Source organism: Netta rufina (genome assembly GCF_964035555.1).
Source record: "Netta rufina genome assembly, chromosome: 2".
NCBI lineage: Eukaryota > Metazoa > Chordata > Aves > Anseriformes > Anatidae > Netta > Netta rufina.
Window position 1 is genome coordinate 134959116 of NC_140124.1, and position 141522 is coordinate 135100637.

A 141522-nucleotide genomic window follows, 5' to 3' on the forward strand; every position below is an offset into this window, starting at 1 on the left:
ATATCCATGTTACGACATGTTGCCATAACATTTCCAAGAAGCAGGAACCTCCTGGGAGTGGCGTAGGTGGCACTCGCTCACCTCCAATCCTCCCTTGATGAAACTGCATTGCTCTGCAATTGCGCATGCCAGACTCTGCCTTAATTTAGCCTCTGTTCTCATCAGATACTGAACTCCTCAGCTGCTCCCTGTTGAGGTCACAAACGGCAGCCAGTTTTTCCTAGCACCCGTTTCATAAACCTCTTGCCCCTCCGTGTAGTTCAGGAGAGTTAAATGGCAGACGCATTGGCTTGCATTTAGCTCCAAATGCCAACTGCAAAACCAGTGATGATGAGGAGGAGGAGGAAAGAAAACCCTACAAGCAAATGTAATACTCACAAGTGGATACTTACACTACCCTTTCTAAGGAAAGGCAGGAACACTGGTTTTCTAGCAGTCTATCAGTTTTCTCCCCATTTACATACGTGCTCTTTACCCTGGCTATAAAGCGTCTAAAGCAAAAATTTATTGCAGGAGACTGGCTGTTGATTTGCAACCAGGCACATCTGGAAAACATGAACAACAACAAAAAAAAAGGCCATTCTTTGAACTAATGAAAATTTAAACTCTGTGCTAAGAAATTGTTTCGGTATAAAATTAGCTGACATTTTGAATGCTTATCATATATGCTTGGTTTTAATTTACAGTCAAATCCCCTTTACAAAACTCACCAGAGGAGTTTCAGTGATGTTCGTGGGACAATTTGAATTCAGTTAAGCCATAGTGGGCCCTTACAGAGATGAGTTACACCCCTCTGAAGTGTTCCAGGGAAGGATTACACGATTCTCAGGGTCCCTGATGTCAATGGGATGCACGCTGTAGTCTCCCACGAGGCTGGCCTAATGCTTTCTGTGAATGAAGCAAGCTAGCCCATGACCAAGCAATTCAAGCAAACTTTCTCTCTGGGAGGGAATCCAGGTTCCTTCTCTGCCTCTTTTTGCTGTGTTTCTTCCTACCTCTGCCAAAAAATGACAAGTTCAAGGACTAAGCCTAAACTTCCTGCCAATTCCTGCCCCGGCCATTGCTGCTGACATGCCGACTCACTGAAAAGGAAGGTGTTATCTGCCTCTGTCAACAAACATCATTCTCCTTGCAGTTCCCAGGGCAGGACCAAACCCTTCGCCTGTAAGGTCAGAGTTACGTAAACCTGGGAAAGGTATTTAACAAATGCCTCCAACACTGATGCATGCGGGAAGCAGCAGTGCAGCCAGCTCAGCTCAACCACAGCGCTTGCTTTCCCAAGAGTCTCCCAGCACAGAAGCCCTATAAATGTTTGGCACTTTCACTGGGAATATGCACCGACATGTAAGATGTTTGCTCATCTGAACTCTCCATAAATTAGTCTCTTCAGAAATTACTCATTAATGATAGATCTCTCATCCACCTACCATCCAGGATGTCTGTTTTACCTGCACTTGCATAATCCATCCAAAGACACCTGGAAAAGACTTACAAGGAAGCAAAGAATGCATTTTTGGTTTGAGATCACTGTATTAAGATCAAATGTCCAGCTTTGCCACTTTTTGCTTGAAGCAAACCCATAGTTTCGGGTTCCCTCCCTGCACCTGCAGCTGTATTTTGGTTCTTCTGTAAGGATTGTAACAAGGTAGTACAGGAACAGCCATCGTAGCACCAGTAATAACACCACTGATAATAAATATCTTGCAGTAATGCAGTGTCTTTCCTCTGGGGCTCACGCTGTGCTTTGAGCAATCAGTGTGCATTTCCTCCACAGCTTCCATGCGAATGGAATAAACTGAGATCTCGCCTCTCTTTTGTGGCATTGCTCCCTTCTGCTCATTCATTCATTCAACACAATAAGGTTTTATCTAGAGCTGACTGAATGAGCTAGGAAAGCTGTTGTAGGTACCAGAAGTGTCGCAGGTACTTAAGCTTGAAGCAGAGTACATCACGGTGACAGAGCTTTGCTGCTATCTGTGCTCAATTTTCGATAAACTTTATGCTTATTTTAAGCTGGGGCAGAAGCAGGAAAGATGGGTGGCACTATTTGAGGAGAAATGCTGCAAAAATAACTCAAAGGAGAATGGTATAAACAGGGAGATGTGGAGACTTTGGATGGAGGGGGAACAAAATAGCTAAATCATGGCTCATACATTTAGATTTGTTACCAGAGCTGACAGAAATGCACCTGTCTGGCAGAGAAATAGTGAGTTTGCAAACAAGGCAGTAATATTCTAGTAACACCGTGAGCTTTGACACGTGGGTGAATCATTTCTGCCAGTCAGGCCTCTTCTTCAGAAGGCCCAGATTTATCACTGCATCAATCTCTCATCTTCATTAATTACTATTGAAATTGTAGGCATTTACTGGGGAACGAGCAGGAAACTAGGTGCTATGAGTCAGTGCCTTAACTAGCCCAAACATGACAGGCAAAGCTTGCTTCCGTCACTGGTGATTCCCCAAGAAAAGCATTTATGTAACTGTAGAGTTATGCATAACTACGAAGTGATGCATGTCCTGCCTGTTTGTTAGATGGATTTGTCCCGTGCATTTTTCATAACACGCCATGTCTCATAAAAGCAGCATCACGGGGTGATGGAGGTGCCAGTAAAAGCAATAACTCCCAGTGAGGGAATTCACACAACTCCAGCTTTGGGGAGCATCAGGACTGGGAAAGATGGCCAGGCACAGCAATGGTGCAGAACTTCCTGGGCTCCATTTTGTGGCCATTGCCCCTTGTCCTGTCCCCACAAACCACTGAAAAGAGGTTGGCCAAATCCCTCTGTCTCCCACACCTCAGGTATTTATACACATTGAGGAGATCCCCTCTCAGTCTTCTCTTTCCCAGGCTGAACAGACCCAGGTCTCTCAGCCTTTCCTCACAGGGAAGATGCTCCAGGCCCCGTATCAGCTTTGTGGCCCTCCGCTGGACTCTTTCTAGGACATCCCTGTCTTTTTTGTACCGGGGAGCCCAGAACTGGACACGGTACTCCAGGTGAGGCCTGACCAAGGCAGAGTAGAGGGGAGGATCACCTCCCTTGACCTGCTGGCCACGCTTCTTTTAATGCATGCCAGGATCCCATTGGCCCTCTTGGCCACCTCATGGTCAACCTGTCGTCCACCAGGACCCCCAGGTCCTTCTCCTCAGAGCTCCTTTCCAGCAGAACAAAGTGCCCTTCCTAGAGGAACGTGCTTCTCCGTAACAATCTGCTTTCACCTGGAACAAGTCGCACCCTCCATGAAAAGCAGCACGTAGTCCAAGCCACTTCTCCTGCTGTCGAGGAAACTGGAGCAGCCAGCGAGCAGCTCAGCAGTGTGTGCAGCCCATCTCGGGCTCTAGACCCTGCTGGGATTGCTCTTTGCCCTTGTTGGAGTCTGTTCCTGCTCACCCCGCTGAAGAGCAGCACCAGCTGCCCGGGGCTGCTCGCGCCCAGGATGCTTCAGTAACGCGAGCTGCAGCTCTCCAGGAGGGATCCAGTGTCTGCTTAGTGCCAGTGCTATTGGTTGTGTTCCTGATTTATAATTCTCAAACGCCAGGCTAAGCTCATTCCCGTTTAAAGCTGGAAATCGATCAAAAGCTGTGCTGGTGCCCCTCCTTCTGCCAGCAGCCAAAATGGGCCAAGAACAGGGGGCGTGGGGTGGGAGTGCCGGGTTCGCATGGGGAAAGGTGCCAGGCCGGCATCTCTAACAGGACACTAATGCACAAATACGTTAAAAATTGTACAGCACGGCTTCTCTGACAAACCCCAGTGTGACAACAGGCAGCATGATATTCCCGGAGCGGCCTCCTGGATCTGCTCGGGCCTTTCTGCTGACGGCAGTGCCGTCAGGAGGTGTCGGTGACTGGCAGCCACGTCAGCCCTGCCCTGCAGAGACAACAGGGTTACAGGGAGGTGACCTGGATTCTAGCGTTTGTTTTGCACCACTGAAGTGTTTGCTAGGCCCTGAGCACCAGCACCTGTGTGATGCCACCAGCTGCAGTGTCATCGTGTCAGTGTCACTGCGCTGCTGTGGGCCAGGCAGCTGGTGAATGGCGCTGCTGCTGCACGGGAAGGCAAAGGGCCAGGCTGCACCTCGCGCCTTGGAAATGCAGCCCCGACAGCCAGGCCCTGGGGAGGAGAAGGGCACCAGGCTCTGCAGGGGATGGTTGAAACAGAAAGGCTGTCGAAGCCATGGGGAGGAAGACAGGACCTGCCAAACAAACAAAAAAATGCACGAAAAAATACAGCTCTGAGCTGAAAGAAGTGATAGTGAAATCAGAGACGTGAGCTGCGAGGAATGTCGTCATCAGCAATAAAAAAATGCAGTTTAGTAAGAGCTGACCTAGGTGGCAAAGCGTGAGTCAAAGGAAGTGCTGAGCCGTGAGTCATCAGCCTCAAAGGCCTTTATCCTTGGAGAAAAGTCAAACAGGCAGCCCAGAGAGAAAAAGGAGTAATGGAAAGGAACAGAGGCAGCGGCGAGGCACCGGGCCTCTTCAGAGCGCAGAAACTGAGTGAAGGACAAGGCTGGTATCAGCCCGCTGCGCTGCCTCGGAGCTATTTCTGGCCAGGCACATCACACACTGCGTGTTGGACAAATCCAAGTGTCAGGCTCCTGCACTGGGTAACATAGTCAAAAGCACAAATGAGAACTCCAGCAAGAGTAGAGAGAGGGAAATGGTACAGAAAGCAAGTCATACCACTAAAAGGGGGCTGAAAGAAATAAATACAATAAATAAATATGCATACTTTTTTTTTTTTTTCTCCTTTTATCATGACTTTATTAGCACTCTGCAGGCACTTGGGCTTGAAATTATCAGCCCAAAAGGACAGATCAATCTGGGGTTGTATATGCACGAACCTTGTAGAGTATCTTCCAAGTGGCGATGGCGACCTGGTCAGCAGCAGCCAGGCTGTCCTTGTCAGTTTGGCAGCTCTGGGCAGAACAATTCTGGCACGCTTATGGTGAGCTCAGAAGAAGAGCAAGACAGCAATTAGCCAGCTGACGTGGCTTGGTCTTATGGAGAAGGATGAGAAGTGAGAAATTAATACAGAAAATTACAGGTCAGATAAAGGCAACTGCGATAACGATCAGTGCATTTTTGGAGGGTGGAAACACAAAGCGGAGTGAGGGATTATTTAAGGTGGTACAAAAAGGGGATGGAGGTGACTAAGAGATTGTTCGAGAGACGTAGAACAGGACGTGGACAGGGCAAGAGGCTGCACAGCACCACACAAGTCTAAACACAGGTTGACTTATGAGGTAGTCCTAGATTACAGGGAAGCATCAGGAGTGACAGGAAGAAGTAAAGAAAATGAGCATGCAGGATCTCATGCTGTTCCAAGGATTGTATTGGAAAACCCATCATCAAGGCATGGCAAGTCAAGAGGCAGGATAGAAAACAAAAGAGAAGAGGGAGGTGCTCTTGGTAATCACATCAGTAGTACCTTCTGCTTTGGTGGGGAGCTGGGAAAAGGGAAAAGGAAAATTACAAAGGCTCCACTGGAAAATAAAACACAGATTTACTACTACAGGAGTCAAGCAAACTGAGAACAGAGCTACAAGCATGTTTCTGTGTGCCCAACTTGGTTTCACTGGTGTGAAGCTAAATCGTCTCCGTTGACTTAATGGACATGAGCTGTGTTTAACAATGAGGCAGCTGACAATAGAAGCTGACTCACTTACATCCTGGGCAAGAGCTGACATGATCAAAAGTACCAGAAACCGTGCTGAGATACAGTAGGAGGAGAATGAAACAGGTGGAAAAGTCCCAAAGGTTCTCCATGATTCAATAAAAACCTTTTCTAGAGGGTGCTCGGTATGCTTTATGCAAACATATATTACATTAAAAAGGAGACAGATTCCCCAAATACTTTTCCTCTAGTTAACAGAAAGACTTTTTGTAACTTCTCACGAACAACACATCGTGGAAGACGCACCTAATGGTTTCATTAGGAATTGCCCACCCTGAGAATTTCTTGCCCAAACCCTACATGCCATACTGGGTACCGAGCACACAGAAACACATCAACAGCACACCCTGCAACCAAAAGAGCTTAAAATAGTTTGTTTCTTTTTGTGCAGTTTAATTTTCTGACTTGTTAGTTCTGGTTTTAAGTAAGGGACTCCGTGTTGTCGTTCCTCCCCTATCAGATGGAAGAACACAGTGAAAAAACCTTGGACCCACAAACATGCACGTAGGTCATGCTTTTGACATCCTAGTAGAACAAATACAGCTTTGGGGAGGAAAGAGTAAGAAATAACCAAATTGAGCAAAAGCTTGGGATGCTCGTAACGCAGAATTATAAATTAGAAGCCAGAAAATTAACCTCACAGAAGGCCAAAATAAGGAGAAAGGGTGAAATATCTGTAGTAGTTACCAGATTACTGAAATTAAATTTTACAACATTTTTTAGGCATGGGGGATTTTTATTTATTTAACATACAAAAAATATATCTTGGTATGTTTACAGAATAAACAAGTACACGTTCTCCATTTCTGAATAATAACAAATACACCCAATATTAATGCTTTATACTAAGGTACATCTGTGTATTGTTTGCCTCATGACATCTCTAAAACAGAGAGAAAAATATTGTTAAACTAGAAAGCATCAATAACGTGGACTTGTAAACAAAAAGAAAAGTTATGTCTGTAGGGCTTAGAAATAATATGTAAATAGAGAACTAATGCCATAATGCAGATACATGATTCATGTTTGTACTGAGAAAGCCTGGAAAAAGAACCCAACATCCCTATATTTATTCATTTTAATGCATTGCAGCACAATGTTTAGGACACAAAGTGAGCTGCCAAATGAAATAACTTGCATAGAAAATTAGTTATAGGAAGTGTTTGGGAAGATTGAAGAGCAGCATTAGTAACATTTTCAACATTACTCTAAACATTATTTCAGCCTATTCATTCCGAGAGAAAGAAACTTGCATGAAAAATTTTTGTTTCTCTCACCTTCAATTTTGTAATTTATCCAGAGAATACCTTGGGAAAAAAATTAAATACAAGAGAGCAGGTTGGATTTTTTTTTTCATTTCCATTTTATCTGTACAGTTAATAACTGTCTGTATGTAAATAACTTTACATGCATTTATGAGTTTAAAGTGCAGGATTCTACAAACCCGTATTTGTAGAAAACTCCCGTTGCACAAGAAATGTAAGAAGGCACAGCATGAAACAGTGAATACAAAGAAGGCTTAAGAAGACCAAAATTTACAGCATAACTGTACAGCCATTTGTTTTACTCCTGTCCATGTATTAATGGTCTGATTACAAATATTTAAAACTATTATTGCTGTTTTGATTGCAAAGATTATTTGTGTTCATTCCAGTGACTTATAATAGAATCAAGTTATGGAAAAAAAAATAAAACAGATCAAACCTAACTACGTTAAAAATGCAATGGATAATTTATGGATCATTAAAAACATAAGCAACTCTTTTAACTATCCAATAAATCAACAATTGCAGAAGTATTTTAAATTTTATTAAAAAACCCAGGAAACTTATAAATCTCATTTTACGCTCCAATAGGATACGCAAATTGGTTTATTTTTTTTTTCCTTTCAGCTGCTAGACGAGGAACCAAATCAGTTTTCCAGCGGCTGATCAGACAGCGGGCTGACTGCAGGAAGACATGCGGCCCCCAAGGGGCGATTGCCACAAACCTCTCTGACAGCTTGCCCAAGTTTGCCTCTAAGAGGTTGAAACAAGCCCAGCTGCTCTGCTTGGGGATGCACTCTGGAGAGGACAGAGCGGGATGATGAGAGCTCCTGGGTCACAGCCTCCCGGCCCCGAAGTGAGCCCTTGGCTGACTGTGCCTGGGCAAACTCTGCACGCACACAGGCGATAATGTGCAGGCACCTCTCGGTTATGTCATTCTGTTTGTTTCTGAACTGTTAGGTAGCAAGTGGCAGGGCGTCTTCAGCAATCTTCCAATATTGAGTTGGTGTTGTCCTGCTCCTGGAGGTGATGACCCTAATCTGATAGTTCAGAGCTCGACTCCCTCACAGGGTGGCAGTATTTAGTCCAGAGCTCACATAGAATCATACAGGTTGGAAAAGACCTTCAAGTTCATCTGGTCCAACCATTCCCTAGCACCAATGGCACCCACTAAGCCATGTCCCTAAGCACCATGTCCAACCTTTCCTTGAACACCCCCAGGGACGGTGACTCCACCACGCAGGGAATGATGACTGCATGGGGGTGGTGGAGCTCTGTGCATCTCCACAAGCATACCATCATCATTAGAGAGAGATCCCCAACCTCTAACATTGATGGTCTGACCCAATTCTTGGCCAGACAGAGGAAAATATAAGATGACCCAGCCAAGCATCAGGTTGTACCCCAGCCCTCCACCTTCTGCCAGACTCTTTCTGCGAAGACTAAGATCTCAGACTAAAAGCAACAACTCTAGCCTAACACCCTATAAACCCTGGAGCTTCTCGACACCCTTTTAGCACAGAGGGCACCGCATACTCCCTATAACAGGAACCCACAGCGACCACCTGGGGGTAAACCTTTTGGGGGGGGTCTCCCTGAGGTGTGCCCCCAGGAGGTGGTTGAGGCGCTGCACCACCCACCCCAAGCGCCCCCAGGACGCGATTTTAGGGCTGCACCACCCTAAAAGCATCAAAGGAACAGGTTGTGCTCCAACACCAGGGCTCTGCTCGCACCCCAGCCCCCTGCCCGCCGCCGCCTCAGCCGCGGGGGGCGCCCCTTCCCTCAGCAGCCGGGGCCGGGCGCCGCCATGTCGCGGTCCGCCGCGGCTGCGCGCCGGCCGCCTCCTTTCCCTTCGCCGCCACGGTTCCGCCTCCCCTTTCCCCACAGCGGAGGCGGAGGGAGGAAAGCCGGGAGCGGGGAGCTTCCCGGGGCCAGGGCGCTTCCCCTCGCCGGGGTATGCGAGAGCGCTGCCGGCCGCGGGGCCGACGAGAGGCGGGCGGGGAGGAGGCGGCGGCGGCGGCGCCCCTGAGGGAGCAGCGCGGCGCCCCGGCGGGCGGCGGCAGGCGGGCGATGGAGGAAGGTGAGGGGCCGGGTGTCAGCGCCATCCCTCGCCCCTGAGGGCTGCCCCGCCGCCCTGTGTGCGTCCCCAGGGGGGTTTTCTGTGGGGTGCCCCTTTTGTGGGGTGGGGAGAGGCGTTTGGCTTAAGTGGGCAGGGTGAGGAGTAAGGGGAGGAAGGGAGCCGTGCTGTGTCCCAGCCTTCTGGAGGGTTTTGGGGCTGGGTGTGGGCTCCTGGGATGCACAGGTTGGGATGTCCCTGTGTGAGCTCTGTGGTGTGAGTTCAGAGCCCTGAGGGCGGTGTGTGGTGGGTGACCTGCTGCTGGCCTGGCACGGCATCAGGGCCATGTCCTTTGGTGGCAGGGCTGGAAAATAAAACCCTTTACTGGTGTCCATGCACCCTCCTGGTGCCCTTCCCTAGCTCGTAGGTCTCTGTGGTGCTTCTCTTGGTCATCTTTGTCTGCAGAGTGAGGGAAATATCCGAACACGCTTCCTTGAGGTGTGAACGGGAGCCGCTGCGCAGCCTCGACCCTTCTTGGGGTCCCTCTCTGAAAGTTTCCCGGTCCTGCGTTATCCATCCTTCAATCCGAGGGCAAAAATCGCAGATAGCAGTCACTCACTGCCAAAAAATGGACCAAAAGACTGTCACACAGGAGCAGTGGCTGCAACAGAAACACGAAACGAAGTGGCACATGATCACTAAACGAGTTAAAAAAACTTAGGGGAATTTGCAGGGAAGTAGGGAGCGATCGTGGATGAAAAATTGCTTGCTGGAGAGAGAGACGCTGGAGGCTGTGCCATCAGTTCAAAATGCTGGATTATTTTTAGTCGTCACCTTGGTTGACTTTCATTTCACCCCATTTAAAAGGATGCGTGGAAGTGCAAACAGCATTTTTCTTGTTTGAGGCAGCTGCAAATTAAGCAGAAATAGCATCCTTGGATCTTCCTTTATTATTGTTTCTTCTGAGGGGGAAATCTGTTGAGCAGTTTTCAAATCGGGGCGAAGATCACTTGCGGACTGAGCTGTCGTGGTTTCAGAATTAGGCTTTTAAATTGTTCTTTGTTTAGGAGTTTTGTATTGCTGACTCGAGACTTCACAAGCATCTTACGCTTCTAGTTTGGCTCACTGATATGCTAAAACAAAGGAAAGAAATGCATTTTCCACTGCTACTTCTTTGGTCATAACTCGGATGACCAGGGCAGGCAGTTGTCTTTCCAAGCACCCTGCACATTCTGGTGATGTAAATATTTTCTCCCGTTTTATCTTGTCTGATACAAATGACTCCCAGTTGCAGTGCACTCGGTGTTTGCATTGCTGATTGGTTTAAGGACACGAAGAGTTACCAGCGAACTTTTCCTTTTGGATTGACCTAATGGTAAATGCCATACTGAGTGCCTTAAGCATTGTTTCGTTGAATATTGTTCTAATTCTTGTTATGGTTAAGAAGCTGGACGTTTTCTATTCATCGTACCATGAAAAATGATACAATTGAGATCTTGGTCTGCTTAGAATGCTTTATAATTGCTTTGAAAATCCCATTAAAACACAAAGGCAGGTTCAGCATTACGGGCAGACACCACTTTAACAGCTTATTTATACTTCTATCCTGTGTCTAACTTCAGTAGATCGATTTAGATGTGAAGTAATATACCACCAGAGTAATTAGCAGCTTTATTGTGGGATGGCAAGACTGACACTTGGAGTTTAAAGTTGAATGGCTGCGTGGAAGCTCTCTTTTAAGTCCAGAAGAAATCACTGGTTGAAGTTTTGTAGCCACTGTAGCTCAAATTAAAAAGCTAAGAGGTCTGGAGTATGAATTACAGATAACCCTTTTCCTCATGCTTCTGAAATTACATTAAGTATTGTGGGATGTCATCTTGAATATAGTAGATATTGCACTCAGAAAATTAGCCTCGTTACTTCTCAGACCATAAAATAAATGGGCCAGGGCTTCACACTGCCATTGTGTACAGAAAACAGAAGCCGAGGTCCTCAGTGGTGATGTGAAACAAGCTATGTGGCCTACCAGAGGGGGCCTTTTAAGTATATGTTACATTAAGAATTCATAAATCAGCTTAATGCCAATGGATTTGGAAGCAGGAAAAGTGTTATGATGAAAGCTTTTATCAAGTTAGTGTAACATGAAGATCAGACGTAAAAATTGGGCTAGCCTAAATTGAGCTGTTATAGTCATGTTCCTGGTGTGCAACTCTACTATGGCCATGTAAAATCAGAATGAGAGCAGAATTGAATTGACTCCAATTTCTGCCAGTGTCAACACCAACCCATCTAAACTTCCTCCTTCCTTCATTTCTATAAAACATTCACAAGGGATTAAAACAGTTAACTTCCAGTTTAAGTCAGGGTAATCCCAGAGTGTGGCCTCAAGAGAAAATTACTGATTTTTCTAAGGAATAACAAGGGATTGACCTCTGTAGCTAGAATATTATTTTAGTTATGCATATAAAATAGTTCAGCTGAGTCTTTTTGTCAAATGTATTTGCTGTGTGGCTGAACCCCTGGCAATAGCTGGCTGTTACCTGCTGCTGTGTGGATTTCTCAGAGTGTGATTTTAGGGATTCTGTTGCAATAACTTGAGAAAAATGTCTTCAGGGGCAGCAGACCTGCGACAGAGGAGGAAACAAAACTGCACAGAATCTGACAAAATGGCTCCAGAGGAGAGAAACAAAGAAAACTCGAAGCTGGGAAGATCGCCAAAATGTAAGCTACAGAATTTTTAGCCAACTTCTGATTTCTTTTTTCATATTCTTTTACGTTTTATGGGAAGATATTTCTAGCACAGTAATTTATAACAGACTTATTTTGCAGTGGGTTTTTGAGTGTTTCAGGAAAAAGCATGCATGCACATTAGGATCCTTTAGTAATGCCATTTTATGTATTGCAGAGTAAAATGCTAGTCCTGGGTCATTTCAGTTGGAGGGGGGAGGTGTTAGGAATCTTACTGTTGGCTATTTGAGTGCAGATAAATATTTTAATTGCACCTGGAGTTATCTTCCAGTCGAGAAGCTGAAAGGCACGTTAATGGTATTGAAACAATAGGCAGAAAGTCACTTTTTTTCTGTTGATGCATTTAAGGGTTTTATGGTGTTTTGGACAAAGTTAAGAACTTTTTCTCATTACTTGCAATTCATTTTTCCTTCTTGAAATCCCTTTGAAACTGAAGCTTGTTAGAACAGAGAGGAATTTGCCGTGGAGTGTGTGGGCATTGAATGCAAAAGGTCTGTGAAGCAGTGGTGAGAAATGAGATGCAAACTGCGGGAAAGGAACAGCAGCACGGTGTTTGAAGGATCTGTGGTGATGGTGGTGGGATAATTCTGATGCCAGGACGCTGACCTGCTGTTCAGCAACAAGTCACGCCGAGGGCATACTGTTTGTGTTTTAAGTCCTCTGGACCACTTCAGCTTTTCCACTCTCCCTTTTTCAGATTTGTTAATTCAACGGTTTGCGAAACTTTTCTTTGGCTGTCTCGCGGCGGTCACCAGCGGCATGATGTACGCTGTGTACCTCTCAACGTACCACGAACGGAAATTCTGGTTTTCCAGCAGGCAGGTAAAGAAAAAGTTAAGTTCCTGAAACAAAAGCCAGATTGTTTCCTTGAAATTCAAGCCGCTCCATGCCAGGTTGGAGCTGCTTGCTTTCAGAATCCCATGCCTTTCTGCTCAGGCCTCTGTCTTTGAAGTAGTTCCTTACAAAAATAAAGTGTTTCTGCTTCGGAGAGCAGTCTTGTCTTGTCATGTTTTTCTGCATTTTTCCGTGCCATCCTTTACAGTTGAAATAACTTTTCTAAAATCTAGGTGAAAAAAGGAAGCGTAACGGGGTTGTGTAAACTAAACATCAGGCATGTATGGTTTTTTTAAGAACTGTATTGTTTAGCGAGGTATGGAAAGTCAAATGAGATTCAGGTCTGAGAATATGAAATGATCCTGTGGATTTTTTGCTAACTTACTGTGTGGATTTGAGTTTCGCCGATTCTGAGATCTGATTCCGAAGTTGTGGGGAGTGTTGTGTACCTGACAGAGGTGCTGGGAAGATTAATGTTTTGCGGAGTACTTTAAAGATGTACGGGGGAGTCATAAGCATGTGCTGTATTGCAAAACCAGTCTGTCCGAAAATATATGGTCTTCCATGGGAAGAGATTGCAGGAGGTGAATATATATTTACTTCTTTTTTTTTCTAGGAACTTGAACGAGAAATTACATTTCAGGGTGACAGCGCCATTTATTACTCATTCTATAAAGAACTGCTAAAGGCTCCTTCCTTTGAAAGAGGTACAAAAACGTTTATTTTATTAACCTTGAGAAGTTCAGTTCTCTTTTTGGAGACAGTTAAAAGTCCTGCAGGCTAAGCAGGCTGATTTTTGTACTCCTGTGTAGGTAAATTGGTCAGATTTATTAAAACTGCACGCTGACCTAACTTTCCAGAGCAGGATTAATGTTATGCTGGTACTGCCACATATGTTATCGGGTTTGCCCATGCTACATCACTGATTTTTAGCCTTTGAAGTGTATTGTTCTTTAATTTGGAATGGCAGACTTGTGTTTTAAGAGGACTTAAAACACAATTAGCTGATGGAAATTACTGTTTCATCCCGTCAGAAGCTAGAACAGTTTCTGTCCAGAGATGATCTGCTCGGTCCTGTCCCTGCCAGCAGTTTCTAAACCTGTCAGCTGTGACGAGTACTTGTTGATGAGGGCTGAGCAAGGGGGACGGAAGCCACGAGGGAGGAGAACGAGCTGGGTGGCAGTGGTTTCTCCTCCCTTTGTGCTCCTTTTTACCCTGCGCTGGCTCTGGAGGTCCCCACCATCCATAACCGGGTCGGGTTCTTGAACCAGTGGGAAATGAAAGCAGTGAAAAGAAGCTTGAACAGTGCTGTGCTGTTTCAGTGAGTTCAGAAGAGCACAGGGGGAAAGGTGAGACTGCTGGGAGGGAGGGAGGAGTGCCCAGCCCTGTCTTGCAGCAGCCAGCTGTTGAATTAGCTCAGTCCTCTTATGAAACCCCATCCTAAGCCAGGGAAGCTTTATGGGGATGGTTTTATTGGTAGCGGTTTCCCAGCTGAAGTGCAGCAGATGCCAGCAGCGTGCAACATGGCTGTGGAACAGTCGATTCCTTATTATCTCCGGGAAGATTACCCGAGCTGGGGATGGATGGGCTGGCTCTGCAAACAGGTAGACTCATGTGTCCACGAGGCATTTTGGAGTTTTCAAAGGCTTTCGTGGCCCTGCTGAGCCCAGCTTGGAGCTCTGTAAGACCTGGTTTGGCCTGCAGAGAACCAGATGCAGACCACACACCAAGACATATTCAGAGCTGGAAACAGTAATCTTTGCTTGCTGCACTGTTGTTGGGTTTATTGTTCTTTCTTTTTTTTTTTTTTTTTTTTTAATATGGATTATTTTTCTCCTTCCCTCCATTGTCCTAAATAATGACAAGTTATTTTTTAAATCATAATATCCCTGAGTGATGTGGCCTACAAGTGTGCCAGCTTCAGCTTCATCTCAGTCCTGTACAAAGGCATGTTGTGTTAGGTGAGTGGTTCTTAGAAGTCTCGGAAAGGCAGGGCTAGGAAGGTTGATGAGGCCATCGAGCCTGATGTCTCTGTGGAGACGAGTTTAATACGTCCTGCTCATCCCTGGTGGATCTTTGTCTCACTTCTTAAGAAGCTCCTGTGAAGGTGATCTGTTGGGAGCTTGTTCTAGGACCGCATCCATGTGTTGTACCTGAAAAGATCACGCATTAGCTGATTAGTTTTGGACCCTTCCACTTAAAAAGTAGTTCAAAAGACATTAATAATTTTGTTGCAATACCAATAGTGTGGAACAGCACCTAGCACAGTCATTTCTCCTTCCTTTTAAAATCAGAAATGTTCAATCAGTTAATAGCTTCAGTGTCCAAATCTGTTTCCCCCTGCCTTTGTGTATACTTTTCATCCCTTTTAAGAAGAGCAATGTTAAGTGTTTCCAAGAATAATCTATTTTCTCTTGCCTGTAGGTGTTTATGAGCTGACACACAACAATAAGACAATATCGCTGAAGACGATAAATGCAGTCCAGCAAATGACTTTGTACCCAGAATTGATTGCCAGCGTGTTGTATCAAGCATCTGGTAGTGAAGTATGTGCGTTTCTCCTGCTTCCCGTGCTTTCAGTGTATGTGTGCGTGACTTGCTACGCTGTGTACAGTAAATCCGTGCAATTTTTCTGGAGTGATTTGAGCTAAGCCTAGCGCCAGGTCCAGGTTCTCCTCAATTCCCCTCAGTCTTTGGAATAGGATGGGGGGCGGGGGAGTTCCATGCACTAAACCTTTCTGCCTGTTGTTTCTTTACTTCTGCAAACCCCTTAGAAATGCTGAGAGGATCTGTGCCATCCATTAAAAGTTAGCTCCTTCAGAGTACTGAGCAGTGCTGCCTGTCTCTGTCCATTCAGTATAGGTAACAGGGCAGTGGGTTTTTGTAGATGAACCTTTTGTCTCTTTCTGCTCCACTTGGGCTTTGTTCTGCTTACGCTGCATACTCGTCTCCTCCCTTATGCTCTCTCATTTAACCTTTTTATTTTGTATATGTTCTCCTCTGTGTTTGGAACCATTTTTTTACCACATCTTTACCTTTCCGAGTTCCTCTCTTACCTGCTTCCTTTCAGTAGCCCAGTGAACCTTACATCTCACTGCAGTATGGATTCTTTAAATCCGACCCGTGCAGAGTTCATGCTGTAGCGAATACCAAAATCATGGCACTAGCAAGCTGAGTCCTGAGTGTGCTGTTAGCAGACACTGCTTCCTTCTCCCTGAACCCAAAAAAAAGCATGCTTGATACTCTCCTAGAATCGGGGCCGCCTCTCACCTGTTTGTAAAGCACCTAGCACGCTGTTAGCAATGTGCATATAGTAAGTAGCAATACTTTCCAGCTTCAGCTCAGTTGCCGCTATGTCTCTTCGTTTTTATTTGTAATTTCAGGAAGTTATTGAGCCAGTGTATTTCTACATTGGTATAGTTTTTGGACTGCAGGGAATTTATGTGACTGCATTGTTTGTAACCAGTTGGGTTATGAGTGGGACTTGGCTGGCAGGAATGCTGACTGTAGCATGGTTCATTATTAACAGGTAAGAAAAACATCTTTATACAATCTAGTTTGCCACTAAGGCGTTTAAAAATACGAGAGTGGGTTAAAAATGCTTTCCCTTAAACTTTGTGTTCTCCTTGTGAGAGCTGTGCTGAATGCAGAGGGTTTCCCGGAGATGCACTGACTCTGACGATGCCTTGGGTAATGGAAATTGTCTTTTGTCGTCCAAACCAGCCACGCTGTCAGTTGGCCTGAGCTTATGGCAGCGTGTGAATGCATGGGTGTTTTCACACGAGTCCATTTTGCAAAACCAGTCGTCAGAAGGAGTTTGGTTTTGTTCTGATGAAGAATAAAAACAAATTTCTGAAGTTGCTGAAAAGAGAAGTATTGTCTGTGGCCAGCTCCGAACATTGTGACCATTGTTCTGTTGCTCAGAAGGAAATGACCAAGTGCATTTTTTCTGTAAAGGGTCTTTGATTATTATTATTTTTTTAATCTGCTTTTTGTGGATTTTTTTTGTGCAGTGTGGAATCTTCTTAGATGATTCTGACCTCAGGATTTTTTTCATTTTGTAACGTTTCACTTGCATGAAAATGCCCCTTCCCTTTGTGAAACACCACAATAATAGGGAACCTCATTTAGGCAATGAGAACTTGTCTTCTGATTCCTCGTTTGTCACCAAATAGCTCTGGGGATTTCTGTGAACTTGAGAGTACTTATTTGCCCTAAAAATGTTGAAATCCTCTTTTTAAAAAAAAAAGAAAAGCAAGAAAGCTATGGAAGAGCAAAGTGTTAGAGACGTGCTTTTAAAGTTGAGCTGTTGGGAAGCGTCTTTGAGGAGTGTGAAGTCATCACGACCAAATCTGTGATTAATAGCTGAAAATGCTGCTCATCAAGCTGAAGTGAGCAGTGGAAAGTAGGAAAAATGGTGAATAAATCTGTATCTTTTTTTTTTCAGCAGCAAGGAAGATTAAACACAGTTAACAAATTGAAAGGTCCAGTAGTTTAAAAAAAAAAAAAAAAAAAAAAAAAGCTCCAAATACTCCTCTGTGAGGCGCTTCAGAGGTAAAAAAATGAAAGGTGATGCTTTCAAGTACCTAAATGACAAAGGAGCTCGAGGCTCCTTTTTAAAAGCACAGGAGGCACCAAGAAGGCTATGTGCCTCTGAAACCGATGGCTTTGATCACGTTTGAAAGCGCGACTTGTGCTTCTAAGTCGCTTTAGCACTTTTTTACAACTTTCTCCTCCAGTTCCAATTGTGCAGGCACCGTTGAGTCATTCCACGAGAAGATCCCGCTGCTGTTCTGTCCCGTGCTTCCCAGCCGTCTTTAATCCCTCGTTTTGCTGGGGAGAATTTTCCCCGTAGGCCAAGTATCTGCTGCTGCACTGCTTTGGATTCGGAGTACATTGTGCTCGATTGCCTAAGCTGCTTTTTAAAACGTAGGAGAACAGAAAAGGCTCTTCTCTCTCAGCTGATGCTCATGGTAACGTGAAAAGCTGCTGTTCCAGCAGTGGTCCCCAGCCTTTGGGCTTGTAAATGCCACCTCATATGGAGTTGTCCTGAATAAGTGAGTCCAGATTGGACCTTCCACGCTGATATTAAATTTGTGACCTGCATCAGCAGCAAAATTGTGTCTGTGTTGCTTGAAACCTAATACCGGAATAGCTTGCTTGCAAGGCCACGCTGGTAACTGGAAGTGACATTTAGGCTTTCCTTGATATTTTTGTTCCATAAATCTTTAATAATTTTGTTTGTCTGTACTTTATTCTAGGACAGATACAACAAGAATTGATTACTCCATACCGTCAAGGGAAAATTGGGCTTTGCCATATTTTGCATGTCAAGTAGCAGCTCTCACAGGCTATTTAAAAAAAAACCTGAATTGTTCTGCAGAGGTAAAACTCAGTTAATTTCTTCATAAAGAGTTGGTGGTGGAACTGTGCGCTCTGGACTAGTTCCCTCTTGGTCACTATTGCCCTCCCAGGGAGGAAACAGTAGATGTTTTGTTTGTCCTTCTCAAAGCCACCACTTGGATTTCTCCTTGGCACGCGTGGTTTTTGCTGGGCGAGTCGTGCCCTGCCCTGTTATGCCCCCATGAGGGTTCAGAGAGAACAGTGTGGGAATGAATCAGCCGTGTGCTGGCTTTTTAAGATAAGCAGATGCCAAATCTTTCTCGATACGGACCCTATTTCATTGCTTTTCCTGTTGCTCAGAGAAGATGGTGGTAACTTCCTCTCCATCTCTCTGTCAAAGGTGTTTCTTTTAATTGGCTTTAAACGTTTTTGAATGTTCCAGTAATGACTTGTTTCCACCTGAGAAGTTATTTAATATGCCTGAATGCAGTATTTGAATTATCTCCTAAAATAGTCAATTTCTCTAATTCCTGCTTTAATGACCTCTCAGTTTTTTAGTGACAGAGATGCGTAGGTATCAAATTAATGCTTTGCTGTTCTTGTTTTTTTGTTTTTTTTTCTAGAAATTTTGTTACCTTTTGGTGAGCGCTTCAACATACACCTTCATGATGATGTGGGAGTACAGTCATTATCTCCTGTTTGTCCAGGCCGTATCTCTTTTTCTGCTAGACAGCTTTGCTCTAGCACAGACAGAAAAGGTACTAAAACTCATCAACCTCCTGGTAGTTGGGGACTCAAATACAGCCCCAAGGCCTGAACACATCCTCGGAGAGATGAAAGCGATGAGATTCAGTCATGCAGCCTTTTTAGCTCAGCTGCCTCTTCTCTTCCTTTCCCTATACACAGTAGGGTGAGGGGGTGACCAAAAAAATGCTCTCGTGGCTCTGTGCAGTTAAGGGGCTCATTTTCACCCCAGGTGGCCCACCTTATATTGATTTAGTCAACAAATAATGCAATCGGCCACCGGGTAACTGTTTTTTCAATATGAGAAAGTATTTGAAATTATTCCGCAAGGTGGTTCTTAGAAATGTTGTAACAATGAGACATCTTTCCTTAGCCTTGTCCTGTGGTTCCTCCTTCATACTTCGAGTTTTCTTAGATGTGATGTCAGTTTCAAACTGCGTGCAGGAATAATGGCTCACCTCTTCTTTCAGTTGCTTTATATGCTCTTTAGCAGAAGAAAATACTACTACTTGGGGCATTTTTACAGATCTCCCAGTCATACACTACTTACTGAAGCTGACCAGGGTCATTTCGATGTGAAATACTTTTCAAAGCCAAATGGTGCCCTGCTAGATTCCTAACCTCGAAGACGGATATTTATCCATTAAATCCCCTAATTAACAGGGAAATGAAGTGAACTACCTACTGCAAAATGCATACCCACTGTAATTTCTTTTGTTTCTCCAACAGGTGCACGAAGTATACAAAATCTACCTGTTCTCTCTCCTCTTGGGGTACCTATTGCAGTTTGAAAATTCAGCCTTACTCGTGTCGCCGCTACTAAGTCTTGTAGCAGCTCTAATGCTCTCTAAATGCCTTCAGGTAACCAGACTCTCCTCCAACCCTGAATGAAGTTTTTATTACTTCAGTGGAACTCCAAGTGATACGACGTTCTTAACATATTTTTGCAGATGAATATGAAGAAAGGTACATTTTTGTCAAGATTGCTGAAAATTATGTACATTTATTTGGTACTCACAATAACACTGACGCTAAACTTCTTATTAAAGGTAAGATTCATCTGTAAAAAGTGATTTTAATTGGTATAATCTAAATGAAAAGCTACAGTTACCTTGGAAAAGTCTATTGAAGTGTGGCTTATTGGTCTGAGAGTTCGTAACTTAATTTATCATGAATAGAAATACTAAAGATTGAGTAATTTTTTTTATCTATATATTTATTTACAAATCTTTAACAACCCAAGCAGCTGTTTTTTGTTGGGGGATTTGGTCTTTTGGGTTGAGATTAAAGCATAGGATGGAAATACTCTTTAAATAGCACACTAGTTATTTCATAAATGTGTTTTTTGTTATAACTTGGATGGTTTCTGCCAATGGGGTTAGATATTAAAGCAGTATTCTCGTGCGTGGAAAAGAGCTGGTAGGCTTAGATGGTTAATTTCAGTGGGATTTTAATCTGGTCTTAGGTCTTGGTTAGTAACTCCCTCTTACTAGCCCTAGCCTTTTATATAATTTGCACTTTTCCTTTATGTTTCAAATTCATCCTGGTTGTATTAATTAAGTGTCATCTTAGAAATTAAGATCCTAGTAAACACTAAAAAAAATCTGAGAGAATGCTCAAATCTGATTGTTTTCTTGTGTCGTTCAGATTAGCTAGCCTTGCTGTATCTCCAGGAAAATAAAGCCTAGCCCTGAAAAAACATAACTTAAATTACGTAGACGGTACATAGAACTTTTGACTGCTCAAACAATTTATGTGAAGATTACAAATGCTCATAACTTTTGCTAGGCTGCAGTCCTATTGTTTAGTGGAGCTAAACACAATGTTCTTTGGCTTGCTTGGTGGTAAGTCCACGTCCATTTTTCATGATCCTTTTCACCCTACTAGGTAGCCTTCTGCCAACCTGTTGACAACTTTTCACTAGCCCTCCCATTGGGGTACATGAATGAAATGGAGGGTATGATATTTGCTAGGAAATCCTAAAGAGAGATTTATTTAAGTGAATATTTACAATATTATATTGGTACCTTAATTGGCACGCTTAATCCAATGTGTGGGTTTTAACTAAGTCCTGAATCACTGATTATTCCCTGCCATTTTGTAATCTGAGTGAAGTGGTTGTGTGAAAGCTGCTTCCTGCATTTAATAAGATTTTTCTCTGCTAAATTAATTTTCAGATGTTTGTTCCTCATAAAGAAAATGAGCATTTGCTGAAATTCCTTGAAGTGAAACTTGGCTTAAACACAACTAAGTAAGTTTTATGTGTTTTTTTTTTTTTACACCTTCTAAAATATCCAAATTGCTGAAACTGCTCTAAGTAGAAAATTCCAGTGGCTTGTGCGAATTTTGTAAAGGAGTTAGAAAAACTTTATATTTGTCACTTGGTTAAAAAAAAAAAAAAATGTTTAAAGGATGTATATACAAAATTTACTTAGGATTTGGAGATTTCTGCAGCACCTCAATATTTCATCCCTTGGAGTGAAAGCATCATATTAGATTTTTGCTTTCTTTGATGTTGAACAGCAAAAACGTTTTGTACCCTGTCTAGTGTTTCTAATAAGACTTGAAATCAAGGATTGCAGGGTAAATGTAGTGGTCCTGGCTGGAAAACAGTCTGTGAAAGGTGTCATGGACTATTGATAGTACCTCAGAACGTGTTTTTTTAGTCTTGTAAGTATAACATCACCACCAAAAAAAGCAAAACCTATTTGTTTTAGAAAAAATTAAGACAAGGGACAATTTAAAAGTCAGAGGAAATCCTTGTGAATCATAAGAGAAACTGTTTGCATACGTAAAAAAGAGTTGAGTGTTGGTCTGCAAGACAACAACATGGCTACAGATATCCTGGAAATCTTCAAACGGAGTATTGGTAAGAACCAGAGATACCTTCTGGACCCAAGCCAGCATTTGCAGTTCTGTGCAGGAGTTCGTTCTCTCTCCTGTGAACTCCATCTGTCTCTTACAAACCTGCTTCACGGCCTTTCAGGAGAAGATTTGGAAAATGACACCACAAAACTGAAACTGTTGGGGAATTTTTGGAAGGCAAGATATTTTTGACTAAGACGCACTGTTATAAAACATACGTGCACGTTTGTAAATGTTCTGCAAGAAAGACAAGACTGCTTCTGGTCAGCATTTTGGTTTATTCAGCTACCAGGTATTATGGATGTGTTTTGTTTTGTTTTGTTTTCCTGGGACTTCCTACATGCTACTTTCCGGGCTGTGCAACCATGCATTGAAGTTGGTGTTTGAGACAAACTGGGTGCAACTACTCCTGGAAAATCATGTGAAAATCATTGGAATTATGGTTTGCAGCACAAGAACTTCAAGATCTGTCTTTTAAAGCTTATTTGGACATGCTCAGTTCTTAATCCTAAAACTGGTTCTGTCTAACTGAAAGGGGGTCAGTTCTCTGGTCTTCACTTGGGAGTGAAAGAAAAGCAGGAGGAAAGTAAAAGAAAACAGAAGACAAGAATGCACTCACTGAATCACATGCCACACCAAGTCCAGTCGAGAATACACACTTACAGTGCTTCTTGGCAGAGTATATAATGTTTCTGCTCATTAATTGAGCAAGAAGAATGATCGAGCGGGTTCAGCTACAGAATTAGAATTTCAGCATTAAGGATTCCATTCTTGGCAGTGCCTCGGGCTTCCGTGGGCTCTCAGATGACCACTTTCCCTCTGGAACGAGGACAAGCTTACCTTCTTGCATCAATATCTCTAAAATCTTAACCCACTGTGACAACAAAGTGCTTTGTGGTCCTCATAACCGAGTTATCCAGGAGGCTGGGTTTTCGTGACCGGGAAGAGTTGTAGTCTGCCCTCTTAAGATCACGGGCTTTTTCTGGAAGATAAGCTTTTGATAGTTGCTGTAAGGAGGACTTGTAAAACAGTTTCAGATTATAACATACCACTTCTCAAAGATGAATTTCAAATAGTTTCCTATGACATGAATAGATGAAAATGTGCTTGGTTGTGTGCTTTTTTTTTTCCTAATCTATGTGGTGTTATTATTGTTTTTTAATGGGATGTTTTTGCCTTACTAGGAATTTTACAATGAATTGGCTCCTTTGTCAAGAATCTCTTCAGGCACCATCCCAAGACTTTTTTTTGCGGCTAACGCAGTCATCACTGTTGCCTTTCTATATTTTAGTATTAATTATCTGCCTTTTTTCTGTAACTCAGGTCGTTTTTAGGAGAATTTGGTAAGTAACTTATTTATATTGGAAATTTAGAAGTGAAAAATAAGAGTTTCGTGGTTTTATAAGTGAATGGTCAATCCTGTAACTGATTGAGGCCTCAAGACAGAGTTAGACCATTGAGCATGTGAGGACGTGGGCAGCAGGAAGGGCTTCCACGGAAAGTCCTGTAGCGAGGAGCTTCTTGAGCATCCCTTCAGTCAGGACAGGGAAACATACCTGGGTTTACTTGTTTGTCTTGTGTTTTTGTTTGTTTGTTTTCCAAAGGTGTGATTCCTGCAGAGATCTGGCTAACGGTCTTACGAGATGTTTGTCTCGTAGCACTGTGAGAAAGAAATACTTTTTCCCCTTTCAGAGTCCCTGGATTGTTGCTAGAGGACTTGTATCTCTGGTTTTTGTTTTTCATTTTTTTCCAAGTTTACATACTGCAAAGAATGACATGGGTGGAGTTGAGAGGATTTCAGATTTCTAACACTTTCCTGGCTTTTGTTTTTGTTTTTGTTTTTGTTTTTGTTTTTGTTTTCCCATCTTGTTTACTGTGATAAGGTTCAGCAGTCTTTGCTGCTCAGAACAGAGCTGAAGTAAAACAGACTCGATTATTTTTAGTTTCACAGTGATTCGCAGTTCCCTTGAGAGGAGGGTAGTGGAGCTGTCTGTGTGCAGGCTCGGAATGGCAAGGCTGTAGATCATAGATCCTAGCATAACTTTTCTTGGAAACTGGCTAGGAGATTACATCTGCCAGGTAGAAGATAAATGGTCTAACTGCTTAGGTGTTAGGGCAGGTTCCTCACTTGTCTGCAGCAAAAATGAGTAGATTTTTTTTAAGGAGTAAGAGTTTCAATAGGTAAAGATTACTTTTTAATTTTGAAGCAGTTACTAATCTCAAATATATTTTTTTGCACTTTGTCATGAGGATTTATTTACAACTCTGTATCAGAAATCACTTAATGGTAGAAGAAAACGTCTTGCATGTGCCTCACTATCTTGTCTGTAGAAAAACATTTGTTGTAAGATTTTGGTTGTCTTTTATTTATAATTATACGTTCGTAATATTTTACAGCACTGTCACTGAAAGCTGTTTTCGTAATCTTACTTTGTGACAACATGGTGTATGTAGTCATACAGATTCCATGATCTTCACCAGGTTAATGAAGTGAAGAAATTTAGAATATGTGTGCAGCATGCTTTGCCTAAACGTTTGCTGAGTGTGCATGCTCTTGAGTTACTGTCTCTTGTTGCTGAAGTACCTTAAAATAGGATTGGTGGTCACAGGCAGAGATCCTGTTGATCTAATTCACAGCCATTGCTCCAGAGACAAGGGACAGCAGGTACTGAGAGATCACTGACAAAGAATACAAACCAAATAAGCAGTGCAACGGTGGTGTATGATATGGCACGGAGTGATCTCAGTGTGCTGCTGACTTAATGGTCATAAAAATATATTTATTGGCACCTTTGCCTGAGATAATGTCTGAATTAAGTGATGTCTCGTTTTCTCCAACTGCAGTGGTGAACCACTGAAAGAGACAGTTAAACTTGAGGATGGTCGAATTGGAGAGAGGCCAGAAATAGTTTATCATGTAATTCACACAATTTTACTTGGTTCTCTAGCGATGTGTTTGGAAGGGTAAGTCTCGTTTTGATGTATCTCTTTCGAAAGCAACAGAGAATTCCTAACTGGCCGTGATGCTCTATTTTAACCCCCTTTGAAATGTGTCTGCAATTCAAAAGTCTTTTCAGAAATATTTTTGGCATACAATGATCCTAGTCAGTAGGGGAGATAGCAAAGAGGATTTTGACTCTAACTTGGGTAGAGGAGTGTGATGAATTGTGCTTGGTCTCTTTAATGTGGTTTCCAAGCTTTAACGCAGCCAAACTCTAAGAAATTAATCAGAGCAAATGTGAATCGCTTCCCATGTAGTATCTAGGTATAGAACTGCTCTGTAATTCTTTAAATATTGTATTCTAGTGAGATCTTGTGTAGTGTTTGGATGAATAATATTTGTTCTTGATCACTAAGATGCTGAAGATTTCTTACCCATCACCTTGTATCTAGGCTAGCCTGACGTATACCTTTGCTTGACATGTTAAAGCAGTAACAAAACAGTTTTCAAAGGTGTCGTGAGTATTAGTCCTTAAAGTTAGAGGACTTAGTGGTTTGAAAACCTTATTGTGCCAGTCTTGGCTCTCATCTAAATGAACTTGAAGGTGGCAAACTTGTGTTTGTATCACACTCATCATCCTAATATCCGAATATTCACAAATGATTAAAGTGAGCAGACTGTTGTATTGCCAAGTAGTTGTCTTGCTTTGTCTATCCTCAAGAGGCAAACAATGCCAGCTAATAGTAAATTGTTTATTAAACATTTTCCTTTCCTTTCTTCAGGAACTCCCTTATAGTACAGTGTCTGTACACCTTTGATGAATAGCTACTTTTTATCCTTGTTTGGCTGGAAAACTGCAACAGCCAAGTGACTTTGCTAGTCTGTATGTTTTTCTTTCATCCTCCCCTGAACTCTGTGAAGGATTTTATCATCTTTGACCTGGGATCTTGCTCCTACATCTTGCAGCAGATAATCAGGTGCCTGCTCTTCTGCTAGAGATTTCCTTGGTTTACCTTCCAGTGCCATCAAGTTTGATCTCAGATTGCGTGTCAAACGCTCTGGATGTGCAAGCAAAAAACTATCTGAATGCTTTTATAAGTAGCCTGAATCTGCACAGTGGCGTGTACGGAGTCCCAACTAAGCTCTCGCACTATTTTTCAGAATGAAATATCTCTGGACTCCGTATGTTTGCATGCTTGCTGCGTTCGGTGTGTGCTCTCCCGAACTTTGGATGACGCTCTTCAAGTGGCTTCGTCTGAAAGCTGTGCACCCGATACTGCTGGTGAGTTCTGTCACCAACGTCTTGGGAATTGCAACTAGCAGGCATATCACTTTTAAAACAGCAATGACTTAAAGCCTAAAGAACTCCCCACTCTAAGAACGTGTCATTCTGTGAGCAGTGGATCTCACATACCTGCTTTTTCCTGTGCCTTTTATTTCTAGTAGCATGTTTTCACGTGTTCTCTGGTACCTGGTGATAAACTTGTGTTCAAACTAGAGCCTTTTTCTCAGGAGGAGCAGAGCTGTGTTCATCTCTCTCTTTCACACATCTGTTTAATTTCTTTTAAAAATCTTTGAGACCTCAAGACCTCTTGTATTTAGTTGAGATCGGCCAAGAAGGTCAAATGCTAGGAAGAGTGCAGGAGAGAAAGTACAGGCCTGCAGGTAAGCATTGACGTAAGTCTTGTTTCACTAGGAAATGAGACTAAAATGTGGTGCTTAGGTTTATTTAATTGCTGGGAGTAAAACAGCTTCATACGAAATGGTAGCTGGAGTTACTTAGTGTAGGATTTGTTCTTGTGTGGCCATTCCAGAGAAGTGCTGCGATTGAAGATAAGCTTGTGCTGTAATGCAAACAATTCCCACACTTCCAATCCTAGCGTTATTCCTACTTTGCTGAGAGTTGCTTTGGGCAGCTTTTGTCAGATTTCTGCTCTTGTTTTATTAATAAAATGAAGACAGTGTGTTACTTTACCTTTAATTTCAAGATGCTGTAGGAATAAATATTTAATACTTAAACAAAGATTCATGTATGGCACTTGTGAAAGTGCCATTTACTGTTGAGTCATAAACATTGACGGTGTCCTTCCAGTCAAGGAGTAAGAATATATGTAAAATATGTTCCCTTATACTTTATACTTACATGCTTCCAGCTATATAGTCTTGCTTTTTTCATAGAGTAGCTGTGTTAACAGCTTATTATCAAGAGGAATGCCTTGTGTGCACTCCTTACCAAATATTTTCTGTACCACATGAGCAATCTTCTCCTTTTGCAAAGTATGTATGATATGAGTTAGAGTGATGGTGTGGTGAAAAATGGTTTTCTGTTTTTCTGTGTCTCACTATTGTTAATCTGAATGAAAGCCTTAGTAAGATCAGAGTGTGAAATACTTTTCATATTTTTTTCATTTCTCAAATTTTCTCATTGTGCTTGTATCTGAGAGGTTTTTACTTCTGTTCCCTAGTTCATGTGCACATCGCATCATTGTTTTGTATTGTTGTTATATGATCAGTAATTAACCATCTTTAGTATTTTGGTGGTAAAGTTAACGTGGGTCAAAAAAGTTCTTCGGTGCTAAATTAGACAAACTCTCGTTTGCAGTTTTTTCCCCAGTAGAAGACTGCAAAAATTCACCTGTAGTCACTAAGGTTTCAGACAGAAATGTAGCATGCCAGGGTATGAACAGAATCATCACATAGTCTAGGAAGGAGAACAGAGAACAGTCCATAATCCATTTCTTCTAACATCTGTTTTCTAGGCTCTCATTCTGAGTATGGCAGTTCCCACAATAATTGGATTCAGCTTGTGGAAAGAGGTAAGAGAAGTACCTTTCTGTATTTTGTTTTGTCTTTAGGCAAAATATGAGTCAGAGCACTGAACAAATATAACGCTAAGGAGAAATAAAAGCTGACATCTGAAAATCTGCTGGCTTCTTTTTGTTTTGTTTTAAAACAAAACTGTTTACATTTTTCAGTATGATGTATTTAAAAACTCGGTTTGTTAACAATCATTTATTGTAATTAAGTACTTGAATTTAAATTCAGACATTATTACATTCATCTGTTACACTTTGGATATATGAACTGACTCAACAAAGAAAACATTGCCAAATAAACACTTGGAATACTGAAAAGTGTGTTGTCTCTATCTTGTTCTTAGTGAGAGCAAGTGAGGTTAGGTGGAATTAAAATTATGGAAGGCCATAGGCAAATAATCTGAGAGCTTTTCAAGCAGACTGTAATGGAGTTAAATCCTTGGTATAGAGCACTGTGTATAGATATTGTATATAGCATGATACAGGGGGAAAAAAGCTACAGATGTTTCCTCGTTTAAAAGAAATAGTCCTTTACTGCAAGTCATGTTGCAAGACAGACTGGCAGACAAGGGAAGAATGTTTGGAAATTTATTTTTTAAAATTCTTCAAGTGCAAAAAATACCAAAAATATCCCATAGAGTGTAACTCACTACTGTAGTGGCATAGCTTCAAAAGAGTTTGAGTAGTTTTATAAGAATTTAAGATATATGCGAATGCTTTGTAGAAAAATAAAATGAAATTCAATCTTGACTAACATTATTTTAACAGATTTTATAAGGTCTGTCTTACAGTACAAATGTTGTTTGCAGTGTAATCTCACTCTTTACACATTTCTGGCAGAGTTACAGATAATTTTTCCTGAAAAAAAAAAACTTGCAGTTGCTCAAAAAAGTTATAAAACTGGTTACAATAGAAAAAACTAGTTTTAGTTGAACGAAGAATTCTTTTCACACATTTTTTAGCAAAAGCAGTGTGCAGGTTTGGACTCTAGAGGGCTACATCCCTTGCAAATCCAGCTTTTGCTTTTAAGCACTGGTGAGCAGTTTGCTCTCCATGCTCATAATTCCCCCCTGAGCTTGGAAAGTTTGATTGATAGGAACAGGACAGTGCAGATGCCTTGAGGCTCCTAATCTGTTACTTTGGCTACAGAGGGATGAGTGTACAGCTCAGCATCTTTCTGCTTGGCTGCCTTCTGATTCAGTCAGGCACAGTCTCTCATCCAACTAGATTTTTTCTGAGGGCTCTGATTGTTCAGTGAAGTTCTCCTTGGGGCAGCAGTGGCAGTTCCTCTTTTGTCTGTCTTTTGTTCCTGGGACAGTACAGGTATATGACCAACAGCTCCTGTGGTGCTATGGCTTTTCAGCCCTGATACTAACATACAGGAGCTGTTCTTAGAACCACAGACCCACAGGATGGTTTGGGTTGGAAGGGACCTTAAAGCCCACCCAGTTCCCCCCCTCTGCCATGGGCAGGGACACCTCCCACCAGCCCAGGTTGCCCAAAGCCCCATCCAGCCTGGCCTTGAGCACCTCCAGGGATGGGGCATCCACAGCTTCTCCGGGCAGCCTGTGCCAGGGCCTCACCACCCTCACAGTGAAGAATTTCCTCCTTATAACTAATCTAACTCTCCTCTCTTTTAGTTTAAAGCCATTCCCCCTTGTCTTATCACTACACCCCCTGACACAGAGTCCCTCCCCATGTTTCCTGTAGCCCCTTTTAGGCACTGGAAGGCCACTGTAAGGTCTGCCCAGTGCCCCTTGGTCATCTTTGTGGCCCTCTGGCCTCGTTCTAACAGCTCCACATCCTTCTTCTGCTGGGAGACCCGGAGCTGAACGCAGGGCTCCAGGTGGGGTCTCACGAGAGCAGAGCAGAGCAGAGGGGGACAATCACCTCCCTCGCCCTGCTGGCCACGCTGCTTTTGGTGCAGCCCAGGGTAGGGTTGGCTTTCTGGGCTGCAAGCACATCCTGCTGGCTCATGTTGAGCTTCTCATCAACCAACACCCCCAGCTCCATCTCTTCAGGGCTGCTCTCAACCCATTCTCTGCCCAGCCTGTATTTGTGCTTGGGATTGCCCTGGCCCAGATGCAGGACCTTGCCCTTGGCCTTGCTGAACCTCATGAGGTTTGCCCCGGCCCACCTTTGAGGCCTGCCCAGGTCCCTCTGGATGGCAGCCCTTCCCTCCAGCGTGTTGACCGCACCACACAGCTTGGTGTCGTGGGCAAACTTGCTGAGGGTGCACTCCATCCCACTGTCTGTGTGCCAACAAAGATGTTAGATCGTTCTGGTCCCAGTACTGACCCCAGAGGAACACCACTCGTTACTGATCTCCACCTGGACACTGAGCCATTGACCACAGCTCTGAGTGTGACCATCCAGCCGGTTCCTTACCCACCGAGTGGTCCATCCATCACATCCCTGTGTTTCCAATTTAGAGACCACGATATCATGGGGGACAGTGTCAAGTGCTTTGCACAAGTCCAGGTAGATGATGTCAGTTGCTCTTCCCCTGCCCACCAATGCTGTAACCCTGTTGCAGACGGCCACCACATTTGTGAGGCACGACCTGCCCTTAGTGAAGCCAAGTTGGCTGTCATCAGTCACCTCCTTATTTCCCATGTGCCTTCACATAGTTTCCAGAAGGATCTGCTCCGTGATCTCGCCAGGCACAGAGGTGAGACTGACTGGGCCCAGGTTTTTCTTTTTTCCATTTTTAAAAATGGGAGTTATGTTTTACCCCTGCCAGCCAGTGGGAACGTCACCGTACTGCCACAGCTTCTCAGATATGGTGGATAGCAGCTTAGCAACTGCATCTGCCAGTTCTCTCAGGACCCATGGATGAATCTCATCAGGTCACATAAGCTTTCAGGATCCTTAGGTGGCATTAAACCTGATCTTCTCCTACACTGGGTGGTTCTTTGTTCTCCCAGTCCCTGCTTTTGCCTTGGGACCTATGTGGCAGGAGCTCTTCCTGCTGAAGACTGAGGCAAAAATTCATTGAGTACCTCAGCCTCTTCATATCTTGGGTGGCCAGGTCTCCTGTTTCCTTTGGGAGAGGGCCCACAGTCTCCCCAGTCTTCCTTTTCCTTTTATCACTGATGTACCTACGTAAGCTTTCCTTGTTGCCCTTGATGTCTCTGGCCAAATTTAATACTAAAAGGACTTTGGCTTTCCTAATTTGACCCTTGGCCACTCAGACTATGTCTCTGTATCCCTCCCAGGCAGCCCTGTTCTGCCTGGTTGCAGCCTCTAATCATCTGCATAAAGTTGTCCCCTTAGTCTGCCATACTTGTAACCTCTGCTTATCTTCTTAAGAGCTGGCAACCACATGATACTCTTCTAAGAAATTTGCTTTCTTCTTTCCTGCTTTTCATCAAGTTGCATCAGTTCAACCTCCCTGCTCAGGCAGGTTTGCCATGAGTGAAGATTTGTCAACTTCTTGCGTTAGTGCCCTTACTTATTTTCATATAAAAACCTGGACTATGATGTTGATGCATTTAAGAACAGTTAAAGTCTTAAGGTTGTTTTGATGAAGGTTGAATTTTTGATGAAGGATGAAGGTTGTTTTGTTGTTGTTGTTGTTTGGTTGATTTTAATTATACGTATGAAGATAATTAGAGCTGAGAACTTAGATTTAATTTCTGTTTATTTTGGAGAAGGTCTGCTGCTGTCGGGCAAGTACAAGTAGTGTGTTTCCCAAAGTATTCAAACAAAAATGCCACTTAGAGAAAACTCGGTTGAAACTCATTTCTATTGTGTTACTGAAGGCCATAACATAACGAGATGGCGCATAGAATTTTTCTTTTATTTTTTAACTGTAAGTAACCAAGTATGTTTCCATCAGTTTTTCCCTAGGATAATGTCAGAGCTTTCAGAAATACAAGAATTTTATGATCCCGATACAGTAGAACTCATGACATGGATAAAGTAAGTATGTGGTTCTACACTTCATTTTGATTCTTTGTGTCAAGGTATTTTTATAACAGCATTTTTGTGAAGCTGCCTCTATTAATCTGAGCTTTCCCTTACCAAGTCATTACATGATGTAGGGGGAGATGGGAGGAGAAATGAGTATTTTAAGTTTGGTATTACTGCCGTGGAATGTAACAGGAATTTATCGTTGGTAAAAAAGAGGAGAAGATCCTGAAACATGCAATCATCTCGTGTTTGATATCATTAATAGATCTGATTTCCAAATAAACATGTACATCCTAGTACTTCTTTCCGTGATGACCTTTCAGTAGATCAGAGTTGTCATAATGATTGTAATGCCATGGGGTGTAGAAACAATGAGATTTGTGTGTGCAGGAGCCAGTAAAATGAAATGTTTAAATGTAAGCGTTGAGAGACTTCTTTTAAGAAACATGGAGCGTAACGTGTGGTTCAAACTCCCCTTTGAGCAGAAGGCTTCAAAGGTTTTTATCTGGCTGGCTAGGCAAATGCTGAGCGTCAGGTTATTTTCAGAGATGTATTTTTCACCAAAAGTTTCGGAACTCAATTCCTGCCTAATTCAATTTAATTTTGAACTATGTCATTAGGAACTGCACTTCTGTGGCAAATTAGGTCCTCTGTGTTCAAATAACTTCCTTACCTTGAACTGGATTTTTTAAGGATATTATTTTCTGTATTTATGGAGTCTTTAATGTCAACCTGTTCATCTTCCGAAAAGACAAGGCTGGTAATTATGATGTTCCAGCCAGTTTCTTCTTTCTGTTAATAGTAGTGTATGTTGTTTGTCACTGCTCTAGCTCTTCAAGGCAGCAAGTGGAATAATGCCAAGCACCTAATGGCTTTTACATTAGTCTGCATATATTACGCTTCAAGTACATAATTAATCACGGTGAATTGCATTGAGATTCACTCAGCTAAGAGCAATTTGACTACCCTTATTTGTAGCAGCTGTCGTATTTATAATGAAAAGGATTTTGTTAAATTTTTTTAGGATATGCTTAGATGTCCATATTGGAATTTTAATTGAATGTCATTATTATAGTACATTTTCTTACAACTTTTGCTCTGATAAAATGAATTTACTTGAATTTTCTCTGCAGGAAAAGTTGCCCAAGGTCTGTAAGAGTGTGTGACAATGGCTGTTTTCTTCCACTAATTCATCAGTATGAATAATCAAAAGATGAAATCAAAATCCAGAAGCATAATTACTGTAGATGTTACATTGTGTTATGACAGTATTTACTCATAAATGATGGAATATATTGTCCTGCAGATCAAACAAACATAATCACAAGTCTGTCACTTACAAGACAACATCACGTTGTTTCTCCCTCTACCTACGCTCCCTCCCAAACTTGTTTTGTCATCAGACAGCATCCATTTGGCAAAGCAACAGTTTGATCCAGGACCACTCTGAATAGTGCAAGGAGGGGAGAATGGCCATCAGCCCTTGCCCCAGCAGGAGGCCTTCCTTGCAAACCATTGCTGCGCGTCATTAATGCCCCCAGGGAATTAATGCCAGTTGCAGTTAGATCCCTAATGACACCTTCGTGCACTCTGATTCTTGCTGTAGCACCTTTAAAGATTCACGCAGTGTTTAAAATTAAAATAAATCATTTTGAGAAATGCCTCCTGCACTCAGACATGTATGTGGATGTTGCTTTTGCAGGAGGCAGGCTCCGGTGGCTGCTGTGTTTGCAGGCAGCCCACAGTTAATGGGAGTGATTAAGCTGTGTACTGGATGGATGGTGTCGAGCTTGCCTATATATAATGATGATGATCTTCTAAAAAGAAATGAAAACGTGAGTATCCAATTCCATAAATATGTATGCATGATCAATGATTTATAGGCCATCACGTAAGACTGAAGTGCTTGACTGAGCTGTGTGGGGGTACTGTAAATGTTAATATTCCAGAGAAGATGACCTTGTAACACTCCTCATGGCATACACGTTTGTGGTGCTCTTTCATGTTCCCTGGGCGACCTGGCAGTGTAAATTATTTGTTTGGTGCAGCTCCCCCTGTACACAAGTGTTATTCCATACGCTGTCTTTTCTCCAAACTGTTTGCAGTCTAAGGTGAGAAAAAAGCATGAAGTCTTGCGAAGAAAGGTAACACCAATACATACTCAATAAGCCCACAAACAAGATTCCTTACTGCGCAGTGTGGCAATGCTGAGTTTTAGGCAGGCTGTCATCTCTGGATTATTTTGAGCAATTTTTGTTCTGCATATTTTGCTAGGGGGAAAGTCACAAAGCAGAACAGACTTGCCCAGTGACTGATCAGGAGAGAAATGAAAATTGCTTCTCTACACGACTCCACCTGAGCTCTCACTCTGTGTTTGAACACTGCAGGATTGCAGTAGGGAAATCTCTAGTAAGATACTTGACTTGGAAAGCATCTCACAGGAGCTGCCTTCCTCTTCACCCAAATGTAATGGAAGGAAAATGAAATAAATTAGAAGGAAAGAGGATGTGGGAGTCCAGCAAATGGGGAAGGTAGTATTAAGTAGGTTATCAGTGCTCCAGTATGGACAGAAACTATGCTATTTCTGAAGACTTATCAGAACATTTGAAATATGTAAGATGGGAACTTGTCACTAGTAGAGACCCCCAAAGTATTTAATTTTCCACTGGCATTAAAATGTGTTCCTAATTTACAGATTTATCAGATATATTCAAAGAGGTCAGCAGAGGATATTTATAAGATACTCACATCTTACAAAGCCAATTTTCTGATTATTGAAGATTCAATTTGCAATGAAGTGGGACCTGTAAGAGGATGTAGAGTTAAAGATCTGCTGGATATTGCTAACGGTCATGTAAGTAACAGCAGGAAAAAAGTGAGTTTGAATGCAGAAGCAATTCATTTAAAAGGAAACATTCTTGTAATGCTGTTCTTATTTCTTTGATTGTAATTGATATGTAGACAAAGATTCATAAATTTTAAAAGTGATCTCTTAAGTTCTGGCTTGTCTGTATATATTTGACTGTAGCACCTGAGGGGTTGTTACAGAAGCAGCACATCCCTGCTTCAGAGGGCATTTCTTACTAGTTTTAAAGTTAAGATTTTAAAATGGATAAACTCATTTTCATTCCTCTAGCTGCTTTCATTTTGGGGACTAGTTATAGGGGTGATATGTTTTAGGGGATTACTCTAAATTTCTACATACTCTACATAATCTAAAATTGGTGTCATTTTGGAGGTTTCCTGGCCAGTTTATGCATGGAGGATATTGTCTCTGTTTTTTCTATTACTTCCATTTATGCCATGGTTATTCCATGTTGTAATAAATATACTCAACTTTGGGGCTTGGGGACTGATAATCACCATGTTATCACTCAGTTTCTTCTCAGATCTGCTTTTGCATGAGTCAGTTCCTGTCCCTGCTCCATACTGAGCAAGTCACCTGGAACAATTAACCACAATTTCAGGATTTCATTCCCTCATACCAATGCATCTCTCTTCCCTGTGCTTCCTGCATACTTCACTGCCTTACACATAATCTTGATCTCATCCAAACAGCTTTACTGTCAGGTTTTTAATACTTCCTCTTTTGTTCTTACATTGCAATCAGTTTCTTCCTCTTCTCATTCCTAACACCGAGTTATTCAGCAGTTCATCCTGCTGGTCATCATGCAGTTGTTGCTTGCAATAATTTTGATCAAAGGTGGGAAAAAAAAGATGAAAAGACAGCATCCAGTGCAACGAGCTTATCTTTGCACAATAAAAACTATACACAATGCTGTTAGTAAACAAAACACATGCTATTGTTGTGTATTGGGATTGTCAGAGTGACAAGGGTTATCCTATTTATAGTGGATTGACTAAGGGGAAAAGAAGCTTGATGATCAGACTTCTGATTAAAATCTGTTATTTTGAATTCTTATCACAGAATCATAGAATCATCGAGGTTGGAAAAGACCTTCACAGTCATCCAGTCCAACCACCAGCCTGACTTACTGAGCCCCATCACTAAACAATGTCCCTTTGTGCCTTATCTACACACCTCTTAAATACCTCCAGGGATAGGGACTCCACACCCTGAGTAGAAAGCTTCCTGTCTGTGGCTCAGTGCATGCTGGGTTGCATGCTAGACATCCTAGCTGTAGAAAAATGTTCAAATGGGTAACAGGAATAATTCATTTCTTTATAATAATGATATGATATTAATCTTATAATGGCTGAGCCCTGGCACAGGCTGCCCAGGGGCTGTGGGGTCTCCTCCTTGGAGCCCTTCAGCAGCCGCCTGGACGTGGTGCTGGGCACCCTGCTCTGGGTGTCCCTGCTTGGGCACGGGTGGCACCGGCTGGCTCCAGAGGGCCCTGCCGGCCTCAGCATCTCTGGGATTCTGTGTTTTCCAAGTTACCAAGCTTAAGAAGAGAATGTGGGTATTGCATTCTAACTTGGGCTACATATTCACATAGTCCAGTACCCCATTTCTGAGCCTGGCTTAAAGCATGTGCTTTAGGATGATTATACATGGCAAGACAGATGTTCTCCAGCAATCTGTCACTGAAGGACTGTCTAGTTCAAGAGAAATACCTGCGTTAGCCACCAATTTACTATTTTTTCTCCATGAATTTGTCTCACCACGTTTTTTTAAGCCCATGTAAATTTGTGCCACTACAAAGTGTAAAGAAGGGATTTCTTTAAGGGTGCCAGGCAGTACACATGGAATGTTTCCACTGTCATTGATCTTAATTACATGGGTATAATTACATGGGTATAGTGCTCTGGTTTTAATGTCCATTGTCCCAGCAAAGGTATTAATTCACAAAGGTTATTTTAGATCATTAAACAAATTATAGGGGAATGTATTTTACAGGTTATTGGAATCATACAGTATGGAAATTAAATATCTATATTATAAATGAAACGTAGAGAACGCAGAAATAAGCAAAATGTACAGAATTGCATTCTGTAATCATTTATCATCAGTATTTTAATTAATTTTCTTCTTTTCTGACAGGTGGTTTGTGAGGAAGGTGACAGTTATGCCTACTCAAAATATGGACGATTTTGTCATGAAATCAAAATGAACTATTCTCCATATGTGAATTATTTTACTCGGGTATACTGGAATAGATCCTACTTTGTGTACAGAATCAACACTGTGATATCCTTCCAGTCATGAAAAAGCACGCAAGCTTCTTTCTGAGGACTGATTATGAATGGGACTCAGTTGGAAAAGTTCCTTTTGATCAAGGAAGTTATTTTTGCAGTTACATGTGGGCACAAACAGTGTATTGACGCCTTTATTTTACCAAACTGGAACTGTTCGAACTACAGACCAACAGATACAGATAACCATCCTTGAAGAAAACAGGAAAAATGGTCAATTTTACAGGCTCTACATGGAAGTATGACAGTCTTCCTTGTTCTTGCATTTGTCTTCCCATTATAAATCATCTTAATCTGCATCTAACTGAGATTTCTGACTGTAGTGTTAGACGGTTGATGTGGGTAGACTTTGGAAAATGCAGAAAAGTGATGTTGAAGACCTCATTTAAGTCATATATCTTTTATTGTCTAGCAAGAAAGCGGTTGGTATCCTGAGTTTTCAAGTAAGTGTTTGGGTTTGTTTGTTTTTTATTTTCTTTTGTTAGTCTGTTGTTGTTTTTTTTTTTTTTTATTCTTCGTTTTTCTCACTGTAAGCATTGCTATATTTATCAGACGCATTCATACATCTTACGTGTAGGTACAGCATTTGTATCACTCGAATAAGGAAGATTTTATTTAAACAACACCTGCGTAGGTTAAGGCACTGATCTCTGTCTTGTTGGAGACGTGTTGCTGGAAGGGCTTGGGCTTAGACCTAGCTGGAGAGGTTGACAAAGGCAGATCTTCAGTTTGGAAAGAACTCATCTTCAGGATTTTTCCACGCTTACGTGTGTCGGTGTGTGTGCAGATGTGTGTGTTAGCAGCCATCAGAACGGGCCAGTACACAGCAGCACGCTGTGCTTGCTGTTGGACAAGTGCAGCAGGACAACCAGGTTTGCTACTGAGACTTCTGCACTTCTCTTTCACTCCCTCTGCGTGTGAGCTGCTCTGTGTGTGTGTGTGTATATCCTCGGCGTGGGGAGGGATGGGAGATACTCGCTTCATTCAGCTTACATCACTTTTATGTCCTATTGCAGTAGTAGTGCCATATCTGTCACTTTAAACGCTGTCCTCACCACCACTGATAAGCAAAGGTACAGTCCTTCGTAGCTATTTTTACATCTGTTATGCAACTACGCTGGGATCTTTGAAAATACCTGCAAGTACTGTGCAGTCTTGCTTCCCTCCAAAATTTGTCTTCCTGGTATGACCCCACGAGTTACCTGCCCGTCCTGTTTGCTTTGTTGCTAGCTGATGTGCTTTCAAGAGAACGAATGATGCTTTAACTCCAGCTCTGGGCCTTATCCTGGTGTTGCCAATGGAAAACCCATCAGAAGGTAGCGGTAACCTTGCTTACATAGATGTAGCGGGGCAGAAAGCCAGGGCTTAAGTTTTGGGAGAGGTTATTCATCCCTCAGGAGCTGCCGGCAGTTAGGTATTCTGGTAACACCTGGCCCAGGGACCAGTCTCTCAAGCACGTGGCAGGGATTCTTTGGGATCCAGAAGTCCTTAAGGAAACTGCTGGCAACGTGGGCTGAACCTGCGACTGAAAATCCTGTAAACCATTCTGCAAACGAAAGCTGCAAAACTCTCCCTACTGCATTTGTTGGTAAAATGCGACTTCAGAGATTTTGACTCTGACATTCTTAGGAATTGCAACATGTTGGTGTGTGTGCCTGGTTTCTCTCTGCTCTATGCAGATACCTTTGTTTCCTTTACACTAAGAGGTAGTGCTGAGTTGTTTTTTTTAAATCTGTTATCACTATTGGAGTGATTTAAAAGAGGAAAGCTTTATTGTTGTAGATGTCAACATGCCCATAATCTGTTTTTTTACTTTCAGTCATATTTTTAGGTCTGTGAGTCGGATGAATCCATTAAAAACATGGATGTGATCATTGAGAGAAACGTTTGTCGGTGTAACTGAGTTACAGGTTAAAAGTAAATATCCGTTCTGGGGATACAGTCACTGTGTAGAGGATAGCACGTGTGTCTCTCTGGCCAAATGCAGTCTGCATTTATTTGCTTTTGGACGAGTGCATTTGTTTTACCGCACTGGACTGTTTCAGACTTCAGTCAGAACATCAAAAGAGAAGCTAGAGTAGCTTTGGCTATAGCAGGCACGCAGGAACCTTCTCTGTATGTGCTATAGCTTTAATATTTGGCAGTAATTTTAGAGTTCCACGTCCAATTTAAGTTCGTTTGAATTCCTGTCAGGAATTACGTGTCTGTGTGTCAGTCGTTTGCTCTCCTGAAGGTGATCGCTCACGAATACCGTTTGGTACCAGCAATAAGGCATTCCAGGTAGCACATTTCAGGGTTACAGTTGCACTTGGGTGGATGAAGCCGCCCAGCTGCCGGCTTCACGCCTTACGATGCCACGCCAAGATGCAACGCTCAACTATCCTGGACTTACTGCAACGCTGGCTGCGTGTGCGACCACCCAGAGCGTAGTCTGAACCCTTAGACGTAGAGCACATCTGTTCAGAAAAACACAAACGGGGCCATCTGTACGTGGAAGGGAAACTCTGTCGTAGCACATGGGCCTTTATACATGTTTGAACGAACATGGCGAAGTTTATTTGAACTGTGGCATAGTTGGTATTAGTTTTGGCATAGTCTTAAAGACATATTCTTGATACTTCAACGGATTCTGCAGTAGAAGAATCACGTAAGATTTTTACCTTGCTTTTTATAGTAGAGAAAATTGTATAGCAGCATCACTGGCACAGCGGCCTTAAGTAACAGAGAGGAGCCTTTTACAGGGGGTGACGTTGCTGTCGTCCCAGTCAGAAGGCATCATTTTTAAACCAAGTGGCTGGAAGATTCATATCTTACAATGAAAACGATAAGCTTGAATTTTTTATCCAGTTATGGATTATCAAAAACATTGTCTGTTCTGATCTCTGCCTTCCGTGGGGAAAAAAAAGAAACAGTACGTTTCAGGATGTCCCTCAGAAGGACAGCAGTGGGGCATGATTACATCCGACTTGTGCACACAACCCTGCCTTGGTTTTCAACCCAGGTCCCAGGTTTAAATCCCTGAGTGGGTCGGTCGGGGGAATGTTTTGCAAGTTCTGACCTGTTTTGCTGTAGATGTTGCGATTCCGTTGAAACATGTGCCTTGCAAGCTTTTATTAAACAAAGAAAAAACTCAGCTGGTGTTTCTTTTTGTGAAGATTCCTTTTTTAAGAAATTCCTCTCCTTCCAACTTCTAGAGCTTCCGTTGTGTCCCGATACCCCTGCCTCCAAAGACGTGGGTGCAGCTAGGATGTGTGCCAGCCGTCCTCCTAACAGCTGTTCACGGGGAAGAATAAGAACTTGCGTAGCAAATTGTGTTGTTATTTGGCTGGCTTATTTCCTCCTTTGCGTTTCCAGTTTCTGGTTTGCTTGGTTTTAGAAAATGCCAAAAATTACCTTGAAAGAATGAAATGAACGTAGCATTTTCAGGCACTTGCCTGTTACCGTTAGACTTGCGGATTAAAGTTTAATCAAGCCACACTTAAACTGACAGGTACAGTTTTGTCTTAATCTTTTGTCTTAAAAACCCCTTTTTCACGTCCTAAATTACCACACTTGAATGCAGTTGGTAGATTTGCAAGGAAGTATTTCAGACTAATTGAGTAAAGGCGTTTCAGAACATAAGGGGTTCTGTTCATATTATCCTAAAAATGCTGATTTCCTTTCTTCCCAAGGAAATGCAAATCTTAAATGCAATTTCCATTAGGAGTAGGGCAAGGGAAAATAAATAACTGAAGAAAGAGGGCCACGATTTAATAGTTACTGAAAATTGATCACGGATATTTGCTCTGGTTGCATTCCTGTTTGCTGAAAGGCAGGAGGTTAGGGACCTACGTTTGTTCTTACCACCTTGTTTCTGATAAATCATCTGCAAACACCCGAGTCGTGTGACCCTTCCTCAGCTTTCCCATGCGGTTCACATGAGTAGGAGCTGCAAGATTCGGACGTAGGGATTGTAAAATGTTGTTGAAACACCTTCTAATGACTGTTGTGAACTAAGCACAAGCTGTCCTTCAACCAAAAGGCTAACAGGAGAAAGCATAAGCTGTTTGTGTGAGTGTGCGGGTGTGCATGCTGTGTTTGCATTCAGAGAGGTCTGTTTTGCTGTTGTGGTTTGGAGATGTCACAAGAAGCTTCTGTTTATTTCTAGCGGTGGTTGAGTCCATAAATCCCCTATATTTTGTTGGACAGATGGACTCTGCTATGGTATTGAAGATAAAAGAAGAGCTGAGTTTATTCCAATACAAGCAATATTTCACGTGAAGTAATACCTCAACGTCCGTATAATCATGCCTTTAGTACTCTTTTTAAAACTTTAGGGGAAAAAAAAAGATTAAAATTTCGAAACATGCAATGCATGTTATTTTAGTACTCACTTCTACTCTATCAGTACAGCTGGAATAAAATATCACCGTTACCTTGTTGCACTCTCCCTATGCCACATGCGGGGCTAGCTCTGCCTAAAGGTATTCCGAGTTGTTTGGTACCTCAGCGAGGTGTCAAAATGTGTAATGAGATTAATGGCAATGTTTCCTACTTCAGTGCAATTACATGTACGCAATTCTGCCTTTCCAGTGATGCTTAAGAGTACCTATTTATTTGGTGGGAGAGAGGTGGGTGTGTAATGCCTTCCAAAGTTTCCAACTCTGTTATTTTCAGTAACGTGGAAGAATTATTGGTGATGCTGTACTTGTTAATGGTGACATTCAGTAGCAGCGTGGATGGCATCTGGGCATATCTCTGTGCAGCTATTTAATAACAAATCGAAGGAATCCAATTCCTTTCTTCCTGTTTGTTGTCTTGGACATATTTTTATCAAAATGATGTATAAATAGTAAATATTTTTCTCTTGTGACAAACTTTTTCTGTGCAAAAAAAAAAAAAAATGTAATAAAAGCCAAGTCCAGAAAGAGTGGATTGGTTTGGGACAAACCGTTTTATGCTTTCTTTTGACAACTCTGATACCCTTTCACGGGTGGGAGGGAGTTCATAACTAATTAAATTCCTTTCTCTCTTGTAATAAAACAATTTTTGTATTCCATTGTGTTATTTGCATACGCGACGTTCAGTCGACTTGAGACTTTATACCTCAGATATCTAGCCCAAAATATCTATGCCCAAAATATGAATAACTTTGACAAAAGTGAATAAACACTTTTACAACCCTTGAGGATTAGCAGCTTGTTCAGACTGAATCCACGTCATGCTGACTTTGACTACGTGTTGAGACACGCCGGTATGAAGATGAGTGGCAGAACACCAGGTGCCTCATATGGAGTTATCGAAGTCCAACTTTCTTCCTAAAGATCCTCCCAGGTATGTCAGCTGGAAATAAATCGCTATGCGACATCAATGCTTACTGGTTTATTTTTTTTAATCGACTAGTGTATTGTGTCTTGAATTTTTATGGATCACGATTACATGTATTGGAGCCTCCTATCATTTTATAAGATATTAGCAGGAGTGAATGCACACTATTTTGTAGTAGTTTCCTATGTAATAACATGAAAACCTTGAGATTATTTTAGTTAAAATTTCTAACGTTGATAAAAATATCCAATGAAGTGCTTTTTTTTTTTTAAAAAAAAAAAAAAAGGATCACATGTTACCCAAAAATACGTATTTACATCTTTAATTCTTAATGTTTCTGAGTTTGAACAACAATTCTTCAGACTCTTTCCTGGCTGGTGTAAAAAGAATTTTAAAAACTTATTTTTAAAAAGATGAAATACACTGACACTGACATATTTGTGGTTAGCCATGAATGCTTCAAGCACCCTAGGCTCTATGAAATGGGAATGGGGCTTTCTGCCACCGTGAAATACATGCTGGTGTTTCTGCACTCTTCTACCTGCTTATCCAAAATAGATCGTGGTTACCAGCTGTGAGATGCAAAATATTCTATTATATATAAAATACTATTTACGGGTACATATAAATACATGTATATTTTTATATAAAGTGTTTGTGTATTTTACATACGCACACGTGTATATATAACAGAATATATATTCTGATCCTAATCAGTGAGAGGAGTTAGGTAAAATTACTGTTGGTTTTGTTTCATTTTGTTTCCTCTCCTTACTTGCTAGTTCTGTAATCTGTCTTTAGGACCTAGTTTCCCAGATTTTCCAGTTTTTGCTGTGGCCCAGTCACACACTTCTATTCCTATACACTTCCAGATTGCTTTGGTAACAAAGGTGGTAGACATTTTTGTAATAGTAATGAGCTGAGATGCATCTCATGAATTAAAATGCGTATAAAATATAAAAATGTAAAGCAATATAGAGTATTGTTGAATGGCTCACTAGGTTATGTCACACCCGCAGTACATACATTCACCTACAGCATTCTGAACAGCTTCACAATGCCTTGGCCTTTCTTTGGGTCTCAAAGTTTTGACTGTGTGTTGACCATCAAGCTGATGATACCTCATTGACTGGTTGAGGAAGGACCCAAAACATGTCAAGACTGCCTTTTTGCTACACCATTGCAATAAATACCAACCTTTTCTGTAAAATGAGGGTTCTCCCATTCTCCCTCTGAAGAAGGTTGACAAAGGATGGGCAAGGATGAAGCTGTTCATCCCATCCAACCCTGGCCATTGAAACTGTGGATACAGGAAAGAGCTCATGTTGTTTCTTTGGCTGACCTAACATCAAATGTGGATAATAACACACGGTTATACTGAGTGTTTCTGCAGGAATGATTGACCTGTTCGTACAGTTTTAGAAAAGTGCATCAAAACCAAGTCTTGCTTTCATTTCATCACGAAAACTTACCTCAGAAGCATGCAGGCACTAGCAGTGTAATTTCAATCTATTTCCACGTTACTAACACCTGGATAAATGTATGCTAGAGAAGAAGTCTTTGTTTTTAAAAAAAAAATTAAATTTGGAGGGCTCATTTTGTAGTGATCTGATCTGTTCCCTGACGTGATAATCCTGTGTTGGGTGCAGTCAGAGCAGGGCCACTGAGCTTGCTGCTGATTCGGCCTCACAACAGCAGGCCTTAGATTTACCGCTTGTGATGCACGGTCCCCAGTTCACCCCATCAGGTTTGCTTGAGAAGAATCCTAAAAATGTGTTTTGCTGAAGGTGATGGTGTCCTGAAGATTCCTAAAGAGCTTGTTTAATGTATTTCTATTTACTTATTTTTTCCGTTGTTTCCTATCAGAGCCAAGAGCCATCCGCTGTTCCTGCTGGCACTGCCTCCTTGTTTAACGCCAGGTCAGTCTCTGGTTTTGGGTTCAGTTTCACAGCAAAACTCGAGTTCCTTTGGAAAATGGGGTGATGTGGAAAGAGCCATCCGATTGCCTCGGCAGTGTCCTGCCCAGGAAAGGTAATAAATATAATACGTTTCTGCCAACAGGTGCCTAAGTTTACATCATGAAAATCATGTTAGCAACATATTAAGAGGGCATGGGTTCATGCATGTGAGGGATTATTTATCTCAGTAGTATGAATAAAATCCGGCCCACGTCTTGATATTCTGTAGATGAAACTGTATGTTTATAAATGTTCATGAGAATATAAAAGACCAGAAAGCGTAGCGTGTCTTGCAATGTTAATAACATTTACTGCTTGGTTTTCAGTGGGTTTCTTTGCTTGTTAAGAGGTTGCATGAGGCCAGTAGGATGCAATGCGTTAAAGATGATGACCTGCCCATCTGTATCTCAGTTCTGACCTGAACTTTCCCTAAACTGTGTGCCCACAAAATCACAAAATCATTAAGGTTGGAAAACACCTCCAAGATCATCCTGGGGTCCACTTATGGTTAGACCATAAACACTGGACCAGAAATTCCAGTGTTCTGGCTGGCTTAGGGTAGGTGTCATGGTTTAATGATCTTTCCGGTGCCTTTAGGAGATAGGGAATTTTTCACGTTTCATTTTTAGGTAGGCCACAAAGAGGAAAGGTGAGGTGTAAAAGCAAGTTAACGCTGCTTGGATCCTGCTAGTGCTTTCCTGTCACTGGTCACACCCTGCTGAGCAACTTTGGGGTTTTATTTCGGATGGGACGTGGCTCATCCCACCACCTTCCTTGGGGTAACAATGGGGGCCAGGAGCTTGTAGGAACGGGCTGTCACTGGGGTGATGGCAACCAGCCCCCTGCTAGACCACCGAAGCCGGGCTCAGCATGAGGCACATTTCCAGCAGCAAAACCTCAACCCAACACCATGAGGGGGCACCATGAGGAGGGACCCTGCTGGGACCGCCACTGGGAGCCCTGTGGACACCACACATGGTGGCTCTGCCCCCTGAACACCATTGGCAGTGGCGGCGGGGGCGGGCCGGGGCTGCACATGGAGGGAGCCCGCTGGCGAGCCGAGCCGAGCCGAGCCGAGCCGTGCCATGCTGCGGGCTGCCCTGCTGCTCCCCCTGCCTCTGCTGGCCCTCTGCGGGGCCACCCGGGGGCTGGGGGGGCCCGGGATGTCGCCCCCCGGCCCTCGGAGGTACGCGGCCCGCCTGCCCCCGGGGGCGAGGGTGGGCGACACCGTCTTCACCCTGCCGCCGGGCGCCTGGTTCGAGATGGCGGCCCCCGGGCAGGCCCCGCTGCGGGTGGACAGAGCCTCGGGGCGCCTCTACCTCAGCGGGGAGCTGCCCGCCGGCGGCGGAGCCGAGGCTCTCGTCAAGGTGCACACGGGAGGGGGACGAGGTAAGGGAACGGGGCGCCGGGACCCTCGGCTGGGCACTGACAGGGGATGGGGTTGGGGGCTGACAGGGATTTGGGGTGCTCGGGGCTGTGAGCTCCTTCCCACTGCGGGTCCCAGCGCGGTGTGGGGTGCGCTCCTCGGACAGGGCAGCGCTGGGGAGCGGCACGGGGAAATGCTGGGCGATATTTCCAGCCCCAAACCTTAAAAAACCCTCTGGCAGTGAAGGCAGAGCTCCTCAGTCAAGCCACAGGCGTGCTGCTTGACCGCCTCGCTTATCCCTCGCGAAAGGAACTGACCTTGTGGGCAGTGCTGTGTAAATCACCCACGCTGTACGATGTGTTTTTACTCCTCTCTGTGCACCGATGGAGTATTGACAAGGGATGAGCCTCAGGGAGAAGGGAGTTCGATGGTCAAGTGGGACAAGGTCATTCAGGCGCTCCTCTGAGCCACTTGTAAAATCCTAACTATCTCCTAAATGTGCACAGCAGTGAACGTGGCATCTCTTCCTACTTGCTTATGAAGACAGCTAAAGATTCAGAGGCTTTGAGCATCCTGTTCTCATCTGAAGCAATCTGGTGAACTGTCCAAAGCCAAGCAGAATTAACTTGTGCCAGCTCCTCGTTTCTCCTCATGCCACTTACCAAACACAATTAGCAGTGGGTGACACAGCAATCAATACTATGGGACATGCGCCCAACTTTTTATCCTCTCCTTAAATGAGAAACGAAGCCACCAGACCCTCACTAATTGCCGTGGTTTACATAAAAGTGTTGTGAGTGGAAATAGGTATTTCACGGGTGCTGCTTCTCCAGTGACATTTGTGTGTTGGCTTTTTGTTTCCAAGGAAAAGGCAGTAACGCAGGGCAGCGTCTCACTGTAGTCCTAGAAGATGAGGTATTAGCACTGAATTACTGAAATAAATGTGAGTATGGGGTACTGAAGCCTCGTGAATCCTGATTTAGCAGTAGCAGTGGTGGGCATGGGATTGCCCTTGTGGCTGAGAGGGCTCTGTGGACCCACTCCTCTGCAGGGGTGTTGTAAGCAGAGCCCAAAAAGCAGCGAGCCGTGCGACTCACCGACAGCAAGCTACGTTTTTAAAAAGGCATCTGTCAAATCCTAAAGCTCCTGAAAATGCACCTATCCCACAGCGTGCTTTCAAACATCAAGCGGTTTTGAGTTCCTTGCGCTTTCTGCCAGAAAAAACACCTCCACCAGCATGCCCACCTGGAAAGGAAAACCATTTAATCTGCTTAATCCGCTTCTGTACAAACTAATGAGTAACCTTGTACGTTGCCAGCTCTGATTTCCAGTGAAGACACAGCTTAGTTTTTTCATGCAAAAACAGCCCATTTCTTCCTGGCACCCCCTGACATTTTTAGAGCAAACCAAACCTGAGACCAGAAGCAGAAACCTGACCTGGCAGTCAGGCTCAGAGGTCACGCTGCTGTTTTCTCTTCCCACTATCGGGCTGATTAAAGCCATATGTGGATGCCACCGCTATGCCTTCAAGTTCAGGTGCCAGCAGAGGAAAAGCTGGATTTGCTTGAACCGTAAAACCATTTTAGTGGCCAGGGATCATTAGACAAAACAGCAAGCTCCAGGATGAAGGTTATTGTGTTACCCTGTCTGTCTGTATCTCTGGAAGAATCTCACTGTAAAAATATGTAGTGACCCAGGGGCAATAAATAAGTGGTAAGAATGTGTGGTAACGTGTAGACATCAGAAACAAGCGAACAACTTCAAAAGTGACGAGGTAAATGTGAAGTTTGTTACATGTATTCCTAGCAAGGTAGATAAGGATTTCTCATCACTTAAACAGATGCCTGGTTGTAACAAGATAAAGAGAGGAGCAGAGACCTCCAGAGGAGAATATGCAGCCCTTTATCCTTAACACAAGCCTGGCAACTCTCTTTATACGGCCTATGATTTCATATTTCCAAAATGTCAGGTTATTAAAGCAACAGGAAGGCACTTAAAAATTTGTTTCAGACCCAGATCAATGCTGCACCTTGCCAGAAACATCCCAGCGTGCCCTCACTGCTGCCTCACACCCCACGAGCACAGCGAGTGGCTGATGTTGGTGCTGCAGGACGGGATGCCCCAAATCCAGGCAAGTGTGCAAACAGCCTTTGCTTTTGGAAATACGATCCTGAAGCGGAGCTGATCTTCATCCCATCTGTGCATCTCTGCTCCCCTTTGAAGGCTGTCCTCACTCACGTGCTGGTGGCTTCCACACAGGTGTTTCAGTGCAGGCACAGCAATTGTTGTTCACTAACAGAACTTTCACCCTCTACAGTCTCTCATCAGTGTTTGGTGTGGAGCTGACCCGTCATTTTCGTGACGCACTGGAACTGCACCAGTCTGCTCATTGAGACCATGCAAAAGCTGATTTCTCTTTTCCTTTCCCTCAGAGCGAACCATTATTTGGGATCCCTGCTGGCTTTCCTAAGGCTTGTAGGAACAAATCAGCTGCTGGATTCAAAGGCCATTGGGGCAGGAGGGAGGGGGCACAGCTGGCAGCATGACTGTGTAAATACCACTTTTGTAGGCCCAAAGGCATTTGTAAAACCAGCAGTGAATGCTAGTTAGAGATTAATTACTCCTGTAAGACATTTGCTGTAAGTTTAAATACTCTTTAAGTAGATAATTCCTGTGTATATTGAAATATTGGGGGAAATTTCTGAAAGGCACAAAAATACACATGGAAGAGTCTTCACAAACCATGTCCATACGTGTTGTTTTTTTTTCAGATCCAGTGCTTTTCTTCTCGGATGCTGTGTAGCTGGTGAGGACTGGGCTGCAGCTGTTTTGGTGCTAGGGGCTGTTTGGGAGCTGCTTTATGAGAATCTGACGCCCATGCTTGTTCCGTCCTTAGGTAGTACTGGAGTACCTGGGACTGATCCTAACTGCACAGCAAAGACCAGAGTGCTCAAAAGCAGCTGAAATGTTAATAAATAAATAAATAAATAAATAAATAAGCAAAAAAAAAATAACTCTGTTGTTAGACAAGACTAATGACTAGAAACTGGGGCACAAGAGAGGCTTGCAGCCATGCAACATCTAGTTAGGAAAAAGTCTGAGCAATCTGCTTTGTGATTTCCTAGGTGGTTTATGAGGAAGATGTATCACCCTCTGAGTGAGAGGAGTGAGCAGTGCTTGAAAGACGAAAAAAAAGAACACACACAACAAGAAGGATCTTGAAAATAAGTGACAATTCCCCCGGTCTCCGTGATGATGGGTAGTGTTAAAGACAAACAGATTTTGTGCAAGCTGCCTGCCCGCCAAGCATTGTACCTTGCTGCCTCAGTAACTGCTGTGTCTGCAGGGAGGTCTGCAGCCTGAAGGCAGCTTGCACGTAAAGAAACGAGCCCCCCACTCTTCTTTTTTTTCCTTTTTTGCTTCTACCAAAACACACTGATCTTTCCATAGTTTTCAGTCTATTTGCTTACATTTTTAAAAATTCCTCTTGTAAAATGTGATTCATAAGGAAAATTGCAAATTTATAGGACAAGCATTTGGAGGATTTCTAGAACCATTTTTTTTGGTATATTTGAGATGGAAGTTTATTAATTTATTCAGTCCACAAGGTGTTTCCTGGCAATTACTTTCTTTTAATGTGAGGAAAAAACAGGTAATTGGTGCCACGGAACCGAGTGCTTCGGAAACATCCTCATGTGCTGTGCTGTTTGGTTTACACTGAAATGATTGCTTTTGCCAGAGGGGATGTAAACAAAATAACCACCACTATTTCTCGGGTGTGATCTTTAGGCACGTTTTTTGCTTCTCAGCTTCCCAGAGGTTTCCATTATAAACCCACTTCAGGCAGTGCAGTTCCAAGTCCTCGCCTTGGGTCTGCGAACGAGCTGCCCAGCAGCGCGTGCATCTCTTGCAGACGACGACTGGTACCTCTGCCATGTCACCCTGCTGGCCCCAGAGGAGGAGCTCCTGTCCTGGGCCATGTACCCCTACCCCTACCTGGCACGTGTTGATCCAGATGCCCACAAAGGCACTCTCGTCTACCAGCTCGCTGCACGACACAGTAACAGCGAGAACACCAGCGCTGGCCTGACGTACACACTGCTTGCAGGTAGGTCCGGTCTGAAAAAAAACAGCGAGCATCTGCCAAGCTGCAGATTTTTCTTATCAGTCTCCCATTTTATCCTTTCAGTGGGTAGCTTAAGGCTCTGGTTTTTGTACAGTCCTGTCTCTTTTACTCTTTTACACCAGCCAACAGCACGGTGTGAGGAAGAGATAAGGAGAGGGAAGAAGAAATAAGATCTAGGTAGATGATTTGAGGATAGCTTACCTTAAAACATTGAAGATGCAAACGCTCTTGCTGCAGGGCACGTTTCACACCAGCTTTACTTATGTTTGTAGGTGGTGAGGAGCGGTTTCAAGTTGATGCAGACTCCGGGGTTATCAGGACGACGGGCCTGCCCCTGGTGTGGAACAAGGAGTACGTGGTCACCGTGCAGGCCTCGGATGAGTACGGCAACAAGAGCCCCTACGCCTCCATCTCCGTCCTGGCGGGCTCCCGGCCTCCGCAGTTCACTAACGTGTCCTACAGCGTGTTTGTCCCCGAAAATACACCGGCGGGAGAGAAGTAAGTCCTGCTGTGTCAGGTGAGCTCCTTTACCATCGTCTGGGGGGGAAATAAGTGATCCTTTTTCTGGTGTTTGAGAGTCTGTTCGGCTGCTGGAGAGCAGCAGGGGGTTTTAAGGTGCCCAGCAGCAGGTGCAGCCACACTGTAGGGGATTTAAGGAATAAGAAACCTCTAAATAAGCTGGTCAAGTAGGAAAAACTGCTGCAGATGTGCCACTTGCTCCTTAAAAGAGACCAAATGGGGAGGAGGGAAATTTGGCTCCCTCCCTGGAGCTTTCACTGAGATGGCCTTCAACTGTCTCATGCTGGCCAGGGGCTGGTGTGAGAGATGGAGCTTCAGAGCACAAGTCATAGTAGAAAGGCAAGCACTTATTTCACTGCCTGCAGGGGGGACAGCAGCATCTGGAAAGGCCCCGTGCTTACTGTTTTTCCTGTCCATCTGAACCATCTCCTTTTCTTAATCTGAAACTTCAAAGGAAGTCAGAAGTGTAGCAGTTATCTATGTAACTGAAGCAGAACAGTAACTGCCGTAAAGCGCTGGGAAGGGTACTTAGGGGAAGAAAAGGGAATTTCAGGTCAGAAGGGGATTGAAAAGCACTTTTATCCCAGCCCTGCTGTGTCAGGGATCAGTTTGACAAGAGGCAAGGGGACTTCTTGTAGCACAGGGACTTCCAGCCTAAATCCACCTTTTATCATCCACTCTTCTAGGTACCCCCTGACATCTTTCCCTGTAGAGTTGAAGCGAAGGATTATTCTCTCCCTCTTTACAGAATAGCAGTGGTCGAGGCTGTTTCCTTCCAGAGCCAGCCCCTTTCGTACTCGCTGCTGACGAACCCCAGCGGGCTGTTCAGCGTCAGGCAGGGGAGCGGGGAGCTCCACCTCAGCCAGCCCGTGGACTACGAGGGCGAGCACCACCTCTACCACCTCCTCCTGAAAGCCACGGAGGCTGAGAGCGAGCTGAGCAGCGTGACCGAGGTATGGGAATCGCTTCACGTCCTGTCCAGCTCCAGTACCTCATGAGCTGAGCGAGTTACATGCATGGGCAGTCCAGAAAATTTGTGAAGAGAGATGGTGCTCGGGAGGGAGGATATCTTGTGGTCACGGCAGAAGTCTGGGCTCTGATCTGGGGTCATTTAGGCTCAATGAAATACTTGTTTGGCTTTGGCTTTGCCTCTCATCAGCTTGGAAGTGGAGGAGATGACATCTCTCTGTGTTGTAGTGTGGGAAAATGTTTAACGTCCCATCCTTATACCTCCAGTGAATGCCCAGACTGTATCCAGGGTGAGGGGCATGTTTTCCTGAGCGTCGAAACCAATATTCCTTCTCAGGGTCTCCTTTTGTCTCAGGTCATGGTCCATATCACGGATGAAAACGACTGTTCTCCTGAATTCCAGCGCTCCATTTACACCAGGGACAACATTCCTGAAACCATTCCTGTCGGCACGTCTCTTCTGCAAGGTGAGCACCTCTTCCTTCAGGCCCATTATTTGGTGTTACAGGTTCACATTTCTACCATGAGAAATTGCTCTTCTACAGCGAGCAGTGACTTTGTAAAATGTGCACTTCCCGGGGTCTCTAGATGGCTTTTAGGTGTCCTGGAAGTAGATTTTTAAGTGTCTTAAGGTGAGGATGGAGTTGAATGGTCCAGGAACAGCTTCTGCAACTGGTGTGAGGCAGGGTCGTGAGGCAGAGCAGCACCAGAGAGAGCTGGTGATGCAGGGAGATGCCCGGAGCCCTGAGCTGATGCATCTGCACAAGGGGGCCAGAGATGCTGCTTTGGGAGCAACCTGGCCTTGAGCACCTCCAGGGATGGGCCATCCACAGCTTCTCTGGGCAACCCGTGCCAGCGCCTCACCACACTCAGAGTAAAGAATTTCCTCCTTGTATCTAATCTAAACCTAGCCACTTTCAGAATATTATCCCCTTGAAAAAAATGGAGCTGTTGGAAATAATTTTAAACCCCAAGTTCCAACCAAAACTTCACAGTCACTTTTAAAATCCTGTGGTTACACAGATGAGGACTCAACTTGGATGGCGCTGCACCTCTTGTCTCACTTCATGAAGTCCAATAAAAAGAGGAGTAAAAGTCCATTTTCCAACCTGTCTTTCTGCTTTTCATCTTTGAAGATGTCTCCAGGTCTGACGTAGCCCATCATGATGTGACAGGTGGCACAGATGTGCTCTGCCTAAAACCAGGAAAACGCACATGTGCTCACTGTCAGTATTCAAAGCGAAGCACGGGCAGGTGCCAGGTAACAGGAGTGCAGGCTGAGACCTCGGGGTGGGGATGAACTCTCTAAAATGGGTGAGCACCAAGGCAAGTCTCAGTGAAAACATTCACATCTAGGACTTGTCTGTTGAAGACAAAGCTGTAAGTTGCCTGAATTTGAAGCTGAACTTGTGCAGGACACAGTGGTGATAAGAAGCATGTGGCAACATGCTGATAGCAGGGCTGCAGGGACTGCTTTCCCTGCAAACTTATCCAGAGAGCTCACCACTTGCTGCAGCTCAGTTTTTGGTTTAATGGCTCCTGGGAAGAAGTAAGTTGCCAGTTGATCAGAACGATTAACTGCTGGAAGTTCCCAAGCATGTGATTTTCTTTGAAGAGATGAATGCCGTTCTCTCCATGAGACTTGTAAAGCTGATTAAAATTCACCCAACTGTGGGAAAAAAAATGTGTGCCCCACGCCCAAATCAATGAGCGCGTCCAGCTTGGTTGTCTTGCCATGCCGGGTGAATTATGGGGTATGTTATGGTAAATACTGGGTAAAACTATGAACTGTGCCACTTGTTAAACCTGTGGATGATGTAAACGCAGGGTTTGGTCATCGAACGTTTTTGTTTCAGCGCACTGGACAGCTGTGTAACGTGCCGGCATCACATTCCCTATTTGTCAGAAAAAAAAAAAAAAAAAAGGAAAAAAAAAAGGAAAAAAAAAAGGTATAATTGAGCATGTAAAATGTGTTTTTGTAAATGGATTTGGAGGTGTTTCACAGGAAGTTAGAACCACAATAATGATCCTGCTCAAATGAGGAGGTGGTTTAATACCGGGATGAGGCGAAGCCTCACTGGCTGGCTGGAAAAACTGCAGGGTAATTAAAGAGGTGAGCTCCTGCTCTTCAAATCACTTCTGATACAACATGTAAGCTCTCGCTCTTTGCTCTGCTGCTTTGCTGCTCTGGAGCAGATGGGACTCCGTGGGTACTGAGCAAACACTTGTCGGGGAGGAATGTTTAAGCCCTCTTTATACCTCGCAGCGCCAGGTAATTAAAAAGTACATTAGCTGTAACGTAGCCGGGAGCTAATTAAATTGGAACGGCATCCCCAGAGAGAGCGAGGACACAATTTGTGCCTGATAATGCTCAAACAATGTGCATATTGATTGCGTGTTAATTACCAGTGCTGACTGCTGTTTGCAGGAAGCAGGTTGCAGAGCTGGGATTGCCGCGCTCTGAGGGCATTGCAGCGAGCAGCCAGGCTGGGGCAGAGCTGTCTTGCTTGGTTTGTCCCGGGTTCCTGACGAGTTCCCAGCCTCCTACTGCAAATGAGGCTTTTATGATGGCTTTTTATGGACTTTCTGTTCCAAAAAAACCCTATCTGAAGTTTATTAGGTAGGAAATAGCATAACCAAAGCCCTGCTGCAGCGTGTTAAGTGTGTTCCCTAACAGTTCTTGCCACAGACTGCGACTCTGGCTCCAACTCGGAGGTCGCCTACTTCGTCCAGAGCACTGATTTTTCCATCACGCGCCACGGGGTCATCAATTCTAACCAGAGGCTGAACTTTGAGCGAGCAAACCATATGTATGAGTTCGTGGTGATAGCCGTCGATAAAGGACACCCCCCTCGGACAGGAACCGCGACCGTGCGCGTTCGAATGGCCAACGTGAATGACGAGGCTCCTGTGTTCTCCCAGCCCGTGTAAGCCACCCTGAATGCCCACTTTGCTTTTTACAGATGCTTTGTGTAACCTTGATAACATCTGGCTAAATGTTTTGTCTTTTTTTTTTGTACATCTGTAAGTACCCCCTGGTTTCACTGGTAATGTATCTGAAGAAAGGCTTTAGAAGCTGGCACTAAACACCCTCCAATTTCTCCCTTCCGTGCACCAGTTACAGAACTTTCATCTCAGAAGATGCTGGTCCCGGTGCCTTGGTGGCCACTGTCCGGGCCAAGGACCCTGATGGAGATGGGGTGCTTTACCTAATTGCTGGAGGTAATGAGGAGGGCAATTTTGAACTGGATAGCCAGAAAGGTAAGAAAGGTTATACAACACAATTATAAATCAATGCAAGTACCTGCTTTATCTTCAGGTTACTCTCAGACAGATTCAGAGCAAGTTTTAAAATCCCATTGTTAATTTTCCTGCAACTTTTTTTCCAAGTGTCCTTTTTTCTACCCCTTTTTCAGCACTGGTCTACAGCAATTGCCTCATATACAAATTTGGAAGATAAAATTGTAGGTATTAATTCTAAGCAACCTCTTCTATTTTAATTTCCGTACACCAAATTCAAGTTCAGCATGGGAGAAAATGGATCCTAAAAAGAGAATGGCTTTTACATAAACTAAATACAATATGGGGCCGCCAAGTAACTACAATCTAGTTTCAACTGTCTCATAATAAATGGCATCTTACCTCAGCAGTAGTTCTTAAGCCATTTAAATCTTTGCATTTATTCATGAAGCATGGTTCAATAAAAGAGAGGTAACTGACTGGCTTTTCTTTGCAGGTACAATTATTGAATGCATAAAGCAAATACATTTTAAAAACACCGAGGGAAAAAAAAATCTTTTCGCTCCCTTTTCTAGCTGTAACACTGGTTCTTAAACATGAGGACAGCCCCACCTGGCAATGCAGAATGTGTTCAGGGAAGACAAGATACCACAGAAAAACTCCACCTGGCCTCTATCTCCCTCCTTTTGTGTCCATTCTTGTCCTCCAAAGTTCTCTCCCCTGGCAGCTGCACAAAGGGTGCAACGTTTTCTTTCCTACAAAGAAAGGCTGAGAGAGCTGAGGTTGTTCAGCCTGGAGCAAAGAAGGTGCTGGGGAGACCTTATAGAGGCCTTCCAGTACTGGAAGGGGGCTTATAAAAAAGATGGAGAGAGACTTTTTACAAGATCCTGTAGTGGTAGGACAAGGGGGAATGGTTTTAAACTAAAAGAGGGTAGGTTTAGGTTAGATGTAAGGGGGAAATGGTTTACTATGTGGGTGGTGAGGCCCTGGCACAGGCTGCCCAGAGAAACTGTGGATGCCCCATCCCTGGAGGTGCTCAAGGCCAGGCTGGATGGGGCTTTGGGCAACCTGGGCTGGTGGGAGGTGTCTCTGCCCATGGCAGGGGGTTGGAATTAGGTGATCTTTAAGGTCCCTTCCAACCCAAACCATTCTGTGATTCTATGATATCCTCTAGTTTGTATTGACTGCTTCACCTGTATGTCAAAAATCAAAAGGAATCACCATATTCACATATTCTGCAAGTGGAGATGCGTCATATCAGCTAGAATTACTTATTTGATATTCATGGTTGACTTGAATATCACCAAAATTTGGTGCCTTTGTCCTAGGACTGCGTGATCTGATGTGGTGACTGATGTGATTTGGTGAAGACTGAATCCTGCGCTTTGCAACCAAAATACAAACTGACCCAAAAACACAGTGGCAGAGAAATGTGATGCTGTCTTGACATTTTTTTGTTTGTTTGTGTGGTAAAATAAAATTGCACTTTGCTTCCAAATTCAGGTATCATTAAAGTCCGCCGAAGCCCGCTGCCCAGCCTGAGGGGGCCGCAGTACATTCTGAACATCACTGCCATAGACGACAACGTCTCGGGGGGGCCCACCCCTCTCAGCAGTTTTGCTGAGGTTATTGTAGGAGTTAATGATGTAAATAACAACAAGCCTGTCTTCAGAGAGGTAAGATGTCTTTCTGCAGATACTCTTTTCCCATCGTAGCTGGGCTTATAAATTCTTCTTGGCTCCTGGTGATAGCTGCTGGGCTGAAGGGACTGTGTAAAGCTGAATGAGTCTGTAATCGAACACATTTCTTCACGCTTAAAGAGCAAAGTCTTCATTCTCTTTTTTCCATCCTTTTTCTCCCTTAGAGCTTGATTTCTTTGTGACTATGTGTAATAGAAGTGATTTTCTTCTGAGTTTTCCTATGTGCTGCCATGGTGCAGCTAATTTGTGCGGCTTGGTGTAATACATAGGGCTGGATTTTGGGTTTATTTTTAGTGCACTTACTACAGTGACAGCACCTGGGTTCTGGAGAACCAGCCTCCGGGGACGTACGTGCTGCAGGTGGAAGCCTACGATGCAGACCTCGGCGTTAACGGGGAGGTGAAGTACGGGCTCATGCACCGCGACGGAGCTTCCCTGGGCTTCAGCATTGATCCAGACACAGGTCAGTGGCTTCCAGGTTACTGAGGTAAAAGGAAAACGCTGTGGTATTCTAGTGAGAGTGCTGCTGTATGGCTTTTATAAGCCATAAGAGCTTATAAAAAATACTGGGAAAAAAATAAAGTGGGTAACCATCTGTATAGATTCAGTTGTTAGTGACTTAGATGGCAAATTGAGTAGGGTAACAAACCCCTGGTCGATGTGAAGGTAAAAAGCTATTCTGAGACAGTGACAGTCTTGATGTACTTCAGATGAAGGAGCTATAAAAGTTGCTGATGTTCCTGTAGTCAAAACAGTCAAGTGGGATATTTGCATGTTGGTGTCCAGGACCCCCCAGTAAACTGGAGGAGCCAACAATAGGGAAGCAGAGTCTTTGTCTCAAGCATAGTGCAGGTGGATGTCTGGAAGGGGCCCCAAAAAGGCCACTTTAAAGTCTCACAACCAGAAGAAAAGAGCTGAGACAGGGAGAGACTTGGTCATCAGAGAGGAAAAGCTGAAGACGGGGTGAAACATGTTCAATTTATTAACCGAGCTACCTGATTCTACCCTGTTTTAGTCTGTTCAACAAGGCTTTGACTACATCACTTAAGATTCCTGTGGTGTGACTCTTCCCCAGAGCAATAATATCTTTCAAATTCTCAATTACTTGGATCAGCAGTGCAATAGCCCTAAGGGACATCTCTCGAGAAGGCTGCTGACCACTGGTGCTGTCTGGCAAGTGAAGAAAGGAGAGACAGGACTTGCAGTTGCTCTGGTCCGAGCCCTGCCTTGCAGGGTTGGACAAGGATTGAGCTTTATGGTTGTGCTGCGTGCAGGTGTAGCTCCCTCCTGTGCGGCAGCAGCGCCGGACCCTTTCTGCAGGCTCAGTCCTGAGGTGTCTGTGTCCCCAGGGGTGATCACCACCACGCAGAGCTTTGACCGCGAGAAGCAGAGCGAGCACACGCTGTCTGTGACCGCCACCGACCGAGCGCAGGAGCCGCTGGTCGGCGTCTGTCAGATCCCCATCTTCATCGCTGACGTCAATGACAACGAGCCCAAGTTTGAGAACAGCCGCTATCAGTGTGAGTGATGGTTTTCCTGCTACCACAACGTGAACCTGTTTAGTTGTTCCTAACAATGACAGTCAGCTTTTGGGTGACCGATCTTTGCTGCCAGCTAAGCCAGTTACTGCATATCTCATTGTCAGTGGAAGAATGCAGAATTAATAAATCTCATAAGTGTTTTATTTATTGCAATACTCTCTAAAACACCGACAGTTTTCAGTCCTATGAACCAGGCAGATCTGATCCCTTTCCTCTGTGGCTTTTTCCTGCCCCGTTTTTCTGCACTCTGAATTTTTATTCAGCATTCCCCGAATCGAAACGTGACAAAAGCTGAGAAGTCAACGACCCTGATGAGAAGAGCAGTCATCATCGGTGTCTCTTTGATACAGTGCCCCACTTCAAATAGGTTGGAGTTGTGTTTATCTCTTGTCAAACAGCCTGAAATCCTTGGCTTATAGCCTACAGTTGGCTGTGAGCCCTGATCCCTCCTGTGCTCCTGAGCTAGCTTTTCCCATTTGCCCTGGTGCCATTCCCTTTTTCATCCCCATACGATGTGCTTTTCAATAATTTACCTTCAGCTGCTGCTTCCCCAGTAGAGTCCTGCACTTCAGTACATTTTATGTCACCCACAAATGACAAGGATGCTTCCTAGCTGATGAACTGTGACAGGCTTTTCTTGCATAATTGCCTCACCAAGAATGGCAAAAAATGGCTGATTATGTGCATGACAGCAAGTCCATTTTGGAGGTTTTGACTGTTCAGTGGAAATGTCACATAGGGCAAAGCAGTGACCAATGTCGTATTAAAATGAAGAGGGCTCATAAAAGCATTTTAGGACACAGCAGAGGAGCCCCTGAGACAAAAGTAATGTTTGTGCAAAGATGAACCTTTCTACTGTACCTTCAAGTATGTTCTTCAAGTGAAACTGCCCGTGATTGTTTTCAAAAGTAGTGAAGCTGAAGGGTTGCATTTGGTAGTTATGATGACTTTGGCATTTCCAAGGAATAGGTGGATTTTGGGGGAATTTTTTCATGAGCACAGGTGTGGTGGACCCAACACAACAGGAAACCTGCAAAGGTCCTATAGCGTAGGCAGCCCTTTGGGACAGGGAAAACGCAGAGGTCACTTTAGTGTGTAGCACTTTGCCAGCATGTATACGTAAGTAATCAATGTTTGTACATCACAGAATTAAAAATAGCTTCCCCTCTAACGAGATCAAACGCCATTAGTCACAGGTTCCTGTTCTTCTCGGGAACTGCTGGTTCTTGATTCCTGTGCACTAGGATGTTGGTCAAATCCCGCATTTAAGCCATGTATTTCATCATCTGCATGGAAAGCAGGCATTAAACAACTGCTTATCTCTGTGCAGTGTGTGGCATAGTAATTGCTAGCTATGCCAGCAGCAAGTAGAAGTACATGAAATAAGAGAGAATGACCCTTCCAAGTAATTGTGAATGTGTGGTGTTTTTTTTTCACAATGTGATTTAACAGGATTTGACTATAAAAGTATAAATTTAAACACAACGAAAGGATATTTTACAGTGTTTCTTAGCAATAAATTCCATTTTCATTAATCTATTTTAATGCCAGTAAATCTTTTCTGAGAGTAGCTTTGGCTGTTCTGACATACCAGGGACATGAATCCTAGGCCAATTAACTGTCATGGGAATAAGAGAAGCTAATTAAAGCTCAACTTTGTGTTCATGGAGTTGTGGTGGTTTGCAGTTTTACTGCCCCATTGTCACAGATTGTAGATGTTAAGGGAGAAAAAAACAGAAGACATGAGCAGACCACTTTATAAACAGTGTGAAATGCTGATTTTCCCACCTCAAAAATGCTGAAGTAGACCTGCTCACTATTTCTCATGATTTTGTTGGCGTCCTTGCTAGGAATCAGGAAGACAAAATGAATTACTCCTCTGGGCACTGGGTACTTCAACTGTGCAGCTTTTTGCTGGCAGATTTTTAGATGACAGCTTTAAAAGTGAAGGGTTGGTCTGCCTAGGACCACTGGCACAAAGACACAGCCTCTGTTGCAGGTGGATTGCTGGAAACACAGAGTGAGACCTCAGGACCCAGGGCTTTATGCTCTGTGATCGCCTCCTGCCTCCCCGTGGGGATGCAGTCGCTCGCATTGAGCATTGATCCTGCTCACACAGAACCCCTCGTGATGCCAGACGTGGTCGCAGAGGGACAGCAGCACCCAGCAGCTGTCAGGGTGACAGTCCCCAGCTCTGCCCTGATAGAGCCTAGCAGGGACTTGGGGCTGACGTGGTCGTGGATGGCCTGCACCAAAAGATAAATAAATGCCAGCAATTCTTCTGTGAGGGGGATTATGAGGTTTAACATGCTACCCTGATTGAGAAAGCAGTGATAAAACCTGGCTTTGCTGCGAAACGAGCTGCTCTGAAACACCAGCTTCATCGAGGAAGTGGCCCAGGGAAGCCCACGTCCTCAGTCTCTTCCAGATTACCACTAAAACCTGGGATGGGAGTTATCTAAAGGGCAGCGCTGTGCTGTACATTTGGCATTGACCTGTAAAGATCCCTCTCACGTTTACTGATTGTTATGTGCAGGAGTGTTCCTGTTACACAGCTCAGTCAATGACAACCAGTCCTGCTGACAATACCTCTGTCTTCTCAAAGATTTCCTCAGCGAAGACACTCCCGTGGGGACGAGTTTCCTCCGCATTGCAGCTCATGACAGTGACCAAGGCGTGAACGCGGCCATCACTTATTCAATGTTAGAGCGTCAAGTGGAGTACTTCCACATCAACCCCAGCACGGGCTGGGTGTATGTGAACCGCCCGATCTCCCAGGTAATGTCACTGCCTGCTGGAACCGAGCAGCCCCGACCCCTCACACCCATCACACAGGGTTCATTGCTGTCTCTTGATTTGTACAAAATGCTTTGCAAATATCCTCCATCTGCTTTGTTTCGTAGGCCACTCACATTAGTTGCTATGTTGTAGCAACAGATGGAGGCAACAGAAGCAGCACGGTGGAGCTGACCGTAACCATCACCAGTGCCCTCAGCCACCCGCCCCGGTGGGAGCGGAGCAGATACTGGGTAACCATCCCTGAAAACACCACCCGTGACACCAGGGTAGTGGTACGTTAAAAGTATGACTAATTCCCTCCCTCTTATATTCGTTTCATCTTCTTCCTCTGTTGTGCTCTCTCTGTGTCTGCATTGGAATCACAGACCCACAGGATGGATTGGGTTGGGTTGGAAGGGACCTTAAAGCCCACCCAGTCCCACCCCCTGCCATGGGCAGGGACACCTCCCACCAGCCCAGGCTGCCCAAAGCCCCATCCAGCCTGGCCTTGAGCACCTCCAGGGATGGGGCATCCACAGCTTCTCTGGGCAGCCTGTGCCAGGGCCTCACCACCCTCTGAGTGAAGAATTTATTCCTAACATCTAATCTAACTCTCCCCTCTTTCAGTTTAAAGCCATTCCCCCTTGTCCTATCCCTACACCCCCTGACACAGAGTCCCTCCCCAGCTTTCCTGTAGCCCCCTTTAGGCACTGGAAGGCCGTTGTAAGGTCTGCCTGGGGCCTTCTCTTCTCCAGGCCACATGTTACAGGCAGGTAAATTTGCTGTCAGTTAAAGACCTACAGCAAGCCTAAATGTTGTACAAGGAAACTCAGCTCTTCAGAATGGATGTAAACTGTCTCTTGTCTGTTATCGTAGCCATGCATGCACAGTTCTCCCCATCAAACTGAACACTGCACACTTGCAACCCTGCGCTTCATCACTGTATGTGGTGGCTCTTTTCTTCTTCAGACCATCAAAGCCACATCCCCTCTTGGTGATCCCAGGGTTACGTATAACCTGGAGGAGGGTCAGGTTCCAGAGGCAAACATGCCAGTTCGTTTCTACCTGAAGCCAAACAGAGCCGATGGATCTGCTTCTCTTCTGGTCGCTGAACCACTTGACTTCGAGACAACCAAGTTCTTCACCCTGAGGGTCCGGGCACAAAACGTAGCGATGATGCCTCTTGCTTCCTTCACCACTATTTGTATTAATGTGACAGGTAAGGCCTGCTGTTGTTAGAACAGCTCATTCAGAGCAGTTCTGTTGTTGTTTTTACTGTAACACCATGAATTAAGGTAACGTCCATGAAACTACAAAACACCTTAAACTCTTTGTGCATTTCTATGCTGCAAAAGGAGGTTGTATGGTCATTAAAAAGTCTGTTTGAGACTGTTTCTAAGTATAACTAGGAAATGTGGTAGTGAAAAAATGTGCTGTGTGAATGTTTACACAATGCTAGTACCTGCTTTTATAAGCACAAATAGAAAGATTTCATTTTAATAAGAGAAATCTAATAAATGTCCCCAAGCTATAGAAAAGAGATGTGTATCACTGGAAATATTCTGCACTATAAAAGGAGAAACAGTACAGAGAGCTTGTTTTTGTGGTTGATATGTTTTGTTTTGTTTTGTTTCGTTTTTGTTACATTCAGAATTTTCTAGTTAACATTGAGGTAAAAACTGTAGAAATGGAAATGAAAATGTTCTTACAACAGAATTTTCTAAGATTTGACCTAACCCGCCTTACAGTGAAATCTCTTCGTGAGGCTCTACTCCTGTAGAACCACATAAAACAAAGTCCAAATTTAATCTCTGCCTTTTGAAGCTTTAGTGGAATTTCTTTGATACTTGTAGTCATTTAGGATTAGAATAAGAATAAATGAAGTCTTCAGCAAAAACATTTGTCACCACCATGGAAATGAAAGACCTAAGTGGTAATTTGAATAGGAGTCTAATGCTTTTGTTTCACTTTATCACAGTGTTGGCTTGTCTTCCACAGTCCACTAATGCAAAAACCCTTCTGTGAGGCAGGGGTGCTTAAAGACAAGCTGTAGATTGTGGAGCCTGTCCCAGAATATTTTTCAGACAGTGCAGTCATTGGTAGCAGAATTTATTAGAAACTTTGTTTTACTCACAAGCAAAAAGCTTCTTAAAATGTGGCTGTTAGGGAAAAGTGCAAAAAGGTTTAGGGGAATATGTAACATTGCTGGGTGTAATCCTCTTACAAAGAGTAACACCAGTTGGATTCATCATGGGTTGAGCAGGGGGATGACCAAATCAACACAGCCATAGCTACCCTTCCCATCTCTCGTGCTCACTCTTCCTACACAACAGTTGTAGGGAGAAAATGCAGCAAAAGCTGGCCCAACAAATTGCTGAACATATATTCCCCAGTTTAGCTCTCTCCAAGGGTCAGACAAGGAAGAAAAGCAAGGCGACCACTGATAAAAAACATAACATGGCTTTGCATTGCCACAATCCAATCTGATCCAATCTGATCTGGCTGCAGATGACCACTTTCAGAGCAGCCTTTTTTTTTCTCCAGGCTGCTTGCCACTCTTTCACGGAATCCAGTGGCTGTGCTGTTACAGTTTGTTAGCTCACCTAGCCCCGTTCTCTCCAGAAGGTCAGTTTTCTGTCAGAGCCACAAAACAAGCACTGTCAGCACACAGTGCTGCTGGTGGGAGGGAGCATCCCACTGCTTAGAGCAGGATGACAAGAGTGAGAAGGTCAGCATTGCTCCTGTGAGTGCCCAGTGCTTAGGTGAGGGGAGGCTAATGTGCAGCTGCCTCCTAAATAAACGTTAGATCCTACAGCCTAACACAGCTCTGGCTGTCCTGCCCTGCAAAGACCAACAACGACTGTCTGACACACATTCTTTGTCAACACCAGACTCTGCAATTTGAATTTTCTTTGTATGTCAATCATATAAAATAAATAATAAAATAATAAAATGCTGAAATTAACTACTCTGAGCGGTTCTGCTGCAGGTTTCAGTAGATAACCAGCTCTTTACAGACTGGGAACAAAAGGCCTCCTGGTCCTGGCATTCATGGATTTATTATAGTAATACTGCTGGTCAAATTGTTAGCTAGTGTCTTATCTGAGATTAGGCCACTGTCTCTCAGAAATCACTCAATGTCTACAAAATGCCTTCTAACAGCTCCCATGAAAATGGGAAGAACAAAAGTAGGGTTGCTTCTTACTATGAACAATGTGAGTCCTTTCTCTAAGCAAAATTATGGCCCTGGTAAAAAAAAAAAATACATTTTCTCACCGTGGTCCCAATCGTCTTCTTTTGCAGATGTCAATGATAACGTGCCATTCTTCATGTCCTCCAGCTATGAGGTGTCCGTGCCAGAAGGAGCCGATGTTGGCACATCTGTGCTCCAGGTTTTAGCTACAGACTTGGATTCTGGTCTACATGGAGAGGTTTGACCTCACATCCAATTCTTTTCCTCCCAGTAGGCAAGTTTTAGTATAGCAATCGGTGAGAGTGCACAGTCAGCAGGTGACAGGGAAATGACCCACAAACGCTTGCAACAACTGTCAAGCATTTGTCTAGCATAAGAAGGGATGCAGGTGGAGAAGATGCTTCTTCAGGATTTTGGGATCCAGTGTCATAGCAAGACGTCCTGATCCAGCAACTGTGGCAAAGCACTGCTGTGTGATTCTCAGGGTTGAAGGAAACATGCATTTTCAGTGCATTTTCCTGAGCCTTTTCCAAAAATCCTGTAAAGTCTCCTGGGAGAGAATTCTGGCTCGTACAGATCTGCTGGTTTGTAACTCATTTTGCAGCTCCTGTGGAGTAACCTATGTGGTGGAACCATGCCTGGGTGGAAATGTTTCGTTTTTTCTTCAGAAAAAAACGAAAAAAGCCAAACCTTTGCTAAAGGGGAAAAAAATGGACAGCTTTCATCAGTGAAGATTTTGATTTGTTCATATTTGAGGTTTTTTTTTGTGGTGGTGGGGTGATGAGGCAGGACACCCTGTTGAACAGGACCCAAACTGTTCTATCTATTAGCCCTGCTTCTTTGGTATCAGAATCTGTGGGTTGCTAGAAGCTGGGGAGGCACCAGGAAAGGTGTCATTCCTCACTTTCTCTGTATTTCTGCTATTTTTGAGCTGTCTCCTACTGACCACAGTTGGAGATGAGATACTGGTTTGATGGGCTTTGCTATGACTGGTACGGCTGTTCTTCTGTTAGAGAATTCTGTTTGTTTGTTTTTATTTTGAAATGGGCAAAAAACTTCAAAAGTTCTGTCCAGACCAATTTCCTTCCCAAGAGTGTTGCCACCTTGTGGAGAGGCCCAGGAGGCTGCTGGGGAAGGGAGAGGTTGCAGCACTCGGCCATACAAATGAAAGAGGAAAACACAACCTCCTTTAACTATTTACCTTTTAGGTTCACTACTTTATATTGAAAGATGCTAGTGAGGACTACAGGTTCTTCACCATTGAGCGCAAGACAGGAATTATTTCCACACATGCATCTTTTGACAGAGAGAAAAAAGCCTCCTACTTGATAGAAGTTCAGTCTCAGGACTCTTCAGAATCTGCTAGGCCTGGTGTCCATGGGCAGCCCAATACAGGTAAAACTAGTAACAAATTATATATTGGGTAAAAGATATCAGAGACTGGATTCCTTAACTTTTCTAGACTTGGGGATGTGTCAGCTGTCTGGGATACGATCAGGTGTTCCACCCCTGCCATTTTTAGTCTACATGTTCATCTTGTATCTCCTTAGACACAGCCTACATAAGGATTTTTGTCAGTGATGTGAATGACAACGCCCCGGCATTTCCTCAGTCGGTGTATGAGACCAGCGTAGATGAGGACAGGGACGTTGGAAGTCCTGTTGTGACGGCGACAGCAAATGATCAAGATGAAGGTGAGCTGACCTGCCCTCCGTGTCTTTCTCTGTAAGTCCTCTTAGCATCCCTGTGTGTTGTACGTAGGGTTACTTCCCTCCTGGGCAAACAAATTTCTGCGTTCAGGCGACAACTGAGCACTTCAGGCATTTGTAGAAGTGAATAGAGAAGTAAACCTGAAGCACCAAATGGTTTTCTTTTTAATTCCTAAACATTTTGCAGCGAACTACTACTATTGTACAGGCAGAATGTTCTTCTCAGATGGATTCTGTCTTAAAGCAGAGCAATCCTGTTATATTTTAGCACCATCCAGTGGTAAAAAAATTTTAAAAAGTTAAAGAATGTTGGCATTTGAGGAAGGAGGTTTAGGAAACGCAAAGCAAAAATAGCTTTTAATATTTTAATAGTGTGTTACTTTTTTATTGTTGGCAAGTGAATGCACAATACATAAATTAGAGGCACATGATTCCCTCATTACCAATAAACAGGAACTTGTCTGTGACCACAAATTATATTTGTGGATAAAATTGCAGACCCTGTGCCCAATCTACCATAAACAAACCCATCAGATTACATATATGGCTCGTTCTGTTTGCATCTGTGTCTACGTTTTATCTCCTACACACGTTGTAACAGCCTGGTTCTTGGTGAATAAGGTTGCTCTTGGATACATGTCCACCATGTAGAAGTGAATTGAGCGTTCAGGGAGCATGCAGGCTGTGGTCATTTGCTTTCTCTTGTAGGTGCAAATGCCAAACTCAGGTACCAGATCACGTCAGGAAACACGGAAGGAGTTTTTGATGTGGAACCTGAGGCTGGAACTGTCTCCATCGTTCAGCCTCTGGATTATGAACAAGAACAGCGTTACGAGCTCCAGCTTGTAGCATCTGATGGGAAGTGGGAAAACCACACTCTTATCATCATCAGTGTTGTGAATAAGAACGACGAAGCGCCAGTCTTCACTCAGAATGAGTATTATGGCAGTGTCCTGGAGGAACTCACAGATCTGCCTGCATTTGTTCTAAAGGTAAAGTGCTTTTCATGCAGCAGAGCAAAACCTGATATTTTTTTTAAATTTTTTCCCCAGGATTGAGCCATTCACACACACAAAATGGCTCATTCCCAGCCATGCACACAAATCTAAGGAGACAGTATCATCAGAACGGGTAAGCCCTGGTATTAGGATTTAGCTAGTAACTGTCTATAAAGAAGAGAATAAAGAGAATCTGGCTGAATTTGTGTGATAGACTTGCTCCCTTGACCAACAGAAATGTTGAACAGTAAGTTAGCTTTCCTTTACAAAGCAAGGGAACGTGTACTTGAGGGAGTGAGCGTGGTTAGCATCCGTACTTCATGTGTTTAAGTTCACAGACTCTTTGGCTACACTTATACTACCAAATAAAAATAATCAGGGGATGCTCTTTGGCTGTGGAGCTGGGAGTCCTCTGTCCCGTGATGATAATCAGCTTGGGTATATGGCCACCCTGTTCCCACAGCCTTCTGCTCACTCTGAGAGAAAGTCCCTCTTCGTCTTTGTATTACAGCTCTGAAGAGTTTCATGAGACACATGTGCTCAGCAGAGCTATTATTATTATTATTCCCACTTGCTTCTTTCTGGAGTTATTTCCTCTTCCCAGAATATAACGGGAAGAAGAATACATTAGCCTGTCTAAACACGATCTTTTTGTTTCTCTAGGCTGTGCATTGATGTTTATTAAAAGAGTGCTTGACCTGAGTGACTGAAACCAAGAGATGTTTGTTGTTAAATTTCATGCTATTTTTGTAGCCTGCACAATACCAACCGACATCAATAAAAGAACGGCGTTTTCCTGGTTTCCGTTGCATAAACACTTCCCTGCTGTGCTTTCTTCTAGGTTTCTGCAACAGACCCCGACCAAGCGGCTGATCAAAATGCCATCAGCTATTCCCTGCACGGACAGGGGGCCGGGAGCGAATTCAGCATCAACGAGAACACGGGCGAGATCAGCACAAACAGGAGGTTAGACCGCGAGAAGCGATCAACGTGGCGCTTCCTCGTTCTCGCAACAGATGAGAGCGGAGAGGGGCTGACTGGCTTCGCAGATGTTGTCATAGAAGTGAGGGACGTGAACGACAACGCGCCCCTTTTCCTCTGTGTCTCGGCTGGTTGTTTCATGGGTCACGTCCCTGAGGATTCCCCAGCAGACACGGCTGTTATGGAGATGACCGCGGTGGACTTTGATGACCCAAAAGCTGGCACGAACGCTGTGCTAACCTACAGAATCGTTCAGAACGTCCAAAATGAAATTAACCTCAACTTGTTCTCAATTAACTCCGCTAGCGGCACCATCTACACCGTGCTTGGCTCCCTGGACCGGGAGAAGGAGGACAGGTACCTGCTGGTGGTGGAGGCCAAGGATGGAGGGGGGCTGACTGGGACAGGCACTGCCACGATTTTGGTGACCGATGTGAACGACCACGCTCCGGTCTTCCTGCAAAGAATCTACACGGCATTCATCTCCGAGAACGCGAGCATTAACACCGAGGTTGCAGTGGTGTCTGCTACGGACAGGGATGAGGGGGAAAACGCCATGGTGACGTTCAGCATCCTCGACGGCGACACCGACCGCAAGTTCTCCGTGGAGACAGACAAAGTCAACAACTGCGGGTTCATCCGGCTGCGAAAGCGGATCGACTTCGAGAAGCCTCACGAGAGGGTGTTCAATTTGACTCTGAAAGCAGAGGACGTGGATTTCTTCAGCATCGCTCACTGCGTGATCTACGTGGAGGATGCCAATGACCATGCCCCGGTCTTCTTCCCCCAATTCTATGACGTGGCTGCTCTGGGGGAAGATGTGCCTGTAGGCACCAAAGTTGTTCAGGTTTCTGCTGTTGATTTGGATTCTGGCCTGAACGGAAGGTTTTCTTTCCACCTGCTGAACAAGTCGGACCCTGGTGGCCAGTTCTCTGTGGCTAGTGATGGCTGGGTGGTCGTCGCAGGACTGCTGGATTATGAGGCAGTGACACGGTACCAGCTCACCGTTATCGCCACAGATATGGGGCAGCCCCCTCTGGCAGGCAGTGCCACCGTTGTAGTGACTCTGCAGGACGTAAATGACAACGGGCCGGAGTTTGAGGCTCATTATAACCCCGTGGTGTGGGAAAACACAGCTGCTCCTCAGGTAGTCCAAGTGAACGAGACGTCTGCTTTGCTGTATGCTAAGGACCGAGACACTGCTGCTAACGGAGCGCCCTTCTCCTTCCAGTTACTCAGCAATTCTGACGGTCTAGGCAACTTCCACTTGCAGGATTTCCATAATGGAAGTGCCCAGCTCACTGCGCTGCGTACCTTCGACAGGGAAGTGCACAAGGTCTTCTACCTGCCCGTCCTGATCACAGACAGCGGGGTGCCACCCATGAGCTCCACCAACACCTTAACTGTGAATATCGGCGACCAGAACGACCACCCGCATTCAGCTGGTTACATGGAGTGCCTCATCTACAGCTACGACGGTAAGGCGCTCTCTGGTGCTTGCTTCCAGGTGTAACAGCGAGGCCAAAGGAGCAGCTGTGAGGTTCACAAGAGGACTCTGGCCTCTTCCGCGTAAGATCTCAGTGGAAGAGCTACTGAAGTTTGCTCAAGCCCACACAAAGAACAGTAGGCGTGCAAGGGAAGGGACTCTGAGCCACTTGGTTTGTGGGAGAAGCTGAGCCAGCCTTGAATTAAGAGGTTAGCTGGCTGACCTCTGTCACGTTTGAGTAATGATCCCTTGTTTTCAGATGCAGTTTTCCAGCAAAGTTAACATTCCAGGGGAAAAGAAAAGAACAGAACTCAGAATGTTGCTGGGCTGAATCTGAATTACTCAGAGAACCTTGTTCCCTGCACAGACTGAACTGAACAGTCAGTTAGATATCAATGAATACTCTTAACTTGAACTCGTGTAAATTGCCTGAGACGTTCCTATCAGCCTTCAGCTGACAAACGCTGTTATTTATATCTATTATTATTTATCTATTTATATCTGTTATTATATCTATTTGTATCAAAATGTTCTGTCTGTTTTGTGCTCACTCTCAAGTTCAGACCTTGCTGCTTTTTGCTAAGGAAACTCTTGCAAATACTGAGAACCTCTGCTTCTAACCTAAGTACCAGATCTTTTTATTACGTTTGAATTCTCTTTTAGTTGCTTTTTTAAAGGTTAAAGTCACCTGTCCTGCTAATTTTTGGGAGGGAATAGCCAGTGTTTTTAAGGTAACAGAATCAGAAGGCTAGCAGTGTGTTCTGTGTTGCATTCATACGATATAGGAGTCAAACACCAGGGCATCACGCATACAGCAAAGTATCAGATGAATGTTGTCCCAGCTGCAGGACACGTACAGTTTTCTCTCCTTGTTGCATGCAGCCCTCAGATTTCAGGGTTTGTGGTGTTTCCTTTCAGAAGGTGAAATCCCACAGCTTTTGCTCCTTGTGTGTCCTTGATTCTTTACTCAGTAGATTTGAGAACTGAAATATGAGAATGAATATTCTCATATTGAGATATGAGAATGAATATGAGAATGAATTGAGATATTGAGAATGAATTGAGATACTGGTGGATCTTTCCTTCAGAAATAGCTTTTGGTTAAAAACAAACAATCAAAAATACTTATTTGTGAGTTTTTCTTAGAGGATTTAAAAACAGCAGAATATATGCAGCTTTTCTTCTTATCCCAGAGTCTCACCACCTACTCCAAATAAGCCTGGTTACTGTGTTTTGGACATCCTCTCTATCTTGCTGTAATTTCCTCCAAATTGCTATTGTTTTTTGCCCTTTGTCATCCAGTCAATATTTTGGTTGTTCTGCCAAACCCCAACCCCTGTCTAAACCACTCTGTAAGCTGCTTGGGCATGGCAGCTAAAATAATGGGTGGGATTATTGTGGCATTGTTCCTGAATCTCTCTTTTATCTTTCTTCAGAGGTGGCCAGCTTTTTCCTTCCTGACTGCTTTTCCGTGCAGCCTCTGCTTGAGTTTAATCTATGCAGCCATACAGCAAACAAACACCCCTTATTACCCACAGAGGACAGCACGTGGTGTTTACAAACTGGTGCCCATCTTCTGGAAAGAATCATCACAACTATTTCTGTGGAGGTTTTAGGTCTAAGGCAAACCAGGAAAACTGGAGTGGCTGATCTGTTTGTGTAATGGTATCGTTCTGACTATGCCACTTACATGCTGTGTTGTTTTAGGTATCCTACCCATGACCATCCTGGGACAAGTCCGTGCCCCTGATAATGATGACTGGGATCGCAAAATCTACCAATTTGAAGGAAAAACATCAAGGTATTTAGAGAGCAAAATGGAAGTTGGGTGAAATGTATGGAAAACTTGCCTGGATCCTGAAACACAGAATGTATTTAAACTGTCTCTCTTTGAAAACAAGTGTGCAAAAGCATGTTATTGGTTAGATGCATGTGCGTAGCTCTCCAAAAACCTTTCTGAGTGTGAAATGAGAGTAAGTAATGCCAAATGCCAAACTGATCCATTTCCCATTGCCTGATGGAGTGCCCTATCCACTAGGACACCATTCACAATTCCCCATTTATAGTCATATCCATAAAAAATATCAATGACCCACTACGGAAAAAATACCCCCTGACTTCCATCCTCTTTCCTCCAAGCTCCTGGAATTTGGTATTTCAGTGTCACCACTGTTCTTAAACGTTATGTGTGTTGGATGTGTTCCCACCACAGTGTCTGGATTATGAGCAGGGCCGAGATGTCCACGTGCTGTTGAGATGTGTGTTGTGCCTGCTGTGAGTCACTCTCGATGACTATATCTGAACTAGGAGTTCACACAGTTTCCGAAGTTCTGCCTGTAGTAGCCTGAGTCTCCCTACATGGTTTTTATGGCATAGAAGCAGGAAGAAACTTTCTCAATATACTGATGGAGGTCATTAGGAGCCAACAGACAATGTAAAAATGTTCTGTTCTGCACTGTCCCTGCATGAGGGACCACATCTGCTGTCTTTGGTAGCTTTCCCAAAACAAAGTGGATCAGAGGAACTATCAGTGATAGTAATTACTTCTCAGCTCTTTAACTTCTCATAGCTTGTTCCTTGGCTTAACTCTTATTACAGGTACTTTATCCTTAATGATAACTCAGGTTTGCTGACTATTAAGGAAGGAACCCCACCAGGAACATACAACCTAAGAGTTAGAGTCATTGATGGAGTCTGGCCAGACGTTGTCTCAACCGTAAAGGTTACGGTGAAGGAGATCAGAGACGATGCCCTCCGTAATGCTGGTTCTATACGAATAAAAGGTAAGGAAGGTGATGAAGTATGTAAGAATTGTAATACTGAAATCTACCTCTTCAATGTTACTACTGTGTTATTTAGAACTCTAATGCCCTTAAACTTAGGAGCTAATGGCTTGATAGATAAAGGTTTGAAAATGCATCTTCATTTGCATGGTTCTCTGACATGTCCTTACTGCGTGTAAGGAATATCTCTGGAGAAAAGTCAGCAAGAAATGCTTGTCTGATGCAGGAGAAAAGGTACAAGATTTCTACATCGACTTTTCAACAAAACAGCAATTTATGTTTCAGAAAAAAATCCTCATTTGAACAACTGGCTCCCTGAAATTCGCCAGCTTGTTTCAATCATTGTGAAAAAATAAAATCTTGACCATGTTTCTGATTTAAAAGAATGAAAAAAAAAATAGAAATGAATGAGAATTAAAAAGCCTCATTACACAAATCCTAAGCAGAAGCCAGCACGGAAAATTTCAGAGCCTAAAAATGAAAACACTCATAAATTTGCAGTTGAGTGCATTTTCTGCAGCCTTAATATTTGTTCTGTCTCTCTTTTATTGCTACAACAGTTGCAAGATAAGTGTTTGTCAGGTTTTTAAATTCTGTTTACAGATATCACCCCAGAGGAGTTCATATCCCAATCCCCTGAAAAAGAGAGTAAATACAACCAGATGAAGAAGCTGCTTTCAGAAATCATGTCTGCCCCACTTGAAAACGTTCACATTTTCAGTGTGTTAAATAGCCCAAGTCAAACCCGAGGCGTTGATGTTTGGTTTGCAGTTTATGGTCCACCCTATTATAAAGCAGAAAAACTTAATGGCAATGTAGCAGCCTCCAGAGCATGGGTAAGTATTCATGCTACATATGAAACCACAGCGTCTTCCCGTTGTGTCTACTCAGATAACATCCACTGCCTAGTGAATGTGCATATTTAGAATGACTGAGGGAATAATGTGTGACAAAAATGGATAATTTTAATCAGTAATGCCAAATAGTCCTTTAACATTTATATTTAAAGTTTCAAATATGAATGCTTTAGAAGCCAGCCTATAAATACACATTGAGTCACCCAAACACCTTGAGCAAACTTTTAGGAATGTAAACATGTTTTTCCTATGGAAGAGAGTGTAAAATCCTGTATAAAGAGTGTGTAAATTACCTTTGTACATGCGGTCTTAATATTTCAGTTTATATTCTCCTACACAGAAATGTTCTGTAGCTGAAGCTCAGAAACCTGTGTTCACTCAACACTTCCAGTTTCCTGGGTTAAGAGGGCATAGCAGTAAAATAACTATTACCCAGTGGAGAAACAGGTTGGAAATGTGCATTTAAAATCTAATAAAGTAGCTATGTTTATAATCAGTGCTGCAGTAATAACTCACTGTTGCCAGAAAAGGTATTTCTTCATTGCCAAGGCCAGTTCACCCTTCTCAATTTTAAGGCATAAATCCAAATTAAAAGTACAACTCAGATTCTATGTAAATAATCCATCAGAACTATGAGCGAATAAAACTTATCCACTCTACTTATGATGAATATGACAATATTTTTGTCTTCTAAGTGCTCACTCACACTGTAAATGACTTTATATAACAAGGCTTTTGCCTTAACAGCTACCAGGCTGAACTGCCTTTGACTGGACAGAGTGAGGTAGATGTTGGAAGGAAATGGCACAGCAACCAGTTTTGAGAATAAATAAGACTTGGGCTTTTCACGTCTGTCATCTGTGAGCTTCCCCCTTTGTGGAAAAGTCAGATGAATGCAACTAATTGTTCTCCACAGCTGGAAAACATCTTGGCTATAAATATCACCCAGAGTGGCATTGATGAATGTGTGACTGCAAACTGCACTCACAGCAGCGGATGCAGCAGCAGGCATGAGCAGAGTCATGTGCCAACGATCACCACAGCTGGAAGTGTTTCGCTGGTGTCTGTGACAGTCCTGAGCAGTGCCCTGTGTGGCTGTGCGGCTCGGGAGAGTCCCCATCTCTCCTGCTCCTCGTACCAGACGAACCCTTGCCTCAATGGTGGCACGTGTGTGGATACTGATTTGGGCTACAGGTTGGTGGGGCTTTGCCCGGGGTGCAGGCAGAGTGCTTCTGCTCGGTGTGTGGGGAGGAGGACAGGAGGCTTGGGGAGGTGTCATTGCATGGCTTCTCGCTGTGACAGATCTGATTGTTGGACTTCACACAGGTCCTGCAAATAAACCTCTTATTTTCAGGTAGGTGCTTTGGTTTGTCATAGCCTCCAGGGAAACCTTGGGGATTTTTCAGGCAGTCATGGTTCCTTTAAGGTCACCCTGCAAAATGTCTTTTGTTTCGTGCAGCCTACCTCAATGTTATTAAACATTTTAATCATGTCACATAACGTCACTTAATAACATCTTCCAAATGTTCCTTGCCTTGATTTTTTTCTTCAAAAATTACGTCTCATAGAGAAAATAGCATGAAGATGAAAAAAACAGTGGGACTGTGCTAGCTCAGAATGAGCCTAGTACCCTTCCAGAAGGGAAACCTTAAGCATGTTTGCTTAAAAATGGTCATCCCAGCATAGGAAGGCTGAAACAACTAACCAGCCTTTTCTGAGGAGCTCTTCTCTTCTTTTCTAGAAGCCCTGGTCATAGTTAAGACCTGAGCCTGACAGTGCTGCTCAGGTGTAATCAGGTAGAGAAATTTTGCTGCCCAGAAACACTGTTATCCTTGGTAGCACTCTGCCACGTATTATCTGCTCAGTTCTGAGGCTCCTTTACTTCTGCTCCATTTTCAGTGGTTTTCTGAGGGGTCTTTTAGGAAGGCTCCACCATTTACTCATAGAATTATCTTGCTTAATATTAGGCAATTAATCTTACCTTAGATAATTTAGATCTAAAGATAAGTTGTGTCTGTACAAACAAGTGAACGGAGGACGTTTTATAATGGAAGTTTTGCTAGTGCTTATTTAACTCTCACCATGGCCAAGGCATCAGAGGCTCCTGTGATCAGAGTGGAGGGTCCTGCTGTGGGGTATGCCTTTAGCCAGTTCTGCTCGCATGGCGGATATTTTTTTTCTTAATTTTTTCTTTTTAATAGATGCAAATGCTCTCCTAATTTCCACGGGCCAGACTGCCAGCAGACAAAGCACAGCTTCAGAGGCCGCGGTTACGCCTGGTTCCCTCCTCTCAAGCCTTGCTTTGAGAGCCGCATCTTCTTGGAGTTTATCACTGAGGTCCCCGATGGCCTTCTGTTGTACCAGGGACCAGTAGCATGGGGGCAGCCTGGAGAGCTGAAAGATTTCATGGCACTGGGTAAGTGACTTCATGGGTACTTGTTCTGTGTGGTTGCGTGAATGTGAATTACTTGTAGTTAAAAGTATTGGTGGCTTTTTTTTTTTTTTAATTTAAAAAATAAAAAGGTTCAGAAAGTTAGTTTTGGTGAATAAGGAGAATGCAGACTGATTTGCCACCATGCCCAGTGTGTGTCCTGTCACCGTGTTAGAAGCTGGATGTTTTAAAACTGAGTTCCCTCCACTGGCTAAAGAGCTCCTCAGACTAAAATTTGAGGGTGACACAGCCGGTTGCATACAGGAACGTGGTGGGTGTTTATCCTGTAACTGTCTTTTCTCTGCAGAGCTCTCTGGTGGTGTCCCGGTGCTGACTGTGAGCCATGGCTCTGGCGAGCTTTTCCTGCAGCTGTCCCCAGAAGTGAATGTCGCAGATCGCCGCTGGCACAACATAAAAATTATAAATGATGGAAAGGCAAGTGTAAATATGGGCAATCCTGGCAAAGCACTGATTCCTGTATCTAGAACCCCTTCAGAACCCCTTTTTGTGTCTGTAGAGCTTTTTCAACAATCATCCCATCACTGCAAGGGCAGGGACTGAAGTTTGTCGGCTCAGATATCCCCTTAGTCTTGAGGCAGTCAATCAGAACAAGGCCTTAGAAGTCTGACCCAGCTTTGACATGGACCCTGCTGTTTTTTGTTTAATGATCTATCATCTATTAGTTATTATTACTAATGATCTGTTAATGATCTATTACTTGGATTTATGATAATCCAGGGGATGAGATGCACCCTGGGCTGATGAAGTGAAATATCCTTAATTTCTTGGAGTGAAATTTCACCACCAGGTGACTCACAAAGAAGACAGAAATGCTTTTGTGTAAGGGGAACTTCTTGCTGATGTAACACTGGTGAAGCCATCTGCTTGGTTACCCCCTTATCTCCTCCATAATAGAAAGCAGTGAGTATGTCAGGATCTGGAACAGGGGACCTGGCAGATATCTGCTCTGCTAGCTTGTCTCTTTGGGTTCTGATTTGGCAGCAAACTCCAAGAAAATCCTGCCTTCTCTCTGCCCTGTCAGAGACTTTGCCCAGTCATGGTAGAATCAGACTTTTCGTTTGTACAGCTCCTTAGTTATATGCCAACTCTCCAGATTAGTGTATAGAACTGTTTTAGTATTTTAATGAAGTTTCCTACAATGTAACCGCTAGTTAACATCCCCCTTCTGCTAAGTGAAAGAAAATGTGTAGTTAAAATGTACGCGTGTCTCCAGATGCAATTGTTTTAAATAATACCTTTCTCCAGAAAGTGAAGCTGGTTCTTGACCACTGCGTAAACAGCTCAGTTAGAGATAGCAACAGTGTTGGTAAGAAGATGTCCCCAGTGGATCTGTCTGCCTGTGAAGCTTCTGAAGAGACTGTGGAAACTTGGAGGTAAAAAACAAACAGACAAGCAAAACAAACAAACAACAAGCAAACTGGAAACATAATAGCTCAAAAGATCTAAGGAAAAGGATGAGGGAGAAGGAAAAGAAAATTCAGCCAAACTGTAGTAATTCTTTCCACTAATTCTTTCTTTCTTTGTCTTCCCCTCAACATGGGCAGGCTCTTCAGTGGCCATCAGCCCCTGCAGCTGGGGGGCGTTAAGAAGACTTCGCCTTACCACACCTCACAAAAGCGCTTCAAAGGGTTTGTTGGCTGCATTCGCAACGTCGTTGTTGACAGTAAGGTAGGGCTGCTAAAACCGACCTGGGATCTACCAGTGTCAGCTGTGGACACCTGGTGTGATGCTTCCCTTTGTCCTTGCCTAGGTGTATGATTTAGAGCACCCTGCAGAGTCCTTGAACAGCGCTCCCGGGTGCGTCCTTACGGATGAAATGTGTCAGAGCGCTGGGGTGGCCTCCTGTGGTGTCCACGGCAAGTGTGTTGGTGGCTGGGACTTCTTCCGCTGTGACTGCTCCCCAGGATACGCTGGACCAGCCTGTGACAAAGGTACTGCAAGTTCTAGGGAGAAATTCATGCAAGGGTCTGTGGGAACAGCATCAAACACGCAGCTCTGTTTGCCACCACTTTGAGCTGCCTTCTGGGAGTGATTTAGATCTGCAGCAATGTAAATATCCTAACGCGTGTTGAATACAGGTAATGTCACGGATGGGGGTCTTGATGAGACCTGTGGCAAGTGGTTAGATGGGTGGGTTTGCCTTTTTCATCACAACACCTTATTTCTCAGTGGAGAAAGATGAAACATTTTGCATTGGGCATTCTTCCTCTGACCATACTGATCAAAAATAATAGTTTAATGAACACGGTGCTGTTCGTCAGCTTGCAGTGGTCTTAAGAGTGGTTAGGTGCCAGCTTGGTATGTTCTATCTGTAAAACCTGGGGACACAACCCTCAAGTCCTCAGGTCCAATTTTCCATCCATAAAAGGGGGATAATTACATTTCCCTCTGCCACTGGAATGAATTGAAGGTTGTGCAATGCCCTTAGACCACAGCGGTGGGTTCATGTGGGGACATAACACGAGGCCAGCTCCAGCAAATGTGGTATCCTGTGCAAAATCAGCATGAAATGTGCATCAGAGAACAAAAGCATACAAGGAGCTGTAATGAAAACCTCAGAGGCATTGTAAGAAATTACTAAGTTTTAGCACAATTCAAAAATCTAAGAAATAAGTCCTTTAATGTGTGAAGTGCTCCTAGTTGCCCGCAGCCATGTGCAGGGCACACATGCTTGAGGTTGGCTCTGGCCTGCACATACCTTCAGCAGCCTTTGCTCAGAAGCAGAAAGCAGACAGGAGTTACAGGTGTTTACTGGGACTTTACCTGCCCTGAGTCTGCTTGATCCCTCTAGGTAGGAATGATGGGGTTGGTTGTAACAAACTATCAGGACCAGCGCCCCATAGCACCTGGGGCTTTGCGTAGCGTGCGAGGAGAATTTGCTCCCTCAACCCCTTAATTTGAGTGAGCTACGGGAGAGGATGAGCAGCAGCCATCAGTTGGAAAGGAGCACGTGTTAGGTAGCATTGCATCAATGCGTTGTGATTAATAGACACAATTTGTGGTGTATTGCACATATCCTTTCAGCTTCGTGCTCTTACTTTTCCTTCTTGCATACAGAACAATAACACCCTGCAAGCAGCCAGCCCCTTTCTTTCTTTCTCCGTCTCCCACACAAGACTTAAAAGGTGACATTAAATTACCCAGTGGAAGCTTGTCTGCTGCGGTGAGGATTGGCATCACGACTGGCACATTCTAGGCCTGGAGCCTTCATTGTTTCAAGTGTTTATAATGACCACGTAAGCGGTCAATATAGCTCAGTTATTTGTATTAATGTTCTGCAGACAGATGATGCTGGTTTTTAAACATCTGCCTATATTTAAGTCTTATTCTGGTTTGCATTATCTTGGGATGCTGCTTCATAAGCCCAGCTGCTTCTTTGGGACAACTGTATTGATTCCTACCCCACACCACTGTGTGAGAAACCAAGTGCTCAGAAACTAATTACTTAAAATCCACAAGTCACATCCTGCTGTATTAGGAAAACTCCGATTGGTTCCGGTTTCTTCTAATATTTTGGGCTGCAGATGCTGGCGTTGAGCTGATGCTTTACAAATGGCAGAGCTGCACACACAGCAAGGAGCCGACAGCGAGGGTCAGGAATCACTGTAGTGTCCCGAGAAAATCCATCCCTGCTCATCAGCTAGAGCCTGCTGCTGCAGAGATATTGAGCAAAAGAGAACAGTGGGGTAGGAAGAGTGATACAAAGCAATAAATTAAAAGAGAAAAATAACTTTAGGAAGGAAAAGAGAGAGGAGAAACAGTGAGAGAGAAAGAGAATGCAGAAGTTAAGTCTCTATCGTATGATGGTTCATGTCCTGGGAACCAGACTAAGTGCCCCACCACCCATTTTTTGGCACTTTTTGGATTTTTATTTAAGTGGTTCTGACCTCAGCTTAGATGTTGGTGAGTCAGCATTCTTCTTGTATAGCCATAAACTTGGATTACATCCTTTCTTGTTTGGAAGAAATTTCTTTTTTCAAGCAGGCTGTGTCCAGAATGAGGAGACCTAGGACTGCTGTCAGGTAATGAGGCTGAAGTGGGAACCTGCTTCATAAAAGCACCAGGCTCTGGGTTTAGTGGTAACTGATTTCCACAAAAATGGAAGCAAATTCATCAAAGTCTCTGCTGGAAGACTCTCAAGTGGATTCCCCGGGATGATGGGAAGAGCAGCTCGTTCTGAGATTACCTCCTTGTTTTTGTGTGTGCGTTGTGCTTAGTTCTTCCAGAGTGGGCTTTTGGAAGGGACAGCTGGATCCACTACGAGCCGAGGAGCACTCGCAGCGCTCGCAGCACTCGGGTGCGGCTGATGGTGCGCACCCGCATCTCCCGCAGCACCCTGCTCAGCTTGGCCTCCGCAGACGGGAGCGGGTACATGCGGCTGGAGGTGGGTGCCCCCAAAGCTCTTCTGCTCCAGTCCTCTTCATTTGTCGTGGAGTATCCCAACGGGAGACGTAGATGCAGTTTCTGGTTAAGGACACCTATTTGTAATGTAATGAAGAGCAAGAATTCACCACATGAGGGCAACTGCTCTTATTTGTGTTGTGAAAAATAAAGCACAGCTTTATTTTCCTTTTTTTGTCCTGCTTGCCTTTTCCCTTTGCTTTTATCTGTCTCTGGCAATAAAGCTTCTCTCCACATATTTGTTTTTGTTAAAATAAATTTAAAAAAAAGCTGTCTGGATTATATTAGCCAGGCAGAGGCTAATTATTACAATTGTAAGGGCAGAGTCAGCTGGGAAGACAGGGATGGGTATCACCAGGGAGAAGACTGATAAAAAGGTTCATCTGAGTTAGGAGAGAGAGTGGCCTGTAAAGAAAGAAGCTGATCATTCCTGGACCTGAAGTATTTTTTTGGCAATTTTTATCTGTGAATAAAGACTTTTTCACACCCTTAAAAGCAAGAGTGATATTTCAATTTTAAAAGCTCAGGCCCATGTTGGTGGTTTTTGCTTTTTTTTTTTTGGTTTGATTTGGTTTGGGACAGGACAGTGCAATAACACAAGTGCATTTCTGTTAGTAAAGGTCTTTATTGTCTTTTAGGTGGATGAGGGTTTCTTTTGCGTTAACATCAGCTTGGGGGACAAGAATCACTCTCTGAGAATGACGACGTTACGCATTAATAATGGCCAGTGGGTTCTGCTGACCATGGAGCGCTACAACAACGAATTTACTCTGCGTGTTAACAGCGGTGGAGGTGATCAAGAAGTGACCTCTGTCTTGGGCACGAACAGATGGTTTGAAATGGATTGGACAAGCGTTGTGCTGGGAAACCGCTTTCCCAGTCATTCAGAGAGTGATTTCCAAGGTAAGTGATGTGATGAACTCTGAAAAGAAGGCAATTGCAACCTAAAGGTGCCATCTTTGAGTATGTTGGAGAGTCTAAAACACAAGTAAGAACTCCCACACAGGCTGCTGTGCCCATGAAACCCCACTTCATCTGCTAGGGAAGTCAGAGCTAGTGTTCATCTCTCCATTTACCATTGTAGCTGGTCCTAGTGAAGATGTGAAATCTCCTGTAGCACTTCGTATTTTCATTTCCCATGTCAAATGTTGGAAGCAGGGAAATTGTGCTGTGATCTTCAATCCCTTTTCCCCTTGGATGGGTTTAAGAAACAGACACAACATGTCCTGGAAAGACAAGAAAGACTTGGGAGACAATCCGTGGTGCTGTCTCCATTTCCTAGGGTGGGGATGCTAGGACTTTGAGACTGTGACTGAATAGAAGACAGCTTTTTCCAGTGTGTTGCTTCTCATTCAGCTCCACTCCTAAGATTTTAAGTCTAGATTGATTTAGGGGAGCTGTTCTGGTCCATAGCACAGCTCTGTTAAATTGTTACGTTGGTACAATCAAGCTGTTCTGGAGAAGTATTGTCAATCTGCAGAGGGGGTAGAGCACATGGGCACATGTCCTATAGCTCTTCTAAAATAAAACAGATACGTCATCTACAGATCATTACAAATATATTTTTTTCTGTATTTCAGCATGCTTTAAGGTCTCCTGCGTATGTGTTGGGGGCAAGGAAGGTAGGGAAGTTGCTAACTCAACGTATTCCTATGTGCACTCCCCTTCCTTATGCAGGTTGTTTGCGTGACGTCCAGCTGAATGGTCAGCCACTTCTTGTGGAAGGCAAGAGCACAGAGTTTGGCTTAATTCGGAGGCGGCAGGGTGTCACGATGGGATGCCATTCCAGTGCCTGCAGCAGCCAGCCCTGTTACAGCCCTTTCCTCTGCGTAGACCTGTGGAGAAAATACGAATGCCGGTACATTAAGCTTTCATTTTTTTTCACCCAGGGGTGGTTGGGAAGCTCTTTTTTTTCCACTCTAGGTTGGACAAATTGCTTTTAACAGTGAAATTCCCTGCTGCTTCTGACCAGAGGGGGCATCCCAAACACATTTCCTGCTCTCCATCTCATCTCCTGCTGTGGGCCAAACTTGCCTTTTCCTGCAAGTCTGACCTGGGACCAACCTACTTATTCTACCACTTTTTTTCCCATGGTGAGAAAAACACAGGCCAGCATGGAAATGAAATGCGCTTTGATAAAAGCTGGACTGCAAAAGCTTTGTTTTCTGCTAGTCTGTGTGAAAATATGCATTGTATTAGTACAACGTATATATATTTTGTATAGAGAGAATATATGATATATATGTCTTGTAAAGAAGCTGAAGTTAGTCATACTTTGTATGAAGCAATGGGACTTTCAAAACCAGACTGGCACAAAACTGAGTTCTAAAATTGGCTGCCAAGGGTCAGAACCAAAGCCCACCAGCCTGGTATCCCATGCAGTTAGTTCCTTGGGAAAGAGTCAACTCGTAAAGAAAATATTCAGAAATTACATTAAAATATGCAAATCAAAATACAAGCATTATATTTCATGCTCAGAAAACAAAACAAACAACAACAAAACACCATGCAGGAGTAGGAGAAGGTACTACTTGAATGCCTTCAATTCAGCCAAAATTTGTGCTTCTGAGGCCTAGCAATGTGTTGCTGAAGGAGGCTGTGAGATGGTCCAAAGTGTGCCTTGGGACACTCCTTTCTTCAGTGCTGTTGTTAAAAAAACAACATGAAGGCTCTTCTATCTATTCATGAGTGTTTTTTCTTCAGAGTGCAGAGAGCAGAGCTGTGTTGCTCACAGTATTCCTTCGTGGCCTCTCCAATTACATATCAGAAGAAATTACTTTCTCTACAGATCCAAGTCCTGAAAGACAAGCTGGGTCCTTCTGAGCAGATCAATGACTGTCTCTTTCCCAAAGGTCCAAATGAACATCACAAAGCTTATTCTAAGCACTCACTAGCCCTTTTCCCATTAATCTCAGCTATCCATTTCCTGCTACGGGCTTTGAAGACCTCTGTAGAAAAAGGGTTCAGAAGCTGATAAATCCCTTTTTTAAGGCAGGAACGAAGCTCTTGTGCTTATCTTCTGGATATATGTTCACATTTTCGTGAGTCCACTAGCTCACTGTTAGATTTTGCATCTGTTTGATGCTCTCAATGTCAACATGTGGTTTGCCTGAGCATTCTGTGATCGCTGCCTTTAACAAAGTAGTAACAAACTTTGCACAATGCAGCATGCAGCTCCAAGTGCATCGCCTGCCTGAAAGATCCCTTGTGCTTTTCTTGGCCAGGTGTCCAGCTGGGAAAGTGGAGGTGGTTGACAGCCTTACTGGGCTCAGACACTGTACCTCATCACCTTGCGGACGCTGGACCTGCAGGAATGGGGGTACCTGCGTGGCTCAGTCCCAGGACAAGACCATCTGCCAGTGCCCCGAAGGCTACAAGGGAAGATGGTGTGAAATCAGCCAGGTGAAGGCTGGAAGACCTGTTGGGCTCAGCTCCGGCTCTATTCTGGCAATCAGCATGTGTCTCCTTGTCTTCCTAGGTAGGAAAACAAGTACTCGTTGTTGTTGTTTTACTATTTTTTTTTTTAATTTTTATTTTTTAATCTTGTACCTTGCTCTTTGTTGGAATCAAGTCTGCTTTACCCTCACGTTGTGATTAGTGTTTCTCCTTTTCTGGAGATCACTAATTGGGAGTTCATTTGAGGATGCTAAGAGACAGGAATCGACATATATTTACAGTTTACTTGCTTGAAGTCACTTCAAGCAAATTTAGGATTTCTCTCTTCCAGAATCACTTGCTTTCAGTCTTTCTTAAATAAGGATTTTCCAGCTATGTGTGCAGCCCTATCCATCTGAAATTCCCACCTGCCCCAAACCCTTACTAGGGCCTACAGCTGCTATGTGTTACTCACATATTAGGGAGGCAGAGATCCTTCTCTAGAGGATTTACACTCCCAAAAGCCAGCCTGCTTAAGAGTGCGGGGCAGAAAGAAATGTTCACAATGTGTGCACTTTTAGGCACACCTTGGCCAAAATTTTAGTTTGCTGTAGAACTGCTTCTCATATCAATAAGAAAAACTGCATCTTAGAATAGTAAAGACTCCAGTGATTATATTACACTTGTAACCTTCATTAAAACAGTGTTTTACTTACTTTGGGTATCTTATTTACTCAGGATTGGTGAAAGGCCAGAGACTGGCCAAAATGCCTTCTATTTAAATGGATTCCTTTAGGTAAGTAAAATACCCTTTTAATGAAGTTTATGATGTAATATACATAGATGACTCTTGACCTTCCTGAATATAAGCTGTTTATGTATTAACAATTACACTTTTCTTACGGGTAGTTGTTTGTCAAATTAAGAGATGGTTTAATACCTCAGGAGTCACATAACTGCTTGTTTGTCATGCGTCATGTTTTGTCATACTTCATACAACAAATATGTCTATTTTTTTTCTTCCAGCTCTCTTGGTCTCTTACACAGTGTGGAGTCAGTGGGGAAGTTCAGGGTTTCGGAAAGGAGGAATTTACCACATTCCTGAAGAGCGTGAAAGCTGGGAGGATGTTAGAGAAAATGTCTTAAATTATAATGAAGAAGGAGGTGGAGAACGTGACCAGGTATGATGCAGTCTCAATTCACCTTTTGCACATCTATTTTCTACTCCTCTTCCTTTTCCAGGCCTTATATATTTTTTTCTTTATTGTCGTTAGCTAATTGGCCTTTTTTAGTTTTTTATTTTTTTTACCTGAAGTGCTTTCTGAGTTGGAGGTTTCTATCTCAACACAAGCTATACTTTTCATGCTGGTTATTTGTGGCCACTTTTGAGAGGGCTGCTCTGAACACAGCGTTCTTGATTTAGCTCGAGGCTGCCATATCTCAAAGAGTGTATCTGAACTTTCCTCTTTTTTTCAGTTTGTAGAAAACTCACAGAATACAGGCTTGTGTTGCACTGGTTTTAAAACATTTTTGGGAACCTGTTTCCTCTCGTGTTGTTTCTTTCTGACATTTGCATTTTTGTTTTCCAGACTGCTTACGATATAAATGAACTGAAGAAACCTCTCCGTAACCTTCCCCACCTGTCCTTGAGGTCAGCTTCTCCATACTCCAGGACGCCCACTGGCCGAAAAAGAGACTCAGTACCAAAATGTGCACATCAAAAACAAGCAACATCAGCTGTTGACAGTGTTCCAGACTTCAAGGACTATGTTTCTCAAATCATCTGTGATGCAGACAATGACCTACAGAGTTTCCCAGCTGACACTGTTCATTTTTACTGCCTCGAAGGAGAATGCTCTCTTGCAGGGAGCCTTAGTTCCTTAGACTCCATTAGTGATGACGAAGATCTAAATTATGATTGCCTCCACGAGTGGGGGTCAAAGTTTGACAAACTTAAAGAACTCTGTGAGCTCTCAAATGAACTTTTTTAACAGCAGTTAAGTAACTCAAAGTGTTGCCATGACATGTGGACACTACTTTTAAAAAATGCCCCTTTTATACATAAGGTACATCAAGTAACTTGATGCAAGTTTTCAATTACAGGAGTATGAAATACTGTTCCCAGAAGTGATAATCTGAACAGTCCTTTTTATAAGCACTGTGTAAATTATTTAATGGCAGAAGTGTAAACTTTTAAATCATGAATTTTCTTGAAAACATCGAAATGTAGGATTTTTATAGAATACATGTAGTATAATAATATTCCTTTTAGTTTGTGTAGACCACAGTGGGCTGCTAGAATTGTCCTGGGTGCAAGAATTTGAATTATTTTCTCCCTGGTATTAACATAACTTGTATCGGGCAGGTAGCAACAGGTAAGGCATTTTTATTTTAAATTACATTCATTTTAGACGGTGAAATAATAAATGTTAAATATAAAACATTTTAATTTTCTCTGTTTTTTTGTCAGCTTTTTTCTTATCCTTCTAAACTGTAATCTCTCTTGATATGACACACAACTCTCATTCGCTATTACACGCAGCCCAGCCTGTAAATGTGAGAATTTTGTCTCTGAATAAAGTCTGTTTTTATGTTTTCTAACTAAATCTAAAGAGGGGAAAGCAGTGCAAAGATCCTAATTTTGAATGCCTCTTTACTTGTTTAAAGAATTTTACACTCTTAGAAATGGTTGTAAGACTTCAAAAAAATTCTTCTCGGCAAACTTTTATTTCCAACTTTGCTTTCCACATAGAACCCTGCTTCAAGGTCTGCAGCTGGAAAAGAGGACTAATAAAAGGTGTGACAAGAAGCTGTTGTAAAAAAACAATGTTTTTTTTACAAGTAATACTTGAGACAGGCTAACTGTGATCCCAGAGGATTACTTTGTAATCCATATTCTGAAACCAAACATTTTATATACGAATGAATTAAACATTGACTTAGGAAAGTTGAAGCAGTAGTTGATTTTTCCCTCAAATAACTGAAAACATGAAGTAGCACACATGACAGAAGATAAACTGCACTGTAGTTAGGGCATTTAATGGACTTCTGTTGTCATGATAGATGAGAAAGAAGAAATCTCTTCTGTCCCCTGGGGTCACTTACTGCAAAATGCAATGTTTATGGCTGGCAGGTTGCTGTCTAGTTAGAAAGTTTAATATAGTGGATGTCTCATTTTAGGTTTAAAAAAGAAAAAAGGAAGAAGCAGCAGCAGCATACTGTAAGTGACATTTAGAAAGTGAAGAGCTTGGAACAGGACAGCTAATGGTGTTCTCAAAGGTGTGATTCTGTGTGCAGGTGTGTGTGAATGATACAGCAGACCTCTTTTATGTGTTTCTCCCTGCAGAGTCACCGTATACTGAGAGTGCTTTCTGGACTGAGACTGTAAAAGTGCCATACAGAGCAATAGTCTGATGCAGCATTTGCTGTTCCACCTGCTGCAGAAGTTGTGTCTGTTGAGCAGATGAGTAGCAGCAGTCCTGTAGGAAAGGAAAAACAGCTCAGTCACTTGAGGCAATGAATGGGACAGAAGAGATATTCATTCTATATCTTCACTGAAAACCTGCGTTCTTTTTTCTTGGTAACATATTTGAGAAATTCAGCCATATGACTGAAACAGTCAAAATCCTCTGCTATTCATGATACTGCTTCTCATCCTTCCCCAGACATTGACACCCTAGGAACAGGGATGTCTGAAAAACATGGGAAACAGCTGCCTGCTCGTTGTAGCTTAGAGCTGACATAAATAGCCACAGACTATGTAAATGTGAACATTTTACTAGCATATTTTTTTAAATAATTATTTTATATTTTTTAACAATAAAAGCTACTCCTGAAAAGAAGCAGCTGCTTCTGTCACTGGACTTTAATCTGCCCTTGTTCATGGACCAAGGCCTTAGTTTCTTTGCGTTATGGAAAGAAAGTGTTAAGGTGTGCTTGGGCAGGAGGAAGATTCACCTTTTTTTTTTGTTTGTTTTTACTCCTCATTTAAGACAGTAAATAAAAATAATTTATTTAGGTAAGTAATTTTCACTTTGGATGTTTGGGGTAGGGCTAATTGTTTTGCCATAAATCCTGATTCTCTTTGGCAGCATGTTTCTTCTCAACTGATAACATCTAATAAGAATATGTAGAGCACTACAAAGTATTGGAGCTAAAATCTGTTTGGCAAGAAACCCAAAATACCTTTAATTACCCTGACATGTTACTCTATGTTTTACCTTCCAATATGAACTAATAAAATTTCTTTTACTGAAGCCAAGCGGAAGAAATGGTGAAGATTTTGCTTTACCTCTTGAGGTTCAACTTTAACCTCATAGCAAGGCATTCTTCCAGGAGAAGGAGGTGTGCCAGTTTCTGAATCACAAATGCTTTGATCATCCTGCAGTTATTAACACTATTCATTTTGTCAGATGTCCCTGATACAAAAGGATACTTTTTTTGTCATAATTCTCAGAAGTTCTTAGGAAGGGTTACAGGAGTGAATCTCAGCTACAGACAGCACCATCTGACCTCGAGTCATGTTTCTTTGTAGCAGCTGAATGCTCTTTGACCTCCTAAAAGGAGATGAGTATTAGCCCATGGTCATGGGACCATGTGTCTTACCCTCTCAGAAGTGAATTTTGCTGACTTAAACTGAACTGCAATTAGTAAAGCTCAAGTCCATTTTAAGTAGTTTTGGGGTTTCCTTAGGTAAATTGACCAAATTAATCTGACCTTTTTCTACTCTTAATTTTCTTCAACACAAAGACGCAAAAGCGTGGACTTTCGTACATAAAACACCATTCCCACTTCAGAAGACTGTCTTTTCTAAACTTGTCCGTCATATATGATGGGAAAGGAACAAAGAACTCCATGGTTTTCTCTTGACAATCGTTAAATGCATGCAGTACACCCTTCTTCTCAGTGTTAGAAGGGCTTAGCAATGCTGTTCAAGGGCAGAACCTCCCTGCTGAGTTTTGTTTCCTCACTAGTGGAAGCGTGGGACAGTGTGGGCTGAGGCAGGCCAGTAGGACTCAGCACATCCCGAGATGTGCGAGGTGGGACCATATTGTGAGCAAGTTATCCCACCTCAGCATCCAAGACTTTTTTCTTCATTGGTGGACCTTGCTTAGGTGGACCTGAGAGGCTCGTAGGGGAAGGGAGGAGGGAGAGGAGGGCTGAGGGGGGGCTTCCTGAGCCCATGGGGTGTGGGTTCCAGTAGTGAGTGTGTGTGGTGAGGGATGCTCCTTCAGGTGGACCCTAACCCCAGCGCCACAGCACCACAGAGGGCACAGAGTGGAGCCAGCACCAAGGCGGAGGCAATGAAGGCAGCAGGGGTGATGGGGTGCTACCAGCCCACACTCCCACCGATTTCAGACACCGGTCGAGCTGTGCTTTCTCCCCCGACATTCCCACTTCGGGACCTCCTTGCTCATCCTCAGGCAGTCAGCCCCAAGCCCTGGGGAACCACCAATACCTCCCTCAGCCGCCTGAGGCGACAGCGGCGCCATCTTCCCCCCCCACACAGCGGAGGGCAGGGCCTCTTCCCGCGCCCCGCCCCGCGCTGCCCGCGGCCGGCGGCCATCTTGCGGCGGCTTGCGGGGCCCGGCTGCGGGGCAGCGCCGCCGCCATGAGCGCTGAGGCGGCCGATCGGGAGGCGGCCACGTCCAGCCGGCCATGCACCCCGCCACAGACCTCCTGGTTCGAGTTCCTGCTGGAGGAGCAGCTGCTGGAGCAGCACCTCAGGAAGCCCTCGCCCGGTGCGTGGCTGGAGGTGGGAGGGGTGGGGGGGGAGGCACAGAGACGGGGGCTGTTTCACCGTCCCCTCCTCGCCGTGTTTTCGTTTTGCGTTTATAAGTTACGGAAATGTTCCAGGGAAGGTTTTTTTTTGTTGTTGTTGTTTTCGTTTTTAATGGGAAGTGCTGCTGGGTAAAATGAGTGCGGTGTGCAGCCGGGTTTCCCCAGTTACGGCTTGCGAGCATAAAGAGCTGCTGCCCTCCTGAGGGCTCCGTGCTGGACTGGATGGAGTTGCTTTGCTTTGGGCTGGAACGAGTAAAAAGCTGTAACCCAAAGTGTATTGTAAATAACTTTTAAAACCAATATTTTATAGTAGCTGATCTTTTGAAGATCGGAGAGAAAAATCATTTTTTTCAGACCCTAGATTCTCCAAACAGCTGGAGGAGATGGGAAGCACACCACTGACAGTGTTGTAGATTTACTTAAAGTAGATTTAAGCACAGTCAGGCCATATCTTCTGTGCTCAGACCTTATTCTGCTATTTTCCAATGAAAATTATTGATGAACAATTCATCTTCAGTTCTTCACAACAGCCCAAAGGAACTGGGGAGACTGCCTTATTGTAAGGGAGAGATTTTGCAGCTTTCACATCTTTTAAAATCATACTTTTTTTTTTTTTTTTTTTTTTTTGTTCTAAATGTACACAGAAATAACAGAAGATGCTCATAAATACATTTAAGGTACAGAGAAGAAGTGTAAGCAGGCATGTATTCTTACAACAGCTAACTCTGATTTAAATAGACAGCAGTTATTTTCTGTAGATATGAGTACTAAAACTTTATTATTACAAAATAAGGAAAATAAATGAAAGTGTAAGAATGCAGTTTTTGTAGTCAAATAAACTTGAAGTTTAAATAAAGAGAAGTTAATCTGATTTGATTCAGCATAAACAAAATACCCCTTGGGATTAGAACCCATCAGGTGACAATGTTGTCCGTATAAATGATAAAGAGATAAGGTATTCCTGATCATGGCTGCAATAAGAAATTAATTTCTGGGCTTACATGGAATTTGAAGAGAAGTTGTTGTGTTTTCTGCAGATCCACCACCTGTACAGCTGATCGTCCAGTTCTTGGAACAAGCTTCCAAGCCATCGGTGAACGAACAGAACCAAGTCCAGCCACCACCTGATAACAAAAGAAACCGCATTTTAAAACTTCTTGCTCTTAAAGTTGCTGCCCATCTGAAGTGGGATTTGGATGTATTAGAGAAAAGGTGTGGTTTGTACTCTTCATACGGAAATTGCTAAACTTAGAATCATAGAATCATTTACCTTCAGTGCTACCAAGTCCAACCATCAACATGATCTACTTGTGGCTTAATTTCTTTATTTTGACAAATGGATATTTCCTGTGCTTGCTATTAGGGCAGTATCTTTCTGAGATTAAGAGGCGTCTTGGGTCTGCCAGCTGAAATCAAATTCTGTTACATCCACAAGTTAGACATAAACAGACCAATGCTGTTAATAATTTAAAGATAAAATGCTTAGGTGCAAACATTCTGTTCTAAGATGTCCAAATGCCTACTGTGTAAAGATGAGTTTTAAGTTACACTTTCTAGAGTGACAAAAACACCTTAAGTTTCCCCATTCTGAAATGCATTAAGTTGGAGCTCTTGCTCCAGCTTTATAGTTGCAAAACGCTCCATATATTTGTGAGCTAGATCACTGAACTGGCTGTGGTTGAAATGGGCAATAGACAAACTGCTCCTCCTCCTGCCAATAATTTGAGCTACTGAATGGTCTTGCAAGGCCTGGAACTATTTGCTTTGGCATTGCTGAGCATTAGGGAATTACACTTAGTGGGGCAAGGCTTGTTCTCTGCTTCTTCAATGTATGTTAGAATTGCAGACGCCTTGAAAGAAGAAAGTTCTTTGTTAGATAAAAGTTAAGTTGACTCGGTTTATTGAATTTTTTGGGGTGTGTTTTTTAAATCATATTTTATTGTCTTATTTCTTTGGAGTTAATCTGAAAATTAAGTGTTCCATGTCATGTGTTAGAGAAATTCACTAACTTCAGAAGTATTTTGAAAACTCTTCCTTCAAAGTAGTGGTGGGGCTTGTCTCTCCAACTTTTATTTCTACTTCTTAATATACGAATATCGTAATTTTTTTGTTTGTTTGTTTTTTAATAGTGTGCTATCGTGAGTAGTAAAATGACTTGGAAAGAGATGTCCATGCTTTTTACCTATGAAGTTCTTTATCTTTTTTTCCAATAATATCTGTTATGTTATGTTTATCTGCCTTAGTGGAGTGTTTGTGAGGCTGTGAGCTCACAAAGCCTCAGACTGTTCTCAGTGAAGAACTATGCTTTTTGTTTTCTAACTGACAATACCGAAAGGTTTAGTCACGATAGTTTAAAAAAGAATAGCAGCTTTTTCTAAAACTTCTGCTGTTATAGTTAATTGAATAATATTCTGCTCTTGCCAATGCAAACAAGATTCCTGGACCTGCCATTAGTAGAAACCAGTGTGTGGGTGTGAGTTTAAAAATCATGGCGCGGTCACAGACCTGGAGTCCAATGGAACACAAGACCTACAATTTACTAAACAAGGTTTCTGGCTTTAGTTGCTACAAATGTAGTTTCATCTGGTTATTTTCAATGCTGGTTGCAAAAAATGCAACTTTGTGAAAAAGTTCAAGGTACTTTGGCAGAGTAGCAGATCACTGCTAATTTCAACCAATGTCCAAATTAGCAATTTTGTTTCATTTGTGTTAAATTACACCTCAAAGCCTGGAGTGATGCAATCCAGCCTGCATGCCTTCCCATTTTACCAGGGAAGGTTCTGTCCCACCTAATGTATGGTGTTATGTACCACAGCTTACAGTGGAACTACAATGCTCTGTTCCAGTTCTTGCTCTTAACTTCATAGTTCGGTGGCAGATGATGGCTCAAAAACGGAGCTAAGACAGGATAGCACAGATAAATGTCTCCTTTACATGAGTGAAGTTCCACTTGAAATGCAAATATGGAAATGAAAATTGCTTACCTTCTGGATGTATGATCTGGGGCTGATTTGAGGAGAATTTCTCACTGTTTGGGACCTATTGCTATAAATGAATGAATGATTTTTGGGATGTGTCTGAGCAGACTTAACGCAGTGTGCACGGAAGTAGATCAGCTCTGTCAGGATAACCTTCCACGAGCTTTACTGTCATTACCAATACTGGTTGTTGCTTTACATTCTGATCTAGAACATCATCTGATACAGAGCGTTTCATTATGCCAAGTAGGCATGCTAACCATACTTCCATGATTTATTAACTAATAATATAGTACTGAGTAGTAGTGTATATTATTTAAACATTCCAGAAGTAGAATTACTGTATGAAGTACCTGATTCTCTTCTTTCTGACAGTTTATCTGTTCCTGTGTTGAACATGCTCCTGAATGAGCTGCTGTGTATCAGCAAGGTTCCCCCAGGGACTAAGCACGTGGATGTAGACCTGTCCAGCATACCCCCAACCACTGCAATGGCCATACTGCTCTACAACAGATGGTAAACTACTTCTATAGTGATTTTAAGATTATTGTCTTAGAAGTAAACATTGTTTTCTTCTTTCTACGTACCTGTATGTGGAATGAGAAAGAATCTTAAAGTACTAATAGAGTTGTGGCCTGTAAATGGTTTGTAGTGAGGAGCTTAAGCCTGAAAAGTGATTTTAAAGCTGGGTTTGTTCCCTGACAAAATGGTCAAGGTAGTGGTTTGAAGTGTCATCTCATAAAGATAAAAATAAAAATCTTATTACCATTTAGCTTTTTGTCAGCTTAAGAACATTTCTTAAATAGTAGAGGGTGTATAGTAATGGTTTAAAGTATCTGAAATGATAAACTGATATTTTTAAGAGGTGTGTCATCTTATTACACTTCTGAAGCTAATGCCATTCTTTGCTTAATTTTCTCCCCCCCTGTAGGGCAATAAGGACCATTGTTAAAAGCAGTTTTCCTGTAAAGCAAGTGAAACCTGGTCCACCTCAACTGAACGTGTAAGTTAGCAGTATGATTCATTTGAACTTCATGTGTGTTTTATAATCAGAAATAGAATCTGTAATTGAAATAAATCATCTACGGTTGCTTAAAATGGTTAGCTGTAAGATTGAAAACTTGCATTAATTTCAAGTATATTCTTATTTTCCTGTCATGCATGCTCAATATACCTGTATGTCTGTGGTTCTACTTTTTTATTATGTTGTTATCTGTGACTTTGTAGAGGCATGAAAAATAGCAGAAGAAAGGGAGATGGCAGTTTCTCTGGGCAGAAAGCTTATTCTCTAGTTTAAACAATATATTTTTTTGCGTCTTGTTTGAACTTACATGGGCTTGCTTAGTACAGTTTTTTTACAACAATTCACAACGTTATAGATAAGTGGTAATTTGCAAGTGTTTTATGTTAATTTTGTACTCTAGTATTAGATGAATAATATTCTGGCTTGTATGAGAGAGTCTGATAAGTTTGTTGATTAGAAACCCTGCTCATATTTCTGCTAGAGATCTTGAACTGTTCTATCTGTATCTGGGTCTGATCCTGAATCAGAAGATTCTATATGGGGAAATAGTTTTAAAATACTTCTACTTTTTACATAATCATGCAAACCCTGCTCCTGCCCCTCATGTATGCTTGTGAAGGTTTTAGCAGTGAAGCTTCAACAGCTTGAGGCTGTTGAAGCTGATTGCTTCATGATGATTTTGCTAATATTAACGATCTGATATAAAAAGACAACAACGAACAAATACACAAGGAAATGAAGACTGAAACTTTCATTTTATTAAATCATATTCTTAAACTTCGTTATATCTTTAAATTACATAATTCTGTATTTCAGAGAGATAACCAAGAATGTTTGGTGGTCCAGCGCAATGATGTTAAAAACAGTTAAGCAAAACGTTTTTGGAATTAGTTGTGCTTTAGAGCATGAAGTAAAATAATGGGATGGCTTGCTTTATAATTAAGGTGTTGACCACATCTCTCTTTTTTCAGGATGAACCAGATGCAGCAAGAAAAGGAACTAACTGAAAATATTTTGAAAGTGGTAAGACTTCATCCACCTCTAGTTTTTGCTTGAATCTACATATAACATGTATATGTAAATATACATATGTACATATGTAAATATGAATGGCCAGGAGATCAACAATTGCATCACAATTTTGTTGGATTTGGTACATTTATGTTACATTAGCCACTTCTAGCATTTTCAACAGTTTTGCTGTGTTTTGGACAGTGTTGTAGTGGATTTAGTATGGCATTTGTTTTGCGAGATTGAAGTATTCTTTCATCAGTCCATCCCTGGAGCCATATGAATGAAGCAAGCCTCTACAAAATCAGTGTGTGGTTAGTGCTTGCTGTGCTTGCTCAAGCTGTGCTTGAGGTGTAAAATCATATGGCGGCAAAATAAAATGCTTAACTTTTTTTTTTTTTTAAGAGGATTTAGTAGGTGCATTTTCTGTATGTTGCTTTCAGCAGAATGCTAGGTGTACTTAAAGTGTTTTCCTTTGAGACAAGCAAGAAAAGAGGAAAAATAAAACCTTTATTTCAAAAGTGGCCTAGCTCCTTTCCCTACTCTTGTACTTAGAATAAGTTGAAGGCTTTGCCTTTATACTTCATTTCTATTTTTTATTTTTTTTCAAATAAGTGAATGTAAATGATGTTTAACTGTTTCATCAATTCATCCTAAATTCTGGAAAAATCTTGCTATTCGAAGAGAAGCTGCTTTTAATTCACCTATGAAATAATAGCTGCGAATTTACAATTCAACTGTTGGATAACTTAATGCTCCAGAAGTGGATAAACAGCCATAGGTGAAACTGGGAGAAAAATGTTTTGTTTCTGTTGGAAGTAAGGGTCTGATTCTGTTTCTCTAAGTACCTGAAATTTTGTTATTGTACAAGAAATACAGAAGCAGGCAACTGTATTAGAGCAGACAAGTGTATTAAGGAAATTTTCTTTCCTATCACTTTACTATGCTGTTAAATTTCTAGTATTAATTTAAACCCAAAGCTAAGCTTTAAAACCATGAATTTAATTTTTTTAATGCATAGTTGAAGGAGCAGGCTGCAGATTCCATCCTGGTGCTAGAAGGAGCACTTAAATTGAATAAAGATCTCTATGTCCACACGATCAGAACCCTGGATTTATTAGCCATGGAGCCTGGTATGGTGAATGGAGAAACAGAGAGTTCCACAGCTGGACTGAAAATCAGTGCGGAGGAGATACAGTGCCAGGTACTTTATGTTCTAGACTGAAGCTTTCGATTTGTTTCTTTAGACAAAATGTTGCGTGATGTTTTGAAATAAACCGCGGTATTTTTCTACTGATATTTTTGTGTTCTTTCTTCACTGCAGTAAGATGTTATTGAGGTCATTTTTATGTTATTAAAACTTCTTTCAACATTATAAATTTGTTGCTCACAAACAGCTTTTTCCTAGTCTGGAGTAAACCACTGTATGACAAGGACTGCTTATTGCACTCTTCTTACTATTCTGTGGAAATCATTCTGTAATTTTCTTAATGCCTGTGCAGAATTACTTACACTGAGATCACAGTTACAAAGGAAACAAAATATGGCGGAAAAGATACACAGCGTGTGTCAATATAATAAATAAAACTGGAAATAGTTTAAATATCTGTAAAAACTGAGCTGAAATACTTAATGTTGACTTGAAATGTTATATAAATTTCCAAGGTAACATGTTGTGTATCAATGCTGTTTACAGGTTTGCTATGACTTGGGTGCAATCTACTTTCAACAAGGAGCTACGAATGCAGCACTTCATGAAAACGCAAAAGAGAAGTTTTTCAAAACAAGGGAGTTGATTGCAAGGGTAATGAGTGTTTTATTACCGTGTATGTTCAGCTCTTCTAAAGAAAAAAGAAGTAAATCACACTACTTCCTTCTTCAGCAGTGTGAAGGTTATGTTACACACATTTTTTTAAAAGAAACTTCATGGCATTTTGGCAGCAACTTCCATTGCTTTGTTTTACTTTGGGTCTTGTTCAAAACTCTATTGATCAGGTGTGATGTGTTACTGTTTTATTCTGTTGTGCATTGAATATTTGGTTATACAACTAGTACTGATGCAAGAGTAACATCTCCGGTGCTAATATTAACTTGACTAAGCAGTTAAATCCATGCCCACTGTGCTATTCTGGTAGTGCTGTTGTGTTTCTGAGGAAGGTAATCATACAGCATTTCCTATTCATGTTTATGAAAATTTCTTTTGGAAATGAGATCTGTGTTCTGACCGTTTACAAAAGATGACATTTTTATGTATATTATATTTATATTTCTGAAACTGCAAAACCCAAATTTTCATTTAAAAAGACAAAACGTGGTGTAAGCTGCAAAAAGAACAAAAACATAAGTGTGTACACACACGTTCTTCTACTGTTTCATTGTTATTGGGAGAAACTGTAAGTCTCCATCTGTGCTTCAGAATTAAGTTTATGTTTCATAATACTTGATCACTCAGATTGAATCGACTATTCCTTTTCAGATTGGTTCATCATCACTTCATTGCACCATAGATGAAGAACGGTTGGCTGGGTACTGTCAAGCTTGTGGAGTTCTTACCTCGTCTGATGATGATGCATCTCAACAGGCAACTCCTTACAGTCAAATCGATAACTGTTTGAAAACTGGCAACTATCAGGTATTGCGCTTAATTAAAGCCTGCTTCTAGAGGAGTTCTTTGTTTTTGTTGTTATGCGTTGATGATTCCATCTAATCTGTTATCTGTAACTATTGAATTATCCATTGGTGATTCATTCCAATGTGTTTGTGTTGCAGGACTTGGTGAAGATATTCCTTGAAGATAATCTAGCCCTCAGTTTACCTGTTCAGTTCAGGCAATCGGTGCAAAGAGAACTGTTCCAAAATGCTCTACAAGGGTGAGATGTTAAATAATGGTCTGCTCAAGGTGGTTGAGAAGATGAGTTACGATTTTCAAGTATATGAAGTCTTTTAAAAAAAAATTACATATTTTTAAATTTATAACTAGGTTAATGCCTCTGTAGAGGACTTCTAAAACTTGAAGTCAAAGCCAATCAGGCTGCTGTACTAAGCAGTAATGTTGTAGGGGATGTGTACTTCATTTGGGAACTTTGGCAGCGTAGTTACCTGTGATTAGGATTTGTGCACTGCTGAACCAGCCCAGTTTGCGTATCCTGAGATAAGTGAATATGCCTGAAGTCATCTTGGCTGTCAGCTGTGTGTGGGGAATGCTTACCAAGAGGAAATGTGCCTGTGTGTTGGTCACACTGCTGTAGTTGGAGTCCCAATGGGGCTCAGGCTGAAGCAAAAATGAAGCTTGTGTGTGAAACAGAGCTGTGAGCCAGGAGGAAATTTTCTTTCAAAAAAAAGTGAGGTCTTGAGGTCTAGGATCTAGGTAGATCCTAGGTAAATTTTTTTAAAGGGCAGTCATGGACAGGGGCACATGCTCCGGACTTGTCTTGGGGTCTGACACGTGGAGCTTTGCCTTGATACCAACTGCATTTGTCAGAGAAGTTCTGTGAGCTTGGGTTTTGTGTTCATGCAGGAACGACGCTCTGGAAGAAGTTTGTTTCAAAATCTGCGTGTGCAACACTGTCCGTGATATATTGCAGGGTGAAATAATTGATGTTCAGTTTTGTCTGCTGTTCCTGAAACCCAACAAAGAGAAAATAGACTTCCTTCTGGAGGTAAGAAAATTACTGCCTGAAACTAGAAGGGGAGACAGTATTTAAGGAGGTATCTCTTTCCCCATGTAACTGTGTAACTGTTGCAAGTAATGCTTATGTTTCTGAGACAGAAAAATACTTTGTGCGGTAACTTCTCAAACTTTATTCAACTTCTTTTTAGATAGCACAAATACGCTGTATGTAATCAGTCTTGTATCTATGTTGCTAGTTCATCTGTTGGGGAGGAACTCCTGTTGAGTTAGTGCTTCAGCTGGGATTTGAAATTGCTGGGTTTCCTAACCCCATTAAAATATATAGTGATATTACTGAACATCTCTTTTTGAGGAACAAAGAAACATTCTCCAAGACAGAGAGAGAGATACTAGAAAAAAATATTTGTGAAAGAGGACCGCTCTTGCCAGCTTTGTTGTTAAAAACTAGCAAGTCATGAAACTCCTGATGTTCTGTATACATGTACGTGAGACTTTTGCTCTCAGTGGAGCTTTTTGGAAGTTGTTGCTCAGACTGGACTTACTCCTTCTGTTGCTGTGCCATTAGTTTCATATCTTCTGCTTCATTTGAGTCTTGCCTTTTGCATGTCAGTTGCAGCAGCTCTCTTCAAGTATGTAGCTAATATTGTCCGATAATACTCTGAAATACAGAGCCAGCAAAAGCTGTTCCATCAACTGCTCATATTGAGCATATTTCTCAAAAAAAACAACACCACCATGTAAGCTGGCAATTAAAGATAACTAAACAGTTGAATTTAAACTGTTGTATTTCTTTAAAGTTAATCCTAGTGGATTTTATGGTTTTGTGCTCAGAAATTTCAGTTCATTTTTAAACTTGTGCAAAAGGCCTTTATATACGTAACGATCTTTTTGACTGATTCATGCTGTGGCGTTCAGTCAGCACGCCTAAATATCAGGAATTGGATTGAAAAAAAAAGTAGATTGTGTCAAGGAAGATCAGTTGTCTGAAAAAGCTTCTTGTGTACAGAGAAAGCAATTTTTATCTGTCTGATAGCTGCGGTGTTTATCGGATAACTGTCTTGCCTCCCTTGAGATGGAGGGTTACTAATAGGTAATTGTGAATCAGCACACTGTATCTAGCTAAATATTTTAAGATTTCTAAGCCCTGGCTTAGTTGTTATTGCTAACTTTTCCCCAGGCTTGTTCAAGATCAATAAACTTGGAAAATGCTTCTGAATCTTTGAAGAGAAAAATGGCATCATTTCTCAAGTATGTACTGGCTTTGATACCCTGAATTTGCATGTTGTAAGCAATGTAATGCAGCATAATAAATGCTTTTGAGAACCTATAACTGGAAAAATGATAAACTTCCTCCTTCTGATTGTTATTTTTTTTTCTTTACTTAGAAACTTGTGTTTGGATTTGGAAGATCTTCAGCTTGTCTTCATGATTTCATCTCACGATCTGTTCATAAAACTTCTGAAAGATGATGAACGGAAACTGCTCATTGATGAAATGCGGAAGAGGTCTCCTAGGATCAACCTGTGCACGAAGCCTGTGACTTCTTTTTATGATATCCCAGGTAATATTCAGTGTTTCCATTAATTTATATCTGTGCAGTTACACAGTAACCTCAGGCATGGAAATAGGTGTAGATCTCTTTTCAGATCTGTTCTCTAGTTTAGAGTGAATGGGTTTTAGAGCAAATGCTTGCAACTTTTAGCCAATGAATGTCCTGCTTGTTCAAGAACATTGTTCTTTTGCTTGTATCTCAAGTAAGTATATGCTAAAATAGGTGTGTGCTAGTAGACCAAGCCAAAGAGAGGTGTGGCAGTTGGTTTGAACTGAATCTGACTAACAGCTTTTTGCAGGAAGGGTGTATTGCTGCCTTTGGTCTTACACCAGCACTAATGTTTGTGTGACTGGTGAGCAGTAAAATGTCATCTCCTAAGGAATTATAAGGCTCTACATTATCAAGGAATACCCTGTAGACCTCATTTGTTTTTTTTTGTTGTTGTTGCTCCTAGCTTCGGCAAGTGTCAATATTGGCCAGCTTGAACATCAGCTCATATTGTCAGTAGACCCTTGGAGGATTCGCCAGATCTTAATTGAATTGCATGGTATGACTTCAGAACGCCAATTCTGGACAGTCTCAAACAAGGTAATTTGTTTCAATATGACAGACTAATTTGAGGACTGGTTAGGCATCATATCACAATGAACAGTAAATATTTTGCTGTGGAATGTAAATGGATTTTTTTCAATTTTTTCTCTGCACAATCTTTGAGTAATAATAACGATATATATCTAAACTCATTTTGAATGAGGTGTAACCTTCACGCTAAACTGCCTGTATCACAACTTTGCCTTGTGAAAAAGTAAATTTCTGTCATTTTTGCTTTCAGTGCTCTGACCAGTTAGCAATATTATTTTAGTTTAAATTCTGTCATGGAATGTAGCTGTTTAGCTGGGAGCAAGAGAGGGAGTACTTTTTTTCTTAGGTAAGAATTTCTTGTCTTTTTGTGTTTTTCTTTTTTTTCCCAAATTACTGCATGTTCACATATGAACAAACAAACCTATGTGCATATGAACAAAGTGGGGTAGGCAACAATTTGTAATGTAATTCTGTCTGTCTGAGCTATACATTACTGCTGATTAGATGTAAACATTTCTGCAAACGGCACTTAGAAATTGATCATTTTTTGACATCTGAGTTTTATTTTCAGTGCTTAAGCAAAGATGTGAATTCTAAAACCCTGTGCAAATGTCTTGCATGTTTCTCTCTCAGTGGGAAGTACCAAATGTTTACGGCAATGTTATTTTAGGAATCAAAGATAACCTGACTAGGGACTTGGTCTACATCCTTATGGCGAAGGGATTACACTGCAGCGCAATCAAGGTGAGCAAGCTGTCTGAAGTTACTGGTGAGTTAGTTTGAACAAAAAATATGGAAAGCCCTTTTTGAGAAAAAGAACTGAAGAAACGGGAGGTGAAAGAGATCTAGTAACAAGCTCTGGGTGTAATATAATTAAATATTCCTGTCTCACAAAGTTCCAGAGCAAGGATAGTGGCATTGCGGTGAGTTGGGTTGGGGGATAATTTAGTTCATACAAAGTCTTGTTTAGGATATACTAAATCATGTTGCACCTAAACCCAACATTGATTTGACACATTGATGTTCTTTTGACTGTTCTACTTAAAGAATTTGTTGTAATGCTCTTTTACTTGCCTTGTAATTGACTATAGTATAGTCTGTTAAAACTACAAGGTAGAACTGAACTGTCTACGTAATATGCCTGTAGTTAACTTTTTTGGTATGTTTAAGCAAAAACTTCTTGTTCTGTTTGAAAGATTTGGACCTGTGGGAGCTATTAAGCTAAACAGCAAGTCCAAAGGGCTCAAAAATGTAAATGGTTATTGTGAGTTTCTTAAGGAATGCTGACAATAACGGATGCAAAGGCTTCTTCAGCCAGGATTTTAGCTCTTAGACTTCTTTTTCCTCATGAATCCACTCAGAACTATTAACGTGTATCCTCTTCGTTGCAGGATTTTGTCCATGCAAAGCAACTCTTTGCTGCTTGCTTGGAGCTTGTGACAGAGTTTTCTCCAAAACTCCGTCAAGTCATGCTGAACGAAATGCTGCTTTTGGACATCTACACTCACGAAGCTGGACCTGGTGCCAATGGAGAACGTCCTCCTTCTGATCTGATAAGCAGAGTCCGAGGATATTTGGAAATGAGAGTACCTGGTGAGTACGTTGCTGTCTTTCCTGAGACACAAAGCACAAAGAGAAGGAGAAAGCAGTAGCTTTGTACTTAGATAAAACATTTCAGTATATATTTATATAACTTATAGTATGTAGTGTATTTTCCAATGTAGTATGTTGGAAAAACAGTGAAGTTTGACGTGTTATTTCATGAGTCTTTAGAAGTTCATTTAGCTTTAGAAGTTGGAAATGGGAACAATGACATCATGATGCCTACGTGTTGCTGAACATTGACAGTTTCTGTTTAGTGCCACTTAAAGAGTTCAAAGGGGATAAATGTGTCTGCACTTTATCTGAAAAGTTTAATTAGTTATTGAAGTAGCCCATGTGGTTTCACACTGAGGGAGTTGAGTAGTGCTGTTGCTGTTGGAGGGCTGGGCTTTTAGGGCTGGGCATCATTTTTTCTGTGACAGGTCATACAAAACAAAAATGGTTAATCAAAGGAAATTGATTTTGCTTGATTTTATATAATGCTGTTTTCCTCAAAAATAAAAAAGACCCCGTTTCCTTCCAGATATTCCTCTTCGACAAGTTATAGCTGAAGAATGTGTTGCCTTCTTGTTAAACTGGCGTGAAAATGAGTATTTGACCATGCAAGTTCCGTTACCTCTGGTTCAAACCAATCCTTACGTAAAGGTAACAGCTGTTCTGTCTCAAATCCTTGTAGGACTGTAACTGACTTTTTCTTCTTGAGGCCTCTTGTACTTTTAGAAGCACGTACATTTCTGCCACAAGTTTGTCATGTTTTTATTGCTACAATGAGTAAAGTCTGGTAAAGAAGACAGAGCAAGGCTAAACAACAAATGTGCTTGACAGCTGGCAGAAGATTTGTGGGCTGTGCTGCAGAACAGATGAACCGAACTGCATCGTAGCCGTTGTCATCTGCCAGCTGAGGTTGGGTCTCTGAGCATCAGGCACGTGTGGTAACAACCCCCGAGCTGGTTGCTGAAACCCTATAGTAGCACCTCGGGGAAGGACTCTCCTCTCAGCTGGGATTCAGCCTAGGTTTATGTGGCAGAGCGGAGAAGTGTAAAGATATCAGGCTTTGTTTCTGTCATCTTTCTGTTCTGAAGACACCAAATGCACTGTAAGGGTTCCATTTCTGAACCCGATACCAGTGTTTAATTTCTGGGGACGCTCAAGCACTGCTCTTGTTGAAACCTGGCTTTCAAACTGGTTTTATAGTAGTGTTTTTACATCAGTCAGGCAATAAAGCTGAAGCTGAATGCTGATTGTATTACAGGACACATTTTTGGCCTGCTCTGGTTGCCTGTTGTGCTTCCTGTAAATTCCCTTTTGACCCTTAGATTTCTCTGTGTAGCAGAGGGTGCCAGCACAACTTCATTTTTGCTTTAGTTCAGATTAATTGTTATATGACAGTTATGGGTATTTGAGGGATCAAGTGTTTGTAAAACTATATTATATACAACCTTAAAAAAAAAAATCTGTATATTTGAGTAAGCTCCTGAAAACAAGCTTTACATTCTACTTGTCATAATGAAATACACCATAAGGGAAGTAGGAAAGGGATAATGTTTTGTTTAATTCTCATCTTCCAGATTACAGGTCAGGGTCCTCTGCTGCAAAGTTTAGTTCTGTTGCTATGTAGTTTGGGAGCTTAAAATTGTTTGCTTAGCCATCTTAAATACCGATAATTCCTTTGCTCCAGTCAATATTCAGAGAAGTTCTGTCTGCTTACTGTATTTCTTCTTTTGTGTTGCACAGCTGGGACAGTTGCTGGCTGCTACATGCAAAGAACTTCCAGGTCCCAAAGAAAGCAGACGGACAGCTAAAGACCTCTGGGAAGTGGTTGTACAAATCTGCAGTGTATCCAACCAGCACAAACGGGGGAACGATGGCAGAGTGAGTTTGATAAAACACAGGGAGTCTACGCTAGGCATTATGTACAGGTATCTTTTCTTAAGTTACTTTTAAGATTGTTTGTTTGATTTGTATGCTTAACCCCAAGTCCCAGTCAAGAGCTGACTGTATTCCACCTCGTAGTGGTGGCAGCAGCTGAAGAACTCTGATTTTTCCTTTTAGTTACCTGATCTCTGCTTGCCTTAGTGTTAACTGATGATGGATTTAGGACTCTGATTTGTCCAAACAGTAGATGTTTTCAGCCTCTCCTTAAGTCCAAGACTGACTATAAACTGCCTGTTATGATAAAATCTGAAATGTGTGGTTATACAGAACAGCTTTATGTACTAAAAACTTGAACAAATGTTCCTCTGTCAAAAGTATGGGCTTCTCCTTTGCCTTTCTTGAGTAAATCGGGTCCACGTGCATCTAAAGGCCAGCTGCTTTTGCTTACATTGATGTGGGATGGGTAGAAGAGGGTTCCTGCTTGTTTTATATCTTAATGGTATAACCTAGCAAGAAAAAGAAAGCCCTACAGGTGCACTTCAGGATCCTAAACCTCTTCTGACCCCTGTAATTCAGACAGTGAAGGGCAGTGCCCCTGTTTTTATTGTGGGGAAAGAATCAGCAAAACCTTTCCAAACAGGCTGTGCTTGTCTGGCTTGCTTATGGTGACAATTTCTGATGTGGCATGACAAAAAATAATAAATCAATATGCATTACAAATGATCACTGTGTACCCTATTCTATAAGCTTGTAGGTCGTTGTTGCAGTCCTAACTTGGAGACTTCCAGTACAGTTCAATGTCTGACTCAATACAAAATGATTTTCATGCCTTTTGTAGCTTGATAAACAAGACACAATCTGTTATTTTAACCTTTTCTTAATTATGAAAGTCAAACTTTTCAGTGACTGTATTAAAAGTGAATGACCTGACTGAACGTTTCCACTTATACACTCTGCATTTGTAAGCTTAGAGCTGACGGGTTGTTTTGGCAGATGAAGAATTTGCTCTGCTGACAATTATTTCCAGTGAATTAAGTTTGTATATGCTGTCAGTGGCGGTCGATTACTTACGCAGATTTTTGTGTCCCTGATTTAGGAGTGAATTGCTGTCCTTCATCAAAAAGCTTCGGGTAAGTTAGAGCTGACTTGGGAATGTGTGTACAGTCAGAACTTCCTTCTGGTGTAACACCTCTCTGGAATTTAACAGGAAAAGTCCAGAAAGCATAATAGCTATACAGATGTTTTCATGTGGCTGAAAAACTAAATTTATTTCACCTGTCACAGCTGTGTTGAATAGCTTAATGTTGAACAACTTGATCCTGAATTCTGACAGTAGAGATCAGTTAACATGAAGAGTTTATTCCAGTTATTGTGCAGGTTTATGTACTTGGACTTCTTGGGAAATCATTTAATTTGGAGGGAGGAAGAAGCTGCTACTTGCCTCAAAATTAAAATTAATTACAGAAGTAAAAGGAAGGGAAACTGTTCAGTGTGTGTGTGTGTAAATGCACAGAAAGATGTAGTATACCTAGCATAAGTTTAAGGTTAGTCTGTGGGAGGGGAGAGGTGTACAAAGTCAAAATAAAATTTATATTCAAGGAGTTATTCAGGAAGGTCTAAAATAATTGAAAACTACTTAAATCTTCTGTCTTCCCGTGCTGCAGGATTCTTAATGAAGTACTGTCCTATTTCAGTAGGAAATAATGATGTCAGAACTTCTGACATAGCTTTAAAGCTTAGGGAAGAAAGTGGATTTCTGTTAATTTCATGGGAATGTCCATCACTTTTTTCCTTTTCCTTCCAGGAACCATTGGTTTTAACTACGATATTGTCCCTGTTTGTCAAGCTTCATAATGTTCGGGTTAGTACATATAAAAATCACATTGGGATTTCTTGAAGCATTTCCCTCTGTAATTTCTTTTACTCTCTCTTTTCTCTTAGGAAGATATCGTGAATGATATTACAGCAGAGTACATTTCCATCTGGCCTTCCTCTATTCCCAAGTAAGACGATACTAACTCAAAATACAGTTTTCAAAATATATTTAGATTAATTGGTTTGGTTCCAGTTACTGTGGACTAGTTACTGTGTGCTAGTGTCATTTCTGCCATCACTGACCCCTGTTTGCAGATGAGTTGGTCTGGGTGCGTGGAGGTTTCTGCTCTTGATTTGATGGTACTGATAGAGAAGCAGATGCAAGAAACAGGATTTTTTTTTTTGGGTGCTTCACTGAGCTGTATGGCTGTGAGCCATGTAATATTTTAACATAAAATACTTTTTTTTTTTTAGAGATGTTTGATTAATTGCCAAAATACTAAGTGGCATATGGTGTGTATGACTTTGTCCTGGCCAGATTGAGCTGTGCTTTCCAGTTTAGAGAAGTTCAGAGAGTTCATAGGCTCTGTGGGGCTAGAACCTCATTGTTTCAGCCTCTGTGTGTGTGTCATACCTGGGGGCATTTTGCTGTATATATGATTATATGTATATATATTTTGGTGTGTATAGATTTTGGTGTATATTAGAAAGCCAAGCAGAAGATGGTTTTTAGTCTGTTACCAGAACTTAGTTATAGGGTGAAGAAAAAACACACATGTTTTTAAAAATGGAGATTCCATGTGACCCTTAGGAAAGGCTGCCCAAGCAACGTGTCAAGCTATTAGCAGCCTTCCTTTCTGAGCTAGTTCCATAAATTCTAGAGCTTGCTGTCTGTGGCTGCTTATGCAGATGCTGTGATAATTGAGGGTGGTTTCAGGTGCACGATCTTTACTGATGTTATTTTTGCTTGACATTTAATGCAAAAAGCGGTTTGGACTTAAACTAGATGTGAACTCAGATTACTGCTTTAAAAAAAAAGAAACAATTACTTAGGATTTTTTCTACTTTTTTTTCCCTTTAGCCTTCAATCAGTGGATTTTGAAGCGGTGGCTGTAACAGTAAAAGAGCTGGTCAACTATGCGTTGACTATCAACCCAAACAACCACTTCTGGTTAATTATCCAGGCAGATATTTATTTTGGTAAGTGAAACCAACATCTGGGTTTTGGCATGTCTATAGGGGCGCTTCTTCTTTTGAAATTTGCCTACCTTCATAACCTTCGCTGTATCTCCTTATATGAAAAGAAGCTTAAGTGATAAAACTTTAAAATCTTTGGGGGCGGTTGTGTAGGTGAATTCACCGAGGAGGTATCTAAGTTGCCAGACTGAGCTTTCAGTGGGGACTTGATTTTAGGGTAAGGGAAACTTTACTGTAAGAGCTGTGATTAATTTCGCTTCTTTTAGTGGGTACAGTCAGTTCTTGAGCGATACAGTCATGCAAACCTGTAACGTTAGAGTCTCTTAGTAAGTGAATGAAGGTTTTGTGGCTAGTGCTTGCATTTAAGGTGGAGATCAGCTTTACTCTGCTCAAGTAGAGGTGTTTTGTGTTTTATATAGGGAAATATCTAGGGTTTGTAAATGAGGAAGCGTGAACTCCTGATCCAGTGTTGGTTGTGATGGGAAGCTCTTTCCTATTTCTCTGTCCTCACCTCCCACTTCCCACAGGGAAGGCATATGAGCTGAGAGAGAGATGCTGAGGAATGGGCTTTCAGAAGCCAGCCACACAAGCACAGTACTACCGTGCTAGAGGAGGATGTTGTCATTGCCATCTTCAAAAGAACGCGGGCATTTCTTGGGCCGAAATTTTCTGTAGGCTCTGTTCTAGGGGAATTTAGCACTGAAGCCAGATTGTTCTTCTCTGGCAACAAAGCAGATAGCAGAGGCAAAGCTGGTGCTCTGGGCTGTTGCAGGAGGCAAGGTGCGTGTTTCTAAACCTCTTTTTGAGCTGGAAACGTGGCTGTGCTGTGCGGTAAGCTGCAGTGCAGAAATTCTAGCCTGTTGATTTAAAAGGAGAAGGACTTGTCTAGAAGACAAATTCTTGCTGAAGATGAGGTGAGGTTTGGGCTCCCCTCTTAAATATGGGGGAGCGATTTGAGGTTATGAAGTGATAGCATTTAGTGCTTGTATGAAGTGGGACAGCATCCCAGAAGCTTCCAAAGGGAATTTAGCTGAGATGCTAATGTCCAAATAATTCTGTAAACATCTGATCTGAGTCTTAGAACTAACTGCTGTGTTTACTTTAAAGTCCTTGTCTTGGCTTTTTTTTTTCCACTACAGCAACAAATCAATACTCGGCAGCCCTCCACTATTACCTGCAGGCAGGAGCTATCTGCTCAGACTTCTTTAACAAGATGGTACCACCCGATGTGTTCACAGACCAGGTGAGATGGGGTGTTGAAATGGGATTTAGATGTACAGAAATAACCTTTGGGGTTTGGTCAGCACCCTAATCCTCTGAAGATACAGAATTGCTAACTACAAAACCTTAGAAGTCACAGGAAAGTGTGCGTGCAATGCATTGTAACAATGACAGGCCCATGCTTTTCAGGACTGTCTAAGCTCAGGGAAGTGGCTGTTTTCATGCCCTATCCCACTGCTTCTCCTTGTGTTTCTGTTCGTGTTTAAGTGAGCATTTCACACTGCTGTTTCTTCCCCTGTTAATTCTGACCAGTCACAGCCCCATCCAAGCCTTGCGTCAGGCTGCTCCTGCAGGCAGCAGGATAAAAGGTGAAGCTTTTATTGAAAGTCAAAGCTGCAGCCCTGCTCCTTTGCCAGAAACGCTGTGCTTTGCTCTGTAGCACACATCATACTTGGGAGAACTCTCCTGCATCGTGAAAGCTCAGGTGGTCAGTGGAGTGTGCACAAAACCCAAGGACAGGGAAAGGGGTTAGAAGAATGTAGATGGTTATTTAGCCGATCCCTTTTAGTTAATAAATAGATAAATACAAATTTGTTGCTGTTTGTGTTCCTATATTCTATGCTAGCATTCTGAAACTCTTTTTTTTAACCATTCTGTAGGTGATAAAAAGAATGATAAAGTGTTGTTCTTTACTCAACTGTCACACCCAGGTAAGAGCTGAAATGTGATATTAAATAAAATGTGTCTATATTCAAAAGCTGGGGGGAGAACTTATTATGAGTAAAACTGCCTCTGACTTCCCTTGCCAATGCAATCTGTATTAAAACCTTTTGTCACTATTGCATCTAATGCATAAAGGGACTCAAATTAACAGGCAACTAAGTAAGTGCTTGGAAGTGTTGCAGAAGTAGAAATAGTCTGAGGGGATTCTGTCCTATTTTTATCTTAGGTTATATATTTTTAATTTTTGCAGAGGTGGCCTTGTTCTACAAGATAACCACATGTGGCAAGTGTTGTTCAGCGGGGCTGTTTGTTCTCCAGGAAGTAACAAAGTTATAATAGCTCCTGTAGCAGGGCCTAGTAAATACATCCAGAACCCTGGAAGCCAGGTGCATCCCTTCAAATTTGACTAAGCAACTTTGTTTTTTGCTCCTTTAGGTATTCCTGTCAGTATTTCAGAAGGAGCTATGTAGGCCCTTGAAGTTGAGGTGCTTAGGAGATGCTTGGGGTGGGAAGGAGCCCTTGGTTAGGTCTCAGAGCTGGGTGGGGTTACCGATGTGGCAGACTTCCATTTGTGGGGCACTAAGGCTGTGAAGTCACCTCTGAGCCTTTCCTTACAGGTAGCTATTTTATGCCAGTTCCTCAGAGAAGTGGACTATAAAACTGCGTTCAAGGCACTGCAGGAACAAAACAGGTAATTATTACTGTACAGCTTCCATTATGGACACTTACCTGTAACATCCATATGTAAATGTCACTAATTTGTGTTTTCTTTCAGTCACGATGCCATGGATTCCTATTATGAATACATTTGGGATGTCACGATTTTGGAGTACTTGACGTGTATCCTTTCGTTAGAATGCTGCTAGCTTGTAGGGGGTGTGTGCTCACGGCTGGAGAGAATGACTTCTGCACAAGTATCTCCTTAATTTACCTTCAGATCTCCACCACAAAAGAGGAGAGACCGACAAGAGGCAGATAGCGGTGAGTTACCAGAGGGTGCTGCGGGGACTTCCTGAGTGTTTCTTTCCTTCCCTGCAGCAGTCTTTGAAAATAATAATTGCCACTTCCAGTTTTAATTTCATCGCATAATTCTTAGTCTGGCTGCTGATGTGAACTTGTATTCAGATGGTTCAGCTTTACTGGACTGACTGCTGCTCACAATGCCTCTCTCCTCTTTTATTTAAGATCAAAGCCATTGGGCAGACAGAGCTGAATGCCAGTAACCCCGAGGAGGTCCTACAACTCGCTGCACAGAGAAGAAAGAAGAAGTTCCTTCAAGCAATGGCAAAGCTTTACTTCTAGGCTAATGCTGGAAGACCACTCCGAGATTTGTGAAAATGAAGAGAAAAATTCTTCCACAACTTTATTTTTAAAATTCATTTAAACTTTTATACAACATTTACAGTCTGGTATCTTTCATTTAGAAATAGATGAAATCTTATAATAAAACCCCGTATCTTTACAAACTGTACAGAAGGCCTGAACCAACAACTTCAGCTGTTTCCACTGGGGAGTGGTTGGAGAAGCTCTGAATTCAAGTTTGGGAACTTAGTGGAAAAGAGCTTCACGAACTGCTCAGCGCTGAGTTGTCCCTGAAGGGGGCACGGGTAGGAGCACCTTGAAAGAGGGGGAGGACTGGCAGCTGCATTTCCCAGCCCTGTCCCTTCATTAACAGAAGTTAATTAAGCACCTCCCAGGCGGAGGTAGTAAACATTCCAAGGAAAACACAGTAGTTAGTTAATGCTGCCCATGAACACTGATAAAACATTGCTCTACACCTGCTACTTAAAATACTGCTCCTAGGAACTGAGTGGTTGTAGAACACCAGCACTTCACTTTTCTCCTACCCTCCAGTTCTCCTTATTTTACTTTTTAACTGTTGCACGTTTGTGGGTGGGTCTTGTAAAATAGAACTCTTTCCTTCAAGGACTGCACTTCTTCCAGTTAGGTTACTTCAGCAGCACGCTTCTGTTTGTGCTCTTCCCTGAGGTCAGGGGTGTGCTGGATCTTAAGCTTATGGCAGCCCTAAAAGGTGATTTATCCCCTTGCTATGGAACTAAACCTTGCTGCAGGGCTGGCTCTAGCTTAGCCCAACAGCAGAGTGGTTTCAGAACAGTAAAACTAATTCCTCACTGACCTCTGTAATACTGCACCTGAGCTCGGAGCTGACTGACTGACAGGCAGGAGAAGAGAGGTCAAGAAGAGGTAAATATGTACAAGCTGGCACCGGTTCGGTATGGCTATCCCAAGTTAAAGCACAGTGACAAGTAAACAAGCTGAGCAGACCAACCTTGCCACTCAGCCCTTTCAAAACATGTTCTTGAAATTCATAAATTAGGAATGTTCAGAGTTGAATTGAGTCCTATGTGAGAAGAGACTAACGTAGTCCAGCCTCCTGTGATGACACAGGCAGGGCTGCTTGGTCTAAAACTTCTTTTATCAAGGCTGCAGGAAAATGCTGGTCCCCATTTCCATCTGATGCTCTGTTGGACGTGTCTTACTGCCAAAGTCTTGAGTATCATTAAAGAGCACTGAAGTGAGTCAACCTTACTGTGGGCTTGTCTTGAAGCACCTGGACTGGGTTCTGAAACTGATCACGAAGGTTGTTGCCCATCTTTCATTTCTTCTCCGTGCTTTTGGGAGGCGTGATTATTCCTGCTGTTGATACAGGTGATAACTGGCCTGGGGCAGCAGACACTACTCCACTATTAACTTCTTCCTGTGGAGGGGGGACAGACAACAGTTAATACCAGGGCAAATTCTACTTTTTAATCTTATTAGTTGGCAGCAGCTTTTCCTCATAGTGCGGGTACAATTTTAACAATACAGTTAGGTCACAGAATACAGAATGAAAGAGATACTAAACAACACAGTAAAGATTACTGTGTTAAACATTTTCATAAGTAATTCTCAGGTATTTAAGTCTTTGCTTATGGCTCGTGCATGTTATGCTAAAGGATGTGCATTAATTTATTTCTGTAACCACGTTGGTTCAGGCAAGGCAGCCCAGGTGCTAGCAGGTGGCTGTCTGGACAGTCTTAAATGCCTCAGGACAAGGGGTGTGCAATGCACACTGTAAACAGCCAAGCCACCCACCAGCATGTCCAAGTAGTTTGTGTGCGTCTGGATGTTATGCCTGTCTTCTGCTGCAACCTTCTTAAAATTCTTCAGCTTCACAGGGACTTTTCTGGCCACGTTGACAAAAGGAACCATCCACTCCACGCATTCTGAAATGCTGTCCCAGTCTAAGCCTGTAGGATAAAGCACAGTAATAACATTTAAAAAACATGGAGTTGCAGAGTCTTCCCTGGCTAAAAATCCTATAGTATTATAAGTTTAAAAAATACTGCACATAAAGAAAATCAGGAACATCTCCTAACGTGGCCATTAGGGTTTCTGTGATCAGGAACAATTTAAGTTACAGCTTACCCTACTGGGACTTTTTCACTTGAGTGAGATTTTTGGTTCACCCTACAAGAAAGCCTGCATCATAGCATTGTCCTTTATGCAATGCACAAGTGCTGAACTTAAGCAGGTTTTTTTGGGACTTCGTAAAGGACACACTTGTGGGAACTAGCCACAAAGGTTCCATGCCATTGGCAGCCAGGAAGGACTGTCTAAAACTACATCTAAGGAGACAAAGTCACCATGTACGGTTAATGACTCCCAAAACAGTTAATTCATAGAGGAGCAGTATCAACCCAGAAGCAAGAATCTCCTTAGTTTCTCCTTAGTTTCCTTAGATACGGCTGTGCTTTCTGAAAGTGCTTCTTTCTCTCTCAAGTCTTGGTAACATCTGAAACAGGAGGAAGCAGAATTTGGGGAGATGGGAGAGAGGGACCCACAGGACAGAGGAATGAACCATTATTAGTGCCTGTGTGGCTTTTGCTCTTTTGCAGCCAGATTGTCCAGCACCCTCTCAGCAGCATCAGGTGTGTACCAGCCTTCAGAAGCCACAGCCTAACGAGATAAAAACTTGCAGCAGCTTCTTACCTGAAGCTTTCTTAACGACGTCAATTGAGGTATAGTGGCAGAGTGCAGCAGCAGCTAGTGTTCTGTACTGGAAGTCCAAGGAGTTCACATCCAGAATACACAGGTCCAAGAGCTGAGGAAACAGAGTTGAGGATTTAAGAGTTACGCCTTTCAACAAGAGGATAACTTCACTATAATTGTGCCCCAGAAATTGCTCTGCATATACTAGCCCTGATGGAGTCCTCCTGGTCTGTAGTCCTGCTCTTTTCGGTATCAATTGTGTGCATCTGGTTTATCTGCAGCACCAATTTCAGCTGAAGGAGGTCTGAGAGTGGTGCAGTGCAACCCAAGTTGCACTTCTACCACTAACACGCAAGGCAATTTGCTTGCACAGATTGAAGCACAGCTTTAAACTCAGCAGAGCTCCGGGAAGGTATTTGCTTAAGCTGAAAGGTTACAGAGTAGCTCAGGGAATTAGATCTACTCTGTAGTAAGCCCCTGAGCCTGCACATGTATCCATAAATGTTGAACCAGGGTAGTTTCAGGATAGAACACAAACCCTCCTCATGCTACCTTCTAGCCCAAGCACACAGAAACACTGTTACAAGGGACACAGGGAAAACAGTTAACTGGCCACAGAGGCTCCTGCTGTGCACCCTCCAGAGCTGCTTCCACTGCCTGCTGTCCCCAGAGCACTGCATTTTGCAGTAATATTTCTAGTGGACAGAAAAGTCTTAGTTTGATGAGAAGCATCCATGTGTCTCTGGTCTCCCTGCTCTCAGATATCTACTACTAACTAACTACTCACCTGTGCTATCTGAATGAATTTTTCCTGAGAATACTGAGGTAGCAACACTTTCGGAACGTCCTTCAGAGCATCCACCTGAAGGTAGAGGTTCAGCCAGGAGACGATTGTCACAGGACAGAGTTCCCATTTTAAAGCCTGCAAAAGATTAAACAAACATTTAAGCTCCTAAAAGCACGCAAGAATTGCTTTGTGCTCTGATCTTCTTCCCCACACCACCCCCTTCTGAATTAGCTCCATTTATTGCACAGATCCTAAAAATTTCAAGCCCAAGTACTCATTTTAGATTGTCTGCCTACCACTTTTTGAAGAAAGTGACATAAAAATACAAGTTTCAGCTGAAGTGAGATTTCACAAACACAAAGCTATTATTACCTTTAACATAATAAGTTCCATTCTTACAATGTCGTCTTCACTGCAAGCACCATCAGTGACATAAGCAAATTCCTGTATTTTAGGAGCGTAGATTTCCTTTGAAAGGAAGAAGAAAGAAAAAGTCAGGATTAGAGAGCCTTATGAGTCTAGGAAAGCTTGAGAAAATTCTGGCACATGCTTCTTACACCATATTGAATATTAACATTAACTAGCGAAGCGTTATATGAAGTGACTTGAAACTTGCGTGATAGGAGATATCAAACAAGTAGGTTGTATGTTATCTGTTGCTTAACATGGCAAACTTAGTGGAACCTTTTTAGCTTCTGGGGAAATAAATGCTGAGCAATTGAAACCACCTTTCATTAAAACTGCTTTCTTCTCAGCCCTACCATTTGATATAAAAAAGTAAATACCACCCTGTTCTCAGAGCACACTGACACAGCTTAGGCATAACATCAGCTAGTGCTGATGTAATCACACAGATTTAAAAAAGAAAGCTAGAAAATGACAACAGAAAATCCCACAGCCACCACAGCTGGCAAAATGGTGCAGAGACACTTAACAAATAATTTCACCAACCTAACCTAATCAGGCTGGTCTGGGCCACGTGTAGTTTTAGTAAACAAGAACCTGCCAACAGACCTGCTTGCAGTGCACCACCTTGCTTTAGGAGCAACAGCTAGGTTGGGGGGTTTCCAAGTATAAAAATATCCCAAATTTGCCTCTCTGTGTAAGCCTACCATGTGCTGTAGCCTATTTAGGAGACAGACAAAAACATGGTCTTGGCTCAGAGCTGTAGCGTGCAATGCAAGGCATCGCCATTGTTGCGCTGATTACATTACCCTCGAAATAAAAAACCCCACTAAATGGGTTTAAAGGGATATCAACCTGCTGTATGGGCTCGAGACACAGCCTTGGTTTTGTTCAAGTCCCACACCCATTCCTGAGATTGTTTGCCAACTGCTCTGTATTTTGCGAAAGACAAAACAAAGCAGAACTGCTCCGAGCACGTTTGCATACCTTTTAACTTTATGTGGTCTCCCTCCCTGCTGCAGAGGAAAGGGAGGACAAAGACTGAGCTCTAAGAGATTGATACGCGCACAGCTGAAGGAAAAGAAAAAGAATTTCCCCTTCTGACCTGCAGTGCTGTGTGTGTGCCACCAAGTTCAAAAGATTCAGGCAGAAGAAATAAATATGTTACCACCGCCTTCAATTATTTCAAATGTAATATCCCCCTCCTTATGTCTTACCTCGAGCTTGGAGGCGATGAATAATGAGGTAATTCCTATGAGCTGGAGCATGCTCTTGTTAATGTTCTTCTGTGTCAACATGAACCTGTCAAAGAAGTCTTGAGCTAGGTAGAAGGTTTCCCTGTGGAGCGCATACACCTCACAGACCTGCAACAAAGAAAAAAATAAATTTTCTGTTATAAAACCCAATGTATGCATGCTAAAGCGTTCCAGATTTGGCAATAAAATACAGTATACATGATTTTATCTTTTGCACACACAAATTATCACACAGCCAGGTGTTCTAGGTGGCAGTGGTTAGTATGGGGCTTGGTATCTTCCCCACTCTCATTAACTCTCATGGATTATCTACGATGCACTTCCAAAGTATACTTTTTCCAACATAAATAGCATCCAGCACCCTTAAAACTAAGGGACAATCAGCCAGAAGTTTTCCACTGAAAGAAAAGAGACTTGCTTGGGGCTGAGGGGGAAGGGAAAAATAAAAATCACACACTAACTCACTCAATGAAGGATACTCTGGGTTCACACCTCGTTGCTGGCCTCCTCTTTTCTCTTATCTCTAACTGAATTTTGATGGGTTTACCCTAACTCCATCTGATCTGCAACTGTATCCTTTCTACAACTATAAGTAATTTATAGATATCTAACTAGTTTCTAATCTACTTACAGAAAACAGGGAAAAACATCCAGGCAGTGCATCCCAAGTAGCTATGACTTTCCCACCTCACTCAATTATTCTGCTTGGACACAAAGTCCAGGAATAAAAATCTCACTATTTCTAGTTATTTCCCAAGAAAAGGTTGAAAGCCTGTTTGTGGTTTTACATCCCTTCCTGACCTTTGAAAATGCAACTAGTTGGCAGTAATACCACAGCTTTTTTTTTTAAGGGCTGATGTAATTTTCACAACCTGATGAGCTACTATGAAATGATTAACTACTGCTCCAAGCAAGAGTCACAACTAAAAAGGTCCATACCAGGCTCTTCCATGAATAAATGGTATAAGTTCTATAAAAGTGTACTTTTGTATTTATGCCAAGCATAAATTAACATTACTTGGTCGTGTTAAGTATTATCTCTAACATGAAGTCACAGAAGACAAGGTAAGGAGCTACTGGAGAACTGGAAGCTGCTGGGATTTTACTCTGCTGAGGCGTACAGAACCACTGAGCTGGACAACAGTAATTAGATCAATGTGACCAGTTTCTAAACCAAAATGTTTATTTCCTAGCAGCTCAAGATTTTAAGATAATTTAAAAGTTACGTATCACCTTTGAATTGGATGTAAATTGCACATTAAAGGAAGCAGTGAAGCACAGAAGTGCAACCATCTTTGTGTTCACACCATATTTAAAAGACACACACCTCTTTCCCCCCAAACTCCCTGCTATCAGCACCGTTCAATCAAGACAGCAAGCGTGCCACCCCAACATCTGCTTCCCCGGCAGCCCTTGGTGTCACAGAACCGATAAACCTGCACCGATCCCTTCTGCTGGAGAGCGAGAGCTACGTGAGGCAAAGGTTGCTCTTGGCAGCAGCCATCGAATATTCTGTAAGACAGAGTGTTCCTGGAATCGGTTCCAGAACACAGCTCTCTGCAGCACTCACACCACTTCGCATGGGGTCGGCTGCCAAGAGTGAGAACCTCCACTTTGACAGCTGGGACGGGCTGAAGCACAGCAACCAGCCTGGGACAGGGATGATCTATCTGCAATCCTTTTCAAAGAATCTGTCTGCAGCAAGGGCCTTCAGGTGGCAGTCACTAACATACTTTCTCCTGCTCCCTCTGAAGGACATAATTAAACATTTACTATTAAATCAGAAAAGAATAGTGTCAGGGCAGACATCTAAAGGCTCTTGATGTACACAGGGCCAGGGCAATAACCCCAGTCCTCACTGCAGATGCAGCTGTCTCAGAGCTCAGGTACACCTGAAGATGTAAAACTGAAGCTCCACAAATAACCTGATTACAGCTACTGCAATAGAAGCATCCCAAACCCAGATTTCCCCTGTTCCCAGGCAGTTATGCAGGATGGTGAGAATAAACATTTCCAGCTGTTGCTTGCTGCCCTGTTGGGGACGTTGGGTGCCTCCAACCAGGAGATACCAAACTTAGCTCATCAAGAGGATCAGAAGTAGTAATTGTAACCTCTTTGTTGCAAGCTGGTTTGGACATTTCCAGTACATTTTGTTCTTGAATCTTTTACACAGAAGCTCTGCTTACATCTGCCTGCTTCACAGGCATACCACAGCACCAGGTAAGAAAAGGAACACACCTCTAGGAGCCAGTCTAGCAGTATCGATCGCATGTGCGGTTGCAAACTGGAGTGGAGTGAGGTGAAGTGTTTGCAGTGAGCATATCTGTTCTCCTTCTTCAGGATGTTGAGCCAGACATCTTTGGAATTTCCCCAGCTACGGAGTAAAGTTACAGAACACTGTAAGTATACACGCACCTTCACAAAAAGAGTGTTAAAAACACGATTTACAGATATTCATGAACAGAAAGAAAAATTCTGCAGCCTAAAAGATCCTTACAGGAATTAGCAAACTGCAGGCACGCACTGAACACTTACCACCACCACAGCAGCTTGCCAAGATCATCAGCAAGCCCAGTTTTACAGAGCAGCCAATAAAACCGAACACGTGCATCCCAAAAGTTGCACATACAACCACGCGGAGTTCCTTGCTCTGCTTAGTGAGGTGGCCATTAACACACACAGCTCAGCCATTTTAAAGCCTGGCTTTCCAGAGAGCAAGGCAGAAAACTAAACCAAACAAACAACCACCCTACCACCTAAGAAACAGGAGGCACAAAGTTGTCCACCTCAGTTTTGGAAAGATATGAGAGCTGGTGTTTAGAAAAAGGAAGGGACAGATGAGGCTTAGAAACAGGCCACTGAAATAAAAATTAAGTTTTCGTTTATTGCTAACATAATTTACCAGTAGCCAAGCTTACCTGGGAAGGAGAAAGATGCCTATATAATAAATACAATTTGGTTTTAATTTGGAATTGTTATAATGAATCAATGTGGTTTTTTCCCTTCAGTATTCCTCACCCTTCAGCCACTCAGGTGGACAGGTTGCAATTAACATAGTGTCAATCTCCTGGTGAAGTTCTTGGAGTTCCATAGTTACCTTTCCCCAAGCAAGAGCATAGAGAAATTGAACAGACCTCATCACTGGCACTGCCTACAAACTTTAACTCAGATCAGTTTCACTCTGTTGCCACCATAAATAAAAAAAATAAATGAGAGAGATACTTGCTTAATGCACAGCTCTCTCTTAGTGGCCAGGCATCAAGAAATCTCCTATTACAATCTTCCTGCTGCAATTAGGAAAGTATGAATAAGACAGCAGGGAGTAAACAACCTTCTCCTTTGGGTAATCGGAAAGGCTGGATCACAGCTTTACCAGGTGCCTACTGACAGGAGGGGAACATCAAGGATGAAACTCCTTGTGTGGAATTCTGTGCCTGAACACGTCTTCAGGATCCAGCAACTTTCTGAAGGCATACATGAGATTCCTCCCTTCACTTTTTTTTTTTTTTTTTAAATAAAGAAGTGCTCTGCATTAAGCTCTCCAACATTTACAGAAATGTTATTTGCCAGATATAGGGAAGAGCATATTGCTCTTTAAAACATCGTTCAGCAACGTACAGCAGGCTTGGGAGTCATACTGAGAAGAGCAGTCAAGTTCAAAGCTTGGTGAAAAAGGCCACTGATAGACCTACTGAAATCGTCTCTAGTCAGCTAGTCTGTCCTCTGCAGAAGGCAAACTGTTCCTGTCAGTATACTTGAATACTAACATAAAAGTTTTGCAAGAAATATTCTACTCTGAGTGATTATCCTTTCCCCTTCAGCAACACCTTCACTTAAACGTTTTAAGTTCTTACAGAAAATTTTGCTTAGTATTTTGGTCACTTTTTGGTCACTCAGTTTCAACAACACAAAGAAGGTCAGTTTTAACCACTGTGCGCCTCTTAAGAGCTTATAAGTTATAAAAGGATAAATCCAAAAGGCAAAAGTGATCTGTGCAGTGCATTTATAATATAAGCAATAGGACAGATCCTGTCTTTTTCTGGACATTGAATTGTTTGTGGGATGAGGAGATAAGTAGAAGAATGGGCTGTGTACTGTCCACTGTTATACAAACACAACACAACATCAGATGCTACGACAGTAGTTCAGCACGTGTGATGAGACATCAGCATCCACTGTATCTGGTCAACTTACTTGAGTTCTGGCAGAGGCGATGGATTTATGAAGAGGTTTCTGAACCTGTATTTTTTGAATCTTGAGAAGTCAGTGGTTACCGGTTCTTTGTGAGGCGTTTCGATAATTATGCACGGTGAGATGCCTCCTGTTATCGTGGGCGGCCAACAGCTCTGCAACATAAACAAGGTGTGTTTTAAACATCAGTTTTACTAGGATAGAAAGAGAGGTAGATTATAGTAACAATGTTTGTAACATGCATTAGTTTTTTTGGGCCTCAGAATCAATTTGAAAGAGAGACAGACTAAATGCCAAAGTCTTTTGCAGCCGAGAGACAGAAAACGTGAACAAATTTGACAGATCTGAGGAACTCAGCTTGAGGAGATCTGTCACTGGTTCATGAACCCACATGCAATATATCTATTGCTTGAGCTCTACAGCTACAACACCTAACAAAAAGGTACTTACTGCTACTAGAAAACAAGACAGTCGACTGCTGGTCCTATCTACTTATCTATTCAGAGGGGGGAAAAAAAAAAAAAAAAAAAAGGAGAGGGTGGAGGTTCTACTGTTTCTCAGTGGAAATTCAGCAACTGGTTATCTTCCAATTTAGTACTCCAGGGAGGAGCCACCCATCTCAGCTCCAGAGCTAGATACCCACCGAGCAAGCAGCAGCTGTGAACTATCTCTCAGCTTGCCAATGCCAAACATGCAATGACTCCAAAGGAGAGCAACCCGAAGTTATTTCATGCAGGAAGCCTCAGAGAAAGAACTCTAGATTGCTTTAGCTAAGCGTGTAACTTGTTTCACTGTTATTTGGTTGTACGTAACCAATACAAGTAGGGAGGCATCAGGTGCGTGAGGCATATGTAGTGCTGTAATGGCTGACAGCCTTCAAAATGGTGACAAGTGAGCTTTAATTGTGTTCTGTGCATTTAGGGGGATCCCATGCACAAAGAATGGCAACACCTGTCCCTGAACACAGGAGCATTTCCTACACAGCCACCTTGCTACGTAAGATACGTATCATTTCTTTACTGTATCTAAAGCTATGTAGCCAGACTCAAGTAAGTTTCCTAGGAGTTAACTTAGTTCACAAACTCTCTGTAAAAAGTGAAAAATGCATAAAGAGATGCTAAGTTGCAGAGCTGACGTACTTTCTACACCTGAAGGTATGAACTTGCCTTGTTCAATACCTCCTAGCATGGAATGCATGACTTCACACCCACCAATATTAACCAGACTCCCTCACCTAGTTTGACCTAGCATTCAGGACTGAGTTACCTTAATTTCATATTGATGTTTTTTAGCAATTTTCCCATCTTCTTTCTTCTTAACCTCCTGCTGAAAAGAGAGGAATACATCAGTCGATTGACCATGATGACCAGCACACCCACCTCTACAGCTAAAGAAATCGTTGCTGCTCCTGCCCCATTTTCTAATTTTACAGAGAATTAATTCTCATTTTCCCCATCCAAGTGACTGGGGAAACCTGCAATATTATTAATATTATTATTATTATTTTTTTTTTTTTTTTAAGTCATCCAGGCTGGTCACCTCTGCTGTTCTCCTTTTTCTGGTCTGGAGGTGTTCTGGTGCCTGCAGCTCCTGCGGAGGCTCCTCCTGGCACGACAGGGGCTGCTGCTGCTTGGCTTGCAGTCGGCTGCTGCAAAGAGACGGGCGCTGTTAGGAGAGGGGCGGCGAGGTGGGCGAGGACCAGCCGGGTGCACGGCCAGGCAGGGAGCTTACCTGCGCCTTGACATCTTCCTCGGGTGCTGGGATCTCTACCTGGACCGGAGGAAGCACAGAAGGTGAGTGATGTGTTCTCAAAGGGAGCCTCACAGTGTCACCCATTGAACCGTGTCCCCAAGCACCACGTCCAACCTCTCCTCGAGCACCCCCAGGGACGGGGACTCCACCACCTCCCTGGGCACCCCGTCCCAGTGCCTGGCTGCTGTTTCTGAGCAGAAATCTCTCCTCACTTCCACCCTGAGCCCCCCAGGGCTGTGAATGGTGCAGAGGGGCAGTGGGGGGCACACCGAGGGGCTCCCCCCCCCCCCCCCGGGGCCGCCCGCGCTGCGCCGCGCCGGTTCCGCGCCAATTTGCAGCGAGCGGGGAGGCAGAGCCGGGCCTGCGCCGTGCCGAGCCGGGCTGTGCCGGGCCAAACTGGGCTGAACAGGGCTGGGGGGGGGCCCGCTTGGTCCCGTGGGCCGAGCTGGTCCCGGTCCCGGCTGGTCCCGGGGTGGAGAAAGGGGAGAAAGGGGAGCTGGGGGTGGGGGGCGCCGCTGCCGTGCTGCCCGCGCTCGCTTCTCCCTCCAAAAAGCGCCCAGCCCCCGCCGCCCCCCCTCTTCTTCATCCTCCCCTTCCTCCTCCTCCTCCTCCTTTTGGGGTGAGGGGTGCCTGGGGGGGGGGCAGGGCAGCGCTGAGACCCCCCCCCAAATGGGGACCCCTCAGTGAAGGGGCTGGGGGCGGATGGGACCCGCACCCCCTCACTGCAGGGGCAGGGACCGAGCCCCCCCCGGCTGGGTCCGGGTCCTGAGGGGGGGTCCCCAAAGCATGGGGGGGGTGCAGGCGGGCGGGCAGCCGGGGTCAGCCCGCCAAGAGGCTTCCCCGCCCCCACCGCGCCCGGCTCCCTCCAAAATCCTCCCCAAAACCTCCCCAAGGCGGGCGGGGGGGGGGCTGACCCCGCTCACAGCAGCACCCCCAGGGGGGGTTGGATGGGGTGAGGGGGGTGGTTGAATGAGGGGGGGGGCTGAAGGGGGTTTGGATGGAGCCTTCCCCACACCTCCTCCTTCCCTCCCTCCCTCCCAGCCGCTCTCCCTCCAAAACGCTGCCCGGGCGGGAGGGCTGCCCGCCTCGCCGCTATCCCCCTCGCGGTGCCCTCGGCTCCTCAGGGGGCTGTGCCGGCACCCCCATCACCCCCATAACCCCCATCACCCCCATCCCCATCATCATCATCACCCCCATCCCCATCCCCATCCCATCACCAGCATCCCATCACCACCACCACCACCAGCAGCAGCACCACCAGCAGTATCAGCAGCACTATCCCCACCAGCATCCCCCCCAGCCCCCTCCTCACACCGGTTGCCCCCAAAATCCCCCAAATCCCCCCCAAAAACCCCGCTCCCCGCGCACCTCCGCCGCCTCCGCCCGTGCCGCGCCGCTCAGCTGGCGCCGGCGCCAAGCCGCTATATAGCGCGGCCCCGGCCCGCGCTGCGCATGTGCGAGGGCGGCAGGCAGCGCCCCCGCCCCGCCCGCCCCGCATCGCCGCCCGCCGCCCGCACCGGGACCCCCGCTCCCCGTTACCCCCCCCCGCTCCCCGCGATCCCCCCCCGCACCCCACTTGCCGCCGCCTCCTCCTCGTTCACCCGCGCCCTCCTCGCTCTGCACCCCCCTCACCCACCCACTCGCCCCTCGCCGTGCCCTCTCCGGTAGCCCCCATCCCGTCCCGTCCCGTCCCGTCCCGTCCCGTTCGGTGCTCGGTGCCCGGTGCCCGGTGCCGGGGTCGCTCCGAGCCGTGCCCGCCGCCCGCCGCCCCCCGCCCCGGGGCGGAGCCGCCGCCCGCTGCCGCCAATGGGGGCCCGGCTGCGGGCGGCAGCGTGCAGCGGGCGGCGGAATGTAAACATGGCCCCGCCGCCCCGCCCTCAGCGAGGCTGCCGGCGGCTCCCCCGCTGGGCGAACAGCCCCGAAATCGGCAGATCTGAGGGAAAAAAAGGGGGCTTCTCCTCAGCATTCCACCCCAAATGTGGGTTTGGACCGTCAAAGTGCAGTCCCTTGTGGGAACAGCGAATGATACAATCATTAGGGCTGGAAGAGACATCCGAGATCACCTGCTCCAAGCATCACCCTACCACCAATGTCACCCGCTAAACCGTGCCCCTAAGCACCGCTCCCCTACCACCGGTATCACCCATGTCCCCAGGCACCACCCCAGTACCACCAGTATCACCCCCGTGCCTCATCCCCCTACCACTGGTATTGCCCACGTCCTCAAGCACCACGTCCAACCTCTCCTTGAACACCCCCACGGACGGTGACACCACCACCTCTGTGGACAACCCATTCCAACACCCGACTATGTGCCCCAGGAGCATCTGTTGCCCCCACACCTCCCCACACACAGCCCGCATCCGTCTGGAGTCACCCCAAAACACCTGGGTACCTGCGGGCCCAGCAGGAACATCCCCCAGCCAAGTTAAACCTCACTTCTAGGAGCTGCTAATCCCACACAGACCACTGGCAAGCAAGGGCCTCATGCTAGTTAAACCAAAGAAAACCCTCTTTTTCGTTTTATTTCGTTTTTCTTAAAAGCACGCCGTGGAGACATGCCATCCACACAAGGCTGCACGCGGCCATTTTAGGCACGGGAAGCCACTGGTGCTTTCCCTCTTTTGCAGGGCAAAACACACGTGAAGACACGCCACAGCTGCCTTCAAGTAAATCCACCTCGTCATCGTTTTCTTCACTTCTGCTTTTTATTTTCCCAAGTGTAATGCTACCAAAGAGTAAACATATCTGTATCTTACAATATCTATTGTAGTAATTAACCACGATAACCAGGTTTGGGTGCTTACCTCCTCATGGCTTTGCCATTTTATGGAGCAAGAGGAAAGGCAGCGCATCCCACCAAGACATTATGACAGCATCACAAACAGTGTCTTAACAGATCGTGGGTTTTAGACAGCCAGGGTGATCTCTTACCTGTGGTGCTTCCAGCTCCTGGCAGCGTGGGGACGATGATTCCTGCAAACTTCAAGCAGAGCAGCGTGCACGACCATGGCATGAGGTGGCCATTGAGCTGCCCAGCCTCCTCAGCTCTGCAGAACGGCTATTCCCATATTTATCATGAAGGAAATCTTCTGTTTGTGGCTCAAAAAGGATGAAAAGCAAAATCACTGTCATCCCTTCAGGCCTAGTGATGCTTAGAAACAATCTTTGTGAACTGTCTGTATTCCACCAGCTTGTTTCAGGAAACATAACCTCTGCTGTAGTGCACGGTGCCCAAGGCAGACACAGCCTGCAGCAAGGAGCTCTGCTAGGTGGTCTCTGCTGTGCTTCACAAGCAGGACACGTCCTGCTGTCTGGATGCATCTCCCACTCCATTGACTTCAGATAGTCTCCTGCACTTGGGCAAATTCTGATGTAAATCTCACCTCGGGCCTGTAAGTGGCTTGCTGCAGTTCAAGCCCTGCCACATCCAACTTCTTGAAGAGATCTGGAAACTGCTAAACAGGCAGGCAGGAGAGGAGAGACGAAGTACTTTTCCCTAAAAAAAAGCACCATGCCTCAGGGATGTCAAATTAAGCCAAAATGAGAACAGCAAGGCAGCTTTGGCATATCAGCAACAAATGCACACATCGTGAAAGGAGAATGGTGCAGAATAAATAGTATTTAAAAATTGAATGGATTAGGCCTAACATGAACGGGTCACGGCACAAAGGCAGCAATGACTGCTGCTTGTTTCTCCATGCCTTTTGCTGTGAGCAGCTGCAGGTTGTGTGCTGCTGTATTTGTGATTTTGGCTCAGTCCTGTAAGCATTCTGAGGCCCTGCCAGCAACTTCTCCCCTAAATTTTGTGCAGTACAAAAAACAAAACAAAACAAAAAACCCACCCACAGATTTAGTCTGTAGTAAGATCCTGCTGCAGACAATGAAATTATGATTTTAATGCAAGCTAATGTGCTGACCTTTTGATGTGGCAATAAAACTAAAGTGACTTAGCCCACACTGAGACATTTCCAAATGAGTTAACAAACAGTACATCCTCTTTCACTATGTGGATGCCTCCTTAAAGTGGATGAGTTTAAACGAGAGAATGGTTTTTAAGCTTCTTGAAGCACACTGCACTTACTAAGGGGTATTTGTGCTGGGATCTTGTAAGCCCCTTTAGATTAGCTTGTGGTTTTCAAGTTTTTCAAACAACCACTTCTAGACATGTTCCAGTGAAGATGTGAACCCCTTTGGAAAAGTGGGAATTGCAGGGCCTTCCTCACAAGTTTACACAGCTGAGGATGCTTTTCTTGGCTGCCTGTTCATGGATCCGATGGAAGGAGCTAACAGCCTACAGGGGATCTATAAAGCCCAGATCCTGCTTAGCAAGCATGCTCAATACTGCTCTTCTCCCAGGGCTTTTGAATCCATCTGGTTGGTCCTAAAGAAGGCAGCTATATTTCATCATAAATATCCACACATGGCTACACTGTGATCAAAATTACATGGGATATTGGCCTCTGCATTCCTATCTTGTTGCAGTAAAAGTTTTAGCATGGTCAATTTGCTTGTGCTGCTAGACTTTGTCTCTGAGTCACATCCATGTTGTCAAAGCCATCCAATAACTCAGTTAAAGGAAAGGGAACCAGGACTTTCACGTGGAAAAACTAGGTTGCTTTTAAGAGGAGATTTGAGTTTGTTTAGTGCAGAATGGCTTCAGCTACCTCGACTAAGCAAAGCACCATGAAAAGCTCATACCCCTTCTAAAGAGGAATCCTTTAGTAGGAAGTAATACCCTTCCCAAATTGTTTTTATTCTGTAGAATAGCATGTGATAACTCAAAACCATAAGATTTCAAAATCCTTGCTTTTTCTTAGAACCTATAAAGTTCTACTAGCTTCATGCTTGCTCCATTTCTGACTTTTTTTTCCAGAAAGCCACAATCCACTCTAATATGCATTAAGAAATATTTTAAGACCTTACAAAATTGACTGATTGGTTTCTGTATTATTATTATTATTTCTTAATGCTTTCAATGGGAGAGAGTCCATATTATAGTTATTAAAATTAGTTAGATAAAAGCAAAATATAACAGAGTAAAGTTCTTAATTGTAAGCATAGGAATATGCCTTTCTAAGGCCGACACCAGCAACAGTGCAGACAGTGACTAATTACTGATAGGCAGCCTGTATGACAATCAGATAAGTTATGGCAACCGGCAGTAAGTTATTTTTATAACAGCAGAAAGATCAAGAGTAAGCTAGCTGTTTGCAGAATCGGATCTACAACAACATAACACAATACAATGCTTGATTTCCTTTTTGCCTTGGTTTTCTTTTTCAATACATGCTTTTAAAAGTGGGTGGGGTGAGGAAGGCCAGCTATAGTTACCAACCTTTTAAACCCACGTTCAGCAGTACACACCATCACATTCCCAGCAGTCATAAACCACGCTAATGGAGTATGTTCTTCTGACTCTTGTTAGTAGCCTCTTTCTTCTTGAGATGATGTGACTTTCTCACTAGTTATCTTTTCTTTAATGCCCGTTTATATAGGAGGCACTCCACCCATGCTCTGTTAAAGATCCTTATTCTTTCCTGTATCCAGACATTTAAACTCCCACTTTCAACACATAAAAAGGGAAACACCTTTGAAACAACCCTCCTCATACTTGATGGTTGATTTCCTAAACAAAGCCCACACTCAAACTCCAGTAAGGACAGCATCTCTGCAGCAGGAAGCAGCACCTGTAACTAACAGCCAAATGCTAAATCTATCTTTACCTACCACTGCATTTGATCTCCTGTCTGCATCCCAGAGAAATAACAAGACCTCATGTTTTCCAGCACTGCTTCACCACTGGGCTGTAAACACAAAGCCTTTTGGAGCAGGAGCTAAGTGTAGGTATGGAAAAAGAAGGAATCTCTGGTCACAAGAAAGCAAGTAAAGCAGTAACACAGTGCCTTCTTTGTCAAAATAGATTTATCCTCACTGTGCTCTTCTACAGCATGAGGCATTTTAGGATATACCACTTCCCCTGCTGCCAGGAGCAGCAGGCTGCAGAGGTAGACCCTCTCCTCCCTGGCTCAGCCTCTGACTGTGGGTGGATGCAGTTCCTCATGCAGGTGACTCACATCACCTGGTCAAAAGCTGGGCCCTGAGCTCAGTTTTTTTCCCTCCCAAGCCTGCAAGGTGAAGAGTGTTTACAGCTGATGCTCCAGCTTACAAGCACTGTAACAAAAACCTTTTCGATGCTTGGGGACTAAGACTTTACTTATGACTCACCATAGCCCTGACCTTAGCTATGATTAGGGCACATCATGGACCTCTCCAGAGGCAAGAATGATGTGCAGGCAATAATAACTGCACCAAACAACCCACTCTGAGGAGATATTTGGTAAAGATAAATCTAAAAATTTAAAGATAAATTCAGCTGCTTGCTGGTTTCTCACCAGCCACAGAAGCCCAATTCCTCTCTTTCCTCCTCATTTAGTACAGACTACGTCCACCTCCTATTTCTCAGTTTCACACCACAGATAGGTGAGTTAGAGGCAAACTTTACCACAGAGTATAGCCAATGGATACCTCTGCCCACATCAGTCCTCCCTTTCCTATTCACAATCACAGGTTCTTTCTTTTCTTGCAAAAATTGTTAGTAGTAGGCCATTAACCATATGCCCCCCGAACCTGAGGCCTCCATACCCCTTCCCACCTCACTCTACCTCTAACAATTCTCTACAGAGCCCCACTTCAGGGACTGTGGGATTATTTTAGCACTCAGAATGATTTTAGGGCATTATAATGCTTTCGTTATATTGCCTGACTGGGTCATTTTGTTGCTTCAACATAACAAAGTGAAAGTTGCACTTGAGGAGAAAATACAGACCTCAGACACAGCCCGTGTCTGCTGAGATCTGGAGTCTGCTCCTGGCCTGGTTTTGTTACTCTTACTTGTTTTTTGTTTGTTTGTTTGTTTTTTGCTATTATTCATTTTCCTCTGGTCATCCATGAAATTAACATAGTTAGCTCTTTATTAAGGCACTTTGGGGTTCAAATACCTACCTGCCTATAAAACTTTGAAACCAACACATATACAGGGTGGGTGGAGAATGGGTTGAGAGCAGCCCTGAGGAGGACCTGGGGGTGTTGGTTGATGAGAAACTCAACATGAGGCAGCAATGTGCACTCACAGCCCAGAAAGCCAACCCTACCCTGGGCTGTACCAAAAGCAGCGTGGCCAGCAGGGCGAGGGAGGTGATTGTCCCCCTCTGCTCTGCTCTCGTGAGACCCCACCTGGAGCCCTGCGTTCAGGCCTGGGGCCCCCATCAGAAGGAGGACATGGACCTATTAGAACAAGTCCAGAGGAGGCCATGAAGGTGATCAAAGAGCTGGGACACCTCTCCTATGAAGACAGGCTGAGGGAGCTGGGGTTGCTTGGCCTGGAGAAGAGAAGGCTCAGAGGAGGCCTTACCATGGCCTAGTACCTAAGGTGGTCCTACAGGAAAGCTGGGGACTCTCTCAGGGGGTGGAGTAATGGAACAATGGGGAATGGCTTTAAACTAAAAGAAAGTAGATTTAGGTCAGATATTTGGAAGAAATTCTTCACTCAGAGGGTGGTGAGGCCCTGGCACAGGCTGCCCAGAGAAGCTGTGGATGCCCCATCCCTGGAGGTGCTCAAGGCCAGGCTGGATGAGGCTTTGGGCAACCTGGGCTGGTGGGAGGTGTCCTTGCCCATGGCAGGGGGCTGGGACTGGGTGGGCTTTAAGGTCCCTTCCAATCCAAACCTGTCATTCTATGTCAAGAGACTTTAACTTCTGCAGTATTAGTCATACGGCAGTAGCTCCCAGGTAGCATTTTCATGAAATAAAAGGCTGGCTGAGGAACAAAACTTTATGCACCCCCTGTTAAGTCTCGCTTCATTCCTTTTGAGACCTATTGTGACTATGCCATGGGAAGAACCATGGCAGAGCAGCACCAGTTTGCTCTTCTGATGAGTCATTTCTGTATGCGTTAAGAAGCCTGAACCCTACTTGCAAGTAGGGCTGAACTGTGGAGGTGGCAACCTTTTGTGGTTACAAACATGCCCCAAAAGAAGTCAACTGAGGCAAAGAAAGCAGATACTGAGCAACTCGACGAGAAAACAAAGTGCTTCCATCAGTGCTACTTTTCAGAGAGCAGTAATTAGTATCATAGCTTCGTCAGAGATGTACAAGGATTTGTATGGACAGGAAGTTGGGTTGTAAGGTGAGAACTTCAGTCAATAGGGTTCTGTTGATATGACTCTTTACATGAACATTTTTGTTTTGGCACAGAGAAATTAAACACAAACACTTCTTGTGGTACTTTGGAAAACATCCAACCTATATTAAAAAAAAGGAGTATTAGGCCTGAACTAAGCCCCAAGAGGACCACTGTGAGTATAACTACATTGTGTAATCTGCATGGAAACAATTGCACAAAATAATAGATCGAACTCTCTTCTGTAGAAACTACGTCTCAGCACACGCTCACTGCTTTGATAAACGTACAGGTCACAAAATCTACATCTGAAAATGAAAGTTTTTACTCAGTGTTTGCTCTGGGACGACGGATGCTTTGTTGCGCAAATTCCATTTCAACACCACCAGTGCAATAGATCATTTTGTCCCCCGCTTTGTTCAAATTTAACAATTCAGCAACTACAGGCGACAGAACTGGCCTTTTGACGTTAACAATATGCTTGATAAACACACGTGGGGAAAAATGTAACTACCTGGAACCTGCTCTCCATCCTACCATGGGCAGTGAGGGGGTAAAAGCATAAGAAAACCCTGAGACCAAGAGATTTTCTTCAGAAAAGATGAACTTGTGAAACACACATATCTGCAGATAATGCAAGTTGATGAAGTGAGAGTAGATACAGTGTTTTTTTGTTTGTTTGTTTGCTTTTCATACTAGCACCACTTTCATTTACACATGAAGTGAGGCTCGGCAGAACGTATCTCATCATTTCTAGTGCTGCAAGAAGCTAAGCTGCTCTGTGGATTTTTCAGATGTATATTTTCTGTTTGGAGGAGCCAGGGATTGAAAAAAAACACTTAAGAACAATCAAAACTTCTATTGAAAAAGCCTGAATCCACACAAAGTTAGCAGCCAGCTAGCTGGAATCGTTCACCTATGAGGCCAGGGTTGGTGGACACAGACAAGGCCGAGGTGCTCCCCACCTTCTCTGCCTCACCCTTGACCAGCAAGGTCTCCCAGGACTCCAAGCTTATTGAAAGGGTTCAAGAAGGAGAAGATGAACCAGCAGCAAATGAGGATAAAATCAGGGACTACTTGCAGGAACTGAACACCTACAAGTCCATGGGGCTAGGCAGACCCCCATCCAACATGCTGAGAGAGCTGGCTGATGTCCTTGCAAGGCCACTCTCCATGGGTTTTGAAAAAGTGTGGAGATCAAGGATCTCTGACTGCAGGAAAAAGCTAAAAGAACAATCCAGAGAAGGCTCGTGAACCTGTTTCTTACATTTAAGTGGCATTTCATTTTATTTCAGATCATACCCATTGCCTTCTGTCCTTTCCCTGAGCACTACTGAAGAGTCTGGCTTTTTTTTTTTTTTTTTTTAATCAGCCCTCTTCAGATAGTTACACACATTGACAAGACCCCCTCCGAGCCTTTTCTTCTCCCATCCAAACAAACCCAGATCTCTGCATTATTTCAGGGGCTGCAGCCCCATTATCATTTTGCTGTCCCCTTGCTGGATACGCTCCACTATGTCCATGGCTCTCTTGCAGTAGAGAGCCCGGCACTGGGCACAACACTCGTACATCTCACCAGTGCTGAGCAGAGGAGAAAGATCATCTCCCTCAACCTGCTATCACCATTTCTCCTAAAGCAGCCCAGAAAGCTTTTAATTTTTGAGGCCACGACGTACACTAGTGGCTTAAGGTCAACTTGGTGCCCACCAGGATCACCAAGCACTTCTCTGCAGTGGTGCTTTCCAGCCAATTGGCCCCCAGCCTAAACTGCTGCCAGTGGTTATTTTTCCCCAGGTACAGGTCTGCATTTCCCTGTGGTGAATTTCATGAGGTTTCTGCTTGTCATGGTCCTGAGTGTCAGCGCAGGAGCACCAACAACTTTCCTGTTGTCTGCAAGCATGTTGGTTCACTCTGCTCCAGCAGCCAGATCATTAATGTAGATATTTAGCAGTATCGGACCCAAATCAACCCCTCAGGTACACCATCAGCAACCTGCCTCAAGATGGACTTGGTGCCAGTGATCACAACCCTTTAAGCTGAACAGTCCAGCTGTTTTATGACATACCAGCTCAATCTACTTACATAGTCCATAATTCACAGGTTTAGGTGGATGCTACAGGAGACATTAAATGCCTTACTAAATGTATTTATGCACCTAATTACACTTAATGTATTTAAGCACCAAGACAGGTTGCCAAGAGACTGTGCAGGGTGGAAAACCTCCCAGAAGGGAGGCAGGACCAGCTCAAGCCCTGAGCAGCGGCTTTGTTATCTTGATGCAAGAGGCCCATCACTAGATGAAGCCAGCTTGGTCATCAGCACCCATCAGAGATAAGCAGACAATATTTGGATGATATCAATAACCACTGGAAGGTATCAAGATGTATACCTGGATACTATTAGGATGTTTGTAGGATGGAATGAACAGCCAAGCTGCCCCTCTGGTCACTTACTAGGGGACTGGAGATTATTCTTAAGATGAAGATAACACAGTCCTTGTAGAAAGTGCAATGCTTCCCCATGTACTCCTTATGACAGTCACCTTGTGAAGACCTGTCCCATCTACAGTATGCTTCCCTTCCATGGCTTTAGCTCCTCTCCCTGTATTTTATTAAGTGATGTTTTTAGTCCCCATCCTCTTCACATACCCCCCTTGTAGCCAAAACATCCCTCAGACCACGCATTGTCACTTGATTGAGCAATGCAAGCCAAATCCCCCAGAAATCTTCATACCACAGCAAGAATTCTGTTGCACTCACCATATTCATACCTACCACGCTCCAAGGGGTGGTGCTCACACATCTCAAGTTTAAGACAAAATAAGACTGACGATTTTTGATAGGCCATTTTTTTTATTGAGTTTGGATCACGTCTCCCACGGTGCGCGTCACGCACTACGCAAACAAAATACAGAGGATCGCTTTAGTAAATGCACACTGGTTATTAAGCAATGCTACTTTTTTTTTTTTGGCAAAGTGCTGTATTTTGTCGGTTTTCAGCTTGTGTTAAGCTATTAAAGGTAAGAGCCAGACATTCTTCCGTATCAAAAGGTCTGCTACAAATAGAGAAGTGGCTCTAGAAAGAAGCTGCCATAGATGCATAGACTGATGTACAGTATCGACCCTAAGTGAAATGTCCCTTTTGAATCTTCAAGTTTGCTGTGTAAAGTTACACCGAGAAGGCACAGTTTAAAATGCAAAATCTGTCCATTGACCAATACATATGAAAATACCATTTCTGAAGGATTCATGAATATCAATCAGTATGAGACAGTGCAAGGCCTCCACTTTTACAAGAAAAAACACACATTTTAATACAGTTCAAAAACCATATAAAAAGCCACACAGCTCACTATTAAAACAGAAAACCGTAACAATTCTAATTGCCCAATAGCTCCAGGCATAAAATGGGGCTAGACCAACATAAATATTCAAAACAAATTAACAAAAAGCAATTGATGCAGTACTATCTCACACAATAATATGGTTTCCAATATTACAAATCGAAAAGCACAGCTTTGTGCAACAAAACAGTTTATATCCTGAAAGATATAGGCGTTCATCACCAGAAAGTTATCTAGTAATGTAGTATAAAAAAGATCAGTTTCTCCCAACTCTAGGAGCAGTCTGAAGTTGCATTTACTTGCCTGCTAAGAACAAACCAAGGCTCTCATTTTAATGCCTGGGAGCCTTTGTACTCTCAACTCCATCTCCCCACTGAGATTCAAAGGATTACTTACTCCTTCCAACACAGGGAGGTGGAGACACCATCTTCCTTCATTTAACTTTAGGAAAATTAAAGCTGAAGGAAAGTAGTTACTTACGCATCAAGAGAAACAATGCAGGAAAGCACAGAATTTTCCTGAGCTAGAAAGCTGTCGGGGAGAAGGAAGTTTAAGTTGGACAAAGAGTTGGAGTGATAAAAGGTAGATAATCTGAGACAAGTAGAAGTATTTATGCCAGTGTACAGATGTGAGACTGGTGAAACTACAGCTACTTGCAGGTAAACCAGAATATTTGGACCACAGAAGAATTCCTGTATGGACACAGGTACAGGCTGCTGTGAATAGTAACAAAACCCCTACCTGAGGCTCACGATGTGACCAATTTTGTTCTTTCACAGTCCATGTGAACTCCGTGTGTCTAAAAATCTAGCATATCCAGGAAAGCACCACTTGCTCTTACACATTTAACTATTTGTCAACATCCCTTTGCAACAATCGGAACTAAACTCAGGGAAGCAGCAAAACTGCAGTGAAACAGATTATAAAATGAAACAGATCCTAGGTGCTGTTCTCCATACCCTAGGTATGTTCCACAGCAATTCCAGTTGCACTCCATGCAACACCAACACTACATCAGGGCTAACTCGGGTTGTTGGGCTTCTGCAGAACTATGGCATTTGGCTGGACTGAAAATAAAGAAAATAAAGCAACGCAGGCCTGGAATAATTCACATTTTTGACCTCGCCCAATTTCCAGAGACCCCCCACATGACTCCTTATACTAGCTTTTGTATAAGGACTACTGGAAGACATGACTGCAACGTTAACACTTTAATGCCCTAGGCACTAAACACAGGGAAAAACAGTTGAGCACTGACAGAAAGGAGATAAATTTACGTATTTCCCCCTTTTCTGCTTCTTCACCTCCAAAGCCATTTAACCTACTTCCTAGATAAATCTATCAGGGTTCAGTGTGCCACATACACTCTGCTAACAGGTAAAGTTTAAGTGCCTGCCTCCTTCCATAATTCTCAAGTATTTGCTGGTTTTGAATGGCTTTTCTTCCCTGTTGGTCTACAGAATTCATGTCCAGTCCTCCTCTGCCCAGCTGAAGGGAAGAGAAAGCACTGCTGATGTGTCTCAATTCGTACAGTTATCTTTGTGATTAGTTAAGGCTTTCAGCACTCTTTTCTCCCTTCCACACCGCCCTTCATTTCCACTCACAATTAAAAACTCAGACTTCATTGGAGAGGGGGACTAGAGAAAGTTAGTTAGGAAAACTTCTTAAAAAAAAAAAAAAAAACTTTCAGATATTTTTGAGCAACTCTCAACCCGTAAACAAGAAAAAATCTAACAGCAAATAGCAGCTCAGAAATAGCTGAGCATCAGCCTGACTTCTTTAAAAAGCAGTCATCTACTGACAGGATTAGAACAAGAACAGTTGTTCCACCATCTTTTTCTGTAACTAGACAGATTAAAGGGAATGGGTTAGGGTTTGGAAAAATATGTCTGTCTTAGAAGACAAGAAGAGTTAGAGAAAGGGGAGAAGAGAACTCAAACTGTACCAGGTAAAACAGTTCAGCTCTCTGGGTTACGCACCTGCACTTAACCCATAGGTCCACTTTTCCTTTCACTCCACTGTGAGGTACTACATCTGCAAAACCAGTGCCACGTCACACTGCAGGAACATCGAGGGGACATTTAGCCCATTTCTGACACCCACATCACGTACCCAACGCAACGCCAACTCCTCTCAAACACAGACAGGTACCAGGCAATTTGGATGAGATGTCCTTCTTGTAACGGTTCGGCATAGTTATGTAAAAATCCACGGGCAGCTACGGTACTTCCTTGTTAGAAGGTGATCACAGATGCTGAATACAGACAGATACACAAGCTGTCAAGTATTTGTCATTAAAGCATATGGCTAACCTCAGATTCTCTAACTCCGCTTTGATTAATGCAAAGATGCAACTGATTTTCCACCTCAGTTAAGTCTCCTCCACTTAGGTGGCCCTCAGAGGCCACCTAAGACCCCATCGGCGTACAAAACAGCCCAGCCTGTCGTGCTGCTGGGCTTCCAGGACACTGACATTAAACACCGTGTAGGACTTGCAGCGAGATGTCTGGAGAGGTGTCGTTTGGAACGCACGCAGCTCTAGCTATGATTGTGTCTGAGGGAACGATAATCAGCTTCGGATTGACCACACTTACCTACGCGCGAGAACAGGAGCGACCTAAGAACCAATTAGAGCACAGATTAAAAACCCCCGAGAGCCGTCAGTAATTGAACTGACGCTGGCAAGGCTGGTGAACAAAGAGTCCGTTGTGCTTGAGCTGCCGAGAGTGGCAATCCCTGGTGAGGTTTTGGCGGCGGAGGCCATTCCTGCTGAGATAGTGTCTTTCGCCGTGCTCCTTCATCCAGTGAGTAGGATGAAAGCTCTTGGATTTTTCCAGAAAGGCTGAACGAGTAGCGAGAGCCGCGACGTAGCAGTGAACACGCTGTCCCGTTTCATTTTGGGCCTCCAGTCTGAGAACACAAGGAAATTCAGATGGTCACCGAGTTAGCATTGAAAAGAGGCAAACTGTACAGGGCGTGAGAACTTCAGCATCGGGCAGGTCAAGCAGGGGCACCCTCATTCTACTGGAAAAGGGTTTGGGCCGAGCTTAGGCCAAGTCAATTCAGGAAAAAAAAAAAATCACATTGGTAAGTAGGGTGTAGTGCTGCCAACTCACTTTTTCTGCAGAGGGAACACAATAGCCTCGAGCTATTATGCTATTGTGCCTTTCCTTCCCTGCCCCACCTCCCCAACCCCGAGATGCAGCAGGGATCAGAGCCACAAGGCTGCATGCGTCACTGATCCAGCTTTAGAAGACTTAGATTTATCCACGGGGCTAAGTTTGGTTTAAAAAAAATCACCTTGAACATCATTTGTTCGGTCTGAAAACAAAAGCACACGGATGGAAGCGTACAGCTGGGTCACTGGCCGCACGAGTAAACCCAACCAATGTTCATGCACGAGAATGGGAGAGAGACCAGTGGTGGCACACGCTGGGAGCAGCTCAGAAGGGTCGTGCTCCAGCCAGCCCTCTTGATTTCACGAGCAGGGAGGCAGCAGTTTTGGCAAGCCCTCACTCCATCATGCACTAGTGAGGAACAGAACAGCAGCCTATGCAAGCGGGGACTGACTGACTGAGAGAGGACTGCCCTACTTCCCAGAACAACCACTGGATTTCCTAAAAACTTCCCAATGTGCAGTTTTAGAAGTGAAAAAGCAAACCCCAAGTCTGAGTGCAACCAGTGGCACCAGCACTACTCGCCTTCCCCCTTCCTGCCCAGCAAGGTGTCTGCAGGGCCGGGAGCTTGCTCAGGCACAAGCAAAGTACCTGTTGGGAAGTCTTACTCCTCTGTGAAGCCCATTAGCCCTGGGGAGGGTTAATTGCCCCTCTTGTCCCAGATCTGTGAGCTCCTGGAGAGCCTGCAGCCAGTCTGGGCTGCCATGCCCATGGTACACCCCCTCAGCCTTGCTCTTGCAGGCAATCAGCACAGACATGAGCTCTGCCTCTCCCCACTCCACGTGGAAGGGATGTGCTGTCAGTGTGGTACCTCACCCTGCCCCTCCACTCTAATTTTCGCCTTTTGAGTGTAAAAATCCACTTCATCTACTTGCTTTTTGGCTCTCTGGGTACAGGTGCACTCAAGCCTACAGACTCCAGAAGAGTCACATATGGCACGCTCATTCTCTCTTCTTCCCTCAACAAATTTATCCTAAACACTTGAAATATGAAGCAAGGAACAAGTGAAGGGCATCGGCTGCTAACATAAAGCATTGTGGTTTACTATGGGAAAAGCATGACCAGCTTAAAGAACAGAGGGAAGTTTATGCAACATCCCTTTGCTTTGAAAGAAATTTGGAAGGAGCAAACGGAGATTTCCTCCACAAAAAGGGGAAAGACCAACTTAAAATTCTTGCTGAGGATGGTTTTCATTTCACACACCCCTCATGCTTTACAAACCAGTGCTGGAAGAGTAATGAAAAGTGGAAAAATGAAAAAAATGAGACTGGGATAGCAGATGTGTGAATTATCCAGGAGGCCGTGCACTCCTGTACCTTACTGGTTGCTCGTGGTAGTCTGGCACTAGTGGGCCCCAGGCTTTGGAAGTGGGCTGACAAACCCCTACCCTCACAGATCTCATTTTAGAGAGGTTGTGGCTAAATCCAGCCTGCTGCTACACACACTCTGCTGTGTCCCCAGCCTCTGTTTTGCCAGAAAGCTAAGCATCCTGCTAGTTGCCCTATGCAGCCAGGCCTTGTAAGAAACACATCGGGATCCAGACCCCGCAACAATTAAACTGATTTTTCTGCCCTTAGCATTTTGGCTTGTTAAAGCAGATGGAGTTAGGCTCGATCAATTCACGTTATTTGGCACAAAGGTTAGTCCTAAAAATGAGTATTGTTTTGGCATACAAGGCTCTAGAGGAAGCAATGTTGCTAGCAGGCTGATCAAACAAGAAGCACTGTCCCAAAACAGGAGTACTTACTGTGCCAGCGTGCCTTAAGCAGCTTTTCTTGGCCCTACAACATTAAATGGCCAACCATTACATCACTGGGGACTGCAGAACAGTTTGAGACTCATTGCATCAGCAGTGTCATTGATTTTCCCCGTTTGTGATTTAGACTTTAATCTGCTCCCAGTTCTGCCACCCAAAATAGTTACATTTTCCATACAAGCCCAGGTCATCTAAATAAAGCAGCAACTGAGAAGTCAGTGTGAAGAAACTTTGTGATACACCAGCTGAGGATCTCAGCTTCAGCTCCTCAATGCATTAAACTAGCTTAACACAATACAAGATACTGATATAAATTCTTTGGGAGAAGCATCTCTCATTCACAAGTCACCAGAGAAGTCCGTATCCGACTTCAGGTGTTCCTATCCCCTGGAGATTAACAGTTTAGATAAACTGGCCTACTGCCCTTCACCAGGCCACGCCTGACTCCCTGTGCTTACCTCAGATTCCCTCAGATCTTCATTTTTAAAGAGGTGCTGTGTGCACATTGCCTCCTACCAAGTTAAGCTCAGCCCTTGATGCTTTACACCACAAACTGCCCTCCCCAAGTAACTACAGCAACCCAGGATTACAGATACCAGGGCTGTGCTTCGTTACACAGCAGCGTGCACCACCTCAAAGTCACTTCGTTCTTCAAACTGAGAGCTTGAAGCGTGAAAAGGGGCTGATTGGAAAAGTCAGCAGGCATCTACCTATAGCAGCTTGATCACTGCACTCACTGTTTTCCTCTACAAAGCTCACTAGACTACAATTTTTTTAATTATTGCTGCTACAGGTGTCAGGAAGAGTCAGTCTTTATTAGCCAGGACTCACAAACCATCCCATTATTTCTAATGAGGGGAACACGGGCAAATGAGGAGCCACGATGGCACAGATACACTCTATTTGTACACATGCTGTATTATATAGATGTCTGTACTGTGTAGATGGATGCACTTGGTGCCAATTTAGCACCAAGGAAGCAGTGTCTTTAGGACCCAAAGCTAGAACAGCGCAGCTCCTGCTAGAAGTTTACAGTGCAATTTTTTCACCTTGTGGGGAGTAAATCTACGAGCATCAACTTGATTTTGTTCCACAAGGTGTGCGTGGGAGATTTAATCTCTTGCCCTAATCCATCACTAGGTTAGAAAAACAAAAGGACTTTCCTGCCAGGATTGTTGAAGTAATATTTTGCACCTCAAGGTGACTGAAGAGGTACTGACTAATGAAAAATACCCATAGCTTCGAGGGGTCTGAATGCTTTTAAGTGCATAATACCAGCTACAGCGAACTGCCAGACCTGGAGTGTGTCCTGAGGGAACAATTGTGCTCCATAAACATGCACCACAGTGCCAAAACAGCATCCCCAAGTCCTTCACAGCCCTGTCATCCCCTCCCTCCCATTTTCCTAGGCAGGCAGCTCTGCCCGCCCTGCTCTGCTTGTGCAGGATTCATGCTTTATTCACTCACTCCAGGATAAGCTGGAAAATTCAGTATTAAGTGTCTACAATGATTAAGTAGAAACCAGATCTTTTTGCAACGAGGCAAGGTGTACCTGGGGCTACCCGGGCTGTGGAACTCCTCGTCCCCGCAGCCGGGCTCGCTGAGGCTGTGGCAGGCGTCGTGGACAGCGTAGACGGACATGCTGGGGTGCTCGATGAGGAGGTTCTCCATGGGACTGGTCTCCACCTTGATGGCCGTGAGCCCGCCAGCGGTGAAGCAGGGCGGAGGGGTGATGAACCAGCTCTCCTCCATGGGGCACGACTCGAAGTGGATGAAGCAGGACTCGCTGGCCTCCGGCAGGTGCTCCAAGGGGGGCGGTAAGCAGGGGAAGACGGGCGAGCTGCCGGCGGCCGGCGCTTCGGCGAGGTCCCCTTCCTCCGCGGAGCAGTTGGTGCAGGTGTCTGCTGCAGGGGAGGAAGCCAGGGATGTTGGCAAGGGCAGGAGGACACAGCCAGCAAGGTCAAACCAAGACAGAAACGGGATAGAGGAAGGCAGAAGCAGAAATACACCCCTGTCAGCATGTACACAAAATTTGCTTTACGAGCAAGGGGAGGGGAAAAGGGAGTTCCCTGACGATCCAGGCTAGACACCAGACACGTAAAACAACTGTTATCAGCAGAGCAGTGCAATTGTGTAATAAGTCAAATAGGGTTTATCAGCATGAGTGGCTCTGCTGAAGCCTGTGTCAGGTCTAGAGCCCTGACATCACCCTTCTCATCCGTTTACATAACCTGTTTTGGTGCCTTTGCTCAGAAGACACCTTCTGTTTGCTCAGAAGACCTACATTTCTATCTACATTCCTTTTTCTTAGCCTAAAATCCTGCTAAGTGACTGGTTTCTTCACGTGGAAAGGCGACAAGTACAGACCACCTTACCTATGAAGTCAACCAGAATCCACTCATCATCTTCCTTCTCACTGAACTCTGGCTCTTGGCTGGACAGGCTGTCGATGTCTCCCATGAACATGTTATTTAACCTCTGGAACATCACTAAGGCAGGAACAAGGCTTTGGCTGGTGGATCTTTACGCCCCAGGAGCAAGGCACAGCTCACACCGCGCTAGCAGAGCGGCATCGACTGGAGATTAAAGTGCATGGATGCTTTATCAGCTTCGGCACGGGACGTTCAGAGTCATGGCTGGTAAACACTGTGAGAAAACAAACAAAAACAGGCTGTTAATGACCAAGCAGCAATAACACCCTCAGGGAAACGAATGCAAACCCTCCCCTCGGTGCTGCCGGAGGTGTCTGTGGGGGTTTCTCCCCGCAGCGAGAGGCACTGGGGCAGCCTGGGTGCCTGCTGGGCGAGGACAGCTTTCCTCCCAGGTCCTCCTCCCCGCACAGAGCCCTGCCCAGCCGCCAACCCCTCCTTCTGCCGGGTGAGGAGGGAGCTTTTGTGCTGCTGCCCAGCGCCCCGCCGGCCTCCCCGGGGGCAGGGAGGGGGATACGCGGTAGGGGGGGGGGACCCCCGGTGCCTCAGACAGCACCCAAGGGTGCTTAGCGGCACCGTTACAATACAGCTTACCTTAAAACTGTTCATTATTTGAGCTCCCGCAGCTCGTCAGGGCTCTCACAGCTCAACACCGCTCCGATAACACAGCGGACTGTGTTATTTATTATTAACTGAGGTAAATTAATTACCCACACACACACCACCTCCTGGGGGGGGGGGGGAAATGGGGAGGGACCCCAACCCTCGCCCCAAACAACGACCCCCACAAACGAGGGGTGCACAGCGGACCCGGAAAGGCTCCGGGAAGCCAAAATAAGGCAGAAAAAGTAAAACTAAATAATAATAAAATACAAAATAAATAAACAACAGCGGAGGCAGCGCCAGCAGCCCCGCCGCCGCCAGGCGGCTCCCACCACCCCCTCCCTTACACACACACACACCCCGGCGGCCCCAGCTGCGTGCCGGCAGCGAGGCACCGGGCTGGAAACCCCAAATCCGAGAGCCCTGACCCCAAAACCCGGCGCCCCCCCGGTGCCCGCCCGGCGCCCACCTGCGCGCTCCCGCTCCCGCCGCTGCCGCTCCCGGCGCCGGGCGCGCGCCGTGCCCGCGCCGCCCTTTGTTGTGGGGAGGGGGGGCGCGAGGCCCCGCCCCCCCGCCCCTCCGCCAATGGGAGGCGCCGCCACCGCCTGTCGCTAACGCACGTGACGGGGAGGGGGGGAGAAAAGGGGCGGGGCTTCGCGGAGGGGAGGGTGGAGGCTCCGCCCCGCTCCCGGCCCCCCGCGAGGCTGAGGGGAGGGGATGGGGGTGGGGGGGGGGAGCCCGCTGAGGGGGTGCCTGAGGTGCCCCCTCACGGGGAGCCCGAGTTAAGCACCAAGCAGATCCCCAGGCGTAAACCCCAGACAAAGATGTGCAAAAAACCTGCCCAAGCTGCCCCTAACGCGCCTCCCCACATCGCCCTGAGCGATTTGTGTGAAGAAATTGATCGTGTGCACGCAGCCCGACCCCAGGAACCCCCAAACCCTTCAGGAACCCCCAAACGCTTCATCTCTCCCCATAAGTGTCTCGCTGGTTTCACTTGGTCAGTAACAGATTCCAAAAGGTTCAAAAGGTTCCAGGCTTCCCCGCCTCACATTTCGGGACGTAAATTTGTTTTGTCCCTGTTGTTTAAAGCACGGGTGGTTTGGACGGGTCCGAGCACAGCCAAGCCCCGTCTCAGCGCTGGTGTCTCTGTACAAAATGTTCTGTCCCGAAAGAGGGCTTTTAGACCTAAACATCAGCCTCGGTTCAAATGGCCACTTCCCTTTCTGCTCCAGCTTTGGTTAGCACAAAGCTGTCTGCGACGTTGGTGTAAAGATACCGGGTTGATCGTTCCCATTGTAAGCCACTCATCTGTAATGCTGCTTTCCCAAACAGCAAGTTAAGATTTCGAGCAAGGCCAGGCCTTTCCAGATTTTTATGGGAAACAGGTGTCAGGGACCTGTTCCTATATTTCTAGAGCGTGAACTCAGCAAATTCAAGAATCCGCTTTGGCCCTGACTCGGAGCCTCGTAGTTTGGCTGTGCGAGAGCCAAGGAAGCAGAAGTTACTGAATGTGATCCTCCAAAGCAGACTGAACAAGTTGGGCCTTCGGGTTTCTGGGGAAAAACTGTTATCTGCAAACGTTAGACCCGTGATCCTTCTCAGAAAAAGAGTCCTGGGTTAGACAGGGGAGAATACTTTTTTCCTTAGAAGCTGTCAGCAAGCAAATCCTTCTTCTCCTATTGTTAGAGAGCAAAACCAGGCACGATGCTGTCTCCGCATTTTTGTTGGCAGGGAGCCACTGTAAATCATAGCCAGATTAAAAAATAGCAGTGAGCTTTAGCCATGCTTCCAGCCATCTTTCTTGACTCAGCCAAAATAAAAACCCTTTCAGAAGGCTGGTCCGAATACCTCTGGGCTTATTTTTTTGTGGTGCCTTCAGTGACGGTGTCACCTTAGCCCTGAGGCACTCGTCAGTCATTTTCCATTGGGACTGGCTGCCCTCTTTCATATTTGTGCACACCTCCTGCCTAAGACCATCAAGGAGAGCCATCCTGTCATCCAAAGGAGAAAACACCCAGGGATTTTTCACTTTGGCATGAACTTGGGTTTATTACGTTTATGAAATTCCTAATACATCAGTGTTCGATGGGTTATTAACGTGGTTATTAACCCTTCAATTTTCTGTTCTTTGTTTCAGTGGTCATCTTACGATGATGTGCATCCCACGGTCGGCGTACAGGCCAGCGTGCTCAACCCGTGCTGGGGACAGCTGCTGCAGCTTCATGTCAGTAAGGAGTTGTTCCCTGCCTACTGCAAGTTGAGCTCAGGGAGAACTTACCTTGGTGCCGTGATTTATTTTCCTGCGCTGGATTTATCTTCGTAAGGATTAATGCTCAGTGAAGGGATAAGTAGGTCTCTTTGTTGGTAGCATATCTGTGTTTTAAATCATGTGGGAATGACAGATGGTGATGAAATAACAGAAGTGTGTGTGCGGAGAGCTTCCTCCTTAAATTGTCAGCTCAGAGCATGTTTTGTTGTGTGGCTAGCCATGCTTAAAGCCCTTTATTGATTTTTTTTTTTTTTTGCACAGCCACATTATCTGTGGACACACACTGTACACATC

The 141522-nt window shown here is 43.7% G+C and overlaps 5 protein-coding genes across 8 annotated transcripts; 3 read left to right on the forward strand and 2 right to left on the reverse strand.

The window, feature by feature from the left end:
- The first annotated feature begins 8741 nt into the window (after positions 1 to 8741).
- DPY19L4 (dpy-19 like 4) lies at positions 8742 to 41548 on the forward strand. Of its 4 annotated transcripts, XR_014618196.1 has the most exons (20): positions 8742 to 9017; positions 11607 to 11714; positions 12439 to 12563; positions 13192 to 13282; positions 15000 to 15121; positions 15959 to 16104; positions 17837 to 17960; positions 18542 to 18676; positions 19392 to 19523; positions 19613 to 19711; positions 20840 to 20913; positions 22712 to 22870; positions 24372 to 24491; positions 25630 to 25750; positions 27228 to 27284; positions 31126 to 31208; positions 32902 to 33034; positions 33895 to 34053; positions 36205 to 36799; positions 39551 to 41548. XR_014618196.1 is itself a non-coding variant. In XM_084281578.1 (19 exons), the coding sequence occupies exons 1-19, from the start codon at positions 8894 to 8896 to the stop codon at positions 36367 to 36369; spliced, it is 2277 nt and encodes a 758-aa protein (XP_084137704.1). In that variant the 5' UTR covers positions 8742 to 8893; the 3' UTR covers positions 36370 to 41548. The 4 variants fall into 4 exon arrangements, 3 of the variants coding, with proteins under 3 accessions (XP_084137704.1, XP_084137706.1, XP_084137705.1); XM_084281578.1 differs by having other exon boundaries at positions 36205 to 41548; XM_084281580.1 differs by having other exon boundaries at positions 8742 to 8891; positions 36205 to 41548.
- Positions 41549 to 44861: 3313 nt separating this feature from the next.
- LOC311207045 (neural-cadherin-like) lies at positions 44862 to 84453 on the forward strand. Its single transcript, XM_084282923.1, has 33 exons — positions 44862 to 45010; positions 48901 to 49095; positions 49386 to 49611; positions 50381 to 50585; positions 50957 to 51068; positions 53279 to 53528; positions 53720 to 53862; positions 55345 to 55517; positions 55836 to 56004; positions 56891 to 57061; positions 59688 to 59860; positions 59986 to 60153; positions 60830 to 61079; positions 63164 to 63291; positions 64262 to 64448; positions 64604 to 64747; positions 65471 to 65754; positions 66602 to 68219; positions 69935 to 70028; positions 70826 to 71010; positions 71614 to 71846; positions 72784 to 73061; positions 74069 to 74283; positions 74606 to 74733; positions 75565 to 75692; positions 75864 to 75987; positions 76070 to 76250; positions 78537 to 78703; positions 79359 to 79623; positions 80398 to 80578; positions 81945 to 82198; positions 83122 to 83276; positions 83685 to 84453. Exons 1-33 carry the CDS (start codon positions 44884 to 44886, stop codon positions 84084 to 84086), a joined length of 7713 nt encoding a protein of 2570 aa, XP_084139049.1. The 5' UTR covers positions 44862 to 44883; the 3' UTR covers positions 84087 to 84453.
- A 3198-nt stretch (positions 84454 to 87651) lies between these two features.
- On the forward strand, positions 87652 to 108485 carry INTS8 (integrator complex subunit 8). The gene is made up of 27 exons (XM_084282867.1): positions 87652 to 87836; positions 88914 to 89088; positions 91230 to 91370; positions 91786 to 91857; positions 92850 to 92901; positions 93911 to 94093; positions 94586 to 94693; positions 95366 to 95521; positions 95659 to 95759; positions 96407 to 96548; positions 97698 to 97768; positions 97906 to 98081; positions 98527 to 98660; positions 99288 to 99398; positions 100046 to 100247; positions 100780 to 100901; positions 101991 to 102175; positions 103228 to 103261; positions 103936 to 103992; positions 104073 to 104134; positions 105028 to 105146; positions 106283 to 106386; positions 107024 to 107074; positions 107705 to 107778; positions 107863 to 107927; positions 108025 to 108068; positions 108273 to 108485. Exons 1-27 carry the CDS (start codon positions 87707 to 87709, stop codon positions 108387 to 108389), a joined length of 2988 nt encoding a protein of 995 aa, XP_084138993.1. The 5' UTR covers positions 87652 to 87706; the 3' UTR covers positions 108390 to 108485.
- A 1189-nt stretch (positions 108486 to 109674) lies between these two features.
- Positions 109675 to 119464, reverse strand: CCNE2 (cyclin E2; the record flags this gene model as incomplete). Its single annotated transcript, XM_084306622.1, has 11 exons — positions 109675 to 109806; positions 110184 to 110338; positions 111081 to 111192; positions 111868 to 112002; positions 112240 to 112335; positions 113490 to 113636; positions 115767 to 115902; positions 117723 to 117874; positions 118986 to 119042; positions 119259 to 119367; positions 119451 to 119464. 11 exons carry the CDS (start codon positions 119462 to 119464, stop codon positions 109705 to 109707), a joined length of 1215 nt encoding a protein of 404 aa, XP_084162748.1. The 3' UTR covers positions 109675 to 109704.
- An 11170-nt stretch (positions 119465 to 130634) lies between these two features.
- On the reverse strand, positions 130635 to 139543 carry TP53INP1 (tumor protein p53 inducible nuclear protein 1). Its single transcript, XM_084307044.1, has 4 exons — positions 139429 to 139543; positions 138303 to 138573; positions 137480 to 137831; positions 130635 to 133905 (listed from the first exon to the last, which is right to left on the reverse strand). Exons 2-4 carry the CDS (start codon positions 138412 to 138414, stop codon positions 133656 to 133658), a joined length of 714 nt encoding a protein of 237 aa, XP_084163170.1. The 5' UTR covers positions 138415 to 138573; positions 139429 to 139543; the 3' UTR covers positions 130635 to 133655.
- Between the last annotated feature and the right edge of the window lie 1979 nt (positions 139544 to 141522).

Excerpts from the sequence above, each read along its gene's own strand:
- DPY19L4 (XM_084281578.1), top strand. The coding sequence starts at position 8,894 with ATGCGAGAGCGCTGCCGGCCGCGGGGCCGACGAGAGGCGGGCGGGGAG. Across the intron at positions 11,715-12,438 it reads GCTGGGAAGATCGCCAAAAT|ATTTGTTAATTCAACGGTTT; the intron begins GTAAGCTACAGA and ends TCCCTTTTTCAG. Across the intron at positions 13,283-14,999 it reads GGCTCCTTCCTTTGAAAGAG|GTGTTTATGAGCTGACACAC; the intron begins GTACAAAAACGT and ends TCTTGCCTGTAG.
- INTS8 (XM_084282867.1), top strand. The coding sequence starts at position 87,707 with ATGAGCGCTGAGGCGGCCGATCGGGAGGCGGCCACGTCCAGCCGGCCA. Across the intron at positions 91,371-91,785 it reads ATACTGCTCTACAACAGATG|GGCAATAAGGACCATTGTTA; the intron begins GTAAACTACTTC and ends CCCCCCCTGTAG. Across the intron at positions 108,069-108,272 it reads CCGACAAGAGGCAGATAGCG|ATCAAAGCCATTGGGCAGAC; the intron begins GTGAGTTACCAG and ends CTTTTATTTAAG.
- LOC311207045 (XM_084282923.1), top strand. The coding sequence starts at position 44,884 with ATGGCGGCCCCCGGGCAGGCCCCGCTGCGGGTGGACAGAGCCTCGGGG. Across the intron at positions 49,096-49,385 it reads GACGTACACACTGCTTGCAG|GTGGTGAGGAGCGGTTTCAA; the intron begins GTAGGTCCGGTC and ends TTATGTTTGTAG. Across the intron at positions 64,449-64,603 it reads CCATGGGCAGCCCAATACAG|ACACAGCCTACATAAGGATT; the intron begins GTAAAACTAGTA and ends GTATCTCCTTAG.
- TP53INP1 (XM_084307044.1), bottom strand. The coding sequence starts at position 138,414 with ATGTTCCAGAGGTTAAATAACATGTTCATGGGAGACATCGACAGCCTG. Across the intron at positions 137,832-138,302 it reads GATTCTGGTTGACTTCATAG|CAGACACCTGCACCAACTGC; the intron begins GTAAGGTGGTCT and ends CCTCCCCTGCAG. Across the intron at positions 133,906-137,479 it reads CACAGCCCGGGTAGCCCCAG|ACTGGAGGCCCAAAATGAAA; the intron begins GTACACCTTGCC and ends TTGTGTTCTCAG.